Raw genomic sequence first — 144179 nt, 5'->3', positions numbered from 1 at the left:
TGAGAGAATGGGATGGAGTCCTTACAGGAAGTGGGGTTTGAGGAGCTGTAGTCGAGGTAGCTGTGGGAGTTGGTAGGCTTGTAATGGATATTGGTGGACAGTCAATCACCAGAAATTGAGACAGAGAGGTCAAGGAAGGGAAGGGAAGTGTCAGAGATGGACCATGTGAAAATGATGGAGGGGTGGAGATTGGAAGCAAAATTAATAAATTTTTCCAGGTCCCGACGAGAGCATGAAGCAGCACCGAAGTAATCATCGATGTACCGGAGAAAGAGTTGTGGGATGGGGCCGGAGTAGGACTGGAACAAGGAATGTTCCACATACCCCATAAAGAGACAGGCATAGCTGGGGCCCATGCGGGTACCCATAGCCACACCTTTTATTTGGAGGAAGTGAGAGGAGTTAAAGGAGAAATTGTTCAGTGTGAGAACAAGTTCAGCCAGACGGAGGAGAGTAGTGGTGGATGGGGATTGTTCGGGCCTCTGTTCAAGGAAGAAGCTAAGGGCCCTCAGACCATCCTGGTGGGGGATGGAGGTGTAGAGGGATTGGACGTCCATGGTGAAGAGGAAGCGGTTGGGGCCAGGGAACTGGAAATTGTTGATGTGACATAAGGTGTCAGAGGAATCACGGATGTAGGTGGGAAGGGACTGGACAAGGGGAGAGAGAAGGGAGTCAAGATAACGAGAAATGAGTTCCGTGGGGCAGGAACAGGCTGACACGATCGGTCTGCCGGGACAGTACTTTACTTAGTTCTGCTGAAGGGTCATGAGGACTCGAAACGTCAACTCTTTTCTTCTCCGCCAATGCTGCCAGACCTGCTGAGTTTTTCCAGGTAATTCTGTTTTTGTTTTGGATTTCCAGCATCCGCAGTAGTTTTTTGTTTTTATCTAAGTATTTTAAAAGTCTAGTTGCTGTTGTAATGTAGGAAACGTAGCAGCCAATTTGTGCACAGCAAGATCCCACAGATGCTGAATTAAATGACCAAATTACTTGTTCTTAGGTGTTGGTTGAGGGGTCAATTGTTGGCCAGGGCACCAGGTGAACTCCGCTGTTCCTCTTCCAAAAGTGCGACAGGATCTTCTACACCTGAAAGGGCAGGCGAGGCTTTGCTTAAATGTTTCACCTGAAGGGCGGCACCTCCAGCAGGGTTCTGATCAGGTAAGTTAGGAAGGTCTGTTTTGACTGGTTGGTGAGTCAGTGGCTGGGAGGGGAGGGAAGGGGAGGGGCGAGGGCAGATTTTATGAGCCCACAAAGGCGGCAAAGTGCTGAATGACTGAATTAGGCGGGATGCAAAACTTTAATTTCCCGAGGGAAGGTTTGGGATGCAGAGATTAAGTCAGCAGCGTGTGTTGGGCCTCATGCCTGCCATGAATACTTAATAGCATAAAACATATTTAAATAAAGTTCTACCTTCAAGGCAAAGTCAACAGCATATAAGAATCTCATCACATCTGTTTAAGTGTGGTGCGCACCAGTTGGCTTTGTGCAGTTGTGTCTGAGGTCAGCGGTTTTCTTTGTTGAACTATGCAAACATGGCAGAGTGGGAAGAGAGTGTATTTAAAATGTGTCCCAGACTCCCTGTGTGTTACTACATATATTTGAATGACATATGGGGTATTTGAACTCACACAGAAGCAGAATTAGAATAATTCATCACTATCCTCAACAATCATCACCCCTCCATTAAACTTAAAGCCACAGCACACAAGGAAATTGATAAGTTCCTAGGCACCACTGTTATGGCACAGCCGATGGTAAGTGCTGAGTTGTTCAAATCGCAAAGGGAAACTTGAAACAACTGCCACAATTTGTTTTGCAATTTGTATATATTTTGAGATGCGTGCCTTGAATTCAGTAGTAATAAGACCACCAAATCTTATAGGTTTTTACAAAACTAGATTAAACATTTATTAATAAGAGAAATGATTTTAAACGCATACATAGATCTACAAATTACTACTATGATAACGTCTAAACCCCATACTTAATCTGACTCTCAGTTACACTTTCGTTAAGGTAACAGTTAGGCACATAGACTTTAAAAGACCCAGGCAAGGTGACACACAATACCCTGAACCAGTCCAGTTCAAAGTGAGTTTTATAAACTTCAGCTCTTTGAAGACAGCAGCTTGAGGCATAGATGCTGAAGGGTTTTTGCACTTGTTAGATCTTAAAAGTGCCTACCCTTACACACAGCCTTTACTCCTTTATGTATATTTTCCCCTTTGAATGCAACTTCCCATTGTTTCACTTTGTCTTTGGACTTCATCTTTCTGATAATAAAAATCCCCCATTGCACTCAGTTTTACCAGTAATCTTTGGGGAAAAATAAACACATTGGCCAGGATTTTCCGGCCCCGTAGCGGATGAGACCCACTGCGGGCGAGACAGCGCCCCAGCCTGAAGTCCATTGACTTGCGGCGGGCCCGGAAGATCACAGCGGCGGGCGGGTGTGGAAAATCCCACCCACTGTTTCTAAACTTTACCTGGTTAGGTGACACATTTCACCCCTCCTTTGAAAACAATCTTAAAATTTAAAAATGTCCTTTTACACCTTGCATTCTAAACTTACCTGATGTTTACCATGTTTACATCAAAGCCTTCAGATCAGCTGCTTTTAATCCAACTAAATCTCACACACATATACACAGGCACAGATGCCATTATTTTACAGTAAATAGCAATAACATTATGAGGATTATTATATGTTCCTGACACCACAGTATTTAAGTTGGCACAAAGAAGCAACAGGCATAAGCTAGCAACAAAAGTTTTTCTAAAATAACTGACACATGCACACGCTCAATCCTTGGAAATCATGGGGCTTTAAACTAATATAAACTGGACACCATCTCAAAACAAAAGTAAAGAGACAGTGGATTACAAAATTAGCAATCTGTTTCCAAATGGTTTCAATCAAGTATAAGGCAGCACAGTTATTACCGAGACTTAAAACTGAAAAGACCCACAAAAATCTCCTGCCTGACAGGATTCTTAATTCCTAGGGTTATGTTAACAGAAGAAGCCATTTCTTACCTCCCTGAATTAGAAGAATCAACACTAATACTGCTGCTACCACTGTTCTGATCATTTGAGTTTCTTGTTTGTGCAGGAACCTGCCAGCACTATGCCACTGTGATGACTGAAGTGACCGATTATATGAGCAATGCTGCTCTCCTTTTTGGATTAAGGGACCACAGTGCCTGCGAAGTTCCATAAACCTCACTTAATGATTTGTCCTCCAGCACTGTTAAGCCCACCAGAGAGATCTTCACTCCCTGACTAACCTCAAACCTCTCCCATTAAGATGGCCTCCTCTCAATGTCAGCAGCAGAACCAACCAGAATAACTGCCCCAGCTCCTCCAATTGCAGGTTTCCTCTCTCCCGCACTTGCTGCACCTCCAGTCATAGATTCTGTCAATAGAGGAGCAGCAAGAGCAAGAGAGAGGAGGCCTGTGATTGGAGGAGCTGGGGCAGTGAGCATCTGTGATTGGAGAAGCAGCTCCTCATAGATTCTGTCTCTTCCACAAATGGGGCAATTTTTCCCTCATTGGCCGTCCCTGTCATTGATTTTTCCTGGGCTTTTTGGAAACTTTTGAGGGTGACTTCATCTGCTCCTCCCTGCCCCCACCATGTATTTTAAACCCCGGCCGACATCCCTGCTTTTCAATCTCCCAGGTTAAACCATAATATTGTGGAGGACCAAAAATGCAATGAAGCCCAACAACAGCTGTTGACGTCCATGGTGCAGGAAGCAGCAGTTTTGCACTTTGTTCGACGCAGGATATCATTTGGCATACCGGAGCAATGTTTAGCCAAGAGACAAGTATGATTTATACTGCTGTTGTAGCTATCTGGTCATGGGACAAGGTCATTGCCACCCTTGCCCACACTAACTAACACCACACTGAAAGTGGTTAGCTGAAGTCCCAAATATAGTCTGTAAAGGCTGTGGTCAGGCCTTTTCTCTCTTTAGGAAGAAGTACATATGTAAGGAGTGCAAGAAGAATATGTGTTCTAGACAATATCCAGGCTTGGGCTGATAAGCTGCAAGTAACATTCACATCACACAAGTGCCAGGCAATGACCACCTCCAACAAGAGAGAATCTAACCATCACTCCTTGACATTCAATGGCATTACTATTGCTGAAAACCCCACTATCAACATCCTCAGGGTTACCATTGACCAGAAACTGAGTTGGACTTGCCAAATAAATACTGTGACTATAAGAGCAGGTCAAAAGGTTGGGAATTCTGTGACGAGTAACTCATCTACTGACCCCTGAAAGCTCGTCCAACAACCACAAGACACAGGTCAAGATTGCGATGGAATACTTTCAACGTGACTGGATTAGTACAGCTCCAACAGCACGCATGAAATTCAACATCATCCAGGACAAAGCAGCCAGCTTGACTGGCACCCCACCCACCACCCTCAACATTCACCCCCTCTACCACCGATGAACCGTGGCAGCGGTATGTACCATCTACAAGTTGCATTGCAGAAACTCACGAAGGCTTCTTCAAAAGCATCTTCCAAATCCAGGACCTCTACCAGCTAGAAGGACAAGGGCAGCAGATGCATTGGAACACCACCACCACCTGCAAGTTCCCCCTCAAATCACACAAGATCTTGATTTGGAACTTTCTCCCCACTTCCTCATTGTTACTGGGTCAAAATCCTGCAACCCTCTCTCTAACAGCACTGTGGGTAAACCTACACCACATGGACTGCAGCGGTTCAAGAATGCGGCTCAACACTGCCTTCTCAAGGGCAATTAGGGATGGACAATAAATGCTGACCCGGCCAGTGACGCCCACATCCCATGATAACATTTTTTAAAAATGCACATTCCTCTCAAAGTCATACCTCCCAAGTTTGTTGGCACCAATCAAACAGTGGCGGCTTTGTTGGAAATGGGATGGAAGACGGTCGCATACCCAAGGACTTTGTGTATGGTGAGGTAAGTGGAGCCAGGCAACCAGCAGGATGCACAAAGTTCTGCTTCAAGGATGCTTGCAAGAGTAACATGAAGGCCCTAGACATTGATTATTGCACCTGGGAGTCATTACCTGACAACAGAGGAAAATGGCGACACCTCCTATGGGCTGGCGTGCACCACCACGATGACCAGTGGCTACAGCAGTTTGGCAACAGATGCTAACACCGAAAACAACAACCCACAATGACACTTGGTAGCTTCATGTGCGGCACTTGTAGCAGAAGCTGCCACTCAAGGATTGGCTTCCTCAACCATCAGCAAAGGTGTGCCATGTGAATATATCCCATCTGAAATGGATTGTAGGCTCTATCTCATTTGTAGATGGAAGAATACTGGAAGTGAACTGTAGCTATCTGGGATGTTAGATTAACATTGACATATCTGTCACTAATGCAATTTGACTTGCTGTCAGGTATTGGTTAGCCTGTTACGGGTTGTTGACAATCGAAGGGCCCTCTATTTTCCCTGCACTGTGCACAGCTTGTTTCTTGCACTTGACATCCCTTTAACATTGTGTCGCCAAACAAGCACGCATCGTAAAAGGACTGCTGCATCTCTTGGCCTGTTCGATTCTTTCGCGGCACATTCGTGATAGCCTTGCACACGTGCAGCTTAGAGGGAGCATTGATTGCAACATACTCAACTTACTACATCTAGATGTAAATCTTAAAACATTGATACAATTGTTATAGCAGTAAATTAGTGCCAGGTTTACACAGTTATTGGACCTTATTCTGAAATCATGGAACTTTTAAAAATTCATTCATTGGATGTGTGCATTGCTGGCTAGGTCAACATTTATTGCCCATTCCTAATTGCCCTTAAGGAGGTGGTGGAGAGCTGCCTTCTTGAACCACTGCAGTCCATGTTGTGTAGGTACAAACACAGTGCTGTTAGGGAGGGAGTTACAGGACTTTGACCCAATGACAGTGAAGGAATAGCGATATATTTCCAAGTCAGGGTGGTGAGTGGTTTGGACAGGAGCTTCCAGGTGATGGTGTTCCCATGGGTCTGCTGCCCTTGTCCTTCTGGATGGTAGCGGTCGTGGGTTTGGAAGGTGCTGTCTAAGGCTGCTTGGTGAGTTCCCACAGTGCATCTTGTAGATGGTACACACTGCTGCCACTGTGCATCGGTGGCGGAGGAAGTGAATGTTTGTGGATGTGGTGCCAATCAAGCGGGCTGCTTTGTCCTGAATGGTGTCATTCTTCTTGAGTGTTGTTAGAGCTGCACTCATCCAGGCAAGTGGGGAGTATTCCATCACACTCCTTTTGTCTTGTAGATTGTGGACAGGCTTTGGGGAGTCAGGAGGTGAGTTACTTGTCACAGCCTCTGACCTGCCCTTGTAGCCACAGTATTTATCTGGCTAGCCCAGTTCAGTTTCTGGTCAATGATCCCAAAAGAACAAATTAATATTGAGTAAGTGGATTTGCAGGTTAAATAACCCTAACAAAAAAAAAACTAACAAGACCAACACTGCAGTGGATTACTGAGGCTGTGCCAAATTGTTGAAGGTACAATTTTTCTTGTGGGACATCAAGCAAAACTCCTGTATACCTTCTCAAGCAAATATGAAAATTCTATGGCATCTTTCAAAGAAAAGCAGGAGTGTTCTCTCAGTGTCCTGACCAATGATTATCCACAAATCAAACAGATTACAACAGACTAAACAGGTTACCTGGTTACGCATTGTATTGCTGTTTGTATGACCTTACTGCATACAGCTTGGCTGCCACATTTCCTACACCACTAATGGTAACTGTACTACACAAGTACTTTGTTGTCTGTAAAGCACTTTAGGATGTTCTGTGATCTGGAAAGCTGTTATATTATTGCAATTCCTTTCCTTTTACAACAATAATAATGTACACTTCTATAATGTTCATGTTAAAAAAAATAATGTTAAAATAAAGCCTCAGACAACTTTATAGGCGGCAGATGGAGACAGACCGATGAAGGAATATGGGGTTTGGTGTTGCAAAGTCAAGGAGATAGATTTTTGGGAGAATTTTAGGGGTAGAAATAGAAAGGCAAAGCAATATGCTTTAGAAAGGGAATTTCAAATGACAAGGACAAAATCACTGAAAGAAACTCACTAGAAGGAAAGTTATGGATACAGAGCAGGAAATTTAAGAAAACGGGACAGCAGACTCAACAGACGTGTCTAAGATTGGCCACTGCTGATGAACTGTGTTCTGGAATTGGAGATAGTGAGAATGTGAGCTGGGCTAGATGACTTGAAGTGGTTGCTCAGATAGGGTGCAGAAAGGCAGTGGCAAAATTTGAAGAGAAGTATAAAGCTCTCTAGGCCTCAGAGAGCCAGGGGAGCTTTGTGAGAGTATTGGTGAAGGATACATGAGATTTTGTGTACAGGTGTGGCTTGAAGCTTGTAGAATTTTACAAGGCGAAGTTTGCGAGGGGAGAAGCTGAAGAGGCTGGTGAGGGGAACGTTTGAGAAATCATTCCTGAAAGAGATGAAAGCATGATTTCAGCAGTGGTGAGAGAGAAATGGAGACTAACTTAGCAATGAACCCGAAATGGGGTTTAAAGCACAGCTCAGGCTCAATCAGAACACTGAAATTGTACATCACAAACTTCAGCCTGAGGTCAAACTGGGAGGTTGATGGAGTTGGAGCCAGAGGCTGTAAGAACTGAACAAATCATTGTAGTAAAGGAAATTCAGGTTTATTCACAAATTGATTTCAGACAGACAGTGCGTAGAGTGGCGACTAAGTTGAAGGACCATAGAAATAAAATCGGGTGTTATTAACATGCATATGAAAAACAACTTGATCTTGAGCATGATATCACCAAAGATTAGCAGGTAGACAATAAGTTAGAGAAGAATAGGAATCTATTGGAGACATGGGGCGGAATTTTCCATGTCCCTGGTGTCGGGCGTGCTTGGTGGCGTGAGCGGACAATGTGGTGAGAAGGCCAAAAAGCGGTTTCACGACGTTGTGAAACCAGTTTGTGATCGCCTGCTCAACCCGTCGATGGTGGGCCACGTTTCCCGCCATTGGACGTTGGGAATCACATTGTAATACATTTGCATATCATCATAAGGTCAGCCTGCCGGAATCATCCCCCCCGTGCTGGATCGTCCGCCCACATTGGCGTCCTTGCACACCGATATGTTTCACAACAACATATATGTGGCGTGCACTTGGTGGGCTTTGAGGGGAATTCGGAGGTGAGTACACAGTAATGTTGTGCAGCACTCACCCGGGTCACCTGTTGGATTTCAAGGTTGAGGGGCATTGGAGGCATGGGGCAAGGGTTGCCCTGCGGTTGAAGGTAGTGCACAAGCACGTGCAGGGTTGGATGTGGGGGAAAGCGGCCACACATTAAGGAAAGCTTGTAAAAAGTAACCATTCCACTGCAGCAGAGACTGTTCAGATGCAGCCACATTGACATGTGTGGAGTTGGGCCTCTGGCTTATCTGCCCACTCAAGCAACACAGAGGCATGCAAGTGCCACCAAGTGCTCCAGAGCTTTTCACCCCTTGAGCACAGAGTGCAAACTAATGAGCACTTTAGTGGACTGCAGAACAGTTAGACGATTGGGCATGTTGTACAACCTCCTTGCTAAAGCTGGACGTGGAGCAGTCATTGGTGGAGGCACTCACAGTCCCTTGCAATGTCATCATTCTGGTTTGGATCAGTCTCCCAAATGGTACAAGCTAACAGTGCAGCCTTGTGGTGCAGGCTAGGAGAATGCCTGTGCCTGAGCTGAGAGCACAGCATGCAGTCCAATGGGCAAGGCTGCCGCCAATCAGTCAGGTGGAGTGGGGCAGAGGTGGCTGGGGTTTCAGGCACCATGCAGCGCATTAAGGCCTGGCCATTCAAATGGGGGCCAGCACTCTCCAAGATGCGTTACGGGGCCTTCAGACTTAACCAAGAGAGGTTCTTAGTATATCCAAGCTAACACACGCATCTCTCTCTTTCATCCTGCAGGAGGAGTACATCAGGAGCATGGAGCCTGGTGAACAGCTTTATGTCTCGTTGCACACAGAGTGTGGAGAAGGGAGCAACAGAGGCGCCTAGCTATGCAGAGGGAGAAGCAGCACTCTCTGGGAGAAGGGGCAGCTGGGGCTCCCACACACGCTGCTGGAGGCCCATAGTGAGCTATCATTGGTCGGCACCTAGGTAGACCCAGGGGCTATAGACGCCGCCTTTCAACCAGTGTTGTCGAAGACTACGCATGCCTAGGGAACTGATCGGTCACATTTGCAGGACTTGGGGCCATAGGGACATGGAGGGCATCCACTGCCAGTGGCCGTGAAAGTGACAGCTGTGCTCAATTTTTACAAGATGACCTCTGTGGAATATCACAAGCCTCCACTCACAAATACATCCATGAAGTCACGGATGCCACCTTTGCAAGGGCACACAAATTTGTTCATTTCACTCGGGACCAGGAAAGCCAGGATGCAAGAGCGATTGGATTTTCCCAGATCTTGGGTTTCCCACAGGTGCAGGGTGCGACTGACTGCACTCATGTGGTGCCCAGGTCTCTGTCACAACAAGCGGTCAACTATGTCAATCGCAAGAGATTCCATTCGCTGAATGTGCAGCTGGTGTGCGCCCACCACAAGCGCATCCTGCAGGTCTGCGCACGGTTTCCAGGTACTGTCCATGACTCCTACATTCTCAGTTAGCCACAGATCCCTGACGTCTTACAAGGGCTGCAGGGGTGGCTCCTCGGGGACAAGGGCTACCCGCAGAGGCCATGACTGACGACACCTGTGCGACAGCTTCAGACTGCAGCAGAGCGAAGGTATAGTGAGGCTTATGCTGCAGCTCATAACTTGGTGGAGCAGACCATTGGGATGCTGAAGATGAGGTTCCAGTACCTGGATTGGTCTGGTGGAGCCCTGCAATATAATCAACAGAGGGTGCCATGCATCGTCAACATCTGCTGCGCCCTTTACAACCTGGTGCTGCAACGAGGAGAGGAGCTGGCTGAGGAGGAGACGCAGGAGCTGGAGGTCTCCTCTGATGTTGACCATTGGGATACTGAAGATGAGGTTCCAGTACCTGGATTGGTCTGGTGGAGCCCTGCAATATAATCAACAGAGGGTGCCATGCATCGTCATCATCTGCTGCGCCCTTTACAACCTGGTGCTGCAACGAGGAGAGGAGCTGGCTGAGGAGGAGACGCAGGAGCTGGAGGTCTCCTCTGATGTTGTCCTCGGGGGTGAAGAGGTCCTCAAAGGCAACGATGATGGCAATAAGTCCCTCACACTGGCTAGATGAGATAGGCATGCTCGGGAGGCTCTCACAGCTGCTATATTTGTGGAGGATGATGATGACATGCTGTGAGGAGACACCATAAGATCCTTGCATGGCATCTATGAATGTTTGCCTCTAGTCTGGCTTACGGCATTGCACATGCAATCTGTGATAATGCTCCTGTCATGCAGATGAGGTGGAGACCCTAATAGTCGGAGGATGACGATGTGTAGTGATGACACTCCATAGATCTTCACATAGCCTCTGACAATGTCTGACTCCTGTGCTTGCTTGCACTCTGTGATCAGGGTCATAGAGACGCAGCCATGAAATTTTAGAAGTATTTGGTCAATTTCCCGCCTTCAGCACCTCAGCCCTTCAGGAGCACAGCATCACTGGACACAGATGCTGGTGTGATGGGGGCCAGCCCCACCTTAAAGGTGCTGAGAGCACACAGAGAGAATGAGAGAACTCTGTGATGCCTGCCCACAACATTCAGGCAGCAATGACAAGCACCACCGAGGTGCAGGCATCAGTAATATCTCCAGGGAGTATGAGGCCGGACCATCACTTTGGTCTGAAAACTGCACAAAGCACAGGGGAGAGGCCCTGGACTGAGACACCTGCCTTTATCCTGTGCAGAAAGGTTTAACATCTGAGTGACACAAACACTGCTCATCAGGACAAGGAGCCATAGGCAGGGAGACATTCTTGGGAGTTTATTTACAATAGTGAACGTTATGTACATGTGATTAACACCTATGCCCAGGCTGTGCAACTACATCCTAACCCTGCCGCTACCTCTTAGTGCTCCCCAGACATCAACAGCGGAGGTGGAGACAGCCTGCTGATTGTGACACCCTGTCTGTGGTGACCTTGGCGGGCATCCTCTGGAGGGCCGAGATGTGGAGGGCACTGGCCTGCTTTTTGGGTCCTGCTGTGTGGCAGTGGCACCCTCCTCGACCTGTGGAGCTAGGGCTGCTGAGGTCACAGGAAGAGGGGATTCGGATGGGCTGGACATTCCCGAAGTCACCTGGGTGGATGGTCCCAGGGTGTGTACCTGCTGATCCTCCTTCCTATGGATGCCCAAGGGCCCCTGGCTGACTTCTTGAGGAGAAGGGGTAGCTGGAGTGAGATCAGGCTTCAACGCACCCCTCTCATGTACACATTGTTGGAGGCCAACTATGATGTCAGCGCTGGAGTTGAGCCCGCGCAGCAGTGTAGGAGCGACGTCCTGGACCAAGGTCTCTATGGCAGCTGCCATCCTACCAGTGTTGACCTCAGTGCATTGGCATGCTGGCACTATTACCTCAGACTGAAGGCAGACAGACCCCTCCATCGTGCTTTGCAATCTGAGGAGTGCAGCGGCCATTCCTTCCTGATGTTCCCGAACTTGCCTTTGCAGCTCCAACAACTGTGACATGACCGAGTCCAGAGGCTCGTCATCTGACTCAGGCTTAGCAAATTTCTGTCCTCCAGCAGTCCCCTGATTCCTCCAAATGCACACCTGAGAAGTCCCTGCCACCGCCTGCTGTGCGATGTGCTCACCAGACTGTGATCCTGAGGCTACTCTAAAGCTAGGTCCTACCGAGTTGTGTGTCTCTGTGCTGGTGGAGGGTGCGGGTGAGCGCTGTGACGGGTCTTCAGGGAGGGTTTCATTGGATTCCTCTTCTGAGCTTCCCTCAGGGCTTTATTGCGGGCCCTGGGTCATGGACTCTCTTGGCAGTTTACAAGTATGCCTGCGAAAGCAAGGAGAGATAGTTAGTGCATGGCATTGGCCTGTGAAACAGGACACCTCACTCACAGCATGGCTGTCTGGTGGATGTTGCATTGCTGGATCCTCACTTGGTAGAGCAGTGCCAACCTCACTGTCAGCAGGGAATGGTCCAGATCCTCACTGGCAAGCTGGACGGCTCTGTTTTCGAAGTCCATGAGACATTCCTCCACCAGTCTGCAACCTCTCCCTTTTGCTGTGTGCCAGCTTGTCCTGCATGAATAGAGATGGAAAGACTGTAAGCTAGATGCTTGCCAGGCCAGATGATAAGTATGCCTGTCATGTGCAGGCAGTGAGTTGTCCCATGGACGGGATGAGGACAATGAAGGTGTGTGAGAGAGTGAATGGTGATGTCCCTTGAACTGGCAGTGAGTGAGGGCCCTGTGCATGTGTGATGGGTTTGTGAGTTTGTGAGTTCAGAGTGAGGAGTAGTGTGAGTTGAGAGTGAGATTTACTAGGTGGCTGTCCTCTTTTGCAGGGCATTGGCACTGACCACCATTGCCACCACCTCCCAAGCCGGATTAGTGATGTTGCTGCCCATCGTGCAGCCAGAGCGGGGATAGAGGACATCACAGCCGGCCTCCACTGCATCCAAAAGACACTCAAGGGCCATGTCATTGAGCCTGGGGGCTGCAGTCCTTTTGCCTTTTGGGGCCATGTCTTCCATGCAGCAGTTGTGGGCTGGAAGCACTAAGAAGTATGTGCGCAGCTGGCGTCTGGCGTGATGAAGTGACGTGGTGGTGACATGGTGGGCGAATGAGAGCCCGCCCACCATGGAAACGGCATGTTTCCTGGGAATGCATCATTAATGCGGCAGGTTTAGGATGATACGGCATGAGAAGCCACCATTGCGGCCGGCAGGTAAAATGTCGTTTTACCCGCCCGCTACCGCACAGTGCAAATCTGGGACGATTCTGCCCTCCATGTATCCAAACAAAAAATAAAAGCTCGGATCTATCAAGCCAGGTTCTGCCTCTGAGTCCCAACCAACCACTCTCACCGTCCCTTCTACTGCTACCATCGAACCCTCACCCTCCCACCCTACCGTCTCACTCTGCCCTCGGTCATTCTCACCATTCCCTCATACCATACCCAGCCTCAGTTCGCTCCCTATAGACCCATCAGTCCTCTCCCTTACAGGTTCACCTGGACATCCTCCCCTCTGGACCCCTTGCCCCCAGAACCCCATCCCCTCTCCAGACCCCTTCCACCCAGAATCCCTTCCCCTTTCTGGACTTCTTCCCCCTGAAACCCCTTCACCCCTCTAGAACCCTTCCCCCCTCTGGACATCTTCCCCTCCGGAGTCTATTCCCCCTCCTGGACTCTATCTCCCCTCCGGACGCCTTCCCCCCCAGAACTCCTCTACCACTCCGAACCCATTCCCCCAGAATCCCTTCAACCTTCTGGACACCTTCCCCCCTCCTTCACCCCATCACCCTTCTGGACACCTTCCCCCAGGAACTCCTTCCCCCCTCCAGACCCCTTCCCCCTGGAACCCTTTGCCCCCAATTTAGTCCTCCCACCCCTCCTGCTTGGACTCCCCCCCACCTGCTTAGTCTCTCCCCCTTCATGGCTTCCTCAGATGCCCTTACTTCTTCCGCCACCCTTACTCCTGCCCCCCTCCCGACTCTTCCCTCCAGCCTTACCTCTTCCTCAACCTCACTTTTTCCTCCAGCCTTAGAACTCCTCCTTCCTGACTCCCTCAGACACCCTTGCTTCTTCCTCCAGCTTTACTCCGTCCACTCTCCACACTCGGTCCTTCCCCCAGACTCCCCTCTTGGCACTCCTTCTTCCCTCAGACTCCCTCCCCTCTCGGCACTTCTTTCTCCCTCTAGACTCCTTCCCTTCTCCGCACTCCTTCCCCCTCCACACCCCTTCCCTTACACCTTCCACTCCCCTTACATTTACCTCCCCAGTTGCCATCTTCTCCCGTTAGCCCCTTCTCCCCCAGGTACCCCCTCCTCCTCCCAACCTCACCCCCCCAAAACCTTCCTTCCTGCCTCCCAACCTCACCCTCCCGATACTTTCATTCCCCCCTCCCAACCTCACCCCACAAGACATCTTAATTTCCCCCCCACCCAACCTCACCTACCGACATCTTCATTCCCCCCTCTCAGCCTCATCCTGACACCTTCACTCCTCCCTCCCAACCTCACCCACCGACATCTTCATTCCCCCCTTCCCAACCTCACCCCCGACACCTTCATTCGCCCCACCCAACCTCACCCACCGACACTTTCATTCCCCTTCCCAACCTCACCCACCGACACTTTCATCTCCCCCTCCCAACCTCAATCCCCCCGGCATTATTTCCCCCTCCCAACCTCAACCCCCGACACCTTCATCCCCCCTCAACCTCAACCCCACCGACACCTTCATTCCCCCCTTCCAACCTCACCCCCGACACCTCTATTCCCTCCTCCCAACCTCAACTTCCCGATACTTTCAATCCCCCCTCCCAATCTCACCCACCGACATCTTCATTCCCCCCTCCCAGCCTCATCCCGACACCTTCACTCCCCCCTCCCAACCTCACCCACCAACACTTTAATTCCCCTTCCCAACCTCACCCACTGACGCCTTCATTCCCCCCTCCCAACCTCACCCCTCGACCCCTTAATTCCCCCCTCCCAACCTCATCCCCCCAACACCTTCAATCCCCCTCCCAACCTCATCCATTGACACTTTCATCTCTCCCTCCCAACCTCAACCCCCGATACCATTTCCCCCTCCAACCTCAACCCCCAACACCTCTATTCCCTCCTCCCAACCTCAACCCCCGACACCTTCATCCCCCCTCAACCCCCCCGACACCTTCATTCCCCCCTCCAAACCTCACCCCCGACACCTATATTCCCTACTCCCAACCTCACTTTCCCGATACTTTCATTCCCCCTTCCCAACCTCACCCCCAAGACATCTTCATTTCCCCCCCCACCCAACCTCACCCACCGACATCTTCATTCTCTCCTCCCAGCCTCATCCCGACACCTTCACTCCCCCCTCCCAACCTCACCCACCGACACTTTCATTCCCCTTCCCAACCTCACCCCCCGACACCTTCATTCCCCCCTCTCAACCTCACCCCCGACACCTTAATTCCCCCCTCCCAACCTCACCCCCCCCGACACCTTCATTCCCCTTCCCAATCTTACCCACCGACACTTTCATCTCCCCCTCCCAACCTCAACCCCCGATACCATTTCCCCCTCCAACCTCAACCCCCAACACCTCTATTCCCTCCTCCCAACCTCAACCCCCGACACCTTCATCCCCCCTCAACCCCCCCGACACCTTCATTCCCCCCTCCAAACCTCACCCCCGACACCTATATTCCCTACTCCCAACCTCACTTTCCCGATACTTTCATTCCCCCTTCCCAACCTCACCCCCAAGACATCTTCATTTCCCCCCCCACCCAACCTCACCCACCGACATCTTCATTCTCTCCTCCCAGCCTCATCCCGACACCTTCACTCCCCCCTCCCAACCTCACCCACCGACACTTTCATTCCCCTTCCCAACCTCACCCCCCGACACCTTCATTCCCCCCTCTCAACCTCACCCCCGACACCTTAATTCCCCCCTCCCAACCTCACCCCCCCCGACACCTTCATTCCCCTTCCCAATCTTACCCACCGACACTTTCATCTCCCCCTCCCAACCTCAACCCCCGATACCATTTCCCCCTCCAACCTCAACCCCCAACACCTCTATTCCCTCCTCCCAACCTCAACCCCCGACACCTTCATCCCCCCTCAACCCCCCCGACACTTTCATTCCCCCCTCCAAACCTCACCCCCGACACCTATATTACCTACTCCCAACCTCACTTTCCCGATACTTTCATTCCCCCTTCCCAACCTCACCCCCAAGACATCTTCATTTCCCCCCCCACCCAACCTCACCCACCGACATCTTCATTCCCCCCTCCCAGCCTCATCCCGACACCTTCACTCCCCCCTCCCAACCTCACCCACCGACACTTTCATTCCCCTTCCCAACCTCACCCCCCGACACCTTCATTCCCCCCTCTCAACCTCACCCCCGACACCTTAATTCCCCCCTCCCAACCTCACCCCACACCCGACACCTTCATTCCCCTTCCCAATCTTACCCACCGACACTTTCATCTCCCCCTCCCAACCTCAACCCCCAGGACACCATTTCCCCCACCCAACCTCAACCCCCAACACTTTCATTTCCCCCTCCCAACCTCATCCCGCCGACACCTTCATTTTCCTCCCAGCCTCACCTCCTCGGCACCTTCATTTCCCCCCTGCTAACCTCACCCCATCCTGACACCTTCGTTGCCACCCTCCAAACTTCACCCCCCACGCCTCTTCCTCTCCCAGTTGATCCTAGGCCTTCCTCTCCCACCCCCTCGACTATCACCCATTGTGAGCATCAACGGTGACTTTCCGCCTTCCGTGAGCTGCTTCGCGGTGGAGCCATGTCCATGAGAATCCACCCAGCATGCCATGGACGTTTCTCCTGTGTGCCGTTGCTGTCCGGCTCCAGCGTCTTCTGCTCCTCGGATGTCCGCGATGTGAGCGAGGCCCTGGTGGTAAGTCCCGACTTCTGCACGTCACACTTGTCAAGATGTGTTCTGCACCGGCGTTGTTTTCCCGCCGACTTGGATGGGTAATCCAGGGGGAAGGGTGGGGATGAGTCCGGCTGGCTGATAGTGGGGATCGTGACCTGCCATCGACGGGCTGAGCGGACGATCGCAAACTGGTTTCACGATGTTGTGAAACTGATTTTTGGCCTTCTTGCCATATTGTCCACTCGCGCCACCGAACATGCCCGACGTAAGGAAAATCCCAGCCGGAGAGTGGCGACTGAACAGAGTCACAGGAGTCAGCTGATGAACTTTTACCAAAAGAATAAAACATTTATTAAACAAGAAAAGATGATCTATATTACAATACTCCTTCACCCACAGCTATATCTTTACAGATATATACAGTATTGTAAGGAATACACAAGTTGCAAAAACTATCTTATGCTCTAATGTTCACAGTAAGTGCACAGTCTATGTAAACCTCTAGGCGACCTGTGGTCAGACACACCACGCTCTGAAACCAACCACAGATGCCACCCCAAACTGATGCTATGGATCCCTCATCAACTCCCCCCAGGTGTTTGTCACACCGGGAGCAAACTGGTCTCACTTAACTTCATCTTTCACACGGGGAGCCCAATCTCCACTCTCGAAGACCTCGCTCCGCAATCTTCTCCCAAACTGACGCTTTCTCTCAGACGCCTTCCACAAGGGTCCACCTCCAGGGTTTCAAACTTTCCTTCCAATGTTCCTCTCTCCCGGATCACCGCATGCATTCAAGCTTCCTTCCATGCACTCTGTCTCACTGACTCAGCCATGCCAATACCACACTGCTTCATGTGCACATAGTAAAGAGTTACAGACCTTCAGCTGTTTCCTTGGACCTTCCCGCTTCTTACATGCCTATATTGCTTTAAATCTGCATCCTGCAGCTTTCGTCTCTTTAAGCTTGAAGCTTGGAGCCTTTCACTCTGCTCCTTACTTTCACTTCCACAAACAGAACCTCTCCTGGGTTCCTGTCCTTTGACCAGACTGTCCTCTTGGGACCATTCCTGTTCCAATCCCCTGGATTTGGGGACTTTATTCTTTAGTTTCTGGAACCTGATTCTGCTGGCAACTGCTTCCAACTGAACTCGAACTGCTTTTTCTTTAGTTTTGTGTGTGTGTGTGTGTGTGGGTGAGGCCTTCCTCTCTGGAGCCCTGTTGCTAGGCAACAGCACAGTTTCTTTACCTTGTGTTTATTGTAAAAATCTTACTAGAATACAAGCACCTTTTGAAGTGAAACTAAAACTCAACTTCTTAACACGCAAATACAGAAATACAAATCAAACTTAAACATTAAAGATATATCGTATTCTTAACACACCCAAATACACATATAACTTACTTAAACTATCTCTATTTCCTAAGAGTGTATGGGTGCTTGTCTGTGTCTGTGGGCAGAGTTTTCCCGTTGGTATATGGGGGTGGGCCTCGTACATCCGCGCGTAAAATGTCGCGCGGTGACATCGGGCAAGCATCCCAACGTCACCGTGCACCATCGCGGTATTTCGCTGGGCGGGCACGCGATGATGCCCGACACGCGCCCGCCATTAATTAACGGGCCACTTAAGGCCCTTGACTCACAAATTGATGCCGATTTTTCAGTGCCTGTGCAATCTTCGGTTCAGCGCACGGGCGCAACAGGCAGGCGGGTAGGACACATTTGCATTAACCTCATCCACGGGCGGGATAAGAGGGGTCACTGGGGTCGCAATTGCACACAGTCAAGTATTTATTTTTGAAACTTGCCTGGGTGATTTGCAGTACTTCAAAATGCATACCAGTTACTTCTTCTGGACTCTTAACCTTCAGGTCAGCACTCTGTAGTGGGGAATCTTTTCTGGGCCTACAGGTTTCTGGAAGTCTTCCCTTAGCCTGGGAATGAGAGCTGAACTGTCCACTGGAGGCAGCTCCTCTGAGGAGGAAGGGAGGGCTAGAATGGGGAGGAGGCCAGGAGCGCACATTCAGCCTCCAGGGGAGCCACCTTTGGGAGGACAGGCGCAGGCACAAGGGGCACAGGGCCAAGAGGTAGTCCAAGGTGGAAGGGGCCGCAGAAGATGCCACTATGCTGCTGCCAGGGTATACAGATGGCGAAGCAGGTACCTCAATATGTCTGAGGTGCAGTGCCGAAGGAGGCTCTGTCTCTCAAGGGAGACAGTCAACTATATCTGTCAGATGATTGGGCCTGAGATCTCCGCTAACTGTGTGGGTGGACACCCCATGCCAGTGGCTCTGAAGGTCACAGCTGCCATCAACTTCTATACCTCTGGCTCCTTCCAGGGGTCAGTAGGTGATCTTTGCGGTGTCTCCCAATCAGCTATTCACAATTGTGTCAAGCAGGTTACAGACGGTCTGTTCGGGGCATTGACCTTCAACCACTACCGTTGGGACTAGGCAAGCCAGACACAGTGAGCCAGAGGTTTTGCGGCGATTGCTGGCTTCCTCCGCATCCAGGGTGCAATAGGCTGCACACATGTGGCCAACAAGGTGCCAGCAGCTGAGCCCGGTGCCTTCATCAACAGGAAGGGCTTCCACTCCATGAACGTGCAGATAGTGTGTGATCACAGGATGCTGATTCTACAAGTCTGTGCAAGGTACCCAGGCAGCTCCCACGACGCCTACATCCTCAGACACTCCCAGGTGCCGGGGCTCTTCAATGCTCCAGCCCGGCTGGATGGTTGGCTGCTGAGTGACAAGGGCTATCCCCTCAGAAGGTGGCTCATGACGCCTCTCTGCCATCCAAGAACAGAAGCTGAGCAGTGGTACAATAGGAGCCACGCCTCCACAAGGGCTGTGGTGGACAGAATCATTGGTCTTCTCAAGATGCGCTTCCAATGCCTGGATCGCTCAGGGAGTGCTCTCCAATACCCCCCAGATCATGTGTCAGTGATAGTGGTTGCATGCTGCGCTCTCCGTAATCTTAGGCTGAAAAGGGGGGATGCAGTGGACGATGAAGATGCAGCTGCACACGATAAGTCCAGCAGTGAGTCCGAGGATGAGCATGCACAGGGAAATGCTCAGGGAGTAGACGCTGACCTGGGCATACTGCAGGGAGGCAGGGACACCCGGGAGGCTTTAATCCAATGAACTTACAGCTAGTACACCACATATCGACCTCCAGGACAAGCCTGGGCTGTAGGCTCAATACTCGGCACCTAAGTGCAAAATCTGCCAGGTTAGGAACAGTCATTAAGGGCCTTGTTAATAAAGCTGAATGTCCAACAAAGCACTCATCACAGTTTTGGAAACCATCCACATGCAGAAGAAAAGAGGCAGCCTCAGCCATGGTGACATACCTGAATTTAATATGTCAAGCAAACCAATTTATTCCAAAAAAAAGACAATAGTGTCACAAATCAAAACAAATCATAAGGACCTCATCTTGGGCCAACACAAAAGCACCGGTGATAAACCTGTGGTGTGCCTAAGGTGCCTTGTGTTTCCGTTTCTGGTTGCTACTTCTTGGTGCTGACCTATCGTTGGGAGTGGCATCTGAGACACCCTGCTGACTCTGCTGTCCTGTTGGCCTCGATGACCTTGGTGGTCATCCTCTGGCCCTTGGAGCCTGTGCTGGTCCTGCCGGGGAGGGATCTGCCAGTTCCATGGCTGGCATCTCCCCAGTCATCGCAGCCTCACCGGGTGCTATGGTCACTGGGGGAGGGGCGGAGGAGCTGCCGCCCTCATCCGGAGCGCCCTGAGAGGAGCCCGCAGAGACGACAGGCAGCTGCAGCGCCGACGTGAGGTCGCTTCGGACCTCCCTGCTCACTGTGGATGGATGGGCACCGAGCTGGGAAACTTGATGCCCAAACCATCTCCCACACTGGCCCTGACCAGCTGAGGTGAATGCCGATGTGAGGGCTTGCTGGTCAGAGCGCAGCTCTAGGATTTGTCTCCTGGAGTAGCCTCTCCACGAGAGTCACCACTCTCTCCATGGAGGACGCTTGGTGCTCGGACATGTGGCTCATTGCTTCTGCGATCGTCCACGTAGACTCCTCCACCACGGAGACCAAGCCAAGCATAGCCTCATGTATCTCCCCCAGATGGTCCCGCACACCCGGCCGCATTTCCTGCCCCTGCTGCGTAGCGGACGACTCCAGAGGCACATCATCAGGCACCGACTGAGCATGTGCCTGGCCCCCTGCAGTCCTCTGATTGCTGGTGCCATCGGCACTCTCTGTCACTGCCAGCTTCTCCAGCAACTGTGAAGTGCCCTCACCGCTGTGCCCCGGGACACTAGCTGATGTTCGAATTCCCACCGAGATGCTAGTATCTGCGCTGGTGCCTGCCTGGCAGAAATGGTGTGACGCTGGTGAGACTTCAAGCCCCTCAGGTGTGAGAGGGGGCCTCTGCTGCTCCTCCTCCCAGCCCTGCTCCAATGATGCTGAGAGGAAGAACAAGAATATTGGATCAGTTAACGTGGAGACAATGTCAATGTGCATCCCTGTCCCCTGGATCATTATGCGCTCATCCTTCCATAACCAATGGTCAAGCCATGTTGCAAAATTAAAGCCATTAACATTCAGCACTGCCATGGCTGTTGGGAGAACAATGCTGACCTCATTGTTGGGCATAAATAAATGGCCGTGGCACCCCAGCCTCCCCGACATCAGTAGACCTGGGTGCATGGCGCCTCTCCAGATCCAGAGCCTTCTGCTCAAAGTGGCTAAAAATGGTGATCTGTGCCTGGCTGCCACTAGTCCTCGCACCCTCTGCTGCGTTATGAGCATTCTTCTCCTGAAAACGAGACGCGAGCATTGATTAGTGAAAATTGTACCTGGACTCTCTTCGTGGACGGCCCACCCCAACCAGAGTGGCACATTGCAGGGCTTTAGTGCCTCCTCACCCGCTGCTGCCGAACACTCACACAAAGATGCTGGGCCTGTTTCCCAACACGCACCCCCCCCACCCCCAGCAGATGGTTTGTTGCCACGCCACTTTGAAGCTCCCCTCCCAGCATGTCATCACCCTGACTAGGACATGTCCTGGAGTTCTAACACAGTGCCTAGGTGCAGCTCCTCCAGGTTGCCCCCAAACCAGTCATATGGGACTTAGTGCAACACATGCTGTGGGGGCAAAACACATCTCTTCATCACCCTCTCAGGCTGACCTCAGCGTGGGCAATATCTGTTGGCCCACCCAGCAAAGGACAAATGCCATCAATGATTCAATGCAGTCACTACACTCAGATTTGTGGTGGGGGCAGCAGTGGGGTATGTCAACCTGCTGGGTTAAATGACCAATGCCAACATAATAATTACCCTTCCAGAGTGCAACAAGTCATCTCAGTGGGCCGCAAGATTGAATCAGGCATGTGCACTAACCATGGCCCCATGAATAGGAATTTGCTGGGTGTGCCGATTGAACCATAGCAGCGCTTTGATTGGACACAGAGCGAGAGCATGGCTCTCACAGTCAATGTTGTGTGCAATCAGCACTCACCTCGCTTCACATGCCCTTGCTTTACATACGTGTCCCTTTAGTAATACCGGTAGGAAAAAAACTATGTGGATGGAAACCTGCAGAATCTGGCAACTCTGCATGTGGGCAAGGATCAACAAAATGCCCCGTGTGCTGCACTCAGAAACCTGATGGGCTGCAGCAGGTTTCTGAGTGCAGCAGGATGCCCATCATTGATCGTAACTGATTGGACCTAGTTGGTTAAAATCCAATGCAACAAGTGCAAATACAAGAAGACCTGGACAATATCCAGGCTTGGGCTGTCAAATGGCAAGTAACATTCGCACCACAGAATTGACAGACAATGACCATCTACCATCTACAAGGCACAATTCAGGAGTGTGATGGAATTCTCTCCACTTGCCTGGATGAGTGCAACTCCAGCAACACTCAAGAAGCTTGACACCATTCAGGGCAAAGCATCCCACTTGATTGATACCCAATCCACGAACATCCACTCCCTCCACCACCGACACACAGTGGCATCAGTGTGTACCATCTACAAGATGCACTGCAGGAACTCACCAAGCCTCCTAAGACAGCACCTTCCAAACCCATGACCGGTACCAGCTAGAAGGACGAGGGCAGCAGCTACATAGGAACACTACCACCTGCAAGTTCCCCTCCAAGCCACTCACCATCCAGACTTGCGAATATATTGCCGTTCCTTCACTGTCGCTGAGTCAAAATCCTGGCACTTCCTCCCTAACAGCACTGTGGGTGTACCTACACCACATGGACTGCAGCATTTCAAGAAGGTAGCTCACTACTACATTCTCAAGGGCAATTAGGAACAGGCAATAAATGCTAGCCCAGCCAGTGACACCCACATCCCATGAATGAAAAAAAAATCATTTCCTACTTTGCAAGATGCTGTATTTGACTCAAAGAAATCAAAAGCAACGATCACAAGTGTCCATTAATGTTACAAGCCAAAATAAAAATGTTCTAAGTCGCAGTGTCATAGAGTTATACAGCATAGAAACAGGCCCTTCGGCCCTTCATGTCCATGCCGGCCATCAAGCATCTATCTATTCTAATCCCATTTTCCAGCACTTGGCCCATAGCCCTGTATGCTATGGCATTTCAAATGCTCATCAAAATACTTCTTAAGTGTTGCGTGGGTTCCTGCCTCTACCACCCCCTCAGGCAGTGTGTTCCAGATTCCAACCACCCCCTGGGTGAAAACGTTTCTCCTCAAATCCCCTCTAAATCTCCTGCCGCTTACCTTAAGTCTCTGCCCCCTGGTTATTGATACCTCCGCTAAGGAGAAAAGTTTCTTCCTATCTACCCTATCTATGCCCCTCATAATTTTGTATATCAGATCCCCCCGTCAGCCTTCTCTACTCTAAGGAAAACAACCCTAGCCTATCCAGTCTCTCTTCATAGCTGAAACGCTCCAGCCCAGGCAACATCCTGGTGAATCCCCTCTGCACCCTCTCCACTGCAATCACATTCTGCCCATAGTGTGGTGACCAGAATTGCACACAGTACTCCAGCTGTGGCCTAACCAGCGTTTTATACAGTTCCAGCATAACCTCCCTGATCTTATATTCTATGCCTCGGGTAATAAAGCCAAGTATCCCATATGCCTTCTTAACCACCTTATCTACCTACGCTGCTGCCTTCAGGGATCTATGGACATGTGCACCAAGGTCCCTCTGATCCTCTGTACTTCCTAGGGTCCTACCATTCATTGTGTATTCCCTTGCTGTGTTAGTCCTCCCAAAATGCATCACCTCACATTTCTCAGGATTAAATTCCATTTGCCACTGCTCTGCCCATTTTACCAGCCCATCTATATTGTCCCATAATCTAAGGCTTTCCCCCTCACTATTTGTACATTTCATCCAGAGCACTTCACATAAAAATACAGGAGATGGCACTCTCTGAACATTTTTGAGCAGTCAAAATGTACCGACTTGATACAGCTGATCTCAGCAGCCTACAGAATATCAAATGAGAATTTGACCTAAATAGTAACCGGTGCATAAGGCTTCTAGAAGTTAAAAGCTTCTCATTGGAATACAAAGCACTGATTTCATATTTAAATTCTATTTGCATCAATTTTGTTAAATGATGGTTTTTCAATTATTGAATTGTGTTCCAATGACAGGCAGACAAAAAGAAGGATGCTATTATACTAGGTAACCAAACTACAACTACTTTTTTGTCCCAAAAGAACAAGTTGCTTACGAACTAATGACGTTTTAAAAATTTATTTTTTAATTAGTCACAGATGTGCATATCCCAGGCAAGGCAAGCATTTATTGCCCATCCCTAAATACCCTTGAGAAGGTGGCGGTGAGCTGCGTTCTTGAACTGCCACTGTCCATGTAGAGTAGATACACACATGGTGAGGGAGGGATTTCCAGGATTTTGACCCAGTGACAAAGAAGGAACGGCGATATGCAATTTGGGGAGTGTTCCCACGTGTCCACTACCTTCATCCATCGAGGTGATAGAGGTTGAGTATTTGGGAAGTGCCATTGGAGAAATCTTGGTGAGCTGCTGCAGTGCACTTTCTACATTGTATACACTGCAGCAATGTTGCACTGATGGTGGAGGGAGTAAATGTTTAAGATGGCGGTACACTGGTTTACACCCTATCCAATATTACTCAGCATATCCCTTAATGGAGAGGAAAATTGGACAGTGTTTGAAACAGGAGGAGCACTTGATCACATCAGTTTCCTGGCAGGCAGGTTTATTTATTTTTTTTGGATTCACAAAAAGAGGCAATGCAAATCATGTGCCAGTAATGATCTCACTACAGTTCCAGTAACCCATGTAGATTAATGGGCAGCATTCTTGTTTATAATATCTGTTCTGATGCCCTTGCTGCAGAGTAACACTTTTGCAGACCAATAAGATTTCAACTTTCATCATTGGTTAACTATTACAAGATCAAAATTTAATTATAGTTGAGGAAAATCATTTGGCCCAGCCTATTTCATCCAACCCGAGAGACCTCCACCTCCCCCCACCATTGTAAAACTCTTTACTCTAGTTAGAAGTTTATTCCATATCTTGTCCATTCTTTCTGTGAAGAATATTGTCCTGACATTGGTCCTCTAATTATCCTTTACTGGATTGAGCATTTGTTTCCTAATTCTACTCTCATAAATTAATTTAAAATAATATTCTGGATTAACTTTTCCTGCACCCTTAACGATTTATACATCTGTATATCACCTCAGACACCTTTCCAGGTGGAAAAAGTCCAAATCTATCTAGTTTTTCCTCATAATTCAGTGTCTTGCGGCCATTCCCTGCACTGCTTCCAGAGCTTGTTTCTTGGTATTCAGAATTGGACACCATCTCAATCTATAGTCTAACCAGGGCACTTATTTTGAGATGCTGGTCACTTTGAATAAATTAATAGTTATTAACAAGAGCACACAATTCAATGTAAGAAGATATATAATCTACTCTGGTCTACATGCTCAACACTATGTGCAGTCCCTTGTCTATTCCAACCATTAAATTGTAAAAAAAAACCTTTCTTTGACAATACGACGTGTGAAAGAAAAATAAACTTGATGTTGCCCTTCATTCACAATGAAGTCTGTTTATTTTCAGTGCACACACTGAGATATAATGGCTTGTTCACACCCATCAATTAATGCTATCAGCAGAATGCCCTTTCGGTGGCTGGGGTTTTCCGCCCAAAGACAATGGATATTTGGCTGCCTCTCCAGATTTTCCATCCCAATTATCAGTGTGTGTTCTTCTTTAATACTAAAAACATTGTCAAAGTTGGTTGCTTCACCCTGACTTTACTGATCATCTTCCACACATGGAACAGGAAATAGGAAATAAATACAATAACTGTCACCAGAGAAAAAGTACGAGCGAAGCTAATGGGGCTAAAGGCCGATAAGTCCACTGGACCTGATGGGTTGCAGCCTAGGATATTAAAGGAAGTAGCTATACAAATAGTGGACACATCAGTAGTAATCTTCCAAGAATCCTTAGATTCTGGAAAAGTCCCAGAAGATTGGAACACTGCCAATGTAACGCCCTTATTCAAAAAGGGAGGGAGACAAAAAAACAGGTTGGCCAGTTAGCTTAACATCTGTCACTGGGAAAATGTTAGAGTCTATTATAAAGGATGTAATAACAGAGCATTTAGAAATGCATAACATAATCAGCAGAGTCAGCATGGCTTCATGAAGGGGGAATCATGCCTGACACATTTATTAGAATTCTTTGAGGGAGTAACAAGCAGGATAGATAAGGGGGAACCAGCAGATGTAATATATTTGGATTTCCAAAATGGCATTCGAAAAGGTGCTGCACATAAGGCTACTTAATAAGATAAGAGCCCATGGTGTTGGGGGTAGTATCTTAGCATGGATAGAGAGTTGGCTAACTAATAGAAGAGAGAGAGTTGGAATAAGGGGCGCATTTTCAGGATGGCAAACCTGTAACTATAGGAATGCCATAGGGATCAGTGCTGGGGCCACAATTATTTACAATATATATTAATGACGTAGATGAGGGAAGTGAATGTACTATCACCAAGTTTGAGGATGACATAAAAATAGGTGGGAAGGCAAGTGGTGAGGATGACACAAAAGTCTACAGAGGTATATAGACAGGTTAAGTGAGTGGGCAAAAACTTGGCAGATGGAATATAATGTGGGGAAATGAGAGACTATGCGTTTTGGCAGGTAGAATAGAGGACCTGAATATTACTTAATGGAGATAGACTATAGAAAGCTACAGTACAGAGGGATTTGGGAGTCCTTGTGCATGAATCCCAAAAAGCTAACACACAAGTTCAGCAGGTAATAGGGAAGGCAGATGGAATGTTGGCCTTTATTTCAAAGGGAATGGAGTATAAAAATTGGGAAGCCTTGCTAAACCTATACAAGGTACTAGTTAGACCACACCTAGAATACTCTGAACAGTTTTGGTCCCCTTATCTAAGGAAAGATATACTGGCATGGAGGCAGTCCAGAGAATATTCATTAGGTTGATCCCGAGTATGGAGGGATTTTCTTATGAGAAGGGGTTGAGTAGGTTGGGCCGGCACTCACTGGAGTTTAGAAGAATGAGAGACGACCTTATTGAAACATATAAGATTCTTAGGGGACTTGACAGGGTAGGTGCTGAGAGGTTATTTCCCCTCGTGGGAAAGTCTAGGACCAGAGGGCATAATCTCAGAGTAAGGGGTCACCCATTTAAGACAGAAATGAGGAGGAATTTCTTTTGTCAGGGGGTAGTGAATCTGTGGACTTCTTTGCCACAGAGGGCTGTGGAGGCTGGGTATTTAAGTATATTCAAGGCTGAGATAGACAGATTTTTAAGGGTTATGGGGAAAAGGCAGGAAAGTGGAGTTGAGGATTATCAGCCAGGATCTCATTGAATGGCGGAGCAGACTTAATGGGCCAAATGGCCTACTTCTGCTCCTACATCTTATGGCCTTGTGTCAAAATTTCTTTAATTTCATTGTCAATTTTTACGCAATGAAGACTCTCCCTTAACCAAACGTTTCTGAGATGGGATTTTCAAAATATTCTCCCAGCATTTTTGTCATTAGGTTAGCTTTTTGTATGGTGTTACTGTGTTGGAAGTAATAGGATTAGACGTTACAATGTAATAGATGCCCTGCTTTGATTCTTTGTTCGCCTATGTCAGCAGGAGAGAAAGATTAGTCTCCTGAGTAAAACCAAAAGGCACAAGGAAAGGGAAGGAGAGATCAAAGAAGGAAAAGGTACTATATAAATGACAAGGTACCATCATTATGCTTTCTTGAAGGCTACATTGGAAACAAGTATTCTTTTAGTTTATTTTTAAGATGATCAATTTTTTACTGTAGGTATCAGAATGAGTTATATAAGTGTAGAAAAGCTGACTGTCTTTCTTTGTGTCTATCTTCTGGTTCCATAATATAAACCACAAGCATCTGATAATGATCCAGTGTTTAAAAAAAATGAAATGTTTAAAAATTAATTATGTTTGAAACATAATACTTTCACGGGAAAACTACTTAGCAACTACATGAGACACAACAAAGGAATTACATAGTACTGTTGCTTTACGAATTCTATCTCTATGCATAGAAGAATCAACTCTCAAGTGACCTGCAATGCAGAACTGAAGGACCTCAAAGCCTTCTACCACTTGTATTTAGGGTGTATAATCATTTGCAGGGAACTCATTTTAACCAAAACCTTAAGCTGATGATGGTCACTATTTACTAACCAGTAGTGTGACTTTCAAATAATGTCCAAACCTTTCATCTTTATCAACTGGGTGCGTTTCATATTCATCAAAAGCATTTTCAAAGTAAGATAGAGCCCCCATGGGTTCAGCTTTAATATATTTCTAAACCTCTTGAAATGGTTTGTTAATACTCACCTGATGTATTTTTATGAAGCATTATAATATTCAGCATCTTGCCATCAAATTAAGCATCTCAAAAGGTCATGTCGGTACATGTGACAGGCCATCATTTTGGACTATGATAGCTAGTGATTGTTCTGTGTTCCATTCATTGGCTGACAGTGACTCAGAGGATACACTAAAATGTGACAGAATGAAACTGTGCCCTTTGGGGGAAGTGTTTCGTTTGATTGCAGAATTTGATATCTTTGTCTTCCCCACCTTATAAGTACAATATATCATTGTATTTATTTAAAAGAACGTCAGTTAAAACTTATTCTTTGTGCATGCTGAACTCTCATACAGATCCTTTAGCTGGTTTCCAGGCCTCTCAAACCTGGGTACAAGTATAAAGTAAAAATGAGAAAATGGAAGCCATTATCATGTAAAGGAGAAGCTGGGAGTTATCCTTCTGCAATGGCTTTAAGCTCTTATGGAACACATACACATGACTTAAGTTCTCTCCCCTTTTTAAATTGCCCGACTTGCAAAACACCTCAGATTCTGGAACCTAATTACTTCAGGGAGTGAAATATTGTTAACTTTGTTGTAGGTTGCATTATGATCTACAGGAAAGACTTCTATCTACCCACCTACTTGCCAGCCTAAATAGATGCTCTAGTTAATTTTAACAAACGGCACAATGGACTCTCAAAAGACAAAAATAGTTTTACTTTCACACAAAACACTCAATAAAAATTATAAAGTTCATTGCCTCATAGTTCACATTCCCTTGACCTCTCAGGTTTATAATTAAATACCTCTGAAAATATTTGTATCAGTTCACTTACATGCTCACCCTATCGGTTTTGCAAACATTTCATCTGCCTCCTCTATCCCAGTTTCTCCAAGATTGTTGCTGATACGGCCACTTAACTGGCTGTTAGGTGATGCATGAAAGCCACTGAGGTCACCTCCCAATGTGTATCATAATAAAATCTTATTTCAGGAAAGCACTTAGAACAACACTGAGAGTCAGGAAGACTCTCGCGTAATTTTTGTAAATACACAAATACACTCCAGATAAGAGAACAGGAATAAAGTTAGTAGCTGCAGTCATCTTGATTTGTTGAATATTTGCTGGTTGGAAGACAGTAAGATAGCACGGTGGTTATGTTATCAAGTTAGTAGTCCAGGGGCATAGAATAGTGATCTGGCTACATAAGTTCAAACCTCCCACAGTTGCTGGGAAATTTAAATTCAGTTTGTTTAAAGAAAAATCTGGCTTAAAAAGCTGGTATCAGAAGCATTGATTATGAAACTACCAGATTGTTGTTAAAAAACCCCATCTGTTTCGCCAATGCTCTTCAGGAAAGGAACTTGCTTTCCTTCACACTTCCTGGTCTATATGTGACTCCAGAGGCACAGCGATGTGATTAACTCTTAACTGCCCTCTGTAACAGTGCAGCCAGAATTGACCTAAGCACTGGACTTGGACATAACAAAGGAACGCCTAGCCCAGTTGATCGGGCAAAATCCTCCTCACTAACATCTGCCAAAATTGGGAGAACTGTCCCACAGAGTAGTTGAACCACAGCCTGACATAGTCACAATCACACCCTTCCACAATGACTCCTCTATCACCATCCCTGTGTATGTCCTGTCCCATGGCGGCATGGTGGTATGCAGTCAGCAAGGAGTGGTCCTCAATATTGACTCTGGACCTCACAAGTCTCATGACATTGTGGCAAACATGGGTAAAGAATCCTCCTGCTGATGACCATCTATCACCCTCCCTCAGCTGATGATCAGTGCTCCTCCGTGATGAACATCACTTCAAAGAGATACTTGAAGGTAACAAAGGCTCAGAATTAACTCTGAGCGGGGGATTTCAATGTCCATCACTAAGATTAACTTGGTAGCACCATGACTAATGGAGTTGGAGGAGTCCTGAAGACATAACAATCTGACTGGGCCTCTGACAGGTGGCGAGGGAACCAACAAGAGGGAACAACATAATTGATCTTGTCCTCACCAACCCACCTGTTGCAGATGCATCTGCCCGTGATAGTATTGGTAGGAGTGACCTCCTCCTTCTGGAGACTAAGTCCCATCTTTACACTGAATATACCCTCCATCATGTTGGTGTGACATTATCGCTGTTTTAAATATAGATTCTTAACTGATCCAGCAGCTCAAAACTGGGCCTCTGTGATGTGTTGTTGGCCATTTTCAACAGCAGAATTGTATTCAAATACAATCTGTAACCTCATGGCCCAGCACTTCCCTCACTCTACCATCACCATCAAGTCAGGCCATCAACCTTGATTCAATGAGATGTGTATAACAGCGTGTCGGGAGCAGCACCTGGTGCATCTAAAAATGAGGTGCCAACCTGGAGAACACAGGATTATAAACGTAGATTCATAGAATGGTTATAGCATAGAAAGAGGCATTTTGTTTATGATCCATGCCAGTTCTCTGTAAGAGTGCCTCAGCTAGCCCCACTTCTCAGCCTTTTCTCCCCAGCCCTACAATTATTTCTCTTCAGATAATTATCTAATTTCCTTTTAAAAGCCATGATTGAGTCCGCCCCCACCACGTACTAAAGCAGTGCATTCCAAATCCTAACCATATGCTGTATAAAAATGTTTTCCTCATGTTGCCATTGCTTATTTTTCCAATCATCTTACATCGGTGTCCTCTGGTTTGCTACCTTTCTGCCAATGGGAACAGTTTGTCTCCATCTATTCTGTCTAGGCCCCTCATGCTTTTGAACACCTTTATCAAATCTCTTCTCAACCTTCTCTAAAGAGAACAGCACAAGCTTCTCCAATCTGTCCACGTAATTGAAGTCTCTCATTCCCGGAACCATCCTCATAAATATTTTTTGGACTCTCTCCAATGCTTTCACATCCTGCCTGAAGTGTGGTGCCCAGAATTGGCCACAATATTCCAATTGAAGCTGAACTAGTGTTTTATAAATGTTCATCATAACTGCCTGACTTTTGTACTCTGTGCTTCTATTTATAAAGCCCAGGATCCCAGATGCCTTTTTATCCACTTTCTCAGCCTGCCCCTCCACGTTCAATGATTTGTGCACATATACTCCTAGGGGCCCTTTCCTCCTGCACTCCCTTTAGAATTGGATGCTTTATTTTATATTGCTTTTCCTAGTCTTCCTACATGTTAAACAGTAGAAGCAGCATGCTATAGTCAGAGTTAAGTGATCCCACAAGAAAAAGATCATAACCAAATTCTGGACTTCTGTCACATCCAGTCATGAATGGTAGTGAGCAATTAAATATCTATTAGGAGGAGGAAGCTCCATGAACATTCCCATCCTCAATAATGCTGGAGCTCAGCACCTCAGTGTAAAGGACAAGGCTGATGCATTTGCAATCTCTCCAGCTAGAAATGCTGAATGGATAATCCATCTTGATCTCCTCCTGAGGTCCCCAGCATCACAGATGCCAGTCTTCAGCCGAATTTGATTTACTCCATGTGATATATAAAAAATGATTGCACACACTGGATGCAGCAAAGGCTAATAATAATAGTGGTGAAGATTTGTGCTCCAATACTGGGTGTGCCCCTAGCCTAGCTGCTCCAGCATGTCACAGCATTGGCATCTACCCAACAAAATGGAAGATTGCTCAGGCATGTCCTGTCTACAAAAAGCAGGACAAATCCAATCTGGCCAATTACCACCCCATTCATTTACTCTCAACCACCATTAAAATAATGTAAGGTGTGGTCAACGGTGCTATCAAGTAGCACTTACTCACAAATAACCTTCATTTGGGTTCAACCCAGACTACTCAGCTCCAGACCTGATTGCAGCTTTGGTCTCAAAATGAACAAAAGAGTTGAATGCCAAAGATGAGGCAAGAATGATGCCCTTGACATCAAGGCAGCATTTGAATGTGCATGACATCAAGGAGCTCTAGTAAAATTGAAATCAATAGGAAACAGGGGGGAAACTCTCCACTGGTTGGAGTCATAGCTCACACACAGGAAGATGGTTGTGGTTGTTGAAGCCAATCACCTCAGTCCCAGGACATCACTGCACCCCAACCACCCTCAGCTGCTTCATCAATGAACTTTCCTCCATCATAAGGCCAGAAATGGGGATGTTGGCTCATGATTGCACATTGTTCAGTTCCACTCACAGCTCCTCAAATATTGAAGTAATCCATTTCCGTATGTAGCAAGACGTCATCCAGACAATGAAAATATTTCACTGTTTCTACATCGTTAGGTCAAAATCCTGAAAATCTCTATCAACATGACTCTGAGAATATCCTCACCACAAGGACTGCAATGGTTCAAGAAAGCAGTTCACCAGTACTTTCTCAAAGTCAATTAGGGATGGGCAACAAATATTGGCCTTCCCAACACACCCTGTGAATGAATGAAGAACAATACAGTGAGCCACATAAGGAAATATTAAGTCAGGCGACCAAAAGCTTGGTCAGAATGCACACTCGGTGTTGCCCACAATTAGTCTAATTTTAGCAAGGGTAAAGATGTGCTATCATCTTTGCTTTCTATTTTATGATGTAATTCTTTTCCTGAAAAGCACCTTTAGTGAACGTTATCATTCTTAATCTGTTGCTCATGGTTGTCACAGGCATCAAACTGTAAAATGCTGGTTTCAAAGAGCAGATAAAAGTGAAAACTGTAATATTTCTATCATGTAAGTTGTCTTGGCTGGCAGTGGGAACTACCATCTATTTTACAGATGGATACATGAAAATGTCGTGATGGTTGCTGTGTTTAATACTGCTGATCTATCAATAAGAATGTTGATTATTATTGTAAGCATAAATCACGACAGTAATTAATGTCAAGCGATTGACTCTCTTTAAGGCTTAGTTGTCAATGCTATTCATTCTTTCCTACAGCTATCTGGAACTATACCAAAATATATTGTAAACCTGAGACAGCTTTGAGCTCCAAGTGTCTGGTAAACAGAAGGGTGCTATATCACAAAGCTTTACTTTTAAACTAAGCTAAATCCTAAACATTCCTTCACATTCAACATTCAGAACATTATTATAATATTATGATGTGCAAAAAGAGAGGGTCTAATGACACCAGGTTTCTATTTTGTCTGTACAACAATTCACAGCCCATTAGAGCAGTGAATTGGTGCTGCTTAGGATATGCTAATTATACATAATTAATTTATGTTAATCAAGTCAGTGAGAAACCAGAGTTCCCCTAGGTCTCGAAAGTCCTGTCTCTGGAACCATGGAGAGTATAATTGTTATGTCATTATAAATGATTCGTTAACAATTATACTAATTGAACTTGAAATAGATGTGTGCCTTAGGTTAATTGGAGGAGAAGCATTTTCTACAATTCAAAGATGAACCAATTCAAAATATTCTGAACATAATTGAACAAAGGCAAAAGCACATTAATATCCCTATATATTACATGTCTATGGTAAGCCTAATGTTTCCAAGCTCTGTGCTGTTCCCTTTTACATTTTTATCAGCCAGTTAAAATTTGAAGATGATATTGCCACAGGTAAGTAAGATCACCATTGACCTAATTATAATGGATAGTATTGTGTGATACAACAGAGGTATTCAGTGATCCTTAAACTCTACTATATCAAACTGAATTGGCAATCAGTCTATTAAATAATGTCAATTAAACCAATGTCTCAGACTCCTCACACGGAGGATATTTGGTTGCATAATATTCCCAAGCCACACTGATTTGTTTTACATGTTAAAGACTCCACAATTAAAGGCTGGCAATGAGCCAGTTTCTGTGTAAAAGGTAATCTGTCCTCATTTCTTTTCTCTTTATATTGTGTATTCTCCATCAGTCAGCACCCAGATGAAAATCTACTGTTGAGAAAATGTAATTATTGGCCTGTGCTACTGTCATCGTCATTGTCAGTCCCTTGAAATGCGGATGACATCTGCCAGGCTTCATTATTTATGTGTCCTCGGGTAACTCAGCAGGACAATTCTGGAGCCAATTCTGGGCAGAGAGGACAAGAGTTGCCCTGAGGGAAGGGGGTTCTCAAGCCTGGGTTCTGCTCTCTCTCCTTCCTCTTCTGTTGCTTCTCTGCAGCAGAGTTTACGCTGTCAGTTTCTGACTATGCCGTGGCTTATTGGAAGAGGCACTGCCACGTGGTACGACTTGTGACAAGTTTCTCCCATCCACTGATGTTAATTTGCCCCCATTTCAATGGGAGCTTCGGAGTGTCCTTAAACCATTTTCTCTGCCCTCCTTGAGATCAGGTGCCACCCTTAAGTTTTGAAAAGAGGATCTAATTGAGAAACTGATTATTTGGCATGTGAATGCAATGCCCAGACTAGTGGAGTTGATTTCACATGATCATGGTTGCAATGCTGGAGGAATTGGCTTCAGTGAGAATGCTGGAATTTCTGACTTTCCACTTGACTTTGAGCATACAGCAGAAACACCGCTGGTGGAAATTCTCCACTGGTAGGTGACCCAAGTCTCACTGCCATATTGAAGGGTGGTGACAACAATAGCATTGTGGACTAAAGCCTTTTCCCTATTATGGAGATCTCTGCTTTCGAAAACCCTGTTGTGCAATTTTTGGAACTCTGTGCTGGCACAGTTGATTCTATGATGTTCTCTTCGACAGTGACCTTTTGAGAAAAGTAGCTGTTGAGATAAGGGAAGCGTTCAATGACTTCTAAAATCTCCCCACCAATAACAATAGCTGGAGGCATAGGTGCTTGTCTGGGGGAGGGCTGGTGGTGGATTTTGGCCTTACTAATATTGAGTGAGGGAGCAACATTTTTTTATGCAGAGTTGAAGAGATTGAGGGTGGTGTCCGAATGTTGAGTGCAGTGTGAGCCACAATTGCACCATCATCAATATGCTATAAAACATGGATATGCTGGAGGGTCACCTTAGTCTTGGCCCTTTACCCTGTTAATTTTGAAACATTTCCTATTGAATCAAAACTCAGTCACTACCCAGTTGGTCATGAAAGAGTTCCATGACCAGGCTGAGGTAGAGAATGAAGAAAGTTGACACAAGCACAAAACCTTGCTTGATGCCTATTTGGATATGAAAGGGCTAGGTCTCCAATCCATTGTAAAGGATCGTTGCGATCATACAGTCATGCAGGAGCTGTAGGATGGTAAGAACTTTTGCTGGACATCCAAATCTCAGGAGGACTTGCCAGAAGGCTTTGCAGTTGATGGAATCAAAGGCTTTGACAAATCAATGAAGGCCACGTAGAGCTCCTTGCGTTGTTCCAGACACTTTTCTTGTATTTGTCAAGCAACAAGGATCATATCTATGGTTCCATGGAAATCAGATTGGATCTCTGAAAAGGTATCTTAACTGACGGTTAGGAGGTAGTTCACTAGGATTCAAGTGAGAATCTTCCTTACAGTGGACAGAAAGGATATGCCTCTATAGTTTCCAAAAATTGATTTATCACACTTCTTGAAAAGTGAAACAATGATGGCATTGTGGAAGTTGGGAGGTAGTACCTCTTCTTCCCAGATTTTTGTAAAAAGACCTTAGAGTTTGAGCGAGAGTTCATGACCACCAGCTTTATAGATCTCTGCAGAAATGTTGTCCCGACCACATGCCTTGTTGTTCTTCATCTGTGGATAGCCTTTTGTATCTCAGCAAGTGTTGGCAGCATTCCCAAATTTGATCTCTCAAGCTGTTGAGGGATTGTTTTGATGGTTTTATCCAATACTGTTGACTCCCAATTGACAATGTTCCGGTGGTGCTTGTTCCAAAGGTCTTGGGTAGCTGCATTATCTTTGAGAAGAGTATTGCTGTCTTCAGCTCAGAGAGGGGAGCACATGTTTGGTTTGAGTCTATAGATGGTCTTGGTGCCCTGGAAGAAGCTAGTCATGTCATGCCAGTCTGCATAGTGTTGTATTTCATTGGCTTTCTCTACCCACACATATCATTGTTGAGGGGTATCATTCACTGAGTTTTGGATTTGAGTAGTAGGTATTCTCATTTCTGCTTTGATGTAGGGTGTTTTTGACATGTAATGAAGGTTTGCATTTCTACTTGAGAATTTTACATATTTCTTTATTATTATCTTCAAACCAGTCTTGGTGCCTGCAAGGCTCAAACACAATGATCTGGGTGCATGCCTCTTCGATCACAGATTTGATCTTGTCCCAAAGCCCTTATCAGAGCCTGTGAGAGCAAGACAGGAAGAAAATTGTATCTGGAATTGTTCTCTTGTTTTTATATCCTAGAGAATGTGGATGTTAAATCTTTAAGATTTCATTGAGGATCTTGGTTGTTTGGGTGTCAGGTGTATGCACATGGGGGAGCGTACAAGTCTGATCTGTCCAGCAGTGGTTTTCGCCCAGATGGCTCTGGTGATGTGCACATCCTTCCTGTCCCGGGCACGGACAATGACGTAGCCCAGGAGGCACCAACACTTGGATTGGGAATGTTTCAATGTTTTCTTGTATTTATCTTCCAATGACAGAGTGTGTTTGTGATGGTGTACATGCTGAGGAGGAGGAGGAGACTGTTGGCATTTGATTTCCCTGCTCCTTTGCCAATGGTGCCATTCCATACAGTGTAGTTGCATCCAACACTGGCATTAAAGTCTCCCAGTAGAATAATTTTGTCTTGTTTTGGGACAGGTTCCAAACAAGGCACCAAGACACAGAATCCAGATCTGTATAAAAGAGCCCATTAGTTTTGTCAGTAGAATCAAACGTGGGAGCATAAGAACTGATGAATGCAGCCATTGGTTGTCACTAAGCTGAAAGTGTAAGGCTTTGGGCCGTTCAGTGATGCCAATTGGAAGTTCTGTAAGTATATCTGCAATTCTGTTTTTGATGACCAACACAATTCTGTGATTACAATGATCCTCCTCTGGTTTCCTCCTTCAGAAGAAAGTGTATCCTCTTCCTCTCCTCCTTCCTTTCTAAACTGGCCTTCTGCAGGGAGTCCCGTTTCACTGCGAGCAGCAACATCGATGTTATATATTGCAAGCTCCTGAGAAACTATGGCTGTTCTCCTTTCAGGGCATTCACTGTTGTGATTGTCCACAGGATGTGCGCATTCAAGGTACAGAAATTCATGCATTTTATTGCTGGTGTGTGTTTTCGACAGCAGGGGTGGTGAAGTTTCCCGGTCAGGACAGTTCAGGACAGCCGAGGCATCTTTTCGAGTTCCTTCCCCAAGTGAGGTGAGCAATGGGGACCCTAAAATGGACTGCTCAGTGTCCTAGGCCCAACCATCTATAGCTGCTTCATTAATGACATTACCTCCATCATAACATCAGAAATGGTGATGTTCGCTGATGATTGCACAATGTTCAGCACCGTTTACAACTCCTCAGATACTGAAGCAGTCCATGTCCAATTGTAGCAAGATCTGGACAATATCCAGACTTAGGATGACAAGTGCCAAGTAACATTCGCACCACACAAGTGCTAGGTAATGACCATCTCCAACAAGAGAGAATCTAACCATTGCACCTTGACATTCAATGGCATTACCATTGCTGAATCCCCCACTATCAACATCCTGGGGGTTACCATTGACCAGAAACTGAACAGGACTAGCCATATAAATACTGTGGCTACAAAAGCAGGGCAGAGGCTAGGAATCCTGCAGCGAGTAACTCACCACCTGACTCCCCAAAACCTGCCCACCATCTACAAGGCACAAGTCAGGAGTGTGATGGAATACTCCCCACCTGCCTAGATGAATGCAGCTCCAACAACACTCAAGATGCTCGACACCATCCAGGACAAAGCAGCCCGGTTGATTGGCACCCCTTCCACAAACATTCACTCCCTCCACCACCGATGCACAGTTGCAGCAGTGAGTACCATCCACAAGATGCACTGCGAAAACTCAACAGGGCTCCTTAGACAGCACCTTCCAAACCCATGACCACTACCATCTAGAAGGACAAGGGCAGCATATACACGGGAACACCATACCTGGAAGTTCCCCTCCAAGCCATTCACCTGACTTGGAAATGTTTCCTGACTTGGAAATATTTCACCGCTCCCTCACTGTCACTGGGTCAAATCCTGGTACTCCCTCCCTAACAGCACTGTACCTACACCACAGGGACTGCAGTGGTTTAAGAAGGCAAGCTCACTACCACTTTCTCAAGGACAATTAGAGATGGGGAATAAATGCTGGCCTAGCCAGCGCAGACCACAACCCGTAAATTAATTTTTAAAAAGTCTTTTGCTATTTTTTCCAGTAGTATGAAAAGGGTACTCATTAAAATTGACAAGAAATGTGAGAAAGGCATGATTGTATTGTAATTGCCTTGACTATGGTGGCATCATCATTTGTTATTCAAGCTTTTGCTGGAGCCAGCACATTCTCTGCTTACTACCAGACTTCAATTTGGTCATGCTTATTGGTATTTGAATATTGTATTGTAGACCTACAACTTTAAATCATTCATTGCTACATGCTTCTGAAGTTGGCCCACATAAAGCAGTTTTCAGTCTAATAAGAAGCAGAGTAGGCTCGAGGGGCTGAATGGCCTACTCCTGCTCCTATTTCTTACATTGGAAGTGGATCTTCATCCACAGCTCTCCAGCTGGTACAGAGTCCCAAAGGTGTTCTGCTGCTGAAAGGAAATAAGATTGTGTTTTATTTTACTTTTATCAACTGTAGAACTATTTACATTTTTATCTAAACTAGTATATTTTAGGTCTTAATGGAATGTCCTTCAGGATGTTACTGCTGCTTACTTACTTTATGGTCATGTCTTGCCTTGGACTAAGCTGTGAACAAGTACCACCAGCTTTAATGACCTTGCATTCAATGAAGAGTGCAGGAGGGCATGCCAGGAGCAGCACCAGGCATAACTTAAAATGAGATGTCACCTGGTGAAGCTACAACACAGGACTACTTGCATGCCAAACAGCAGAAACAGCATGCAATAGCGAGAGCTGAGCAATCCTACAACCAATGGATCAGATTTAAGCTCTACAGTCCTGCCACATCTAGTCATGAATGGTGATGGACAATTAAATGACTAATTGGAGAAGGACGATCCACAAATATCCCCATCCACAATGATGAGGGAGAACATCAGTGCAAAAACCAAGGCTGAAGCATTTGCAGCCACCTTCAGCCAAAGTGTCAAGCGAATGATCCATCTCGGCCTTCTCCTGAGGTCCCCAGCATCACAAATGCCAGTCTTCAGCCAATTTGATTTGCTCCATGTGATACCAAGAAAAGGCTGAAAACATTAGATATTGCAAAGCCTGTGGGCCCTGACAATATTCCGGCAATAGTTCTGAAAACTTGTTCTCCAGAACTAGCTGCGCCCCTCGCCAAGTTGTTCCAGTACAGCTACAACACTGGCATCTATTCGACAATGTGGAAAATTTCTCAGTTATATCCTGTCAATAAAGAACAGGACAAATCCAACCTGGCCAATTACCACCCCATCATCCTACTCTGAATAATCAGCAAAGTGATGGAAGGTATCATCAACTGTGTTATCAAGTGGCACTTGCTTAGCAATAACCTGCTCACTGATGCCCAGTTGGGTTCCACCATGGTCACTCAGCTCCTGACTATATTACAGCCTTGACTCAAACATGGAAGAATTGTTGAACTCAAGAGATGAGGTGAGAGTGACTGGGCTTGACATCAAGGCAGCATTTGACAGAGTGTGGCATCAAGGAGCCCTAGCAAAACTGGAGTCAATGGGAATCAGGAGGAAAACTCTCCACTGGCTTGAGTCATACCTAGCACAAAGGAAGATGGTTATGGCTGTTGGTTGTCAATCGTCTCAGTCCCAGGACATCACTGCAGGAGTTCCTCAGGGCAGTGCCCTCAACTCAACCATATTCAGCTGTTTCATCAATGACCTTCTATCATAAGGTCAGAAGTGGAGATGTTCACTGATCAGTACACAATGTTCTATTCGTGACTCCTCAGATGCTGAAGCAGTCACTGTCCATGTGCAGCAAGACCTGGACAATATTCAGATTTGGGCTGATAAGTGGCAAGTAACATTTGTACTACATAACTGCCAGGCAATGATAATCTTCAACAAGAGGGAATCTAACCATCTTTCCTTGACATTCAACGGCATTACCGGGGCTGAGTCCCCAACTATCAATATCCTGGGGATTACCATTGGCCACAAACTGAACTGGACTAGCCATATAAATCCACTCCTGACAGTGCTGTTAGGGAGGGAGTTCAAGATTTTAACCCTGCAACAGTGAAGGTACAGTGATATATTTCCAAGTCAGGATGGTGTGTGACTTAGAGGGGAACTTGCAGGTGGTGGTGCTCTCATGCATCTGCTGCATTTGTCCTTCTAGGGATAGTAGAGGTTGCAATCTTATTAAAGGAGCCTTGGTGAGTTGCTGCAGTGCATCTTGTAGAAGGTACACACAGCTGCCACTGTGCATCAGTGGTGGATCAAATTAATGTTGAAGGTGGCGGCTGGGGTGCCAATCATGCAGCTGTTTTGTCCTGGATGGTGTCAAGCTTCTTGAGTGTTGTGGGAGCTGCACTCATCCAGGCAAGTGGGGAGTATTCCATCACACTCCTGACTTGTGTCTTATAGATGATGGACAGGCTTTGGGAGTCAAGAGGTGAGTTACTCACCACATGATTCCTAGCTTCTGACCTGCTCTTGTAGCCACAGTATTTATATGGCTAGTCCAGTTTAGTTTCTGGTCAATGGTAACCCCCAGGATGTTGATGGTGGGGGATTCAGTGATGGTAATGGCATTGAATGTCAAGGGGTGATGGTTAGATTCTGTCTTGTTGGAAATAGTCATTGCCTGGCGCTTGTGTGGCGTGAATGTTACTTGCAACTTGTCAGCCCATTCCTGGATATTGCCCAGGTCTTGCTGCATTTGGACATGGACTACTTCAGTATCTGAGGAGTCGTAAATGGTGCTGAACATTGTGCAATCATCAGCGAACATCCCCACTTCTGACCTTAGGATGGAATGTGAATCCACTACCTTGATATCTTATGAATCTATGACTCCTAAAAGTTCAGCAAGTAAATTTAACACGTTTCCTATTGAAACAAAGCACACAGGGGATCAAATCATTTTGCATGGTATTTATAGGGAATGATCATGGTCATTTGTGACATAACTACGATTAAATACTGTTGCGGTGGATTTCAAATTGAATACTACTTTTAAAAGATGTGCAAAAATTAAATTCCCCTTGGTTTGCAGCACTGAATCTCTGTACCACATTCTGGTAAACAGAAAGCAGAACCTACCCCTTCTGCATGCCCTTACTAATTTTGCTATGGGGGTTGGTTAGCTCATCTGGCTAGATAGCTAGACTGTGATACAGAATGACGCCAATAGTGTGGGTTTAATGCCCGTAATTCATGGAGGCCCGGCCTTCCCAGCTTCTCCCACACTTGCGGGTTGGCATCGCTCAAGCTGCGATAAGCCAAAATGTCTCTCTCTAATGAAGAGAGATGCCTACGGTCCTTTGGGACTATAGCAAGATAGTTGTTTTGCTATCCGATACCAAATCAAATATTCCTTACTGATTCTCAAAATCTAATTGATGTTAATGCCTCCAAAGTATTACTCAGTTCCGTATCCACCAAGAAGTGTCCTCAGTTTTTGGGCCAATCTCCATATGCTTTATTTTCGAACATGCTAACTATCCTAGTCACTCTTTTCGACTTGTCTTATAGCTCAGCTTCATCATTGCTGTAGTGAAGGTTGCACAGTGCTCCAGGTGTTGCTTGACCAACACTCTACATGGCAGCAGGGTAATCTTCAATCTGTGTTCTGTCCAATGATCACACAACCTAACATCCTATTTGCCTTTTTGTAACATAGTTAATATCCACCAAACGTGCCAATAGATCTGTAACCATGTTATTTGAAAGCAACAATTTAAAGGATTTTACAGAATGCGCAACACCAAACCCTGAGGTAATGATTACCAGCATGATCATACATGAGAGCAAGTTTGATAAAGATCTCATTTGACTATACAGGCTAGAAACACTGCTGATTATTGAATTTCTCCCAATGCATTTAATTAACCTTCAGAGAAAAAGGTCAGCTTACATCAGCAGACCCACCTCTTGTGAACTTGAGACTTGAAACTTATTGATAAAAGCAAAATACTGCGGATGCTGGAAACCTGAAACAGAAACAGAAAATTCTGGAAAAACTCGGGGCTCTGAAGAAGGGTCAAAAGGACGCGAAACATTAACTCTGTTTCTCTCTCCACGGAGGCTGCTAGACCTGCTGAGTTTTTCCAGCATGTTCTGTTTTGGCTTGTAATGTTATACATGGTATGATCAGCTTGGCACAAGATTAATGGTTACTCCATGCAGGCTTTTTGCACACATGCCTGTCCATCATATTCATTTGTCCACTTCGAAAGGCAATAAGCGTCACAGTGTAAGACTGTACCAATAGTGATATTTATTTTCAAATTAGATAAAGATAGAAAAGTCAAATCATGCAAAATGGCCTGCTGTTACAATGCTTGTATCATACAATACTTTTATGTATGTTCAAAAGAACAAAACAATTGATTTCAAAGTTTTTTTGTAGTCTTTCCAGAATTAACTGAGTTCTTGATCAAATGTTACATCACCCATAACTCCCTTGGCGCTCATGAGCATAACCTTACATAGAAAAAGATGGTCATGTAAGGCAGTAAAACTGCGCAAATAATTTCAAGCTCTTATACGATTTTCCAAGATTCTAACCTGCTTTGGTGCTGCAGTTGCATTATGGGACTTGTACTTGTTTAAATATATTCCAAGGCCCTGGGGGGGACTCAGAACACATTGAGCAAAATCTTCTGCTCTCTCTCGTGGCGAGCTTGGAGTGGGAAGGGCATTTAATAAGGCAAGATGGTGGTATACCTGAACCTTATTGTCATCACGTCCCCGCCAGAACTAAGTGATGGGCGGGAAGGCCCATGGTCGATCTTCCCGCCCTGTCGCCAATTGAGGCCCTTAACTGGCCAATTGATGACCACTTAAGGGCCTCATCCCACCGCCACTGGTATTAACCCAGCTGCAGGTAAGCATGTCGCCATGTTTGAGGCCAACTTGTCACCTCCTGGGGGATGAGTCCCTCGATCAAAGGCACTCAGCGTCTGATGGTGGGACTCGATAACGGGAAAGAGGGAGGGGGGGCACTGAGAGCCACACCCCTTGCTGCTGACCCCCCCCCACCAACACCCATCCCCACCCCTCAAAATCCCGCTCACCCCCGTCCCCCCACATTACCCACCATGACCTGGGTCACTCTGTGATCCTGGGACTCCGGTGCCTGTCCTTCTGGCAGCAACCATAGTCTCCCTTGTGGCGCTGCTGAGCACAAGAGCTGCCGGCTTCCAATTATCCGGCAGCTCTTGATAGGCGAGGCTTCTGTGCCCGCACCCCCGCACCCCGCAGCCTTGGATTCCAGGGGAAGGTCTGCCAATGGCCTCGCCAATGCCTGATTGGGGCAAGGTTCAGCGAGCCTCCCTAAAAAGAGGCAGCTCAGACCTTTCACTAACTCTCCAGCTGGAAGGTAAGACTCCCAATACGTCAACTAGGTTCCACCCATCGGGTTTATTGTAAGCCCCTGCACCTCATAATACAGAAAGTTGGCATCCATTATGCTTCAGCACCATTACAGCCAGTCAGTTTATCGTCAACCCTATATCTGAGCCACCCTAAGCTGAAGGCAGCTATAAATTTGCATTTCCTGTGCAAAGTTGGAAAGTATATGTGATGGAAATTTTCCCATTTGACGCATGATGGGGCTCTGTTTCTTTCAGGGATATTAGCAGCTGAATGTTCATCACATTTCTGTGGTATTCTGTCTGGTTTCTTAAGAGGGTTAGTAATCCATTTATTTTAATTAGCTGACTAATGCTGCCTAAAATAATTTCTATCCTTAAATCTGATAATATGGACACATTGGGAAAGATTGATTTAATTTAGTAGGGTACTGTTTCTCAACTTTCTTTGTTAAAGCTGTGCCCAACCATGATGATAGGAACAAGGAGGTTAAAAACCATTAATGTGAACCAGAGAATTGCTAGTGTTAAAACAGTAGGAGGATTCAGACTTTATTGCTTTAATCTAATTTCTTTTGATTGCTTAATTGGTTAATTGATTGAACATAAACATAATTACAGGGCGAGAGAATCTATGCTTATTCTGGCTTCTGATACATTCGGGCAGATAACCTGTGAAGCAATATTGTGGTAGCTATTAGAAAGTGTGACCCACTTTAGACCAACACTTGGAGCAATTACACTGCACTTACAGGTTTAATATCAAGATCATCTTTGTTCGGACATAAAAGATGTATGAGTGTGTGATTAGGTACAGGAGAAGGCCATTCAGCCCCTCAAGCCTGTTACAAAGGAACTGGAGTAAGCCATTCAGCCCCTTGAGCTTGTTCTGCCATTCAGTCAGATAATGGCTGATCTCTTTGTCAACTCCCTTTAGCCATGTGATTTCCTTATTCTTTACCTAATCAGTCTCAAGTCTGGAAAAATTTAAGTGACCCATCATCTACAGCCTTTTACAGGAGCAAGTTCGAGATTTCCGTTACCATTTGTGTGAAAAAGTCATTTCTGATTCCACTCATAATTTGTCTAACCCTAATTTTAAGATTAGACCCTCTTGCTCTGGATTCCCCCACCAGGGGAAGTAGTTTCACAGTAGGTACCCTATTGAATCCCCTAACCTCAATGAAGTCACTCATCAACGTTTTTAAACTCTAGGGAATATTAGCTAAATTCATGCAACCTGTCCTCATAATTTGACTCATTAAGCCCTGATAGCAAACTGATGAATCTGCTTTGTAGCTCTTCAATGGTTAATATATCTTTCCTCAGACTTGGTGCACAAAAACTGAATGCAGTACTTCTGTGTAGAGCTTTGTCCATTAGCCTTGAGCTATCAGCTCATTTCGAATATTACTCAAGCTCAAAAGTGGCTGAATGGATCATTTGAGCAATTTAAAAATTTCAGTTTTAAAGCTGAAAAAGTTTATTTTTGCACTATCTGCAGTTATACCAATTCTTGGGGGAAACTGAAGTAGTGGGGAAATAGCAAGGCACATGCTCCAAACTAAAATAGCAACGGTGTGTTCCATCTACAAAAGGGCTCCTTTTATTTTGCTTATTTGTTCAGGGGATGTGTGTGTCACTGACAAAGCCAGCATTTGTTGCCCATCCCTATTTGCCCTTGAGAAGGTGTTGGTGAGCCGCATTCTTGAACTGCTGCAGTCCATGTGGGTAGGTACACCCACAGTGCTGTTAGGAAGAGAGTTCCAGGATTTTGACCGAATGACAGTGAAGGAACGGCGATATAGTTCCAAGTCAGGATGGTGTGTGGCTTGGAAGGTAACTTGTAGGTGGTGGTGTTCCCACACATCTGCTGCCCTTGACCTTCTATGGTAGAGATCATGGATTTGGAAAGTGCTTTAAAGGAGCTTTGGTGAGTTGCTGTGGTGCATCTTGTAGATGGAACACATGCTGCCACTGTGCATTGATGGTGGAGGGAGTGAATGTTTAAGTTGCTGAATGGGGTGCTGATCAAGTGGCTGCCTTGTCCTGGATGGTATCAAGCTTCTTGGATGTTGTTGGAACTGCACTCATCCAGGCAAGTGGAGAATACTCCTTCAAACTCCTGACTTGTGCCACAAAATTTTGAGCATCTTACCTGCTCTCATAGCCAAAGTATTTATATGGCTGGTCTGATTCAGCTTCTGGTCAATGGCAACACCCCCCACCCCTGCCCCCACCAGCATATTGATGGTGTGGGATTCAGTGATGGTAATGTTGTTGAATGCCAAGGGCAGTTGGTTAAATTTTCTCTTGCAGGAGATGGTCATTGCCTGGCAATTGTGTGGCGTGAATATAATTTGACACTTATCAGTACAAGTCTGGATGGTGTTGTCTTGCTGCATATAGACACAGACTGCTTCCGTATCTGAGGAGTTGTGAATGGAACTGAACACTGTGTGATCATCAGCAAGCATTCCCACTTCTGATCTTTATGTTGGAGGGCAGATCATTGATGAAGCAGCTGAAGATAGTTGGGCCTAGCACACTACCCTGAGGAATTTCTCTACTCATGTCCTGCGGCTGAGATGATTGGCCTCTAACAATCACAACCAAATTCCTTTGTGCGACATATGACTCCAACTAATGGAGAGTTCTCCTGCTGATTTGCATTGACTTCAATTTTGCTTAGATTCCTTTGAGGTGTCAGCTGTGGCTCAGTCCATAGTACCCTTGCCTTTGAATCAGAGGGTTGTGGGTTCATATCCCACTCCTGGAAAACCAAGAACTGTGATTGTACTCGAAAGAAGTTGCAATCTGTGGCTGTTGGTAACTCGAAAGAGTTTCCTTTGAGGTGTCAGCTGTGGCTCAGTCCGTAGCACCCTCGCCTTTGAATCAGAGGGTTGTGGGTTCATGTCCCACTCCCGGAAACCAAGAACTGTGATTGTACTTGGAAGAGTTGCAATCTGTGACTGTTGATAACTCAAAAGAGTTTCCACTTTCTCTGAGGTGTCAGCTGTGGCTCAGTTCATAGCACCCTCGCCTTTGAATCAGAGGGTTGTGGGTTCATGTCCCACTCCCGGAAACCAAGAACTGTGATTGTACTCAAAAAGAGTTGCAATCTGTGACTGTTGGTAACTCGAAAGAGTTTCCTTTGAGGTGTCAGCTGTGGCTCAGTTCATAGCACCCTCACCTTTGAATCAGAGGGTTGTGGGTTCATGTCCCACTCCAGGAAACCAAGAACTGTGATTGTACTCGAAAGAGTTGCAATCTGTGACTGTTAAGAGGTGTCAGCTGTGGCTCAGTTCATAGCACCCTCGCCTTTGAATCAGAGGGTTGTGGGTTCATGTCCCACTCCCGGAAACCAAGAACTGTGATTGTACTCGAAAGAGTTGCAATCTGTGACTGTTAAGAGGTGTCAGCTGTGGCTCAGTTCATAGCACCCTCGCCTTTGAATCAGAGGGTTGTGGGTTCATGTCCCACTCCCGGAAAACCAAGAACTGTGCTTGTGCTCGAAAGAAGTTGCAGTCTGTGACTGTTGGTAACTCGAAAGAGTTTCCTTGATGCCACACTCAGTCAAATACTGCCTTGATGTTAAGGGCAGTCACTCTCGCCTCATCTCTGGAATTCAGCGCTCTTGTCAATGTTTGAACAAAGGCTGTAATGAGGTCTGGAACTGAATGGATCTTGTGGATCCCAAACTGAGCGTCAGGGAGCAGGTTTTTGCTGTGTAATATCCTAAGATATTTTGCATATTACAAGGGGACTACCATCTGAAGCAGGCAGGTGCTTTGGGTGCCCAGCAGTAGGCTCCTTTTCAACATGCCACTGGCTATGTTATTGGGATTAAAGGACCAGTAAGGCTACCAACCCCAATTTGAGGGTGTTACTGTCCCATTAATGCCAGGCAAAACTAAACTTCAAAGATTATATCCAAAGTCAGATGGCAGGTGAGACTTGGATGCCGACTCTCTGCCACCAGAGCTATTGGACCATCAAAATACTCAAATATTGTAGAAATTCTGACTGATTACGTTGACTGAAGTATATGTATTCCATTCATTTCTTGCAATAAATTTTTCATTGTTTAGTTTACGCTTCCACTATTTTCCTGTACAGTTTAAATTCATAAAAAACATGTTTTTCTGTTAGTGACTTAATCAGTAAAGAATTTTTCGGTGTGTTAATAATTATCCTATTCCAGATGGTGAAAAATATCTCAAAATATGCAACATTCCAAGATTTCCATGGAATCTTTGCCAACAGCAAACAGCATGATATTATGACCCGGTGACGATAAGTTCTAACAATTCTTTGGATGACAGTAATGGTTTATAATCTTCTTGTTCCCATTTGCAGCATGACAAAATGATCTGGTGATGATATTTAGTGCATGTTATGTGCAACTAGAATGGTCAAATTTGACGCTTGATTTTCTGCTGTGGATGAAATTATCAAAATGCTCTGGTCTCAGAACCGTATTCTAGAGGAATTTGTCGTTTGTTAAATGTAAGCTGATTCTACAGGTGAGTGTTACCACTTCCTGACAGGGATTCGATTTTTAAAATGACAATTACCTTCATTTAAATAGTTTCTCCATGGGTTTCCATTGTCTCTGCTGTATGAAGGGTGACACTTGGCAACGTTAAAAACTGGTTACATTTTATGGCCTTCTTTGCAACCTTGCTGAGTATGAAGCCAATATTGAAAATATTTCTGGGTTTTGCCATATGGAGTGGCAGGGAAATGTGGAGTTAGAAACTTAAGAAAGTTCAGTATGCGTCTTCTTGCTGCATCATTTTCAATCTCTTTTTCTCAATTTCTCTTGCCTCATATTTTCTTTCATCAATGATATTGAAGAATTCCTATAGATTTGGTTATGTGTTGTGGAGGCCAAGCAAGGTTTCAGAAATAGAGATTTACATATTAACCCCAAATTAAGGAAAACATTTGGCAGTTATATTGCAACTTGCGAATTCCAATGTGAAAAGTTATAAAACACCTCCATGCTACTGAATAGGGCTGTTTGCCAAAACAAATGATGTCAAGAGGCGTTAATGCTTCAACACAGTTCTATATAGACAGGTTTAGTTTTTTTTAGTCAGGTTTAGCAATCAGAATCAACCTACTCCAAATCCTGCTAGCAAACCACCAATGTAAGGCAAGTTCACACAAGCAAAAGCTAAATGTGCTGGTACATCACTATGTTACTGCAATGGCATGTTTGTGCAGCAAGAATGTCTTCTGTCGTGCTACTATGTTGATGCAGGCCAAGTTCACACGGTAACATTAATTTATACACACAACCAAGCCACTGTCTTCAATACCACTAATTTGATAGCACGGCAACCTCACATTAGTAGGAGCTATATTTGGTGTCGATGTCATGGCATGTCCAAGTTGCAACAGTAGCAATATCTGTTGCCTTGCCACCATGTTGATGGCATGACAAAAGCTGCAGGCAATCCTGCTGATGCCAGGGCAAGCTCACAGGGTATCTTTATCTGTTACCCCTTCACCATGTTAAATACATGCAGAGCAAATTTATAGAAATATTGCGATAATACTGTTATCTTGATTTTTATTAAGGTAAATACTAAATATGAAGCATCAAGTATGATTGAATAACATAATTATAACCATGTGATGACATAATTATAACCATGGACCAATAAGATTATGAATAAGACGAATAGTAATACTTTGTTTTTATTGGTCAGTGACACACTAACGAGGAAATTTATGACAAGCACGAAAAAAATTAAAGGGAAAGCTTGAGAAAATGGCTGAAATATTCAGGTGCCATTTCACATCCAAAATGTTGTCTTTATTGCATGAGCATACTTCTGGTGTGGGCCCCGCCAGGTGCCATGTTGGGGAGGTCAGTAGCGGCAGCACTCGAAGTGCGTGCAGGAAGTAGACAGAGTGTGACATCTGTCAACCTGTCATGCTGATTTGACTGTGGTGGTGCCACTTTCAAGCTCCACTCCAGCTAATGCCATCTCTTAACCATGCACAACAGAACATGCATTCAGTAGCACGATGTCACCCCTGCCCTGTGCTACTTAAAAGGATCTTCAACCACTTTCAGATTAGTTGCCAATTGCTTTCTACTGCCTGCTGCTGAATTAGTAGAAGTGTTTGCTCACTTGTACTGCTACTTAAAATTGGTGCAGACTACAAGGGGTGGTGTGGCATGTGCTAAAGGTCTCGGTTTTCACTTCAAGGATTCTGCTCAGATCATTTGCTCCCTGTCATGGCAGCTGTAGTTTCTATTCCCTTTGGCCTGCAGCATGACAGGGAGAATGAGCAGAGTGGCACAGAGAAGATCAAGGTGCTAAAAGAGGGAGGAGAAGGAGGAGGAGGGGGAGAAGGCACTCAGTAGGAGGCCTTATTCATCCAGAATATTGAGGGAGCAATTTTCCTTCCTCAGCCTAAACCAGGAACAGAGTATGCAACAGCTCTGTTTCACTAAGGAGGTGATCATTGAAATCTGCTACATGTTGCAGACAGACCTCAAAGCAGGTAGAGGATGGCATTGCCAGTAGATGACTGTGGCCATGAACTTCTTTGCATTGGGCTCCTTCAAGCTGGAGCAGGGTACACGTTCAACATCTTAAAGTTCGCCACATTAAGGAGGTGCAAAATGCCGAATGCAAAGGGAATACGCTGCATTCTGTCTTTCCATAGTGAAGCAGGTGGAATGTGCACATGGCTTCACCAGGATTAATGGGTTTCCCCACAGTTCTACTGACTGCACACACATTGCTTTGCAGGCGCAGCAAGTAAATTCAGAGATGTACCATAACTGAAATGGATCGACTCTCTCTATCCTCGTAGCTGGTCTGCGACCATGCTCAGTGCATTATGTAGGTCAATGCCTTTTACCCTGGCAGTAGTCATGGTGCTTGTATTCTACGCCAGTCCACTGTACCATCAGTATTCGAACCACTGTGAGAAACCAGAGAATGGGTGACAAGGATTATCCACTGACCACCTGGTTTGTGATATAATGCCCAGGTCACACACATGGGCAGAATATGTTCGAGCAGACGATTGGGGTGCTCAAGGAGGGCATGTGCTGCCTGGACCTCTCTGAAGGAGCTCTTCAGTTCTCTCCAGAGTGCAAGTCATGATTCATTGTGTCTCCTGCAAGGGGAAGAAGAGTGGGAGGAGGAAGGGGAGGAAGAAGTCGGGGGGTGCTTGAGACAACCAGCCAATCCCCTTTCTGGCCGGGTTATCTGTGATTGGTTCATCTGACTGTAGTACCACTGAACATAACCCCAATTCTCTGTTGAACAACAGTCCCATACTTGACCACCCATCTCTTACAGAATATCACAGCATTCTTTTGAACACAATGTCAAAATAAATAACAGCAAAAAAACAAACTTCCCAATACCATCTAATATTCCATTCAAAAGTTAACTAACCAACCTTGTGTGTTCTGTGTGCCTTTGTCTATCCTAGTGTTCCTATGCAGTGCTACTCTACATAGGCTGCAGCATGGCTGGTGGAACGTCGATAACTTGCGTTGGGGGGGAAATCAGATGGCCTTGGAGGATGGCGTCAAGCAGCTCTGGGCATAGAAGGCCCAGCTAGTGGCCATACCGCCTCGGTTTGGGCAGCAGCGGTCTGGGCTGGCTGGCTGACAGGCAACGACAGGTACACTGACAGGGAGGCAGTGGTGAGAGGACGAATACTATCATCCTGTGAAGGGACAGCAGGCTCATGCTCCATGGAGTGACTGCCACTTCCCCAGGGTGACGTCTCAGCAATCTTGGTAATTTGTTGAAGCACAAATCGCTGAACTGCTGTGAGAGACTGAAATCCTCTTTGAACATTAGGATCTGCAGTAACGATGACAGCAGTCTGAGCCTGCATGGCAACAAGTTGAGTTTGCATCACTTCAGTCTGAGATTCCATTGAAGCACTCAGACATTGGGCTGGATTTTATGCGCCGCTGCCGGGTGTGTTTTCGGCGGGGTGGCCGAGAGCTGGTCCTCCTCCCGTTGAGGGGCAGATGTCCCATGCTCAACCAATTTAACCCACCCTCAGTCTGTTATGGCTGCAGGTCGGGTTTGTTCTGGTTGTGTTGGCTTCAGACCAACTATCTGCTGTGGGTGGGAGATGCTGGGTCAAGCAGGCTCATACAATGCAGCCCATTATGTGGCTTCTGCTTGTGCTGCAATGAAAGTTGAAACATTGGCCATCAGACACTGCATCATTTTCAGGCCTGCAAGTCTTCTCACAGGTTTGGCCACCAGTTCCATGGTAGAAAAAGTTGGGTTCCAAGCTCTGCACAAAGCCTTGTGCCAAGTTAGTGCTGGAATCTTCTTGACAGTGACCACAGGCTTTCTGGCAAGCCAGCCAATGTAGCAAACATATTTGTGTGAATGCTCATCAGTATGTTTCCATACACCACACTGTCAAAGTCCACATCCAAGTCCTCTGCAACAGAACTTTTGTGCAACCTCGCTCTCCGGAAACTGGCATCTATGCTTTACTTACATACAAGCTTTTTTGTATTCTTAGATGGGATGTATTATCATTGGCAAGACCAGCATTTGTTGCCCATCCTTGGGCTGAGTGGTTTGCTAGGCTATTTCAGAGGGTAGTCCACCACTTTGCTGTCTGTCTGGAGTCACATCTAGGCCAGACCAGGTAAGGATGGCAGATCTCTTTCCCTAAAGGGCACTGCTGAACCAGATGAGTTTTTATGACTAGTGATGATAGTTATCATGGTTACCATCATTGAGACTAACATTGTATTCCAGATTTATTAATGGAATTCAAATCCCACCAGTTACTGTAGTGGGTTTTGAACATGTGTCCTCGGAGCATTAACCTTGGCTCCTGGATGACTAAGCCAGTGATATTACCATTACACTGCCACCTCTTTTTTATTCGCTCACGGGATGTGGGCTTCGCTGGCTAGGCCAGCATTTATTACCTATCCCTAATTGCCCTTGAGAAGTTGGTGGTGAGCTGTCTTCTTGAACTGCTGCAGCCCATGTGGTGTAGGTATACCCACAGTGCTGTTAGGGAGGGAGTTCCAGGATTTTGACCCAGTGACAATGAAGGAACGGTGATATATTTCCAATTCAGGATGATGAGTGGCTTGGAGAACTTCCAGGTGGTGGTGTTCCCATGTTTCTGCTGCCCTTGTCCTTCTAGATGGTAGTGGTCGTGGGTTTGGAAGGTGCTGTCTAAGGAGCCTTGGTGAATTCCTGCAGTGCATCTTGTAGATGGTACACACTGCTGCTACTGTGTGTTGGTGTTGGAGGGAGTGAATGTTTGTGGATGGGGTGCCAGCCAAGCAGGCTGTTTGTCCTGGCTTCTTGACTGTTGTGGGAGCTGCACTCATCCAGGCAAGAGGAGAGCATTCCATTACACTCCTGACTTGTGCCTTGTCGATGGTGGACAGGCTTTGGGGAGTCAGGAGGTGAGTTACTGACTGCAGGATTCCTAGCCTCTGACCTGCTCTTGTAGCCACAGTATTTATATGGCTAGTCCAGTGTAGTTTCTGGTCAATGGTAACCTATCGGATGTTCATAGTGGGGGATTCAGTGATGGTAATGTCATTGAACATCAAGGGGTGATGGTTAGATTCTCTCTTGTTGGAGGTGGTCATTGCCTGATACTCATGTGCTGTGAATGTCACTTGCCCATTGTCAGCCTAAACCTGGATATTGTCCAGGTCTTGCTGCATTTGGACATGGGCTGCTTCAGTATCTGAGGAGTCACGAATGGTGCTGAACATTGTGCAATCATCAGCAAACATCCCCACTTCTGACCTTATGATGGAAGGAAGGCCATTGATGAAGCAGCTGAAGATGGCTGGGCCTAGGACACTACTCTGAGGAACTCCTGCAGTGATGTCCTGGAACTGAGATGATTGACTTCCAACAAGCACAACCATCTTCCTTTGTGCTAGGTATGACTCCAGCCAGCGGAGATTTTTTTCCCTGATTCCATTTGGCCCCATTTTTACTGGGGCTCCTTGATGCCACACTCAGACAAATGCTGCCTTGATGTCAAGGGCAGTCACTCTCACCTCACCTCTCGAGTCCAGCTCTTTTATCCATGTTTGAACCAAGGCTGTAATGAAGTTAGTAGCTGAATCGCGAAACCCTAAATAAGCATCAGTGAGCAGGTTAATGCTGAGCAAGTGCTGCTTAATAGCACTGTTGATAATCCCTTTCATCACTTTACTGATAATGGAGTGCATACTGATGGTGCCATAATTGGCCAGGTTGGATTTGTCCTGCTTTTTCTGTACAGGACGTAACTGGGCAATTTTCCACATTGCCGGGTAGATGCCAATGTTGTAGGTATACTGGAATAGCTTGGCTGGAGGCACAGCAAGTTCTGGAGCACAAGTCCTCAGTACTATAGCCAGAATATTGTCAGGACCCAGAGCCTTTGCAGTATCCAGTGCCTTCAGTTGTCTCCTGATGTCATGTAGAGTGAATCAAATTGGCTGAAGACTGGCATCTTTGATTCTGGGGACCTCTGGAGGAGGTTGAGATGGATCATCCACTCAGCATTCCTGGCTGAAGGTTCTTGCAAATGATTCAGCCTTACCATTTGCACTGAAGTGCTGCCCTCCCCCATTATTGAGGATGGGGATATTTGTGGAGTCTCCTCCTCTAGTGAGTTGTTTAATCGTCCACCACCATTCATGATTGGGTGTGGCAGGACTGCAGAACCTGGATCTGATCTATTGGTTCTGGAAGCATTTAACTCTGTCTATCACTCAGTGCTAATGCTGTTTGGCACACAAGTAGTCCTGTGTTATAGCTTCACCAGGTTGATACCTCATTTTTAGGTGTGCCTGCTGCTGTTCCTGGCACGTCCTCCTGCACTTTTCATTGAACCAGGGTTGATCCCCTGGCTTGGTGGTAATGATAGAGTCATGGATATGCCGGACCATGAGGTTACAGGTTGTGGTCGAATACAATTCTGCTGCTGCTGATGGCCCAAAGCGCCTCATGGATGCCCAGTCTTGACTTGCTAGATCTGTTCGAAATCTATCCCATTTAGCACACTGGTAGTGCCACACAACATGATGGAGGGTATCCTCAATTTGAATACATGACTTTGTGTCCACTAGAACTGTGCAATGGTCACTCCGACCAATACTGCCATGGACAGATGCATCTGCGGCAGGCAGGCTGGTGAGGATTGGGTCAAGTATGTTTTTCCCTTTTGTTGGTTCCTTCACCACCTGCCACAGACCCAATCTAGCAGCTATATCCATTAGGACTCAGCCAGCTCGGTCTGTAGTCGTGCTACTTAGCCCCTCTTGATAATGGACATTGACGTCCTCCACCCAGAGTACATTCTACATCCTTTCCACCCTCAGTGCTTCCTCTAAGTGGCATTCATGGAGGAGTACTGATTCATCAGCTGAGGGGGTGCGGTATTTAGCAATCAGCAGGAGGCTTCTTGCCCATGTTTGACCTGATGCCATGAGACTTGATGTGGTCCGGAGTCGATGTTGAGGACTCCCAGGGCAACTCCCTCCCGACTGTTTACCACTGTGCTGCCACCTCTACTGGGTCTGTCCTGCCGGTGGATCAGGACACACCCAGGGATGGTGATGGTGGTGTCTGGGACATAATCTATAAGGTATGATTCCGTGAGCATGCCTATGTCAGGCTGTTGCTTGACTAGTCTGTGAGACAGCTCTCCTAATTTTGGCACTAGCCCCCAGATGTTAGGGAGGAGGACTTTTCAGGGTCGACAGGGCTGAGTTTGCTGTTGTTGTTTCCAATGCCTAGGTCGATGCCCGGTGCTCCATCCGATTTCATTTGTTTTAGACTTTGTAGCGGTTTGATACAACTATTGGCTTGCTAGGCCATTTCAGGGGGACAGTTAAGAGTGAACCACATTGCTGTAGGTCTGGAGTCACATGTAGGCCAGACCAGGTAAGGACGACAGATTTCCTTCCCTAAAGGACATTAGTGAACCAGATGGGTTTTTACAACAATCGACAGTGGTTTCATGGTCATCATTAAACTTTTATTCCCAGATTTTTATTGAATTCAAATTTCATCATTTGCTGTGGTGGGATTTAAACCCAGGTCCCCAGAGCATTATCCTGGGTCTCAGGATTACTAATCTAGTGACAATATCTCTTCCTAGCTGCTGTCTAATGTGCATACAGTGTTGGTATCTGAGCTGGTGATTGAGAGTCTCAGAGCAAGTGATATCATTTCTCCACCATCGATCTCTTTTTCCTGTCTGACTTCCTGCTCCTGCACCACTTCCTGGCCAGGTTGTAGTCCTTGGGTACCTGAAAGGTGGAAAGCATGGGTATGGGGGAGGGTGGTGGGGGCAGAGTTGTGATGAGGAAAATGGAGGAAAGCAAGGGGTGCATCCTTAGACCATGTGCAGCTTGTAAACCAGAACACAGTTTGGGTTGAGTGGGCAACGAGATGTGAGAAGTAGGATTAGGTGTGAGCATACTGTCATCTTCAATAGTTTCAGTCCAGTGGCTGGCCACTGCCTCAGAGAAATGATGGGAAGAACCATCTCTCCCAACGGGATGACAGCATGTAACCATGCCTGTCCCGTGTCAGTTATCTTCTGCTGCCTATGTTTGTGCACCACCTTGCCCCGTAAGTGAGGGGTGTGTGTTATTGAGTGTGGCGCAATCTGTTTGGGTGATATACCTGATATGTTTGAATAATTTGCAATGTTTTGCAAGCTGTGAGATGTGAGTGGGAGGCTTGCTGTACTGCTAAATGTGTGAGGGTGAGGTGGAACTATGAATGTGAGACATGAGTCATGGTTTATAGAGATTGTTGGGAAATGAGTGAAAGGTGTGTGTTGAATTGAGCAATGAGTGAGGCTGTTGATTCACTTATAAGGAAATAGCATTTTATAATGCATTCACCGACCTTGACCACTCATGAGAGGTCATTAAACTTCTTCCTGAACTGCTTCCAGGTCTTTGGATCTACATTGCTTGCACCAACAGTGATGGCTACCTGATCCCAATACCTTCACAAAGTTTGTCTGGGGCGGTGGTGGTGGGGGGTGGGCAGCTCCTGTAGATCAAGGGCATCTCACCTGCCCAGCTCATACAGGCACTCTACCCTAGCCACTTCCAACATCTGCTCCAGCCAGAACGTACTCACCACACCCCCTCCGCAACCCCCACACTTTAAGGGTGCAGGTTGGCTTTAGGTGCTGCGGACGAACTTTAAGTAGCGTTAGCCTTGCACAAGCTGGGGCACCCTGCTGAGGCATGCAGCCACTCAACAACACGTTCAGCATTGGGCTTCAGGGAACTATTGTTCGAATTAGCAGGCAGTGCCAAGTTCATGTGATGCCTACAGCAGAAGGAAGGGGTGTTAGTCCCACATCACCATCCCCATGCCTGTTCTTTTGAGAGCTACCGAAAATTTTGCCCCAGTGTATTTACACAGACATTAGGTAGAGTTTGGCATTCCCTGCACAAACTTGTGTTGAAGCAGAGTTGAAAAGATGTTTTGGGCCTCATTCTGCAGCACAAGGCTTTGCCAGAGTTAACAAGAGTGGGACTGAAGACCAAAATGAACCATGATTAGGAGGCACCAGAGTTTTGTTTTTAAACGACTGCAGACTGTGGAGGGAGGGGAGATTGAAGAATGATGGGAGACATGTTTATCAAACGGGCTTTCTTCACTCAGCATGAAGAAGTCAACCTGTATTTACATGTTAGGGCAATCTCTACAATCTTTGCTCTGCTTAAGAATTCTGACCTGCTCCTATAGCAGCGCTCAGATTTCTGGCACGTTAAATCAGTAATTCTCCAGGTGCCAGTTTTCACATCAGCATTTCCTAATCCAGGATTTAGCCGTTTGCATTCCCAGACATTCTGCTCGTTTAGTTTCGGGATGGGCCTGGGAACATCAGTTGCAAAATATTAGCATGTAAGATGTAGTTCTTATTAATATGGGCAGAGTGATGACGGGTTGATGTGAGAGTTTGTTTAACCTGCTTTGTACGATTCTGTCACGGGAAGGTTCATCCGGCTCCCTCCTTTGCCAATGTAAATCTCAGTGGTGCTGTTGACAGGTAGATGAGGGTGTTGTGCTTTGTGTTGAAATGTGTCAGTGTGTGGTGGAGGGTGGAGCATTGCGCCCACGGGGCGGAGCGCCCCTTACAGGCCGGTATAAGACCCGTCGCCGTCTCTCCTTCGCGGCCGTGTTAATTTCTGTCCATTTCACTTCAAGAGGCTCCAATCACCACTCGCTCTGACCAGGATGTCTGCAGCCGATCGCACCGCACTCGTGCTTGGGGGAGCCGGCACTGTTGGCTCGGCGATAGTCAAAGTTCTGCTGGAAAAAGGTAGGTGGCGAATGTAGGCACCTTTCGCTACATTTGATGTGCTGAAGTCAGGTCGAGAATCCTTCTAACGGCATCTATTCACTATTGACCAGTGTTTCATGCATACTTCAGTTCCAGCTATCGTCTCCATCCTGCGATGGTTTTATTTCCCACCCAAATTTACTATTCCTTCTTCATGTTATCTGATGCATGTGTTTATTTAATGAGAGAGTTATTGATGAAAGAACTATGATCAAGAACTGACTCAATTAACTAACTTTTCCACGAAACAATGTAATGTAAAACATAACGCCCCAAAAGATAATTCATAAAGTCACATAAGCGGAGAAGAAGGCCATTCGGCCCATCGTATCTTTGCCAGCTATCTGAAAGAGTTTTCTAATTACTCCCCCAAACTTTAAAGAGGCCCCATCTGTCTGCGTTGGGTGGATGTAAAATATTCCATGCCACTGTTCTGAAGAAGAGCAGAGGAGTTATGGCCCAGTGTTCTGACCAATATTTATCCCTCAATCAACGTCACAAAAACAGATTATCTGGTCATTGCATGTTTGTGTGAGTTTGCTGTGCGCAAATTGGTTGCCCTGTTTTCCTACATTACATCAGTGACTACACTTCAAAAGTACTTCATTGGCTGCAGCCTTCAGTTGTCCAGTGGTAAGCCTCCCCATAGCCCTGTAAATGTTTATTTTTCACGTATAGAAATCCAATTCCCATTGGAAAGTCACTCTTGAATCTGCTCGCAGCACCACTTTCAGGCAGTGCATTCCAGATCACAACTGCCTGTAAAAAAAACAATTCCCTCAAGGTTCTTTCTCCAATTACCTTTCATCTCTGCTCCCTGGTTACCCCTCCTGTCAGTGGAAACCGTTGCTCCAACTTTATCAATGCACTTCATAATTTAGGGAACATATTATAAATCCCCTTAACTTTCACCATTCTAAGGAGAACACAGCCAGCTTTGTTCAGTCTCTCCTTGGTATCATTGTAGTGAATCTCCTCTGCACTCTCCCCAAGGCTTTGATATCCCTTCCTAAAATGACATGCCACACACGCCAGTGTAATGCTTCAGCTTGAATCAATGTTTAAAGACATGCAGAAGAAGTACAATTCAACATAGATGGCAAGGAATTCTTTAAAAACCTGGAGTTCAGTCAGGCTGTGATGCTTACTGTCCACTCTCTACACCGCTGTTTCAGCACTCTGTTTCCATAAGCTCCATTTCCAGGAGTTTACTTTAAGTATGACCATAAGGTCAAATCAACTTCGCCCAATTTTAGGAATGTATGAAGAACAACCTCACCTGGAAGAAAACAATGTGGAAAATTAACATGATTATGACACATATGGATCTCTTACAAATTATAAGGCTCACCTACTTAGCTGCTCCGCTCCCTAATCGCTTTGTGACAGCTTTTCACGAGCCAAGTTTATTGTTTAAAGATAAAAGATGTATTACTCTGGTCTTCAGTTCAGTTGTCTTCGCTACAAAGCTAAGCCCATGGCAGCTTCCAGAACCAATTACCCGGTTGCTCTTGAATGTGACAAGTGCGTTTCTGGTTTTGTTCAGCTTTCATCCAGCCATGAGCAATCTATTGCAGCACTGTCAGGCCATGCAATCAAAGTGCAGTACAACCCGTACAGCAGACACTCAGAAGTAGGCGTTGAGAATGACTGGGAAATGGTCAAAGTGGGAGTTCTCTCTCTGTCTCTCTCTTGTTTGTTACTTGTGCTTTTGCATTAAGTCCCAGCTTTAAAAAAAACATTAGGGGCACTGAATTAGAAATGTACAGGACATCAGTAATTGCAATGATAGTACAAGTCGTGGTGAATTTGGACTCCAACAGAGAAAATGCATAAAACTATGTATCAAAACTTAGAAGTGATTACATGTGGATTCCAAAGACAATCTCCTGGAGATGGATGAGCACATTAAGAGACAGCTGACCTTTGCCTATTTGAACTCCTGGCCCTTTTAAATATAGGTGTAGTTGCTTAGGCCTGTGCTGCATTCTGTCCTAATTGGTCCATTATTGTTAATTGTATCCACTATTATGATTTATTATCTTGTTCCCTTAGAAATCCAGCCTGTTTTAAAATCTAAAACCCTGAAATGAAGGTACAGCACATTGCAGTGAAAAAGCAGCCTCGCCTGGTAACTGACCTGTAATAGCTTCGGGCAATGAGTCTCAACTAAATTGTTTGATACAACACAAAATAAAGAGATGAAAAGGAGGCTTATCTCGCCAACCAGCAGAATGCATTCTACCAATGGGCCATGGAAACCATAGTATTGAGTTGGCCTACCTTAGGGGGATTGACTATGCACAAGTCAGGGAATTAAAATCAAAATGCCTTTTCATAGTGGGGTTAAGCTAAATAGATAAAACAGTTCATTTCAAGTTCCTTGAATATTTTCCTGGTTATTTTTATATTAGTTATCTAATTTGATGATATTTGCTGGTGGCTTCATTGTGTAAAATAATTGGAAGTTCTAGAGACTGACAATATGGGGAGAGATAAATTAACATCAATGAATCAATAATTCAGCTATGCATGCTGTTCTCCCCCACCCAGACAGTATTATTAACTTAACCAAGTGAATTTCCTGATGAGGCTATTGTAACTGCTTCATTTTGGTAAGTACCAAGTCAGCTTGCACACACACAGCTCTCAGTTCCTGTCACTACCACCACAGTCACTGATAACATACAACTCTCAGTGACTCTGGTGTTAGTAAGAGGAACTGAGAGTTGTGTGATCAGTGACTTAGTGAATATTATTGCATTTATCTTGTAACTAATAGGCCCCATGTTATTGAGTGTCTGCTTGTGGTTTTGTGCCAGAAGTCATCAGGTAAGAAGCTCTGGGAGCTGGAAGACCAGTGGACTGCAAACTTGGGAAGTGTATAGGCACAAACCATGAGGGTGAAGCCCTGCTTTTCTTCGGGATTGTGAGCAGCAGTGCCTGGGAGATTCAGCTTCATCTCCCATCATGGAGGCTGCCGGATAATCCACCAGGACTGGCAACCGTGTGCTTTAAATATATTGAATTCATTTTGAAAATTTGGCACTGCTGTTAGATCTGTTAAGCGCTGCCACTTATTTACAGAAGTAAACTCAGATTTTAATGAGGAAAGCCAATTCCTATTTGTTTACAAACTCCCTCCCACACACTAGCTTTCAGCTCTGCTCATGTGCAGCCTAAATTCCTATTTCATTTCAAACTTTCCTCACTTTCAGCAGTAATAAACTGTGTTTCTACATGCTGGCATTGGGGCAGTCACAGTTAATAAAAGGTGAAATGAAATGTTGGGTTTATTGAAGCTTCCAAAAGCAAGTCTGAAAGTGGCAGTGACTTTTGTAGAATGGGGAGTTCTCTACCCAGCATCCACAGTGACAGAGAAACTGCTCTATCCCTGGAATCAAATGTTGTAGATGTGTTCAGGGATAGAGCAGGTCCTCTGCTGCTATGGATGCTGGGAAATTAACTCTCCATTCCAGAAAGGCCACTTTTTTAACAAACCCCCATCGCCTTGCACTGGCATCATGAAAGTGACTACCTCAAAAGAATTTGGGAACTACAAGTCTTGGACTAAGTAAAGCGTTGATGATCTAATCTCAGTGGAAGTTCCAGATACAGCAGTGGTGGTCACCAGGTGAGCTTTGCTGACATTGCAAAGTTATTCTCCCAGCTCGCTTGGAGCAGTACCTGGGAAATCAATCCTCAATTCTGGAAGATCTCAGACAACACAGGAAGGTTGGTAACCCTCCGCTGCACAGAGGTGGGGCTGGATTTTACTAATCCATCTGGGGATGGACTGGGAGGTAGCGGGGCCCATATGATTGTAGGGATTGGAGTATGCGTCACTTTCCTGCCACCATGCCATTTTACCAGTGTTAGGGAAGGTGGAAAATGCACTCCCCCCACCCCCCCCCCCCCCCCCCCCCCCCACCCCCCTCACTCTGCCAAGAGGCCAGTTAAGGGTCTCTTCTCTCTGCTGCTGCCTTTTACCTACCATGGATGGGCCTCCACTTAATGGGAAGCCCGTCAGGTAAAACCCTGACAGCCTCTCAGTGAGGGAGGGGTCTCCCTATTTGGGCACTCTTTGGGCCACAGAGGAGCCACCCAGTGGCAGTGGCTGCCCCATGACAACGGCACCACCTACCCTTAGCAACAAGTCCCCCAACAGCCGCCACCCCCACCCCCCCCCCCCCCCACCCCCGGCCCCGCCTACCCTCTCTCACCCCTCTCACCAGGGCCTGCCTGACTGGCTCCAGCACTCCTATAGCCCACTTATTGAGTTACAAAGGTGGCATCCTTCCATGGTGTCTTTTTGCTTCAGGCGCAGTCCCAGCAGCGGCCACTACTCCTGGTGGCACCGCTGAAACTGCTGAGCTGCTGGTCCTCTGATTGGCCAGCAGTTCCTGCAGGTGGACACATGTGCTTTAAAAAGACGGCAGCTCCAAAAACAACTAATTAGCAGCTAGAGCCGAGTAAAATGCAGCTGGAGATCCATTGTCAGGGCCCCCACTGTGATGATAAAATTTCGGCTGTGATTTCCAGACCCTCGTTCTTATTTTCAAAATGTTCGCCACCTATCCAGCTATTGTTAGTGGTAAACTCCTTTTTCTTAAAATTAAGCTTCTTTTAGCTATCAGTTAACATTCTTAATTTATAGGAAATGAAAATTACTCAATCTCTATTCTTCATTTACTTTGACATTTAGTTGAAAAACAGTCACATTATGTTAATCAGTTATCATTAAATTAATGAAATTTCATTTGTTTTCTACAGTGCATTGGTAATACTATGCAAAAATCCAATGACATTATTCAGGCACCTGGAGAAAATATGTTATCATTTGGCTAGGACATGGAATTCATTGCACATCTATTTGGAACACTCTGAAATGCTTAACAAGTGGTATGTTCTCAACAGCAGCAGGTCATGTGAGAAAACTTTTAAATTCAACATTAACAGTGTATAAAAAATCTCAGAAATATCTTCAATTTTTAAAAAAAACTTGTGTCTTTGGACACATTTTTTAACCTTGTAAATGTGAAATATAGCACTTTACACATTCAGCATGCAATGTCATTCTCCCAGTCAAAATTCAGTAAACTAAATGAAGTGTAAAGCTCACTTGAGAACAACAAACATTTCTACTTCTTTCCAATAACAATTTATTTTGATATAGCATCTTTAATGTAATGATCCATCCCAAGGCACTTTACAGGGAGCATTATAAAACAAAGTATGACACTGAGCCACATAAGGTGATATTAGTATAGATGACCAAAAACTTGGTCAAAGAGGTAGGTTTTAAGAAATGTATTAAAGGAGGAAAATGATGAGGAGAGGTGTAGGGAGGGAATTCCAGAACCTAGGGCCTAGGCAAGTGGAACAAATATAATTGGGAATGCACAGGAGGCCAGAATTAAAGAAGCACAGATATCTTGGAGGGTAATGGGTTTGGAGGGGATTACAGAGATAGGGATGGGCAAAGCCATGGAGGGATTTGAAAGCAAGGATGAGAATTTTAAAATCAAGGTGTTGCTTGACTGGGAGCCAATATAGGTCAGTGAGCACAGGGGTGATAGGGAAACGAGACTTGCTGCGAGTTAGGACACAGGCAGCAGAGTTTTGGATGACCTCAGGTTTATGGAACGTAGAATGTGGGAGGCCAGCCAGGAGTGCATTGGACTAGTCGAATCCAGAGGTAGTGAAGGCATGGATAAGGGTTTCTGCAGCAGTTGAGCTGAGACAGGGGCAATGTTATAGAAATGGAGATAGCGATGGTGCGAATATGAGGTCGAAAGTTCATCTTGGGATCAATTGTGACACCCAGGTGTCAGTCTCATTTTCTGCACTAGCTACCCTTTTGACATCTCTGATTGAAATTCAAAAACTGCTAAAGTTTGTCAGTTTGTGCCAATTCTGACTGATCTCAACTAGCAGCCTCAAGGTTTTTATGTTAGTACTTGCAATTATACTGCTTTATAGCCTTATATAGAATTGTCTGAGTTCCACCCAATGGAAGTGGTACTTCTCTTGCCCAAAAAAATGCAGATAGGTTTCATACACAATTTTAGAATTGTGTGTTCTGTGTCCTGATCTTCTGTTCTCCTAATGCATTACCTTTGTGGAAAAAATATTCCCCGTCTTTTCAACATTGCTGAGTTTTGGAGGAATGTCATCAAGCTGGTATATCTCATCTTTAGCAATAAGATAATTTAGCAATCTCAGAATTGTGAGAGTACCTTTACCACAAACACTGCAGCAGTTCAAGAAGGAAGCCTTTGAAAGGCAGATAGGATTGGGCAACAGATCCCGGGCTTGTCAGTGACATGAATATCTCAGTAATGAATTGCACTAAAATTGTAGCCCATGCGTTAACAAATCCAAGTGGTCACTGCCTCTGCCAGGGTGTCTAAAATAATTCCTCGCAAAGTCACTTTGCTTTTCTGTTGCTTTTCTGTCACAGAAGTGGCAGTATAACTGCAGTCTATCATGGTAGGATGAGTGCTTTCAATCTACAGAACTCTTCCCCCACCTTTAAATAGATCAAAATATTGTTAAAAATGTTCTTACCTGTTAGGAAAAATGTAATGTTCATTCTTCTCTTCCATTTGTTGGATAGCTGCCATGTTATCAGCACCTTTTTTTTAGCCCTAGCCAAAACCAAAACCATCAACACTCCCTTTGTCCTTTTGTTCATGAAATCTTTGTCAGTCTCTCCTTTGCCCCCACCTATCGCTGGCCTTCTATCCAGCTTCACCTGCTCCAACCCCCTTAAACAGTATAAACTTCATCACATTTCTACTTCTCTTTAGCTCTGAAGAAGGGTCATACGGACTTGAAACGTTAACTCTGTTTCTCTCTCCACAGAAGCTGCTAGATCTGCTGAGTTTTTCCAGCATTTTCTGTTTTTGTTTTTGATTTCTAGCATCTGCAGTATTTTTTTTAATCTTAGTATGGATTAGTCGCCTTCCCTGTTACAGAGTGTGATTTGAGAGGTGCTGTCAATTCTGAAAGTCAATATGCACCAGGATTTTTTGCACTGTTGTTGACACCTTCTGATCAGCCTCCAGGACTGAGAATAACACTGCTCTGCTAAACCCATGAGAACTACATCACTGACATTAGCTGAGAGGTACTTTCCCAGCTTGAGACACAACAGACAGCTCCCCATCTGCTGCCAGCGAGGAGATTAGATGTACAATGCCTGTTGACAATATTCTGAATCAAAAATCAATTTGTCGCAATGTCCTTTTGGGGAGTTAAAACATTAAGTGTACTTAGAATACCCATTCACTTCCTCAAATTAAATGCTTTGGCTGTGGGAACCTGTATGGATTCTAGCTATGCCTGCCTTTTTGTGAGATAGATGGAGCATCCTTTCTTCCAGCCCTACTCAGGCCCCCTCCCTTACCTCTTTTTCCAGTACATTGATGACTGTATTGGTATCACTTCCTGCTCTAGCCCTGAACTGGAAAATTCATCAACTTTGCTTCCAATTTCCTCTTGCCTTCACATGGTCCATCTCTGACTCTTCCCTTGACTTCTCTATCTACATTTCTAGAGATAGACTGTTGACCAATAGCTACCATGCACCTACTGAATTCCACAGCTATCTTGACTACACTTTTTTCTCCCCTGCTTCCTGCAAAGACTCTATACCATAGTCCTAGATTCTCTATCTCCGTCACATTGTTTCTGATAATGCCACCTACCAGTGTTTCTGATATATCTTCCTTTCTCCTTAACCGAGGATTCCCCTCCATTGTGGTTGACCGTGTTCTTGACTGTTTCTGTCCAATTTCTCATAATCCTGCTCGCACTCTTTCCCCTCCCTCCCAGAATCATAATAGGGTTCTCTATGTTCTTACCTTCCACCCCACCAGCTTCCACATTCAATGGATCATTTTCTGCCAGGTCCGGCGTGATGCCACCACCAAACACATCTTCTCCACCTCTTTCCACATTCTGAAAGGACCATTCCCTCTGTGATACCCTGGTCCACTCTTCAGTCACCCCCAAGATATTGTCCTGTTGCACGGCACCTTTCCATGCAAGCGCAGGAGATGCAACACCTGCCCTTTTACAGCCTCCCCTCCCTTAGTGCAGGGCCCTGAACTCTGCTTGTAGATGAAACAATGGTTTACTTGTACTGCTTTTCAGTTTAGTACATTTGCTGATTAAAATGTGAATTCTTCTACATTGGGGAGAGGAAATGCAGATTAGGCCTCACTTTGTTCTGTCCACAAGTGTGACCCTGAGCTTTTAGTCACCTGTCGTTTTAATTCTCTTCCCAGTCCCACTCTGACCTCTCTGTCCTTGACCTCCTACAATAACCTAATGAAGCTCAACACAAGCTCGAGAAACAATATCTCATTTTTCAATTAGACACCTTACAGCCTTCTGAACTCAACATTGAATTTAACAGTTTTAATCATAAACACTACTCCCATTTGTACCAACGGCTGTTGGTAATGCTGCTGTTATTCCCATTTATCCCTCTTCTTGACCTACCCTTAGTTTCTTTATTTGTCCCATAACCATCTCCTATTGCTTTGCACATTCATCCCATTTGTCCTTTAATCATTCCTGCCTTTCACTCCTCTCTTTTGTTCTTTCTTCCATTTCTCCCTTGCCTGTCTCTGTACTTGTTTAAAATTTTTTCAACTCTGACTTTTCCTGGTCCTGGTGAAAGATCACCAAACTGAAATGTTAACATTGTTTTTTTATCTCTCTGCAGATGCTGCTGAGTATTTCCAGCATTTTCCGTTTTGATACCAAGGCCTGAATTTTTACGCAGATGGAGAGAATCTTCTCCTTTGCGAAAATGGCGCCAGAGGCCCAAATCTAGAAGTCCCGCCCATGAACTCGGCCCCCACCATTTTTGGAGTGGGGGTGGTGGGATGGGGCCAGGTTGAACTTTGGGCAACCGTGGTTCATGGTGACAGCTGCACATGTTAAAGTGCAGCTGTCTTCACTCTGATCTGATTTTAACAAGGAGGGGGTGAAAAATACGATATGTGCACATTAGACCTGGTAGGAGAGGGTCTAAACTTACCAGAGTTCTTTGAAGAGGTAGGATACCCTTTTGGATATGTTCCTGGGACACATTTAGGAGAGGTAAAGTGCCCTTTGGGAGAGGTCAAGTGCCCTTTGGAATTGTTGTAAGTAGACATGAATGTGCGTTAAAAAATTGAGAACCGCATTGGAACTGTCAAAGGGAGCTGTCGAGCTGTTAAGGCGTTTAAATCTCCTGCCTGAACCAGATGCTTTTCTTGGCATGTCATCCCCATGATTTCATTAGCTCAGGAACCATCATGTGTTACCTCAATCTGTACTCATCATCCCTCAAAGCCATTCCTAACCAGACATTTATCCAGCTGTTTTTACAGCTGTTAATCAATAGCTGAAGCTAAATTCCACATATTCAGAATGTGGGGATGGAGAGAATATTACTTTCTAGCCTTGCTTGATGCCTATTAATTTTATGCTCACGTCCACTAGTTCTGTCCTACAGATAATTCCACAGTTAGGAGGATACTGGCAGTTTTTTTTCAATTTATGACAATGCCATTTTAACAGAATCTTTCTTAAATCCGAGAGCGGAAATAATCCTGTCCCCTCAGCAGTTACGTCCTTGCTCAGATTATATAGAATTACATGGATTATACAGCACAAAAACATGCTATTTAGCCAAAAAATTCTACACTGGTGTTTATGTTCCACCTTGAGTCTCCTCCTATCTTTCTTCATCTATCACCATAATTGTTGATTCCTTTCTCCCTCATGTACTTATCCAGCCTCCCCTCAAATATATATTTGGCCCAGAACTTCTGTTCTCTGGGGGTTCATACCCTGGAAGTACTCCAGAAGATACACTGGGGGACCTCCCAGAAGTCCCCAAGCAAGGACTGCACAGGAATTGCCCGGGATGTTTAAACTTCTGTTGGGCAATTGCCCTGCGCCTGGAATCCTCCAACACTCTGGTTTAAATCAGAGACTTCGGATGGTTTTGACTCTCTTAGCAGAATAGTTACCCAGGAAAAGTCAAAAGGATTAAAACTACTTCTAACTCCTGGGTAACAATAGTACTGACACCCCGATCCCCCACTGAACCCCCTGACTAACTCTCACCCTCCCTGACCACCTGACTAACCCCCAAACCCTATGACTACCCTCCTGACCACCCGCACCCCCCTCCCAACCCCACCAACTACCTCCCCCATCCATCCAACCCCCGTCACACCTGCACCGCCCACTCCCCCACCCCCCCGCCCCGCCCCCCACCCCCCGCCCCGCCCCCCACCCCCCGCCCCATGACCCATCCTGGCTACTTAACTTACACATTTACCTTCTCTCCTGTCAAAGTGGCTGGGACCTTTAAACTTACTGCTTTACAGCAGCTAGTGCCGTAAAAAAAGAACGTGTCTTCACTACCCCCAACACTGCTGCCCTGTACTGGGAGAGCTCAGGAACCAGGTACGCTGCACGTTTCTCACCAGGCCCGGGTCGGAACTCTGGGCGAGAAATATGTTGGAAAGAAAGGAGCAGAGGGGCAATCCGATAGTAATTACCACTTCACGGAAGATTCGGCTCTATATTATTCACCTCAACCACTCCCTGTGATACCAAAGTTCTACATTCTCACCAATCTCTCAGTAAAGGAGTTTCTTCTCAATTCCCTATTTGATTTTTTGGTGATTATTTTATATCGATGGCCTCTAATTTTGCTCTTCCCCACAAGTGGAAACACCTCTCTGTGTCTAACATATCATAATTTAATAAATCTTATCAGGACGTTCCTCAACCTTCTCTTTTCACGAGAAAAGGGACCTGTCCTGTTCATCTTTTCCTGTATAACCTCACATTTCAGATATCATCCATGTAAATTAGTTTTGTGCCCACTCCTGTGCATCTGTATCTTTTTTATAATATGGTGACCCGAATTTTACACAGTACTCCAGTTGTGCTGCAACCAAGGATTGATAAAAGTTTATCATAACTTCTCTACTTTCCAATTATATCTCACTGGAAATAAACCTTAATTTGCCTTTTTTAATGACCTTATTAACCTGTGTTGCTACTGATTTGTGTATTTGTGCTCCCAATCTCTTTGCTTCTCTACCCCCTGGATTTTCTGTTCATGGATTGTGAATGGGACAAATTCTATCCCAACCTTATTCAGATGTGCGTTATTAAAAAAAACACCAAGCCATTGCCAGCTATTCCCAGTTATACAAGATTGGGATAATTTCAAGTTTCCAAAAAATAAAGTCACATATTCTGTATTTTCCACTTAATCCAATAAATTGCATTGCTACCCCTGAGGAAGATAACACTAACCAATCTTCAAATTATTTTCAACAATTTAATAGGGTAGGTTAACATGAGAGTTATGATAATTATATTCTCCACCTCCACCCCCAATATAATCAAATATGCTCTTACCAAATGTGTGTTGCAGCATTACTTGCCTCCGAAATGTAACCTTCTTATTTTTCACATACACGACTGTTCTATATAAAAGGGAAGACATTTTGAGTGCAATGAGCTGCAAAGCAATAAATATTTCATTTATTGACAAAGCAAAATATTTTAACAAATATTCCAGCGATATCTTCAGAAATTACGTAATCATTAGTAGATTTAGTTTGTAAAGTAGCATTCTAAATTGTGCACCATCGAGTAATAGGATGCAAATCTTTACACATGATTTCTCCACGAGGTGAGTTTCCAATTTCAGCCTTGCCATCGGGAAGATACAGTAGATAGAGAGTCCCTGACAGTGGGAGAGGAAAAATTGATAGCTAAGTAACCTCGAGTCACTCCTGCATTTGCAACAGCTTTAGTGTGAAAAAGCCTGTCCACACTCACTACAGGTGTTAAAAAAACTATAAAATGCACAGTTTGGTCAGTATTTATAAAGTGAAAATGCCCTTTCTGTTTATGACAGACTAAGATTTTTTTTTAAAAACACTTTAGTTTCAAGGTAGCACTCCTGAAAGAAAGAAGCTTAAATTATAGGACAAAAACTTTCACATACTCAGGGTATCCAAAGAGAAATTGCTTTTGTTGCAATCACTGTTCTTTTGTAGGCAGCTGCGGAAGTAACCTGAACAAAGTCCCACAAATAGCAAATGAATTTTAGGACCAGTTCATCTGTTTTTGGCATTGTTGGTTGAGGGATGAATGTTGGCAAGGATGCTGGAAAAGCTACTTGCTTTTTTTTTCCCCAAGTAGTACCACAGGATCTTCTACATCCATCTGAATAAGCAAACAGGGCTAGAAAAATTAAGAAGCTTTGATTTCACTTCTGGGTCATGGGTGTTCAACCATTGTAAATATCATGCACCTTTGTAAATACATTTGCTGCTCATTAGAATGGTCTTGTCATTTGAAAGCATCGAGCATATGCGTCTATGTGCCCTCTTATTGCGAGGGTGATCCATGCTCACACTCAGTCTTTCCCTCCCTTTGTGAGCCTCACATTCATGTGATGTGTAGCTGACTCATGATACTTATTCTTCCCTTGTGTCATGTCAAGGATGAGTGAAACTTTTTACTGAAGGGTCTGCAAAATACACTAGCAGCCATACTCTTTACAAGACATGGTGGAGTTAGGCATCCTCACTAGCCTTAGAGGGGTAGTTGTAATTGTCTCTAAAAATGAGAAGGCTGCCTTCATTGGTAGCCAAAACACAAGACCTGCAGCCATGATGCTCTCTCCAGCCATGCACACATCTCAGTGTCCGCAAAAACCTTCCCATAGAGATGGCGACCACTGCATCAAGGCTTTTGACGCAGCATCTGCGCTATTGTGGTGACTATCATTTCCCAGAGTGCAGCGATTGAGGGTTTGCCGCTAACTTTTCCGATGAACAGGGCTTAGTGAATCTTGAGGGTTGAAGGTGCAAGGCTGAACATTGAGATTGCTCTCGATGTCACTGGTTGTAAAGGCCGTTCAGTCCACAGGCATGGCAGTAAGGGATGTGTCTCATTGCCTGTACCTTACTCTTCCTGGAATCTTGTGGCTATCAGTGTGCCAGGGCCATGTCTTCCATGTTGTGCTTCTTCGAGGGCATCTTCATGTGGGAGCTGACCCTCATCTCCCTTTTCAGGTTCCTGCCCATCCTGTTCTTCATTGTCCGAGGAGCTCTCAGCCTCCTCCATGTCTCTCTCTGGCAAGGGATCCCCCCCCTTGAAGAGCCAGGTTGTGAAGGGCAGAACACACCACGATGATGCAGGACACCCTCTCTGGAGAATATTGCAGAGCCCCACCTGAGCGATCCAAACATCAGAAGCATGTCCTCAGGATGCCAGTGGTCTGCTCAATGATGGATCGTGTTGCCTTATGTGCCTCATTGTATCTCTCCTCCAAGTGACTTAGAGAATGACGCATGGGTGTCATGAGCCATCGTTTGAGCGGGTACCCCTTATCCGCAAGCAGTCAGCCCTGTATTCGCTGAGGCCCTTTGAATATGTGAGGCACTTGGGAGTGCTTCAGGATGTATGAGCCATGGAAACTCCCAAGGTACCTGGCACAAATGTACATGATGTGCTTCTGATGATCGCACACCAGTTGAACATTGATGGAGTGGAACCCTTTCCTGTTAATGAACATCGGGGCTGGTTTCATGGAGCTCTCAATGCCACTTGTGTGCAATCGATTGCATCCTTGACTCGAAGGAAGCCTTACATATCTACAAATCCCCGAAATCTAGCAGCCTGGCTAGCTTTATCGAGTGTGAAGTTCGCATGATGATGAGCTTTACTGTAGAGGGCATCTGTAACTTCTTTGATACATTTATGTATTGAGGACTGTGAGATGCTGCATAGGTTCCCTGTGGATCCCTGGAACGATCCACGTGCAAAAAAACTGAGTGTGGGGGTAACCTTCAGGGGTACTGGCAGGGGATGTCCTCCCAGTGCATGGGGCATTAGATCCTCCTGCAGAATGTGGCAGATATGATCCACCACATCTCTTGACAAGTGCGGATGGGCATGGCATTGCCTGTCACTCATCTCCAGATAGGAGAGTCTTCTGCACTAGACCCTTGGTTGTGCTAGTTGTCTCGTCAGGATGGGTCTGACCTCCTCACCCTCTGGCTGTTGCTGGGGCTCCCCCAGACCATGACCTCAGGCCAGGCCTCCTCTTGAAGCTGGGCTAAGTGGGGCCGGGCCCTTCTCCTCCTCCTCAGTCGGGTCATTGCCATCGTTAAGGCAGCATTGACCACCGGCTCCATTATTCAATCTTCCTTCCCCCTGGGGAATGATAGATGCAAGAGATTAATGAACACAGGGCAGATATAATAGACATCCCACTCACACACACAAAGAAAATATAACGCCCCAGAGCTGCGACTGCACTAATAACTTCTCTCTGATACAGCCTTGCAGCTGAGACACACACTTGCACACCCCGGTGCCTATCATGCCGACCCTGACGCTTTACATTTCAATCCCACAGAATTTGTGAGAGCTTTGGAGACATCAGGAAATGTGTGACCTTACCAAAGGAACTCCTGCAATCTATTATCATGCAGGTTAATCAAGCTTAACTTACACTTCAGCAATGACTGGATGCCCTTTGGCCTGTGATCCATGCCAATTGGATGAATCACATTATAGGCTTTCAGTGATGATCAGGCGGATATGCAGCGGCTGTGCTTCCTAGACACTTGCCCTCATTAACATTCTCATATACCGTTCTGTTGAAGCTCAAATGGAGCGATTGCATTATGAAGCTGGTGACTCCTCTCTTTAAAGCTGTAAAAATGGCAATGGCTCCAATGGAATCTTCTCAGGGAGATCTTCCACTTTTCTCTCAGCCCTGACTCCATTTCAATGTTTTGAATACAAGCAGGTTGAGGCTGCCCCCTGAAATGGGCCCCCGCGTGCAGTCTTGGGCTCCTCCCACACTGACTCTGACCCCTTCCGTCCAGATTCTTTTCCACTTTCGATTTGTTACTGCGCCATTACTTCGACTTGCCAAGATGGTGGTGCTCAGATTTTACTGTGAGACCAGCTTCGACCCTCCCTCCGTGAGTGTCACTGTCCCTCCAATGTTCCTGGAACACCGTGGTGTGCAGGCAGAGCTCCCTCCTGTTATTCTCCACCTTTCCCTAGTAATCATGGATCCCTTAGTCATTGTGGTTGATATTCCAACCCTTCCACCTGAACCCATAACTGTAGATGTCCCAGTGCCCATTGTGGATCTCACCCCTTCCGAAGCTGTGTGCAAGGTCAGGCACTGAGGAGACCCCCCTCCCACCAGGAAAGTTTCAAATACCCCCCTCTGTATTACATTTTCCCTCTTTACCGGCTTCAGATGCCCTAACCCTGACCATTCCATCTGCAGCTCAGTACCAAGACAGACAAGACAATGGCCAGTGACATTAAGACCCTGAACATGCCCTGCACACCAAGCTGTGTCTCATCCCAATTGAGCACACAGGCCTTGCCCCTCCCTGGAATGGGACTATGACGTGCATGCCCTGTAGCATGGCACACAAAGGACTGACTTCACTTTTGCATCCTGACTATGCGGTACACTAAGCCCCAGGACTGACTTCACTCTCGTACCTTGACTACTTGGCCCCAGACCAGGGACTATGACTGTCTTTCTCTTAGCTTTCCCATTCCGTCTTAACTGCTGGCAACACAATGTACCCCCCCCACCACTCCACCCGCCCCTTTCATGATTCTCTGTGCAATCCGTCTTTCATCTGCAAGCCTTTCACCTCCCCCACCTCCATGAGTCTCTGTGCAAGCATTAAGCTCTTGTGCAAAACCAACACAAACCCCCCTCGTATTCTGGAGTCTGCATGCATCCCCTCCAATTCAAGCAGTTCTGTCCCCATTCCACCCCCTACTATGTCTGTGTTCCAGTCTTTTATGTTGGGCTCCAGTTTCCCCGCTCTCAGTCTGCCCTCTGCCTACTATCATTTCCCACAACTCCCCCAAACCCACCTTTGCCCATTGTCCCCTTTGCGTCTTTCCTTCTTCCGCCCCGCACCCCCAGCCCACCCCCACACCCGGCCGCAATGCTGGTGTCTTTCTGGTTTGCTGCCCTGCCTGACCCCCCCAGATAACACCCTCCCAGACAACGGAGGAAGCCAGTGAGGAGAGCAAGCTGACGCCCCCGCTGGTATAGCATCTCACGGGCTTTGATGTGAACCTGGAATGATGCTGTTGCAATTGGGCTTTGAGTGTGGCCCTCACCTTGAAGTCAGGAGCGAGGTGAGGGCTGACAACTGCACACTACTTATATCCAAATGTGTTTCAGACCCACCTCATTTCCCACTGACATGGCGACAGATTGGGAGGGGCTACGCCATTCTAGCGAGCAGCATTTTCAAAGAGCATTCGTGGCATGGCAACGCATGGAAATGGCATTCCTGACATGGATCAGCGGGGAAACCCAGCCTGCCGTCAGCCCTCAATGAAAGTGGTGAGGGCAAAATCCCAAACTGTTTTCCTGCTGGCGGGTTTCCAATTTTTGGCCTCTGTCCGAATTTCCCGCCTGGACACCCGCCACAGTCCAGTGGGGACAATTCTGCCCAGAATTTCCAACCATGCAGCACTCCCTTGTTATTACAATGAAGTATCAGCCTAAACGACCAACGGAAGTCCTGGGGTGGAGTTTCTGATTACAGACCATACAGCTTCTGCTGACACAAGCAGAAATGCAGCTAGGTAGGATTTACAGAATAATTTGCCATTTGAAACTGAAAATTGTGCTAGCTACAGCAGAGGATACCAAATATCAATATTGTGCAAGTCCAACAGAAGGGCGTTCCCAATAGCTCAGTGAGTAACTGATATAATTGGTGTGGTGCTGAATCATTTTAATAAGTAATATATCTAATCTGAGAGAGAAGAAATTGATTAGTGTTCACCACCTGACTGCGATCCACTCGCACTTACTGTATGAAAATTGGGCTACAAGTTCCTAGTACCTGCTGATGTATGGTTGCCATGATCAGGGCGGGGCCCAATTCTGCTGGACCCCTGTCTTTTTTGGGGACCTACAGTTCTTGAACAACAACTGATAACAGAGCAATTGATAGTCAATAGGGGAGTGAAAAATGCCAAACCTCTCATAGTTTGAGAAAGCAAATCAGGATCTTCAGCTGACCTAGCCTGTAGCCCTTTTGTGAATTGGCAAGGTGCCATTCTGAAATTCCTTGCCCCTGGCAAGATGGACACCCAGGGAGTGTTGCAAATGGTGTGGAGCCACCACCTTCATGCTAATTGCCCCATCCCTGGGACAGGGTCTGCGCTAAGTCTGACTGACTGGTGGTTACATGGCCTGTCCAATCACACATCTGCCACTGCAGCAGCCCAGTAGGGATTTTAAGGCTATTGAGTCAGCGTAGGGTGCGACTTTGCTCTAATGCTTCAACATCTTGTTGTGATTTAATTTCCAAACACAGCCATTTGCGTGATGTGCTCGGGGCATGTAATCACCCGCAAGACAGACAGAAAAAGGCAGAAAATGGATAGAGAGAAAAAAAAAAACTCCACTGAACTTGTCTAATTTCAATCATTTTGCTGAAGCATTACAAAAGGGTGTGTGGGTGGGTTAATGAATCATCCAGCTTATAAATCTGGAGTTTTAAATACAAGGGTTTTGTAACATCCTACACAGGCACCCTGAGACACATTAGCAATTAATGACAGGTTGTAATAAGGTGGGGATCCCAAGTGGGGAGTCCATGCTTGTAAGTGAGTTTTTAATTAAAAAAAATAAAAATGGAAACAAAGCAACAGAAAGACCAGCGTTCATTCTGGTGAAAGAAAGGTTGATCATTTCAGCATCGTAAAATAATTCTCCTTAAACCCTGAAAAGAGTTGTCTGCCTTTTTAATGGCATTGATAAATGGAAGATATGAGCAGTCTAAGTATAATTTTCTATATGATTAGGAGATGGGCCAGTGAACAGTGCTAAACCTAGTTTACTGTGCTGACATTTCCCTTAGGTCCACGGTGATAGACAATCTGTCCCTTGATGCAGAACTTTTTACACACACAGGCCTGAATGTTTCAGGCGGAGGGTGGGTGGGCTTGGCGGGAGCGGGCAGGGACAGTCGCAAAGCCGATCGCCGCCCGCGATCAGTTCCGCACCGCCATTTTCACCAGAATGAACGCTGGTCTTTCTGTTGCTTTGTTTCCATTTTTATTTTTTTTTAAATAAAAACTTACAAGCATGGACTCCCCATTTGGGATCCCCAACTTATTACAAGCTGTCCTTAATTGCTAATGTGTCTCAGGCTATCTGTGTGGGATGTTACAAAACCCTTGTGTTTAAAACTCCAGATTCATAAGCTGGATGATTCATTAACCCACCCACACACCCTTTTATAATACTTCAGCAAAATGATTGAAACTGGACAAGTTCAGTGGAGTTTTTTTTTCTCTCTATCCATTTTCTGCCTTTTTCTGTCTGTCCTGCGGGTGATTACATGCACCGAGCACATCACGCAAATGGCTGTGTTTTGGAAATTAAATCACAACAAGATGTTGAACCATTAGAGCAAAGTCGCACCCTACGCTGACTCAATAGCCTTAAAATCCCTACTGGGCTGCTGCAGTGGCAGATGTGTGATTGGACAGGCCATGTAACCACCAGTCAGACTTAGCGCAGACCCTGTCCCAGGGATGGGGCAATTAGCATGAAGGTGGTGGCTCCACACCATTTGCAACACTCCCTGGGTGTCCATCTTGCCAGGGGCAAGGAATTTCAGTTTGGCACCCAGCGCTACCTGTGCGGGCAGAGGGGGGGGGGAGGAGGGAGAGTCGGGGCCAGCACATGCGTGCGAAAGAGCGCTTCAATCTCCCTGAGGCACGGAGCTGCCTCAGGGAGACTGAAGGGCTTCTGAAATTATTAAATAAAAGGTTTATAAATTTATTTAAACATGTCTCCTCATGTGACTGTGCCACATGAAATGGGACATGTTTTTATATTAATGAAAATAATTTTATTTATTGAATAAAAGCTTTAGGAAACCTCATCCCGCTCGTGGATGAGGTTTCCTAAAGAACGCGAAGGTTGCTTGGCCTTTTTGCCTGCCCGCCAACTGTAAGGTTGGATGGGCAACGTTAACAAGTACTTCAATTCATTTCTTAATGGCCTTAATAGGCCGTTTATGTATCAGTGGCGCGCAGCTGACTCCGGCGCACGCCTGCCGAACGAAATATTGCGGGACTGCGCTATGACATCAGGACGCACGCCCGACATCATCATGCGCCATTTTATGCATCGGTGTGTCGGGCCCGCCCCCCCATGCCGACTCAAGAATTCTGCCTGTATGAAAAGCACCTACCACTTTGGCCAAGTCACAAAACGTGCATGGAGCTGACCCTTGGGGCCATGCTGATAGTTTATAAGGCCTATGTTCTCAACACCTTGTCATTTGGCTGTGAAACATGGACGCCTTACAGCTATCAGGAAAAGAAGCTCAACAATTTCCACCCTCACTGTTTCAGCTCCTGATGGGGATATCTTGGCAGGACAAACTCACAAATGGGGCAATCCTCTCAAAGGCAGAACTCCCAAGTTTGTTAACACTCATCAAACAGAGGGCTCAGGCATGTCAGCAGGGTGGAAGATGGTCGCATACCCAAGGACTTTCTGTATGGCGAGGTAGGTGGGGCCAGGCAGCCAGCAGGACTCCCAAAGCTCCGCTTCAAGGATGCTTGCAAGCGTAACCTGAAGGCATTTTAGACATCGATTATCTCACCTGGGAATCACGAGCTGATGACAGAGAAAAATGGCGACACCTGCTGTGGGCTGGCGTGCATGACCACGATGGACCAGTGGTTACAGCAGCTTGGCAACAGTCGCCAATGTCGAAAAAACAACCCACAATGACACTTCATAGCTTCACGTGCAGCCTAGACAAAACTTGCCTCTTCAGCCATCAGCAAAGGTGCGCCATGAGACGACACCCCACCTGAAATGGATTTGTTTGCTATGTGCCCGTCATCTTTCGATGATAGAAGGATGCCAAGGATCATTCCCGCAAGATCTTAAAAGGACTCCTTTGTTAACAAGATCAGATGAGGTCATGCCACTGACTCATCATGACTGATTCCTAAATTATTTCACTTGAACTCATTATCACCATACAAGCATAGTAAAAAAATAACAGTGGGTGGAAACTTCCCAGATTTGCACTAAATGCGTTGTTTTACCCACTGGCTGCGATGGTGGGTTTTCAGGTCATGTCATACCAAACCCGCCATGTTAATTATGCATTCCCGGGATACACACCGTTTCGATGGTGGGCAGGCTCCAATTCACCTGCCACACTGTCACCTTGCCTTTTCATCAGGCCAGGCACCATATTTAAAGTACATCCACGCTCAGTGCTTCCAGCCCAGGACTGCATCAAAGAGGACATGGCCCCGAAAGGCAAGAAGACTGCAGCCCTCAAGTGCCTTTTGAACAACGTGGAGGCCCGCTGTGATGTTCTCTACCCCCGCTCTGGCTGCAGGAGGGGCAGCTACATTACCACTCCGGCTTGGTAGGCGACAGCAGTGGTGATCAGTGCCAATGCTGCACAGAAGTGGTTGGCTATCCAATGCAGATAGAGAATGAATGATCTCATCCATGCAGCCAGGGTATGGCAACCATCTCATCACTCTAAACTTACACACCCATGCCCATCACACATTCACTGGCATCTCACTCACTGCCAGCTCTAGGGACATCACCACCCATTCTCACACGCATACCCTCACATGTCCTTTTGGCCTCATCTCCTCTGGAGACTGCCTCCTCAGCCCTTGCCATCTTGAGGCCACTTGCATAGATCAATATGTGCCCCCACACACACCCTAGATAACCCTCCTTCCTCAGTATAGCTCTCATCCTGCAGCCTCTTCCTTTGCCTGAGGCCACTTCTCCCCCTTCCCCAAGCAAACCCTAACCCTGCAGCCTTTGAAAAGCCACCCACATATGGCTGATCTGGTAGGTAGAAACCTGCCTGTGAGCTCCCCTAAAAGTGATGTGGTGCTGCCTGCAAAGCCTGGCGCTGATGACTGCGAGTGCTGACCGAAGAAAAGTAGGCAAACAAACCTTAAATCCAAATGAAGTGCAGCCTGCAAAGAACATGCTTATATATACTTATATATATATGCCCGCCTTGTATATGCTGTTGTGAAACACGTCGGCGTGTTTTCCCGCTGACCTGGGTGGACGATCTAGCAGGGGTGGGATGATTCCGGTGGGCTGGTCTTATAATGATATGCTAATGTATTCCAATGAAGTTCCCGACGTCTGATGGCAGGGAAGGTGGCCTGCCATCGGCGGGCGGAGTGAATGATCGCAAACTGGTTTCACAACACCGTGAAACCGATTTTTGGCCTTCCAGCCATATTGTCCACTCACGCCACTAAACACGCCCGACGCCGATGGGCACGGAAAACCCCGGCCAGTATTATGGTACAATGTTTGACCTGTTACCTTGATATGAACTTGTGCCATGAAATAAATGATGTAGAAGGTTAGTATGTATATTTGAGATGGGCTTGTAAATATAGGGAAGTCTTTATGATGTGCAGAAATGTTTGCACCTTCATTCTGTTAACAGTGAAGTGTTTCATTGGTTTCAGTGACTCCTTTCCCAGAAGTCTCACATACATTATTATACATTCGGACCAATGTTGCTTAGTAATTGGTCATATTGACAACAGCCTAAAGCGGCTTAAGCTCTGGCTTTTATGCAGTCTTTCTGTTTAAGGCTGGGCTTAGGACTCCCCACTTCTGTGCTAACCAATGCTTGGGTGTAATTATCGACCATTTCACTGAAAACATCCAGTCTGTCTGAGGCTGTTATCAATCGGGTCAATCAAGGAATGGAATGTTTCTCAAGAGACTTTGATTACAGGTCATTGTTGCGCAGTTTTGAACTTCCATTCTTCTAAAGAACATTGATTTGTTAGAAGGTTGGAAAAAGAATGGCAAAGTTGATTTCATGACGTAAATTCTAAGGCTGTAGCATAATAGGCATGAGCCCTCTATTTGCTTGAGATTCTCTCCATTATTTTAGCAGTGGCTTTAATGCATTTAAAATAACTTGATTACACCTTTGTTAAGGAAGCAAATAAAGTAATCTAAGGCAGACGTATAAGGCATATGTATTAACCTACAGTGTTATTTCAAGCCATTGCCCTCCACCCAGGTAATTGTTTATCATGGGGGAGATGGTGTTGTAGTGGTAACATCATTGGAGTAGTAAACCAGGCACCAAGGCTAATGTACTGAGAGCTTAGCTTCAAATCCCACCACAGTAGCTGGTGGAATTTAATTCAATTAATAAAAAAAACCTGCAATGTAAAGCTAGTCTTAGTAATGGTGACCATGAAACCATTGCTGATTGTCCCATCACTAATATCCTTTAGGGAAGGAAATCTGTCATCCTCACCTGCTCTGTGACTTTACATGTAACTCCAGACCCACAACAATGTGGTTGACTCTTAACTGCCCTCTGAAATGGCCTAGCAAGCCACTCAGTTCAAGGGCAATTAAGGATGGGCAACAAATGCTGGCGATGCCTGCATCCCATGAAAGAATAATTTTTTAAAAATATGCCCAAGTACAATGAGAAAAAAGTCTGCTCCCTGACTTTTGGATCAGACGCTAAACTAAACGCCTATCTGCTCTTTCAAGCAGATAGGGGAGTTCCCCTGGCACTATTTGAAGATCAATGAGTTCTTCTGGCAGCCTAATCAATATTTCTTCCTTAACCAATTCAACTCAAAAAAAGATGGATCACATGTCATTCATCTCATCTATATACCATGGATATAGGGCACAGAAACAGACCACTTGGTCCACCAGTCCATGCTGGCAATTATGCTTCACTTGAGTATTTTTCTATTTTTCCTCATCTAAACCTATCATTGTAACCCTCTATTCCCTTCTCTCTCATATATACTTGTCTAGTTTTCCCTTAAATGCATCTATACTATTCACTTCAACCATTCCCTGTGGTTGAAAGTTCCACATTTCAGCACTCCTTGGGTAAAGAAGTCCCTTTGAGAATCTAATAAGGAGTTCAGCTGATGACCTCCAGTTATGCTCTTCTCCACAAGAGGAAGCATTCTCTCCATATGCACTCTATCAAAACCTTTCACAATTTTAAAGACCTCTATTAGGTCACCCCTCAGCCTTCTTTTGTCTCAAATGAAGAGACCCAGCCTGTTCATCCTTTCCTGAAATGTATTCCCACTCATTTCTGGTATCATTCCTTGTCAATCTTCTAGGCACCCTGTCCAGTGCCTTTTTATCTTTTTTATAATAAGGTGACCAGAACTGTGTGGTTTATCCAAGGTCGATAGAGGTTTAGCGTATCCTCCCTGCTTTTCACTTCTATCCCTTTAGAAATAGAGCCGAGTGTTTGGCTTGCTTTTTTAAAGTTCCCTTGCTAACTGTGGCACGTGGTTGGTGTATTTGTATGCTGAGATCCCTTTGTTCGTTTGCCTCACCCAGACTTGCACCTTCCAAGGAATAAGTAACCTCCCTATTCCCCTTACTAAAATGTACACCCTCACATTTATCTATGTTGAACTTTGTTTGCCCATTCTGCAAGTTTATTAATGTCCTCCTGCAATTTGTTGCACTCATCCTCAGTGTTGACTATACCCCCCTCCCCCCCACCACCCTCCCCCCACACCAATTTGGTGTCATCTGCAAATTTAGAAATTTGTGATTCTGAAGTCCAAATTGTTAAATGTGAATTGTGAACAGCAATGGTCCCATCAGTGATCCTTATGGATTACCATTTCCCACTTCAGCCATTCTGAATAACTAGCCTTTACTCCCATTCTCTTCTTTATATCTTGCAGCCAGCTAGCAATCCAATCTGCTACTTGTCCCTTGACTCCACATTCTCTGACCTTATTTGTTTGACTGTTATGTGGCTTCATAACAAAGGCCATTTGAAAATCCAGATAAATTACATCTGCTGCATTACCAATGTCTAGTCTCCCTGTTACCTCCTTAAAAAAGCGAGGTTTACCTCTTTGAAATCCATGCTGATCCATCCATCATTATATTTTTCTTTTCGGATGTTCTTCTATTCTCTTCCTTAGTAAGGATTCCATTATTCTTCCTACTGCCAATGTTAAGCTGATTTGCCAATAATTCCCTGAACGCGTTCTGTCACTCTTCTTAAATATAGGAATTATGTTAGCTATCCACTAGTCTGCTGGTATTACATCTTGTTTTAATGAGTTATTAATTACCTGTAGTAATGTCTCTGCTATCTCTTCTCAAAATTCTTTTAAAATGTGTAGAGTTAATTCATTCAGACCAGGGGCAGAATTTTATGGCAGCGGGATTTTACGTTCCCGCTGTTGTCGTTGGCATTTATAACGGCCCTGTCCCCGCCGAAACGGGGCTGTAAAATTCTGCCCCAGGGGTTTTATCCTTTTTGAGTTTGTTTAGTTTATTCAATATATCCTTTATTTAATTTTAAATGTACTTACCTTATTACTCATCTCATTATTTAATGTCATTCCACCTGTTCTAACCGCATGGTAACTAACAAATGAAATGATTATTTAATATTTCTGCCATCTCTCTGTTGTTACCTCTGGTATTATTCTGCCTCTCCCTTAATGGCCCTATTCCCATCCCAGGCTTCCTTTTTTTTTATTGATGTGCCTATAAAATATTTTATTTTGTTTTATGTTCCTTGATCATTCAATCTCATAGTTCCTCTTTGCCTTCCTAATTGTTCATTTGACTTCTCTCCTAATCTCTTTGCATTGTCTTATCGTGCACTCCTCTGTTGTCTGTGTTCTTCATGTATGCCTCTTTCCTAGCCATCAATTGTTTCTTTATGTCTTTACCCATTCATGAGGTCTCAGCAGTGTTTGATTTGTTCTTTCATTTAGCGGAACATATATTTCCTGCACTCTGTTGAATACTGTTTTAAATGTTTTCCAATGATGGTCTACATCATTGTTTGCCAGTATTATTGCCCATTTTATCTTTTCAAGGTCTATTTTCATTTGCTTTTTCTGGGGCTTTCAATTTGCAAATTGGCTGCTATTTGGCTGCATAACATCAGTGCTGTGATGCACTTTGACGATCTCGAGGATTTGGAATATCTTGAGGATGTAATAAAGTGCTTTTTGAATACAAGTTTTTCTTTTGTGTCTCCTGAAGATCACAGAATTACAGAATCACACAGTGCAGAAGAGGCCCTTCGGCCCATCGAGTCTGCACCAACACGTGAGAAACACCTGACCTACCTACCTAATCCCATTTACCAGCACTTGGCCCATAGCCTTGAATGTTATGACGTGCCAAGTGCTCATCCAGGTACTTTTTAAAGGATGTGAGACAACCCGCCTCCACCACCCTCCCAGGCAGCGCATTCCAGACCGTCACCACCCTCTGGGTAAAAACATTTTTCCTCACATCCCTCCTAAACCTCCTGCCCCTCACCTGGAACTTGTGTCCCCTTGTGACTGACCCTTCAGTCACGAGGAGATGGATTAGCATTTTTTAATATGCCATGGCCAGCTGCGTGATGTAATAAAAAAAACCTTTACATGTAAGTCTCAGAATAGCTTGGTCATGATTTCCTATCCCAAGAGTAATCAGGGTAAGTATTCATATTCACCACATGGCATATAATCTGATACAGCAGATCACTTGTCCTTTGTGGGTCCCATCTTTTTTTATATTCATTCATGGGATGTAGGCATCACTGGCTAGGCCAGCATTTATTGCCCTTGTTGGAGGGAATTTAAGAGTCAACCACATTGTTGTGGGTCTGGAGTCACATATTGACCAGACCAGGTAAGGACATCAGATTTCCTTCCTTGAAGGACATTAGTGAACCAGATGGGTTTTTACATCAATGATTCCATGGTTACCATCAGACTTTTAGTTCCAGATTTTTTATTGGTAGGATTTGAACCTGGGTCCCCAGAGCATCACACTGGGTCTTGAGAATACTAGTCCAGTTACAATACCGCTATGCTACTGCCTCCCCTTTTAAGAATGAAAACTGAATGGGCTCTGTAACACCATGGCCCAGCTGACCACCCAAGCTGTGAGATAGAAATTTATTCTGTTTATTTATATCCTGGGCTCTTAACAGTTCTGGCTATGTTTTATGTGAGTTGAAATTATACTCTATGACAATAACAGGCAATCAGTATGTTCAGATAAAACTTATTTATCTGCTGAACTAAAATGCTGAAACAGTTTTGTTAAAAAGCTAAGCACCTTCCAGGATGTGACGAATGGTGTGCCACAGGGATCAGTGCTGGGGCCTCAACTTCTTACAATTTATATAAATGACTTGAGTGAAGGGACCAAAAGATTGGTTGCTAAATTTGCTGACGACACAAAGATAGGTAGGAAAGTAAATTGTGAAGAGGACATAAGGAAGCTACAAAGTGACATAAATAGGTTAAGTGAGTGGGCAAAGATCTGGCAAATGGAGTGTAATGTGGGCAAATGTGAAGCCGTTCATTTTGGCAGGAAAAATAAAAAAGAAGCATATTACCTAAATGGTGACAGATTATAGAGCTCTGAGATTCAGAGGGATCTGGGTGTTCTAGTGCATGAATCACAAAAGTTTAGCATGTAGGTACAGCAGGTAATTAGGAAAGCTAATAGAATGTTATCATTTATTGTGAGGGGAATTGATTACAAAAGTCGGGAGGCTATGCTTCAGTTGGACAGGGCATTGGTGAGACCACATCTAGAGTATTGTGTACAGTACTGGTCTCCTTACTTAAAAAAAGATGTAAATGCATTAGAAGCAGTTCAGAGAAGGTTTACTAGACTAATACCAGGAATGGGTGGGTTATCTTATGAGGAAAGGCTGGACAGGTTAGGCTTGTATCCACTGGAATTTAGAAGAGTAAGAGGCAACTTAATTGAAACCTTTAAGATCCTGATGGGTCTTGACAGGGTGGATATGGAGAGGATGTTTTCTCTTTTGGGAGAACCTAGAACTAGGTTTAAAAATAAGGGGGCGCTCATTTAAGACAGAGATGAGGACAAGCTGTTTCCCTCCAAGGTTTGTGAGTCTTTGGAACTCTTCCTCAAAAGGCAGTGGAAGCAGAGTCTTTGAATATTTTTAAGGCAGGGCTAGATAGATTCTTGATTAACAAGGGAGTGAAAGGTTATCGGGGGTAGGCAGGAATGTGGTGTTGAGGTTACATTCAGATCAGCCATGATCTTATTGAATGGCAGAGCAGGCTCGAGGGACCGAGTGGCCTACTCCTGCCCCTAATTTCTATGTTTGTATATGACTGCTTTAACTCATTTATTACCAATGTTACACAGATCAATTTGCCTGCTTTGGTTCAATGCTCACATATTTGTTTATTATCACACTATAACACTATAATTTTCTTAATCAATTTACTCAGTCTGTCTACCTCCAGAGTGCATTTAATATTCTTTGTGCAGGAAAGAAAGATATTTATACACCTTTCACATGCTCTGCATGTCCCAAAGTGTTTTATTTATATAGATTACTTTCAAAGTGCAGTCATGTTTATAATGTAGATAAATGCAACAGCAAATTTCTTCCTGGCAAGGTCCCACAAAACAGTAAATGAGGCTAATGACAGCTAATCAGTTTTGGAATGAATGTTATCCAGGACACCACCATACTTTTATGTTTTATAAAGGTTAATTATTTAAATTAATCATACTTCTCATCTTTAATCCTTATGAAGGTAAAAGAAGCCAGAAACAAGAACAGAATATTTTTGCACTGATAAACATCCTAATACCAGAAATGGTATTTCAGAAAGGCTGTAAAGTAAAACACCTTTTACTCTGGCCCAACAATTTCTGGGTCAAGACCCAGACCTCCCTGTCGCTTGCCATTTCAACACTCTACCCTGTTCTCATGCCCACATGTCTGTCCTTGGCCTGCTGCATTGTTCCAGTGAAGCTCAACGCAAACTGAAGGAACAGCACCTCATCTTCCGACTAGGCACTTTACAGCCTTCCAGACTGCATATTGAGTTCAACAATTTTAGATCATGAACTCTCTCCTCCATCCCCACCTTCTTTCCGATCCCCCTTTTTTCTAATAATTTATATAGATTTTTCTTTTCCCACCTATTTCCATTATTTTTAAATGTATTTCCATCCTTTGTTTTATCTCTACCTTTTAGCCTATTTCGATCCCTTCCCCCCACCCCACCCCCACTAGGGCTATCTGTACCTTGCTCGTCCTTTCTACCCTTAATGTCATCTATTATCACATTTCTTAGATAATATCACCACCTTCAACACCTCTTTGTCCCTTTGTCTGTGACATCTTTTGGTTATCTCCACCTATCACTGGCCCTCTATCTGCAGTTTTTTGCTTTTATTTTAATTTCTGGGTTAACTCTGGTTCTATGACTAGAATTTCCCCTCCCACATTTTTTTATACCAGCCTTTCTCGTGCTCCATTTCGGTGAGATTGCCAGTTTAGTGTCAAATGTTCCAAATGGCAACAATTAGGAATTTGTGTTGAGACAGACCCAAACTCCTTCAAGTATGGATAAGTTTTCCATCCTAACAGTCTGAGCTAGGTTCATTACCTGTCCCTCCCCCAGCTGAAAGATAAGTCTTTCTGCAGTGAGAGGGCTATGTTTGTGTAGCTGTTGTTGAATCCTCCTTTTTTTTGTGTCTTCTAGGCTTCCGGGTGGCAGTTATATCCCGAGATGCAGCCCGGCTGGAAAAACTGAAAAACTTTGTCCCAGCTGCTACCAGATCTAGGCTTTTTACATTGGTTGGAGATGTCGGTAAGGTATCTTCTTCAAACAGTAACTCAAAAAGGAACAGAAAAATGCTTTCCCCCAACACTTGGTGGGAAAAAGTGGGAAGAGAAAGATCAGCATTGAAAATTCCAGTTCAGTTTGAATCTCAGTTGATATGTTGATGGAGTTAGATGAGAATAAGTGTGAAAGGAGGTTCATGTGGAGCATAAACACTGGCTGGACCTGTTGGGCTAAATGGCCTTTTTCTGTGCTGTAAACACGATGCAATATTGTGTGATCTCAGTGCAGAAAAATGCTGACCCACTCCTTCTACATTATTTTTCTTTATTCTTCTATGGGATGTGGGTGTCACTGGCAAGGCCAGCATTTGTTGCCCATCCCTAATTGCACTTGAACTGAGTGGCTTGTTAGGCCATTTCAGAGGGCAGTTAAGAGTCAACCACATGGCTGTCGATCTAGAGTCACATGTAGGCCAGACCAGGTAAGGATGGCAGGTTTTCTTTCCCTAAAGTACATTAGTGAACAAGATGGATTTTCACAACAATCAATGAAAGCTTCATGCTGTTCTGTGTTACTGAGACTAGCTTTATATTCCAGATTTATTAATTTACCTTAAATTTCACTGCTGCTGTGGTTGGATTTGAACCTGTGCACCCAGAGTATTAGCCTGGGCCTCTGGATTACTAGGCCAGTGACATTATCACTACATCATCATCTCCCTACGTAGGGAGCATAACATTGCTATGGTATAAACAAGCCAACACTGTCCTTTCATCCTTTTGGATTTTTAGTATAAGCGTAGAGAGGTCTGGTTTAAATTGAAACATTAGTAAAGATACTGGAGGTGTAATAAGCCCTTTGTTATTTTTCAGTAAAATCTGCAGGAAAGACATAAAGTTGAGGAATGTTAGTGCATGCTCCACTGTGCTTTGTTAGCACTTGTTTAACTGTCTGAAATGTCTCCAGGTTCTGAAGAGGGTGCAGAAACAGCTAAAAATGTACTACTTCAAGCTGTTGGAAAAGTGACAGATATTGTGTCATCCCTGGGGTTCAGCTGGTGGCAGGGCGGTCCTCCTCACACTCAAACACTCGAGGAACTGACTAGGGTAAGTGTCAGGCTTAAAACCTCAAACCCAAGGCTTTTGAACAACATTACACTTAGCAATTATGAACTATTTCTTAGCCTAGTGACAATGTCCCTACCTCTGGGCTAGAAGCTCCTAGGTTCAATTCCCATTTCAGGACTTGATGGCCACAGAAAATATGTTTGTAATATGGCCAAACAGGTTGATTACCAATGTCTACATCCTTCCAATATGCCTGATGGCAGGTGGTAAGAGTGAGAAAGTTTCCTGGTTGGCCATAGTGCAGAAGACAATGGCAAACCACTGCAGTACTTTACCAAGCATAATCACGGACCAATCCAATGGAAGTCTGTGGTCGCCGATGCTCTCTTAGGGCATGGTATGTGAAGGAGGATTTATTAATCTTGAAAATCTTTCTGCCAAGAAACCCAACCAGCACCATGATAAACATAGAAAGACAAATGTTACAGATATTTTTTACAGTATTGTGCAGAACAGTTAAAATAGTCTCTTCTATCTTCATGAACCCGTACAATTCTGGCAACAGCTTGTTGTCAGCAGTACCCTTATTTATTAATGAGACTTTTGAACTCACATGTTGACTAGATGCCAGTTACAAAACATGCATTCTTCTGACTATTGTTATGTAAGATATCAGTGCTGCTTGGTTGCACTTGGTTGTTAATCCACGTTTCTGTTAACTGGAATATCAAATTTTCCTATAAATTGGATGGAATTTGTGCCAGCGCTGCTAAAAAGAGTAGCTTCAATAGACCAAACATTCTAACTTTCTATTCTGTGGCCTGGAATTTGTGGTTGCAGTGACAGGAAAACTGTTGATGTTTAGTGTCATTATAGTGTAAAACTGACAGCAACTTCTGGCTACACAAGCTCAGTAAAATTTGGAAATCCAGGAGTCGCTCTCAGTGATTTCCTGCTCTTCCACAGTGTACGCTATTACAATCTTCACAAATTCAAATAACAAAGATTCAGTGAATTGATATGAATTTCTACATTTTGTGCATTGTTCTCACTGTGTAAGCCATTGAAAATTTAAACCTTGTTGAATGAGCTGTAACTGAGTTTTTCATAGAATGGAAGTCATAATTATTGATGCCTAATCTCTCGGGCCCTGAAAAAATAATTTTATAAGTGTGGAGTCTCATTCCTTCAGAAGAACATTTAAATATTCTACAATTTTTTAAATGATAAAAATTATGTTTGCCCCCAATTTTCATTTTGCTTTCAGTAAAATAATTAAGAGGTAAAGGATAATTCATGCTTTTTATTTCCTGCTTTGCTGTCTGTGAGAATTCTTCAATCTGTTTGGTTGATTAGCTTGCCTGCTGCCTGCACTGTTGCTCAATGTCACAGATTGTGGCAAATTCAAAGTCATGTCAGAACAGAAGAAATTGATGCTCAGAGCCCACAAAATGTTTGGGCACTTTTTTTTCAAGGTCAGTGATGAGCGCCTTCCCTTTGGTGTTGACCACAATATCTGGGCCTACATATTTTATGTGACACTCCCTGGAACATGTGTGTTAGCTATGGTCTGCGTTTAAGAATCTAGCTTTGACAGGAATGTTTACATGAAAATCTATTTCATATAGGAATCTTCTATGACTCTCAAAGCTAGTTCATCTTTCAATTAAATGCTAATTTAAGTAATATGAAATACTGAGAGCAAGTATACACTTAACTGAGTGTCAATGCACCACCAAACTAAGTTGGAGTCAAAGCTGGAATTTGACAAAACCTAGCAATTATCTTTTCAAAACTGATGTTTGCCTGAACTAAATGCTACACAATCAAAGAACATGATTTGGACACATTCCTTTTAAGTGTTGAATGATTCCTCTGCCCACAATCCCTGCCCCACTTCAGTTTTGTACGTGCTTCTTATCGTCTAACAATGGGTTCTATTGAATCTTTGGGCTTGATTTTAACTCCTGGATGGGAACTTGGCGAAGTAAACTGTCTGCCTTCCAAGAGAACCTGTCAGATCTCCTTCTTTGGATCTTTTTAAGGCACAATATAAAAATCTTTAAATCTACAACTCCAAAATTGAATCCAGGATCGGACAATATTAATTGACTTTTTACCAACTTTTTGACCAAAATGGCTGGGAAGTTGATGGGAAGTGGCTGTCCTGCCATTAAAACTGGGCATCAAGTGGCTGCTACTGGGGCACAGGGTTACAGCCCCAGGGCGAGGCAATTGCTTTGTGAGGAGAAACCTAGTGGAGGGAGGAAGCTGGGGCAAGGGAAGGTCAAGGTTTAGTTACGGGAAACAGTGGAGCACTCCTGCTGTTCCTTGCATGTTTGGCCTAGCGGGGATACCACCACCACTTCCCCACTCAGACTTTGAGGGGAGAATTGAAGGGTTAAGTTCTGGGCTGATAAAGCAGATCAGGCCATGATAACATAGAGCATGATCTGTATATTTGCAGAGAACCCCACTGACTGAGGGCACGTGTCCACGCTCCTTGGAATTTAGAATTGCAGTCCCTAATCCATTTTAACTGCCCTCAACACCCTTCACCCCCGCCCCCCCCCACCTCCCCCCCTCCCAGGTCCCTTGCTCAGTTTCCACATGATGTGAAAGTTAAAATATTCCCCCATTAATTCATTTAATAATTTGGAATAGTAATGCGATAATCATTAAATAATCCCCTCACAACCAAGGCAGATTCTTTTGTTAGATCTCCCATCAGAGCGTGATGTTCCCAAAGGGTATGTAGTGACTTGCAAGGCGACAAAGCTTAGAGAAATCAAACCATCAGATCCTAATAGGGCCACTGCTTCATGAACTGTTTCCCCATGGATGATTTGAGTGTGGGAGTCAAAGACGGGAACCTCCAGTGACTCCAATGTAACTTTCATGATAGACAGCTGCATTGTCAAACATAAGAAGGAATAGATCTTGCACGTGATAACGGAAAAGCTTCAGAACAATGAAAACTGTGCAGCAACCTGCAGGGCTAATAATTTACCATGGTGCTAAATATATGTATATTATATACTGCAGGTTCTGAACACTCTGGTGCTAAGCACATTCACATCCTGGAAGGCGTTCTTCCCTTTGGTTAAAAATGACCACAATGGATCATATACATTTATAACTGGTGAGTAGATTACTCTTGTCTCCGCAGCATGGCAACTTTTAAAGGAATCAATATTATTTTGAATTCTTCGGAATTTCTACTTAAAGTCTTAAGTTTTCATTTGATGTGCTGAACTTCTAAATTTACATCCCGGTTACAAAATAGGATAGTTTCTAACTGATAGAACAACCATGTCCTCCATAGTTTCCTCTGGACCGCAGAGCCACTGTTCCATTGTGTTTAAAATGTGTGTTTGCATGAATAGTTGGTTATCGTTTTTAGAGAATTAAAGAATGTTGTGCCCATCAAGATGAGAGGGGATAATGCTGATAAATGGAACACTTTACATTTTGGACACCTAATCAGCGTCAAGCAGCATATGATAATCTGGTGGATTCAAATTTGGAGTTGTAAGTTACTTTACACATTTCTATGTTGTACCTTAAAAATGTCCAAAGAAGGAGGTCTGATACATAGATTTTTTGGGGGAAATTTAGACTTTATGAGCTAGTTTATGTGCCTCTTAATTAAGGGGTGAAAATGCAAAATTAAGCACCTGTTTTTATGCCTATACTTTCACTTTCACCCCATTCAGGACCAGTGGCAGGGTATTAGAAGCATGCCTAAGGAAAGGGTATAAGCCTATTAGCACTGTGGTTAGTTTGATGCTTTGAGCACCAAGCCCTCTAAGTTTCCCAGTTCAAGAACAAAAGTAAGAAATCAGTCATTAGAAAGCAACCCAATTGACCAACTTATAAATTAACTATCTTACAACTATACAGGACTGTTCTCCTGAGTGACAGTGTGGCAATTTGACTTACCAAAATAACAACTCCTGGAATAAAAACAGGAAATGTAAATATTCAGCAGGTCTGGTAGCAGCTGTGGAGAGACAAGTCTACGACCTTTCATCAGAAAAATCACAGATCTGAAATGTCTCTCTCTCTCTCTCAGATGCTGCCAGATCTACATTTCTGTTTTATTTCAGATTTCTAGCAACTGTCGTACTTTGCTTTTTGTTGTAGCAGCCTCTGAACATATTCCTCACAGGTTGGAGCTAGCTGTTTCTGTAACACGACAAACATAGTACATCAATTTTCTTCTGTGCCTTAAAGAATGGGGAAAGTTACATTTTGCACCGAGGTGCAATTTTCATCCCAAGTTATACCAGTTGTTGTGACAGAATTGGGAATAGTAGGAGAGCAGATCCATTGGGCTGAATTTCCCTGGCCCCGTAAAGACAGGAAGGTGGAAGTGGCCAGGAAAAGGAGTGTGGGGGAGGGGCATGTTGGCAACACATTCTCGCCTCCGCAGGACTCTCCAGGGGCGAGCTGGGAACAGGACTGGCTGCCCCCTCCACAATAGTGGGCAGCCAGTTGGTGCAATTAATCTCTCACTTAGGGGGCCAGTTTGTGGCAGCGCTGTTATTTTACCAATGTCAGAGTGGACCCCGCCGTGTGTGTGGAGGCCACCAGCTCATTTGAATTTGCCTTCTGGCGGCAGAGCAGAGGGCACCATGCCCAAAGACGGGGCCGTGAGAAATGAAAGGCCAGAGCCCCGCCTGTCATTCGTCTTGTGGAGGGGTTTTCCCTCCACCCCAATGCCCCTATCAGCTTCGAGCCTCTTGAACGTATCACTCTTACGCAGGTAGGTGAGGGCATCTCCATTTTGAGGTTACCTTTGCTGTGCCCCACAGGGGCTGCCAGCCTGACAACACTGTGGGTCCTGTAATTGGTCCCGCAGCATTGGGAGGACTGTTAGCACGGAGGTGGGCAGTTAGGAAGCTGCCCCTGGGCAGGTTGCGGTGGTGGGCATGTTGCCAACATGGATGGGCTCAGGACTCCATATGGGCTCAACACTGGGGTCCCAGTGACCACTGGATAAATCTAGCCCATTGATTCATTGAATGAGTACTCTTAAATAAAATTCTCCAACTTAACCAACGTTCAAATGGAACTAAATTTTCTAATGTAATGCAGGTGACCTCAATAAAGATATCCTGCTATAGAAATTTCTTAACTTCTACAAACCAACAAGATATGTTCCCATAATTAATGTAAGACATATCGTTGACCCCTTTTTGGGTGTGGCACATTATCCAGTTGGCTGGCCAAACCTTCATTTTTTATAATTATACTACCTGCTGAATTTTGTAAAGCATTGAACAGCAGAACCATATAGTGACTGCATCAAAGTGAAATCATCTAGTAGTATCATGACTTGAAGCTTAGGCCAGGGAGCACTGAGTTACACGGGGTTGACAGTGCACAGTGCAATATAACCTAAAATAATACTGACTTTTTTCCCAATCTTTAAGAAGACTTTTCACACACAAGTACTTGAATATCTGCTTTACGTAAATAACTGTTGCTAAAATCGGAATACGTTGTTAGCTGCGCAATAACTGGCAAGTGTTTACATTTGCCCTTCTCATTGTATTCAAGGAGACACCAATCGCACTTTCAACAGCCATGGTTAGGTTTAATCTGGGGTTGCTAAATTTCATTGAATAAGAAATCAAATTGCCACTCATTACAGTAGAATTAATCTGTGGAGCTTAAGACAGGGCTGTTGAGATGGCAGCGTACAGTGCTTTTCCAGCACATTGTGCCACATGGTGATGGGCTGTATTGTGCTTGCAGCTCCAGGCATGGCTCCTGAAGTTCCACAGGAATTCTCATGGTCTCCCAACTTATCTCTGATGGGAGACTGGCGGAAATCCCAGGGAATGGTGCTAATGAATTTGCACCATTTCCTAGAATGTTCAACCAGTTCTCACCACCCCACAGCAGGGTTACAGCAGGAGATCATGAGAACCCCTGTGAAATCTCAAAGCTATGGCGTATTGTTGATCTCAGCCTCCCATTTTAGTGGTTAGATGAAGTATTTTCGCACAAAGAGGATTATAAACTGGATAGTCAGTCCAGGCGACCCTGGAAAAGAGAGGACCTGATGAAGTCTTTAATACTAAGAAGGGATTTGAAAAAGTGGATTTGGGTTTCTCCACTTGTTTACACATGAAGTCGAGGAAGAAAAGGGGCTTAAATATAAGATGGTGACTGAAATAAAATAGAAAATTTAGGACAAATTCTTTATGCAAAGAGTGGTGAGAATGAGAATGCGAAACTCGCTGCCACATGGAATGGTAGAAACAAATAGGTTTGATTCAATTAAGATGAGAATTAATACATACATGAGGGAGAAGAGAATAGGGGAATATAGGGGCAGGATGGGAAGAGGAAATTACATATGGGGGAGGATCTTCCGGTCGGCAAGCGGGGGTAGGGCCTGCTCCCCGACGTGTAAAATGACGCGGGATGATGTCGGGCGGAACTCCTGACGTCACCCCGCGTCATTTCCATTTTCAGGTCGGCAGAGGCGCAGCTGAGTCAGCTGTGCGCCCGCCGGTCTGTCAACGGCCTACTGAGACCATTAGTAAACCAATTTAGGTAATTGACAGGGCTGCTGGTCCAACCTTAGGGTTGGCGGGCAGGCCGGGAGCCCTGGCGGGCTTAAGAAAAAGCATGAAACCTCGTCCACGAGCAGAATGAGGTTTCATGAGGGCTTTTAAATATTTAATAAAGGTTTCAGCAAAAGTGATGGACATGTCCCAACTCATGTGACAGTTTCACATGAGAGGACATGACAGGGAAATGTTGTTATCATTTGCTTACCATTTTTAAATTTGGAGCCGATCTCCCTGAGGCAGCACTTAGCCTCAGGGAGGTCAGTGCGCTCTTTCGTGCACATGCGCGAAAGACCGCACTCCCGGCTGAGAGAACCACCCCTCCAAGCCCGCACAGGGAGCGCATAGTGCTTCCTGGCGGACGTCACGCTGCAGGGGGGCTTAACTGGTCTTCCCACATAAAATGGCAGTGTCCGATCGGAGGCGTGCCTACCCATGCCTGCTCCTGCACTTCCCCCTCAACGGGGGGAAAATTTTCCCCATGGAGCATAAACAATAGCATGGACCATTTAGGCTGAACGGTTTGTTTCTGTGCTGTAAATTCTATGAATAATTGTATTACAGTATGTCCAAAACGGGTTACCAGATGTGCTTGCATATAAGGCAACTTTTGTATAAAGTGACTGACCTATAAGGGAAAGCACATATAAGATGATGTCACCTCACCAAAGATTCCACTGAAAAGAAATTTCCCCAACGATCCAAGACTCTCAGAGGATAAAGTTCGCTAGGTTCCTAACGTTCAAAATTTTCACCTTCATGTTGGCTATCCACAAAGTGTTTCTCTTTCTAGTCTCAGTAAGTGCCTCCATTAACTTGTTGACCCATTCTTCTGGCGCTGTGCTATTTAAATGGTAACCCTCTTATCAGTCCTGATTTTAAATCTCCTTTCTCAGTATTTATACTGCTAGGCCATCTTCAATTTTAAATCAGCAGTGGGAGTTTGAACTTATTTTGGGAGTTGGAGGGAAGGATGAGGAGTGGAATGGAGAAATAAAGGACAGCAATTGGTGATAGGAAACCATTGGTATAGTGCCACTATGGACTCCACTATCTTTGGTGAAATTCATTTGCTAGCACCAGTCACTAATAAAAACCTGACAGTGAATGTCATCCATGCAAAGAATGAATGACAACCACCCCACTCCTAGCCCTCAAAGAATAACTTCAATTTCCAGTCTTTTGTATATACAGTATTTGATCTGATATTTTTTTCATATTTTTGAATTTTTTGGACGATTGTATAATGAGCTATTTTTCATTTCATTTATTGTGGTAACCAATCTTTTCATTATCTTTTCCCCCAATTTTCAGTTCATGCAACGTATAGCTTTTTTTTTTGCATTTCCTACATTGCGTGATGTCCGTGACATTAATATCCCTGGATTGTGGCCACAGATGTAATCTTGGTTGGCAGTCACACATATCTCAGGAAATCATCTAAAACATTTATGATAGAGGAAAAGATTATTCAGACACAAATGACCAAGATCTGACATTTTTGCCTACACTTTAAATATCCTTTTTTTCTAAAACCTAAATTCCAGTTATAGAATTGAGGAAAGGCAACATTTTAAATGATTTTTTAAATTTAATACATGATTCATTACTGACCTCAGTCTATGCTCTGATCATGACAAAAATCAGAAAGATATTTTGTCAAGATTTACAGTGCAATCTATGCCTTGTATAATTTGTGGTTTGTTCAACTTCTGCTGCTTGAGGCTGTATGTGACAGGTTCGCTAAGCTTATGTTTAAAATTGAAATTATGATCTTAGCCCACAGTTTAAGATCTCTATAGAATGCTTTGATTTTCACTCTTCCACTTGATATCATCAATCTCTTGGAAACAGCAAATCTTCACACTAGAAACATGAGCTTGGAAGACAAACTACATTTAAGGAAAAATAAAAATACCTGGAAAAACTCAGCAGGTCTGGCAGCATCTGCGGAGAGGAACACAGTTAACGTTTCGAGTCCATGTGGACTCGAAACGTTAACTGTGTTCCCCTCCGCAGATGCTGCCAGACCTGCTGAGTTTTTCCAGGTATTTTTATTTTTGTTTTGGATTTCCAGCATCCGCAGTTTTTTGCTTTTACATTTAAGGAAATCTCAGTTTGTTTTCTATCTCATTCTATTCCTGAGATATTTCCCAAAAGAGTCTTATATGAATCTAAGAGGATTGAGCAAAATTTCTTTGAAATTTTGCAGATCTTTTTGGAATATATCAGCCATGATTTTCATTAATAGGTTTTCAGCTGATTGTTCAGACTAGATGCACCATGTGCTGTGCAAGTGAACTCTATGATCTCCCAAGGCTCCAGGTTTGATCCCTTGCCTATACTGAATTAGCTTAATGTTGTGCAACAGTTACACCCTCTGCTGCTGGGCTACAGAATAGAGAAATCTGCTGTAGTTCATGTTCCATCCTTGTCACTGCCTAGTGGCCTCTGCTGGGCGTGCCCATGCATCCATGTTGGCTGTAGATAGCATTGGACTTGGCTAAGGTAGAGGAACTTTAATAGTGTTGCACCTAAAATAATAGCATCATATTTTGGCTGTCATTAGGTCTTGATCCTACTATTGATTGGCACTTGATCTGTCCACCCATGAGTGGAATGCATTTCTATATCCGATAGCTAGATTAATGGGTGATATACCTCAAGGTTCCAGTTTTGTAGATGAAAAGCCCTAATGAACCCACACCAAAAATTCAAGATGCAATGTCAAATGGTTCATTTTACTCCTAATACTTTTCCTCTCCTTTGTAGGTGGTGCAGGGGAGCGTCTGCTGATGCCCGGGACTGGTTTCTTGACTGTGGGAGCTGCAGGAGCTCTGGCATTCTGTCAGGTTGTCAGAGAGGAGTACCCTGATGTCCCATGCAAACTGAATGAGGTAAAGATTTTAATAAGAACTTGCCATATGCTAAGTGAGGGAAATGGAGGAAATTACTTTCTAAGTGTTACATTCCAACGAGATAAAGTGAAAGTTACATTGGATTGTAACTGCTTTCTGTACAGGCTTAAAGTTCAGTATTTTGAAAAAGTTTCTTTAGATTTTCTTTAACGTGGATTGTGAATGAGATAGGCATCTGTGTTTCTTACATTTTGTAGTTTCGAATTTGAGCTTTGTCTCTTCTCTTGAGTCCGAAATAACAGTAAAGTAGTTTTCACACTTTTCAATTACCTCTGATTGATTTTTAAGCTGTTCATTGTTAATGTTAGGGTTCTAACACCTGGAGTTGTGTTTTCACACAAACTGGCTTTCACTGGAAGAGGTGAAACTGAGTCTGCATAGAGTACTCCATCTAACTAGTTGGGTTAAAGCTAGAGAACCTTTTCCCAACTTCCATGTGAATATTTAAATGTCAGGGTTGTGGATCTGCTTTTAAAGAAAGGCATTTTTAAAAGTCCCTATAAATCAATTTGTCCTGTAAACATTTAGAAATTTTATGTCTGGATTTTGAGCTGGTAATAACTATCAGTGTTCACCATCAGTACTTCTTCAAAACTGACAGTTTCTTCTGGATTCAATACACCTGCAGTTAAATGGAGAAATCCAGAAATTGACATCAGTGAATCTGCGCTTTTCCATAGCATGCGCTGTCGAAATCCTCACAGATTGCAATCAAGTAGAAATCACTGAACTGACAAGAACTTGCCCTTTTGCACTATTGGCTTCTCTCGAAAAAAATCCTTGAAAAGGTCACGCCTTGTTGAATGAGGTGTAACTGGGTTTTTAGTGAAACAATAAGTTCAGAATTACTGATGAATAACCTCACTGTACCTGAAAAACTAACTCTATATTTGTAGGATGTCAAATTTCTCCATTAAGGTAAAAAAAAATCCTATTTTAATCTTTTTTAAAGTTTTCATATAATATTTCAGCTTCTACGTTAATCCCATCATATGTTCCAATCATTTATTCTGCTCTCCATAAGATTTTAATTGAAAGTGAAAAGAATCAGTGCATTTTATTTCCAGGTTTACTGTCTGTGAGAATACTTCAGTGTGACTGAATGCTTGCCCTGATTGAAGATATCACCATTACGGGATTGCCTGGAGATCCCCTTGACTTGACACCAGATTCAAACTGGTGTCAGGAAAGGGGAAATCCATGTCCCAAAGATTGCTATATTTCTGTGGGCAGCTTTCTTTCAGGTCAGCTGCGAATGTTGTTGCTTTGTTGCTGATCACAAAATAGGGACTGTGATGTCATTTTTTAGAAATACAGAAATTCTGGTAATATGTGATCTCAGTGTGTTAATGCCTTTGTTTACTGTTCTATCTAACAGGTGAAACTTAACATGGGTGTTGCAACCCCAGACCGGATTGCTCCTGGTTTTGTGAATCATTTGGATGTGGGTGAAGCAATAGCCACTGTTTTGGAGAAGAATTCTGTTTCACATCATGTGTTCTGTGTGAATACCCCAGCTGACCTCAAAACCCTGATTGTGGAAGGGAAAGTCTGAAAGTGAAGATACTCCAAGTTGGCATGTCAAATCACCAATCCATTTGCATGTATGGTTTATTTTAAAGTCCTATAACACTATAGTAGTGTGCACTTTACTATAGAACCAGTGATGTGTCTATCAGTGTGTGTGCCTGATCTTAGCACTGAGAGCTAAAGCAAGTTAAGGTTCATGTTTATATAGATGATTTGTTTCTTGTCACTATAAGACATTTAGAAAGCCAATAAAAACTTAACATAGAGCACAAAACCATCTGTTGAGTTTGACTAAATAGCTTGTTGGACTATAGCTCCACATTTGCCATCTGAGTATTCAGGTCCCAAACTGGTATAGGGTAGAAGGCTAAAGTTACATTTCACAATTTGTTTAGCTTTTCACTGTTATTGTTACTACCAATACCTACCAAAGTTTCAGCAATTTTATTTACACATCAAATAAGTTCACTGAAGGAGGTAAAGCTGAGTCTGAATTCTGCAATGGCTGAACAACCTCTTTTGTTTTGTATTCAAATATAGCAGGCAGTCAAGATTAACATGTATTTTTGGCCTCAAGAATCGGTAGTCGAATGAATGAATGATGAAGATTATTTTTCCCTCTTGTAAATGAGCAGATGGAGTATTCACAATTTGGATCTATGTTTCAAATCCTGCCTTTCCAAAGCGGTCCAGGCTTGAATCGTTCTGAGCCACACTTGAATGAATTAACTTTCACTGGAGTATCAGGAATACAGTGTTCCTCGTGTTGCGTCGTATGCACTTGCTGTCGGCAAACACCCAATCTACAGTAAAACTGTGTTTCATTTGTCCAGCATTTTTAATGCTAACCAGAAAGAGGTTTGGACAAGTCAGTTTTGTTCAATGTGTAAATGATAGCTGCCAATTACCAAAGTAGCAGTTTGCGACAATATGCCAATTGGCCCATGTGATAAGTTGAAAAGAGATATTGTGATGCCATTGATTCAGATGTGCATCCTCCAACCTTGGATCTTATTTAGTACTTAAATGTGTATTGCACTTACCAGAAAACATTGCCTAAAGTTAGAGGTCTATGGGCAGCTTGCATAACTAATATTGCCCTTGAATATTAATTAATAGCCTGGCCAGAATGCTTGGGGATCATCTGAACTGCTTTTGAATTAATTGCCCTTTTCACGATACTCAGGAAAATAAAAAAATTATGAACCATTGAATGATCTAAACAAAAATGGTTTCATTCCTGCCATTAAAAGATTAAAAAATGGGACTCGGCAAAAGATGTGTCCTTCGCATGACTTCAAAAAGTTTGACCAATCATGTAGATGTTGCATAAATGGAGTTTAAAATATGGTTCAAATAACTTCTTTTAGCCAAACTAAGTTTACAACAAACTAAAAGAATCTTTGTGGATAGTCCAATATCTAGCATTATTTTGTAAGCCTTAGTTCCTGAAAATTTTAAGAAACAGCAAAATCAAGGAATCTAATATTGATGTCAGTACATATAAATGTCGGCCGTTTCTAAGGCTATATCTTATCTGAAAATGTTAGATCTGATCAACACTCTTTCAAATGCAGTAACAACCCAAAACTTAAAAATAATAATGAACATGCATGTCAACAAATCAGTTAATAGTTACTTTGGGTCAGGAGTAAGAAAGAGACATCTAATTTCATTGTCGCAAAGATGTAGTTTGGATTAATTTAACAAGGTTCATCTTTGAAAGACACATCTTCCTTTTCAGCATGTTGTAGTCTTAGTAGCAAAGTAAGTTGCTCGCTACTTTAGTTAACCTATAGGACTTTGGCCATTTGCCATTCTTAATGTGAGTTGTGTTTAACCAACATTACATATTCATTGCAGCAGATGAATAATTAGTCTAACTGTTGTCTGGTAACTTTTTAAAATAATGTTTCCTCTGTAAAATGTAGCTAATGTTCATCATTATTTGATGTAAATTGCTATTTGTCAATTCTGTTGCATGTTTTAATAAATATAATTTATAAAGATAAATGTGTTTGTTTTAAAAGTTAGTAAGATTAGATTGATGCTAATTATTGGATTACAATAAATAATGAGTCCTCTCCCAGAGTAAATGTGATAACTTTGATACATATCTAATTTCCCATTACCGTGAAATTCGTCTTTTTTGCTAATGCCTTACACGTTACACCAAATAACTGTGATTCAACCTCAGGTCAAAAATACATCTCAGTCAGCAGTCTGTTTAGATGATTACATATTTCATCATCGGTATCTTGCTTACAAAAACTGTGTTGGAACCCTAACCTAAATCAAGCTGGTGTCTCTCAAGGCCTCATATTTAAAATTTGCATCCTTCTGTTTAGCTTCTTCATGCTGTTGACCAGCTGTATCTCTGTTCTCCATCCCTACAACTCTTCCCCTTCCCATACTCTCTGTTCCTCTGCCTCTAGCCTCTTGTGCAATCCACACTACTTTTACCCTACCATTGGTGGCTATGTTTTTAGCTATCTAGGTCCTTTGCTTTGGAATTTCATTCTTACTACCCCCGGCCGCACCTCACAAACACACACTCACCTCTTCTCCTTTATGACCTTTCTTAAATCCCACCCCTTTGCTCTGGTTTTTGTCACTCCCCATTTATGTTCTGCTTTTATTCAACTTTTATTCACTGCCGCCTTTGGTTCTGAGAAGTTACTGTCACTAGTTTACAATAGTGAGAACATACGTACAATACAAAATGACTTTCTGTTATCATATTATGTCCAAAAAATTATATTATTGTCTAGCACCATAACACATCATGTAGTAACTCATGAGTGCTGGCATAATATAGTGAAATAGTCCACATGTTTTGTGCACAACTTCACTGCAAAATTTGGCTTCGTAATGCCTATGTCTTCGGTGCTACATGTGCCATTTTGGAGTCCATGCAACACTTGCATGCTTTCGGGTCCATGGGCATGCTGGATGTCATTTCGGCTAGATCATTAGTGCGGGCACTGGGACTGTGCCCAGAACTACATAGAGTTGATAGATTTCCAGTGAGGAACAGTGCTTGTGATGTACCCGCTTCACTAAGGAGGTGCTCACGGAAATCTTCTATATGTTACAGGCAGAACTGCAGCCTCACAAAAGGGTGAGGACAACACTGCCAGTGACTATAAAGGTGATGGTGCCCATGAGATTTTTTGTTGGACTCCTTCCAAGCTGAAGCAGGCAATATTTCCATCGGCTCACAGTTTGTCATACTCTTGTATAAGGGAAGTCACAGAGGCTCTGTACACAAAGATAGCTGAATGCAGTTCATTTTCTCTTGCCAGAGAGAACCTGGCAAAGTGGGCAGTAGGCTTCACTGGGATAGCGGCTTTCTCGTGGTGTAGGGTGCCATTTATAGCACACACATCACTTTGCAGGCATGCAAATTCCGAGATGTATTGCAACTGAAAGAGATACCACATCCTCAATGTTCATCTAGTGTGTGACCATACTCAGCACACCATGCAGGTCAAGGCCAATATCCTTGCGGCAGTCATGATACAAGAACATCAGAAATAGGAGCAGGAGTAGACCCTATGGCTTGTCGAGCCACCTCTGTCATTCAATATGATCATGGCTGATCTTGGGCTTCAACTCCATTTCCCTGCCCATTCCCCATATCCCTTAATTCCCCGAGAGACCAAAAATCTATCTATCCCAGCCTTAAATGTGTTCAGTGATGGAGCATCCACAACCCTCTGGGATAGGCAACTCCAAAGATTCACAACCCTTTGAGTGAAGTAATTTCCCCTCTTCTCAGTTCTAAATGATCGGTCCCTTATCCTGAGACTGTGCCTCTGTGTCCTACATTCCCCAAACAGCAGAAACAATTTCTCAGCGTCTACCCTGTCAAGCCCCTGCAGAATCTTGTATGTTTCAATGAGATCACCTGTCATTCTTCTAAACTCCAGGGAAAAAAGACCCAATTTTCTCAGTCTCTAATCATAGGATAACCCCCTCATCCCAGGGACCAACCTAGTGAACCTTCACTGTACTGCCTCCAATGCAGCTATATCTTGTCTTAATTGTGGAGACCAAAACTGCACACAGTATTCCAGATGAGGTTTCACCAAAAGCCTGTAAAATTAGCAATACTTTTTTTATTCCTGTACTCCAATCCCCATGCAATAAAGACCAACATGTCATTTGTCTTCCTAATTGCTTGCTGTACCTGTATGTTAACTTTTTGTGTTCCTTGTATGAGCTCATCCAAGTCTCTTCGTACATCAACACTTACAAGTTTCTCACCTTTTAAAAAATATTCAGCTTTTCTATTCTTTTGACTAAAGTGAATAATTTAATGTTCACTACATTATAATCCATCTTGTTGCCCACTCACTTAATCTGTCTGTATCTCTTTGCAGCCCCTCTGTGTCCTTCCCACAGCTTATCTTTCCACCTAGCTTTGTATCATCAGCAAACTTACACTACTCCTTGATCATGATGCTGTCATTCTGCAGCAACCCGCTCTACCATCAGTATTTGAGCCAAACCAGACAAACCAGAGAGTGGCTACTGGGGAACAAGGGCTATCTGCTGACCACCAGGCTTGTGTCTCCAATGCACAATCCATGCACAGAACTATTCTGCCACACAATATATCATCGAGCAGACCATTAGGGTGCTTAGCCCACCCCTCAGCTTCCCTCTAAGGTACATGCAATGTCATTATCTCAGCTGGTATCTGCAAATTACAATGTTTCTTCATTATTAATCTCTTCTTCCTCAGCCACTTGCTCCTTTACCATTGCCTGCTCCTGTTACAGTGCTTGGGTATCTGAAAGGAACGAGGTAGAAGTGTACAGTTGTGGTGAGGGCAGGGGGGGAAACTAAGAGGTGACTTCTTAAACCACGTGAACCTTGCAAATCAGATGAGGTTGCGGGATGAGGGGAAGTTGAATGTGAGAGGAAGATTAGGCTTGAGTATCCCGGCATCCATGATGGTTTCTGCTGCCCCACTCGCCATGGCCTCAGTCAATCGTCTCCAATGATGGTGAGCATCATCACCTCCAGTGGGGTGAGGACATGCTGCCATGCAGTTTGGAGAGCCTACTGATGGCCTTTGAACAGAGGGCCTTCCTTGTGCCCGTTTTCTGCACCAAGGTCCCCACCGGAGAATCTTGTTGCCCACCCTCTTCCATGTTATGCCATTCTTGTGCCTTTCCCAGGTCAAAGTCAATCCACGAATGACTTTCAACACTTGCTCCGGTTAAGATGCATCTTCCCTTTAAGAGGTACAGGTTGACTTTAAATACCATAGGCAAGCATGAACATATGATACGCTGTCATGATTTTGCGATCTGTACTCAGGCATGCAGCCACTCAGCAGTGCGCTTGGTGTTCACTGTATACTACAATCATTTAAATGACTAGTGTTATGGATAGGGGAGAGAGGCAAACTGAACTCCTCTATTTTTTTTTACCATCTGTCCATAAGCAGAGCTGTTCTAATTTTTGAACTGGGCTGTGGTGTGTTTCCCCAAACCTTGTTTGTGAAGTCAATTTTAAAGCACCTTGCAGCAAACTCTCTTTAGGGCTAAATCAGAAGTATTGTTTATTCACACATTCAAACCTGAGGTGGCCATCACCATTACATACACAGCCATAAGCACACAAGAAGGAGATAGGAAAGAAAGAGCTTTACAATAGGAAAAACTGAATACAAAAAATCCCCAAAGGTATGGATATTAATTCACATGAATGTCGGAGATCAGAATGTCAGACTCCAGTAAGGGTTCCTTCACACTGAGTTATAGTTCAGGCGGATTCAGCTAGCTGAAAGCCGGAGTTGCTGAATTCCTTCAAAGTTGGTGATGATGCAGCAAGATGAGGTTGATATACAGAGTCCACTCTACAGATGATGGCAGGAATCTTCCAGAGAACCAGGCAGTGAGGAGGTTTAGACTTGCAGGTTTTGGAGCCCAGCTTAGGTGTTAACAGGCTGGATGTTAACAGTAAACTGCCCTGAGAGTCCAGAAATGTAACATTAAAACTTTCCAAAGGCCAGTGGAGCTTAGGTCATGTGGTGTTGCCCATTGATGAGCCAGTTTTAGGTTAACAGTCAGTTTCCATGTCTCTGGTCAAAATCCATTGTTCACCTTAGGAGATAGATGGTGGCTATTAACACCTCTGCAGATTTAACAAGTTTTTTGATGGCTCTCTCTTTGTTATAAGTCCAGATTGGGGAGACAGACCATCTGCTGTTCCCTTGTATCATTGATTGCAATGGGCCCACTCAGTGATAGGTGTGAGATTTCACAAGGTTGAGGGTTGAGCTTTGTCCTGTAATTACTGTTGGAAGCTTCCAGAACTGTAGCCAATTTTCAAATCATGTGACCTGTAGCAACCATATTTTTGGTCCAGCAAAGTCCATTTTTAAATAACAGAAAGTAAGGTTTGATTTACACAGTTTATGATCTCTTTCATGTCTTATGGACATGACACTAGACAGCATGAAGTTTGTATGCTGCCTGCTCTAGAAGCAACCAGCATGTATTAATCACGCATTACAATCCCCGTGCCTTTTGCGGGCTTTACCTAACTTAGCCACCAGTATTTTTTAAAATCAATGTAGAATTGCTTTGTACACATGGTTGTACAATTGCTGTCTCATTGGGGCATTTTGTTTTGCTTCTGAATCTGAGTAGATGTTCATCCAGCCACATGGGTTTTGTGGATCAGTTATCCAATACTGAAACCGGTAAATTTCATTCCCATTGATTTTAATGTAAATGGGCAATGGGGTATGTTTTACAATGGGTGATGGATACCAGGTTTATGCCCAGTAGCTGATTAAAAATCTTTCCCAATGTTTTTGCGTTATTTTGATTTGAGTTCCCTGAGCCTGTTGTACACATTGTTTTTATTTTACAAAGCGATGTGTGAACTCTAAGCAAATCCAACTCTACTTAAACTCAACACATTCTATTTTCTCTGTTCTGACTATTAGAAAATTACACAATAATCTGATTCTGATTACTTATCTTTTGAGAACAGTATAAACATGGATAAAATTTTCATGGATAAAATTAGTTTAAAAGCACAATGGATGAGGCATTGAGATCAGAAGTGCCCATTTTCTGGGAGGCCACAAGTGCCCTTAGGGTTCCAAAATGTTGTTAGTGACACACACACACACACACTCACACACACATACACACACACACCTGATGCAAAGCACGCTGGCGCCATCTTGGTAAAAGGGTTAATGCACATGCACTTAACGCTCACTTAATTCGAAACCGATGCTGCAATTTTGGAGCTCATTACACCAGTTCTTGCCCTTGCTTAACCTCATACAATTGAGCATACATTAAGCAGCAAGAAGGACCCCACAACAGCACTAATTCAAGAAATAATCAACACACTCTGTGTTACTTGCTGGTTGATTTCTTCTGGCTGTTGCTATGATTCTCCACATTTTTTGTGCTTTCTGTGGTTGTTTCAAGTTTCTAAAGTGTCCAAGGAATGGCAGGTACTGAATATTTTTATTTGGTTTCAAGGCTTCAGCCTCACACCTAATAGGTCTTCCTCTTGGAATCAAGCATGACTGGGCAAATGAGCAGAGACTATCTAGAGCAGGGCAAGCAGCTAGGAGATGGAGGAGGAAGAGGGTGAGAAAAGCTCTCATTCAAAGGCCATACCCACCCAGGGTGCTCAGGGAGCAATTCCCCTCCCTGAACTTCAGTGAAGACTAATGTTTGAATTGTCTGCCCTGCAGTAAGGAGCTCACCACTGAAATCTGCCGCCTGCTGCAGCCACAACTGCAACCTCCGAGCAGGTCAAAGACCACTTGCCAATAACTGTGAAGATGACTGTAGCTATGAATATTTATCTGGCTATCCCAGGATAGTGCTGGAGATATTAGCAATGTTTTGCAGTTTGGATTCCACTGTTGCATAAGGGAGTCACTGAGGCTCTTTTTTCAAAGAAACATAACTCCATTTAACTTCCTTTCACCAGAGAGAAGCAGGCAGAGCAATTATGAGAGTTTGCAAGGTTTGCAGTCTTGCTCATGGTGCCAGTGATTGAGGAGGAGGAGGAGGAGGAGGAGGAGGAAAGGAGGAGGTAATCTAGACACCGCTTTCTGCCTGGACTGACCATGAAGAACTCAGCTGAGTGTGATACCAGTGATGACAACCCTAAATCATTACACTTTCACACCTTACCTTCCCTCTGTCATTGACAATCAAAGCATCTGCTTGGCCACAATTGAATAATAAACTTTACAAACCAAATTTCTAAAAGAAATCCCGCCATACAGCATACAAAAGTCAACTAATCTTCCTCATACATTCCCTTAGTGCTGTTTTCCATGTGCCTTTGCCTGTCCCAGTGCTCCTAGGCAGTGCTGCCTCAGTGGCTGTTCAGCGCAGGAGATCATGCATAGCCTTGAAAGATGACCTCAAGCACCTCTGGGACCCTGTTTCAGGTTGCATCATTTTGGCATGGAGGTAGCAGCTTGGGATGGCTGGTTGACCAGCAGCAGCAAAGACATAGAGCAGTCACAAGTGCAGGAGTGGGATCACGAAGGAGACGATGTAAAAGATCCCATTGCACTTTTCAAAGACCTGCAGGTTGACTTTCCTGGGCCTCACAGAAAAATATTATCTGGGTATTTATCTCACTGTTGCCTTGCGAGGCCTAACTGCACACATTTTGGCTGCTGCATTTCCTATATCACAACAGTCGCTACACATTAAAAAATATCCCATTAACTGTAAAGTGCTTTGGAACGTCCTTCCAGTTGTGAAAGGTGCTATATCAATGCAATTCTTTCTATTAAAACAATCAACAAATTTAGAAATGATTAAACTGTAGGAACAATTGCCCTGCAGTAAGTCAGATGTTAAAATTATTGGCTTAGCAACGTAACATAAAAAATGAGATTTAGCTACAGAAGTGTCCAACTAGAATGTGTAAGGTTTTTAAGTGGTATTAAAATGGACATTTGATTCAATCCTCCATACAATTTAATGTTTTTACTTGGAATATTTAACCAGAATATTTGATCTTTTTAATATTATTAATATATCACAAGATACAGGATAACTATGGATAGCTAAGGCCTTTTCGATGATGTTAGATCAATTCATACAGAAATATACCACATACGCTCCCATTACAGTGACTCATTATTTCTTTCACCTCAACAACACTATCCTGAAGCCTCTTCAATGTGCTTCTTAGTTATACATTATACTAGTTGAATCTGTGGGCTGAATAATATGCGGCAAAAATGGGCCTGTCCTGCACCTGCGCCAATACGTTATGATGGGCAATGACGCTGAGTCACATTCAGTAGACGAGCGGGCCTAGAAATTGGCAGCCTGCTCACCTCATTTAAATTCAATTTAATTGCTTCGTTAAGCTTGTTAATCTGGCAATTGACTGGAATAATACATGCTGGGAGCAATAAAATGCTTATGGAGTGTCAATCACACCAGGTGAGAATCTTGTTTTTTTCACTGAAAGATTATAAGGGCGGGTTTAAAGACGCCAGCTTGGTCCTTAGTTTGACCTCAGCAGTTCAGGCTGCTGCAAGTGCTGCTAGCATTTGCTATTGGAAGCTGTGTTTCCAGGCACCATTTTGCCTGCAGTTTTAACTGCACCTTTGCAGTTAGACCTTCAACTGTACCTCAGCCTGTTTGGCTGTCAAAACACAGGGATAGTGGTCTCTGTTAGAGGAGAGGATTGAGCAGGACCAGAAGAAGGCCAGGATGCATTGGTGGTTCCTGAGGATGGCAGACCAGTGCCAGAACAAGTAGCTGATGGAGGCCAGGATGCTGCAATGCCAGAGGCACAGAGCTAAGACTTATGCTGCCAATCGAGCATATAGGCAAAGAATGAGTTACCTTCAAATGTCAGAGACACAGTGCGGGAGGAGACTCAGGCTCTCTGGAGCCATGTTGACCTCTCTCTGTGAGATGTTGGCAGGGGTGATAGCTTCCAACTTTGTGGGTGGTCACCCAATGTCAGTGGCCATAAAGTTGACTTTTAAAAAATTTGTTCATGGGATGTGAACATCGCTGACGAGAGCCCACCCCTAATTGCCCTTGTTCAGAGAGTATTTTAAGAGCCAACTACATTGCTGTGGGCCTGGAGTCACATGTAGATAGCAAATTTCCTTCCCTAAAGGGCATTAGTGGGCGAGCCAGATAGGTTTTTATGACAATGGTTTTATGGCCATCATCGATGGGATTCAAACTCAGGTCCTCAGAGCATTACCCTGGGTCTCTGGAATACCAGTCCAATACTACTGCGCCACCACCTCCCACTACTGTTGTAGTAAATTTCTTTGCCATTGGATCCTTTCATGCGCCTGTGGAGACCTCAGTGGCATTATACAGTCTGCTGCACACCACTGCATTAAGGTCTTTACAGGTGCAATGTTCCAAAGGGCAGGTCAGTATACTGCATCTTCAATGAACCGCCACTGTCAAATTGAATGAGTCAGAGGCTTTTCAGTGATTGCCAGTTTCCCCAGGGTTCAGGGAGCAATAGACTTCAGTCATGTTGCCATAAAGGCTCAGGCCAGCCCTGTACATTCATTAACAGGAAGGCCTATCACTCATTAAATGTCCAGTTGGTCTGCGACCAAAATCGAAGAATAATGCAAGTATGCGCAAAATACCCAGGCAGAAACCATGACTCATATATTCTCCAGAACTCCCAGGTGCCAGTCATGTTCAATACACCTGATGCCCTGGATGGTTGGCTTCTGGGTGACAAGAGATGGCCAATGACATCTGTGAGGGTCCCTAGAACTGACACAAAGGAGAGCAATAATGACAGCCATGGAACCACCAAGGCCATTATCGAGCAAACAATTGGGCTGTTGAAGATGAGGTTCTGTTGCCTGGATAGATCAGGAGTAGCATTGCTGTAAGCACCATCCAGAGTTTCACTGATGGTCATCGTGTGCTGAGCTATGCATAACCTTGCCATTCAGAGATGGGATGTCCTGGAGGAGGAGATGCAAGATAGCGGGCATTCCTCTGATGATGAGGTTGATGAGGAGGTGAGGAAACATCCTGACAGAGAAGTATGAGCATATGGATGGCCTTGATAACACAGAGGTCCCAGTAGGTCAGATATTCTTGGTCTCAGATGCATGTACTGCCCATGTCTCAACGCCCTTCCATCATGCGAGCTCGCTGAGAAAGTCCTGTCAGCATACTCACCGTCTCGATACCTTAGGCATTGTTGCATCTTGACAAGCATTCACTACTGACAATTCAGGAATCTTTATTCCATGCCTTTCATAAAGCGCTTACAGATAAACTGAATCTCTGCATGAGGGATGATACATTGAAGGTTTATTAACATATTGGCAATGGCCCATCTGATGATAACATCTACAAAACACACGCATGTGACCCACTTAGTGACTAGTGTTAAGTTTTAAAATTCTTTTCTGTGTGCTCCGACACAGTGTTCCCCCCTCACTTGCTTCTGAGCTGGAGAGAGGCTGCTAATCTGCTTGTCCCCTTGCCCTGGATGACTTTGGCAGGTGTCCACTGTGTGGCTGAGGCCTTGAGGGCCCTGTCACATTAAAAGTTTTCTGCTGAGTTGCAGGAGGAGCTTCTGTCACCATGGCAATTGAGGAGGACTGCGCCAATGGTGGAGGGGCAGAGGAGAAGCTGACCCCGTCAGAAATGCCATGGGAGGTGCTTGCAGATGGCGGCATCCTCTACCACAAGGACAGATTGATCCTCCCTGTCTTTCCGTGAAGTCCCAGGAGCTGGATCAGTGTCCAGACTCCAAGTCCCTCAGTCGCCCTGGCTCTAGGCCCCTGAACTCAGAGACAGGGTGATGGTGTGGGTGTCAGAGCTCATCCCCACATATATGTCTTCAATATGGTGGGTTTGCCCTCCACGTCTGTCGCCAGTCTATCCATGGAAGAAGCTTGTTGTTCTGAAGAGTGGGTGATTGCAGTACATATGGCCTGGATTGACACCTCCGCAGTCTGGGCCAGAGCGCGCAACCCCTCTGGTATATCCGCTAAATCTCTATGCATCTCGTGCTAGACATCCAGCATCTGCCACCTCATGGACGATTCCAGAGGCTCATCATCTGACGCAGACTCAGTCTCTGGGTTACCTCGGAAACTCCTCCAAGTGCCCGATGCCTGTTCCACCACACTCTCTGGCAGCTGCATGTGCAAAGGTGAAATGCCCTTATTAGGTTGTGCTTGCCCTCGTCCCGCCATGCTAATCCCTGCCGAGATACCAGTATCTGCGCCGGTGCTTGGTGCAGGGAGAGGATGGCAGTACCTTCCAAGGCGTCTTCTTCCTCCTTGTGCCTAGTGTCAGTCCCCCAGGGCTGGCGGGGTCAGCAGAAGAAGGTACACATGCACAGAAGAAAGTGTGTTAATTGGCCTTTCACAGTCTTCATGGGATGTGCAAGGTCACAATATTCAACATCATTAGCAACACGTGGATTAGGAGATATGACACCCAGCAAACATCAAACCACGCCTACAGCAAACTCAAGGTTTCTATCAGGAAGCTTCTCGGTCTTTGACCACATAAAACACACATGTACTTTTTATGTAAGCATGCCAGGCCTCGGTCACCCTCCCACTAGCCCTCTCCCCTCTGTATTCCGGATCTTATTAAAGCTCCTTGTAATCTCACCAGCCCAGGCCTCTCTCCAATTTTGCCTCTGCCAGTAGGAGTAGGTCCTCCTCCAGTGGCATGAGGTTTGCCAGCTCGGGCACGCCACCTCCAGTCCTGTTTGTCTCCTGGGCGTTGTGGGCTCGCTTTTCCTGAAATGAAGTGTCACATTGCAATGATGATTATTCTCAGGTACCTTACTTTCAGTACGTGTCCAAGCTCAGGGAGGAATGCATAGTCTGCACAATGGTTGGCACCCAGTATGCTGTGTACCCTCCTGAAGTCTAAGGCCATCTCACACATCGCCACAGCCTGGAACCACGACACCTCGACAGAGGCATTGGGGCCACCAACAGTGACAATGGAGCATAATGCTGCCCTGTACCTCAGAAGTACCCTCAAGGCTTGAGCATTTTCATGTCTTCCCTGTACCTTCCTTGTACACCCTTGTGGATCTCAAAAGATCATTTAGCCTCTTAAACACTTAACTCAAAGCCTCTGCAGAATTTGACACATTTTTCATAATAATAATAATACCTACCTCAAACAATGCCTTTAAATCTTGCAGAAAGCAAACATTTCTCCTAGCTTTGCCCCTTAGAAAATCGCTGGATCACCTGACACTGTCCCATGCCAGGTGCCCCTTTAAATGTGTGGCCATGACCTCCTTCTGGGTCACAACCAATGATTATGGCCACCGGACATCCCACCCTACAGCTCAGATTGGGCGGGGGAATGACAATTCAGCGATGTCACGGGCTTAAAACCCGCTGCCATTAGTTGGGTTACTGCCGTTTAATACGGCGTACTGCAATGGCGGGAGTCGGCAATCCACCCACTTCCGAGAGGAGGTCCCGCTCACCGAAACGTGCCGTATTATTCAGCCCTGTGTCTCCTTCTGCTGCTACCACCATTTAATTTAGAATAACATTCTGGATTTACATTTTGCATTAATCCTGAGCTATCATGGAGATGTCTGTTAGATCACCTTTCAAATGCCTCCTGTCCATGTTGAGAAGTCCAAGATAAAAGCGAAATACTGCGGATGCTGGAAATCTAAAACAAATACAGAAAATGCTGGAAAAGCCCAGCAGGTCTGGCAGTCATCTGTGGAGAGAAAAACAGAGTTAACATTTCGAGTCCGTATGACTCTTCTTCAGAGAAGACTTGTTGAGAAATCCAAGTTTCTCCAGTCTTTCCTCATAACACAGACCTTTACCATTCGTGAACCAGCCTAGTAACTCCTCAGGCCTGCCGGTCTGGCGAGACCTCCAGACTTACGCCCGGTCCTGACCCCAGTTCAGCACGCATTCCTGCAGGCCTTGCTGCAGTACCAGCTCCCAGTGGCACTGCCCATACTAGGGAGCTGCCAGCCTCTGATTAGTCGGTAACTCTCCAAGGCAGGACCTCCAGCTGTTGCGGAATGGAAGCCTCTCGCAAAAGAATGGCCAGTTGTCCGGTAAATGGCTGCAGGGCAAGTCTGCTAACCGGAAGCGCACTCAACCCCGGATCTGACTCCACCGCACCCAAAGTAAAACCAAGACCTATGTTCCTAAGTCAGAGGCGACAAACCTTAAATTTAACTTCAAAGTCTTGTCAAGAATTAGTACCTACAGAAATAATGGCAGTTTATTTGGAATTATTTATATGTTTTGAATATTAGGACAAATGTGAGATAAATGAAAAACTTCATTGGTTTCTATTTTAGGCCAACAGACCTTAAGAATTCTGTGAAATAATCAAATTTGATTATGACATAAAAGCAAAAAACTGCAGATGCTGGAAATCCAAAACAAAAACAAAAATACCTGGAAAAACTCAGCAGGTCTGGCAGCATCTGCGGAGAGGAACACAGTTAACGTTTCGAGTCCGAATGACCCTTCAACAAAACTAAGTAAAAATAGAAGAGAGGTGAAATATAAGCTGGTTTAAGGAGGGGTGGGACAAGAAGAGCTAGATAGAGGGCCAGTGATAGGTGGAGATAACCAAAAGATGTCACAGACAAAAGACAAAGAGGTGTTGAAGGTGGTGATATTATCTAAAGGAATGTGCTAATTAAGGGTAGAAAGCAGGACAAGCAAGGTACAGATAGCTCTATTGAGGGTGGGGTGGGGTGAAGGAATCGAAAAAGGCTAAAAGGTAGAGATAAAACAATGGATGGAAATACATTTAAAAATAATGGAAATAGGTGGGAAAAGAAAAATCTATATAAATTATTGGAAAAAACAAAAAGGAGGGGGAAAATCGGAAAGGGGGTGGGGATGGAGGAGAGAGTTCATGATCTAAAATTGTTGAACTCAATATTCAGTCCGGAAGGCTGTAAAGTGCCTAGTCGGAAGATGAGGTGCTTTTCCTCCAGTTTGCGTTGAGCTTCACTGGAACAATGCAGCAGGCCAAGGACGGACATGTGGGCATGAGAGCAGGGTGGAGTGTTGAAATGGCAAGTGACAGGGAGGTCTGGGTAATGCTTGCGGACAGACCGAAGGTGTTCTGCAAAGCGGTCACCCAGACTGCGTTTGGTCTCTCCAATGTAGAGGAAACCGCATTGGGAGCAACGAATGCAGTAGACTAAATTGAGGAAAGTGCAAGTGAAATGCTGCTTCACTTGAAAGGAGTGTTTGGGCCCTTGGACGGTGAGGAGAGGGGAAGTAATGGGGCAGGTGTTGCACCTTCTGCGGTTGCATGGGAAGGTGCCGTGGGAGGGGGTTGAGGTGTAGGGGGTGATGGAGGAGTGGACCAGGGTGTCCCGGAGGGAACAATCCCTGCGGAATGCAGCCAGGGGGGCGAAGGGAAGATGTGTTTGGTGGTGGCATCATGCTGGAGTTGGTGGAAATGGCGGAGGATGATCCTTTGAATGTGGAGGCTGGTGGGGTGATAAGTGAGGACAAGGGGGACCCTATTCTGTTTCTGGGAGGGAGAGGAAGGTGTGAGGGCGGATGCGTGGGAGATGGGCCGGACACGGTTGAGGGCCCTGTCAACTACCGTGGGTGGAAAACCTCGGTTAAGGAAGAAGGAAGACACGTCAGAGGAACTGTTTTTGAAAGTGGCATCATCAGAACAGATGCGAAAGAGGCGAAGGAACTAAAAGAATGGGATGGAATCCTTATAGGAAGCGGGGTGTGAGGAGCTGTAGTCGAGGTAGCTGTGGGAGTCGGTAGGCTTGTAATGGATATTGGTGGACAGTCTATCACCAGAAATTGAGACAGAGAGGTCAAGGAAGGAAAGGGAAGTGTCAGAGATGGACCATGTGAAAATGATGGAGGGGTGGAAATTGGAAGCAAAATTAATAAATTTTTCCAGGTCCAGACGAGAGCATGAAGCAGCACCGAAGTAATCATCGATGTACCGGAGAAAGAGTTGTGGGAGGGGGATATTTTCTTGTTCTGTGATCACTTCCTTAAATTTTTCTGTACCTCTGGGAAGCAAAGGCATCAACCACTTTCAGGATAAAAGACAGTAAGTCACGTTTAATCACTCTTATACTGCATACCTTTATCAAGTGAATACTCTTCCATCTAAATCATCCGCTATTTGTTAGGAATATCACACTATAGTTCAATCAAACATATTTACTTCAGCTACACGGCTGTTAAGAATAAATTTTAATCAATGGATTACGTGTTTGCAAATGTACTTATTCAGTTGCAAGAAATTAGGATATCAATTACATTGCATGGAAGGCTCCTATTAGTTTCAGTCTAATATCATTTTAGAAAAAATTAGTATAACTGTTCAACTAGTAAAAATGCTGGGCTATTCTCTATATAACAATATAATTTAACATCAAAGGCTGTAATGATAGCAAAACAATTCTGTACATGAATTTATTGCAGCCTGTCATATTGCAAATAAATATGGTTAACATTGTCTTCTCCCAAAAAATCTGACCTGTGATTTTAGATGAAGCAATACAAGAACATGGGAATATAGGAGCAGGAATAGGCCATTCAGCCCATTGAGCCTGCTCTGCCAATCAATACAACCATGACTGATCATCCATTTCAATGCCTTTTTCCCACATTATCCCCATATCCCTTTACATCGTTGGTATTTAGAAATCTGTCAATCTCTACTTTAAACATACTCAATGACTGAGTTTCCACGGCCCTCTGGGTTAGAGAATTGCAAAGATTCACAACCCTCTGAATAAAAAAATTTCTCTTCATCTCAGTCCCAAGTGGCTTCCCCCTTATTTTGAAATTGTGTCCCCTGGTTCTAGATTCCCCAACCAGGGGATCCATTTTACTTGCATCTATCCTGTCGATCCCTTTAAGTATTTTCTAGGTTTCAATGAGGTCATCTCTGGTCCCTATGGCAATAATATCTTTCCTAAGGTAAGGGGACCAAAACTGCACACAGTACTCCAGGTGTCGGCTAACCAAGGTTCTATACAATTGAAGCAAGACTTCACTACTGCTGTACTCAGTCCCTCTTGTGATAAAGGCTAACATCCCATTAGCCTTCCTAATTGCCCGGTGCAAGTGCATGTTAGCCTTCAGTGACTTATTGACAAGGACACCCAGGTCTTTTCGTATATCTACCCATTCTAATCTCTTGCCATTTAAGAAATACTCTGCACATCTGTTCCTATTACTTCTTATTCTGCAAATGTTATTTACATGTGTCTGTATCTTCCCACTAGAGGAAGGGTAAAAGCAGAAATGAATATTTAAAATAGAATGTGTATAGGTAATTAAATATTTTTTGAAATATTTAGATTTGTCCCAAATTGTGGCAGGTTATCTAAGTTTTTATGAGAGAGATGACCAGTGTATTTTTGGTGCAGCGTTATCTTGCTACTCTATTTGTATATCTAGCAGTTCATGAATAAGATATAGCTGTAATTAATCTATATAGATTACAATTAAATGCATATCTAGCTCCAATAAAAGATTACACACCCAAAATTTCATAACCTGTTTTTGGTCTTTACAGATACTGAATGACCTACTGTGAATATTGATTGTACTACAACAGCTTATACTTCTATAGCATCCTTCTCATTCAACGAGATGCTCCTGAGCATTTTACAGGATGGTGGACAACAAGTGCACATGAAACATGTGGGAGAAAAGGATGAAGCATTCAAAGAGAAGCTTTTGAGGACTGGAGGTTAGCAGCTGAGGGCGTTCCAGAAGGTGGGTAAATCATGGCCGAAAAGTGTTTACCATTAAAAGAAGAGAGGCAGTGGAGAATTAAGAAGTAGATCAGTTTGTCAGAGGCGTGGAGAGCAATACTGCTGTGGGAGAGTGCTAAGAAAGGCTGAGGATGAAGATGGATTTGATTCCCAGGGACAGTTTACTGTCCACATTTTGCAAAGGATTATCATTTTTGAGCTATTGACCAGCATATGTTCTTATTAATATAATTTGCATATGGAAGTTGGGCATTTATGAGGATGTGGATGTATATAGGATCAGGGAAAGAATGAAAATAATCGCTTAGATCTGAACCCAACAGTCCTAACTTTTTTTTTGCCTGTGTTTATAACAACATCAACTTGCATTTATGTAACATTAACATTGTAAAACATAAGATCATAAGCAATAAGAGCAGCAGGAGGCCTTGTGGCCCCTTGAACCTGCTTCATTTTTTGATAAGATCACGGCTGAGTTGACTGTGGCTTTTCCTCCACTTTCCTGCCTGTCTCCCATAACTCTTAGCTCTCTTGTAGCTCAAAAATCTGTCTAACTCAGTCTTGAATATATTCAATGACCCAGCCTCCACTACACTCTGTGGAAGAAAAGTCCAAAGATTAACAATCCTCAGAGAAGAAATTCCTCCTCATCCTCATCTTTGGAGACCCCTCATTTTTAAACTGCTCCCAGTTCTAGATCCTCTAGATCTTTCTTATACTATAACAACCATAACTGTGTGCACTGCTTTAAGTGTAGTCTAATCAAAGTTCCTTACAGATTTAGCATAACTTTGCGACTTTTCAATTTTATGGAGGAGCCAAGAAAGGTAGTGAAGTGGTAGTGTTTATGACTAGGGTGGAAATTACCAAAAAAAAGCCGTTCTTTAAAGATTTATTAACCTTTTATATCAAAACATTGCCTTTTATAAATCTTTGCTTTTCAATGATTTTCAGTAACCACCAGACAGAAGAAGGGGACCAGGAAGGTGGTGAGGGAATCTCCTGAGTGCATCTCGCTCACAAACCATTTTCGGCCTTGGAAAATGGTGAGAGTGATGGTTCCTCTGTGGGGGCCAACCAGAGCAAAGGCCATGGCATTATGGGTGGTCCAGCTGCTCAGGGTGGGAGGAAGAAGTGTGGAAGGGCAATAGTGGTAGAGGGTTCGTTAGTGAGGGGAGTGGACAGGCACTTCTGCGGCCATAGACGTGACTCCAGGATGGTATGTTGCCTCCCGAGTGCCAGGGTCAAGGATGTTATGGAACGGCTGCAGGATATTCTGAAGGGGTGAAGGCGAACAGCCAGAGGTCATGGTCCATTTTAGGACCAATTACATCGGAAGAAAGAGAAATGAGGTCCTGCAAGCAGACTTTAGGGAGTTAGGTAGGAAATTGAAAAGCAAAACTTCAAAGGTAGTAATCTCCGGATTATTCCCGGTGCCACACAGTAGTGATTATAGAAGGATAAAGCAGATGAATGCATGCTGGAGAGATGGTACAGGAAGGGGGGTTTTAGATTCCTGTGGCTTTGGGACCGTTCCTGGGGGAAGTGGAACCAGTACAAGTTGGACGGGTTACATCTAACAGGAACGGGACCAACATCCTCCTGGGGAGGTTTGCTAATGCTGTTGGGGTGGATTTAAACTAGTTTGACAGGAGTATGGGATCCTGAAAAGTAGTTCAGCGGGGGAGAAGCTGAGATGGAATTAAAAGTTAAAACGTTAGTAAGCGAGTCTGGAAGGCAGAGGAAACATAGGCTAGATAAGAAAGAAGTGAGTTTAGCAAGGCTAAATGGGATATATTTTAATGCAAGGAGCCTGAGGAATAAGACAGATGAGCTGGGGGCACAGATAGGCACATGGGAATATGATATCGTAGCTATGACCGAGACTTAGCTAAAAGAAGGGCAGGATTGGTGGCTCAGCATTCCTGGTTATAGGGTATTCAAACGAGATAGAGAGTGGGATAGAAGAAGAGGGGGGATTGCAATGTTGATCAAGGAATCAATTACAGCAGTGAGGAGGGATGATTTGTTGGAAGGATCATCAAATGAAGCCATATGGGTAGAAGTAAAAAACACAAAAAGGACAAACACACTGTTGGTGTGTACTAAAGGCCTCCAAACAGTCATGGAGAGATAGGGGATCAAATATGTAATCAAATTTCAGAGAAGTGTAAGAATAATAAGGCAGTGATAGTAAGGGATTTTAACTACCCAAATGTTTTAGTGTGCAAGGTAGGGAGGGAGCAAAATTCTTTAATTGCAGCGAGGAGAACTTTTTTAGCCAGTACGTAGAAAGCCCAACAAGGGAGGGGGCAATTCTGGACCTAATATTCGGAAATGAGCCTGGGCAGGTGGAAGGCGTATCAGTGGGGGAGCATTTTGGAGATAACAATCATAACTCAGTTAGATTTAGGATAGTTATGGAAAAGGATAAGGTTGGGCCGGGAATAAAAGTTCTAAACTGGGGAAAGGCTAATTTTAGTAAGATGACATGTGATTGGCCCAAGTGGACTGGGAGCAGCTACTTGCAGATAAAACTGTCAGAGCAGTGGGAGGCATTCAAAAAGGAAATAGTGAGAGTACAGGGCAAATATGTTCCCATAAAGACAAAGGGGGGGACCAAGTCCAGAGAACCCTGGATATCAAGGGACATAAAGGTTAGGATTAAGAAAAAAGGAGAAGCTTATGACAGACATCAAGGATTCAATATGGCAGAGTCCTCAGAGGAGTATAAAACGCGCAGAGGGGAACTTAAAAAGGAAATTAGGAAAGCTAAGGGAGTGCTTGAGAAAGCATTGGTGGGTAGAATAAAGGAAAACCCAAAGGGGTTTTTCAAATATATAAAGAGCAAGAGAATAACTAGAGAAAGAGTAGGGCCAGTTGGGGACCATAGAGGTAATCTGTGTGTGGACCCAGAAGATATGGGTGCAGTCCTCAATGAATACTTTACTTCGGTCTTCACAATGGAAAACGCAGATATAGGCTGGGATTTTCCGGCCCTGTCACGGGTGGGACCTGCCACGGGGGAGGCGGCGCCCCAGCCAGAAGTCCATTGACTTGCGGCGGGACTGGAAGATCGCAGCGGCGGACAGCTGCAGAAATTCCTGCCCATAGACATCATGGATGGAGGACTGTGAAATATTAGAGGAAGTTAACATAGAGAAAGAGAAGGTACTAGCGGGTTTAGTGGCCTTGTAAGTGGATAAATCCGCAGGCCCGGATGAGATGTATCCCAGGCTGTTGAGGGAGGCAAGGGAAGAGATATTAGGGGCCCTGGCAGTAATTTTCAAATCCTCTCTGGCCACAGGTGAGGTGCCAGAGGACTGAAAGACTACTAACATTGTTCCATTATTAAAAAAGGGAGGAAGGGATAGACCAGGAAGTTACAGGCCAGTCAGTCTAACCTCAGTGGTGGGGAAGTTACTAGAAAGAATTCTGAGGGACAGGATATATCTGGGGGAGAGTTTTCTCCTCGTCGGGTGGGCCGGTCGGGAGCGGGTGCGGGCGGGCGCAGAGCCGATCGCCACCCGCGACCAGCTGTGCGCTGCCATTTTACGTGGGCGGGCCAATTAAGGCCCGCCCCGTGTGACGTGCGCCCAGTAGCGGTCAGCGCTACCTGTGCAGGCCGGGGGAGGAGTGAGAGGCAGGGCCTGCGCTCCTTCTTAAGTTCAGATTTAAAGTTTAAAATAAAGAAAGTTGAAAATCATTTACACATGTCCCCTCATGTGACAGCATCACATGAGCTGGGACATATTTATGAAATGTTTAAAATTTTTTAATAATGTATTAAACCCTTCATGAAACCTCATCCCGCCCGTGGATGAGGTTTCATGAAAAATGTGAAAGCTGCCTGGGCTCCTCACCTGCCCGTCAACCTTAAGGTTGGACGAGGAGCTCTGTTAGATTGGTTAATTACTTTACAAATGACCTTAACAGGCCTTTGACAGTTCGGCAAGTGCACAGCGCCCGCTGAGTGGAAGATCGGAATGACGCGCGGTGGCATCAGGACTCATGCCCGACGTCACCGTGTGTCATTTTATGCATTGGCGAGTGGGACTCGCCCTGCACGCCGAACAGAAAATTCTGCCCCTGCACTTGGAGAGACACGGATTAATCAGGGATAGTCAGCATGGATTTGTTAAGGGAAGGCCGTGTTTGACAAATTTGACTGAATTTTTTGAGGAGGTAACCAGGAGTGTTGATGAGGGTAATGCATTTGATGTGGTCTACATGGACTTTAGCAAGGCTTTTGATAAGGCCCCTCATGGCAGACTGGTCAAGAAAGTAAGAGCCCATGGGATCCAAGGCAAAATGGCACGTTGGATCCAAAATTGGCTGAGAGGCAGGAAGCAGAGGGTGATGGTAGAGGGATGTTTCAGCGACTGGAAGTCTGCTTCCAGTGGGGTTCCGCAGGGCTTGGTGCTGGGGTCCTTGCTGTTTGTGGTGCACATAAATGATATGGACTTAAATGTAGGGGGTATGATCAAGAAGTTCGCAGATGACAGGAAAATTGGTAGGGTGGTAAATAGTAAGGAAGATAGCCGTAAACTGCAGGAAGATATCAATGGGCTGGTCAGGTGGGAAGAGCAGTGGCAAATGGAATTCAATCCAGAAAAGTGTGAGGTAATGCACATGGGGAGGGCTAACAAGGCAAGGTGTTACACTATGAATGGTAGGACCCTGGAAAGTACCGAAGATCAGAGGGATCTTGGTGTGCATATGCACAGATCCCTGAGGGTACCAGGGCAGGTAGATAGAGTGGTTAAGAAGCTATATGGGATACTTGCCTTTATTAGCCAAGGCATAGAATACAAGAGCAGGGTGGTTATGCTGTATAAAACACTGGTTAGGCCACAACTGGAGTACTGCATGCAGTTATGGTCACCACATTATAGGAAGGATGTGATTGCACTGGAGAGAGTGCAGAGGACATTTACCAGGATGTTGCCTGGGCTGGAGTGTCTGAGCTATGAGGAAAGATTGGGTAGGCTGGGGTTGTTTACCTTGGAGCAGCAAAGGTTGAGAGGGGACCTGATAGAGGTGTATAAGATTATGAGGGGCATAGATAGGGTGGATAGGAAGGCACTTTTTCCATTAGTAGAGGGGCCAATAACCAGGGGGCATAGATTTAAGGTAAGAGGTAAAAGGCTAAGAGGGGAGTTGAGAAATCTTTTCACCCAGAGGTTGGTGGGAGTCTGGAACTCACTGCCTGAAAGGGTGGATGAGTCAGAAACTCTCGTAACGTTTAAGAAGCATTTAGATATTCACTTGCATTGCCATAACCTCCCGGGCTATGGGCCAAGCACTGGAAAATGGGATTAGTGTAGTCAGACCTTTGTTGACCAGTGCAGACACAATGGGCCGAATGGCCTCCTTCTATGCTGTAGACATTTATGAGTCAGTGATTCCTCTCCAATTCAATTGATCAATCTGAGTGATATCTATTAGGAGAGTTTATCTCTTTTTGATTTCAATCAATTCAAACAACTGTGTTGTTATTCTAACTGATGATCCCAGGTTAATGGTGTATTCGTACACAAAAATACCAGGAAGTGAATTCAGTCTCTGAGCTTTTCAGCTTCTTTTTAACAAAGAGGCTTACACTCTTTCAGATGAGGGTCAAGATATTTACATCTCCTAATGAGTTACCTCTAGGCCTGTGGGCTTGGTGACTGATGCTTCCCCAGTTTCTGTAAGAATGTTTTGCCTTGTGTGAGGGCTATAACTTTGGTTAGCATTAACCCTTTTGGGAGGAGATTTTTAGGCCACCCACGGGGCACAAATGTCACCTTGAGCATGATAGGATGTGGTCCAATGCCCCCTTCCAGCTAACATTGTGGCCACTACCTTCCCAAGGACCTACCATTGGGCTACCTGAGCCAGCATTTTCTGTTTTATGTTTTCTCCAAATAGTTGGACCACCTGTCCCTCGTGGAAAAATTTATGCAGAGAAACACCTTTGACCACAAGTCCATCAGGCAGTGGTCAGCACGTAACGTCTTAGAGGCCCTGCAGGAAAAGGATAGGGTGGATTCTGTGGGATGGTTCCCCGAGCAGACTGTCAAAGTCATTTGGCAGAATGCCTCATCGCCAGAACGTTCCAACAAGCACCAAGATGTAGCTTGGCTGGTGGTGAGAAAGGCCCTCCCCGTCAGATCCTTCCTACATGCCAGGAGTCTCACCCCCTCTGCACATTGCCCTCGAGGTGGCTGTGGTGGGGATGAAACCGTTGTTCACCTCCTTGTGGATTGTGCCTTTGCAAAGAAGGTCCGGAGAGAAATGCAGTGGTTGCTGTCGAGGTTCATCCCAAGCAGTTCTGTGACACAGGACTCTGTGCTCTACGGGCTGTTGTCAGGGACACACCGAGACAAACATCAACTGCAGCTGGAGGATCATCAACTCGGTGAAAGACGCTCTTTGGTCTGCTTGAAACTTGTTGGTCTTCCAGTGCAAAGAGTTGTCCCCGACTGAATGTTGCAGACTGGCACATTCCAAGGTCCAGGACTACGTGCTGAGGGATGCACTAAAGCTTGGGGCAGCTGCCGCAAAGGCGCAATGGGGAAAGGTCGCTGCCTAAGAGCTTTCTGCCACAGTGCACCGAGGGGCTGGGAACTGTTTAGAGCATCTCGGGCTCTACGGCTCACAATGAATGTATGCATTGAATACTAATTGTATTGAAGCACCTCAGAGTGCAACATGATGTATGTTGATAACTCCAATACCATTGTCTGATTGTCTGTAATGACCATATTGAAATGATTGTAATATTCATTGATTGTATTGATGCACCTCGTGGTCCAGGTGTAAAAGTTAAATCTGATTGTACTTTTTGTGATGGCGATTTTGAAATGTTTTGTAATGTTCTTCCAGATATTTTATGAATAAAGTATAGTTTTCAAAAAAAAAAATTTCTGTTTTATTTTCAGATTTCCAGCATCCGCAATATTTTGCCTTTGTATTAGGGGTTGCGTGACTCAGGCTGTAGTTCCTTTTAATGTGAGGATTGAGGTCCTGTGACATCCATAGGATCCCGATTGCCACTTTGGGACAGTACTGGTCAGAGCGTGGGCCATGCACACTTCTCTCAATCGCAGCGAGTCATTAAACCAGGAGAAGAGCCCAGAAGGTATATTTTAATTTAGTTCTGACCACTGACTCCTCTTTGAGGACACATTTAAGGTTATTCTTTGGGCGTTTCTCCTACTCCAGGCTGTAGAGGCTAAACTCTAGCATGTACTAAGCCATCCTCATCTCACTCACTGACCTTAGTGGCTTTGTGACATACAACTGGAACATTTTTCCTCCTACAATTGGTTAAACAATGCCATAATATTCCACCCCTGGGCATATCTAGGTTTTCAGGAACATGGATTTTGTAACTGTATTAATGACAGCAAAACTTTAAAAAAGTATTTATCAGAGCTTAAGTTTAAAATGTAATATTTCTCATACACCCTTCTCATTTGCATTACATCATTTGCAGTTTGTACACATGGGTTGGGGCCTTCTGTCTTATCTAAGTTATCAAAGCAACATGTATAGTCAAAATCAAAAGTATAATCCTGTGTGCCTGAAATGCTGGTGTTTTGTTGTTTTGTAAATAGATACCTGTTTCCTAGTGTCAAGCATCTTAAATACACAACGGTGGAGAAATTCAACTTGTACCCAAAACGGCAACAAGTTGGTGGACCAGCACTCTGGTCCATGTCAGCATGAGGCCCAAGCCAAAACTGGCATGAGATCTTATTTCAATGGAAGCTGTGAGCTGCAGATGTCCAATACTCATCCTGGTCAGTGCTGGCTAAATTCTGACTGGCTGCTATGTTGAGATGGCTCACAGCTAGATCCTGGGGCAGATGGGGGTGAGGGGGATGGCAAAGCCAAAGTGTTGGGTGCAAGCCTGAAACAGCAGTGGACTGTAGTATTTTTTGGAACTGGAGAAGTATCTTCTTAGCTGCACAGGTACATAACTCTAAAAAAAAATGCTGCAGCATTTTCTTTACTAGCACCAAAGATTCCTTTAAGGACCAAGAATTAGGTTGCTCAAGACTTGGTAATTCTACCTGAATGTTGCATCAGAGTCCTACATCCAATGTAGGGCCCTGATTGACATAGTAAATTAACTTTATACTTTTGAGCTGCTTGCCCATTTACATGCCTCCCTGAATGTGACATCTGGCAGGTGTTGAGTGTTAATGGGATGGCTGAGTTGCCCACAGCCCTTCAGTTTTGAATTGCTAGCTGCCCATTTCCCATGTGCAAAATGGATGGCCGTGAGTAGATTCTTCCCTCAATGAACTGTAGAAATATCATTCCCCCATTGCAACAATTGCCATGATGCACAGGACCTGGTTGGTGTATTCTATATTAATGAGAAATCCCCACTGTTTTATCATTCTCTGGCATGAGCCTTGTTTCGACGAGTTTATTACTAAAATGTTTCAGAACAAAAATAGTGAGAATAGGGAAGCTCTTACCCAAATTTTGCTCATACTTAGGATAGTTCAAAAATTTGCTATGACATAATGGTTAAGATTTGTTCTCTGGATGGATGCCCATTCAAACTAACCTGAGGGCATTTACAACACTGGCCCTTTGGCTTGTAAACTATCATTCTTCATTGGATTAAGGAATGCTGAATTTCACTGGTTTGTGACATAGGAACAATACAGTCTTAATATAAATGGAAGCTTCAGAGATACTTTCAACAAAATTGGAGATTTCTGAATGCAGTATATTAGGTGCCTTTCTATTTAAGGAATCCAAGGGCGGGATTTTTTGGTCCCGCCCACAGCCAGGATTGTCAATGGACTTTTGGCTAGGCTGCCGAATCTCCCACAGCGGGTCCCACCACAACGGGGCCAGAAAATCCCAGCCTTTGTATCCTATTGGTTTCATGGTTGGATGACATAATGGTAGAAAACTATCAATTTTAAACAGATAACATGGCTGAGATATGACTACTTCAGAATGTAAATTGCCAGCGATCTAGTGTACAACTAAATTAACTTGAGTTACAGTCAAGGCATCAAATTAGCTATTAGAAGATTGGAGTATATGTGGAATCTGACACTGTTTTTGGATTATGTTGCTGAAGGGCAGCATGTAGCTGAGAAATAGTAGGGAATAGGCACACGTGAATAGACGCTTGGAGTCTCCAGAGACAATGGTGTGGGAGTGGGAATAAAAATTGTTACAGCTGATTCTCTGGCTATGACAGGATAGATAAGAATGGAACCAGGTGGAGGCAGGCATATCCAGCTGGACAATGGGGAACAGCCATTGGAAGAGGTTAGTGTGGTTAACCATCTTAAAGGCTGTAAAAAGGTTGAGTGCAATGAGGAGGTATAGTTTATCTCTGTCAGAGGCACATAAGATGTAATTTGTGCCTATGATATTGACCGTTCAGAAACCTGATTGGAGGTGGGTATACATGAAGCTGGGAAAGGTGGGCATGGATTTGGGAGGAGATAAAATGTTCAAGGACTTCCTGGCTCCTCATATAATTCTGTATATTGGGAGCTGTTTTGGAAAGGGTTGAGAGAAGCACAGAAGTATGACATTGATTATTATAAAGCCATAAATTTGTGCATCTCTCAATGTCTTCAAAATCCCAGTATTCAAAATTATATCAGGAGCCAGGATTTTATTTAAATGTTTTTTCTGCACAAATCTCCTTATTTTGTGCAGTTTACATTTACGGTTTTTGTTCAATGTACCGGGTGTGAATTTAGCATTGCACTGGAAAATTATTTTCCATTATTATGTGGTTAAATTAAAAAAAAATGTTTATAACTTCTTATTGATTGGGAATACTCCTTTACCAGGCTTATTTATGTGGTGAAACCTTGAAAACCCTTGTGCATAGAGCCTTCTGTTAATAATTATCATTGTGCTGGAAATAAACTAGTTACCAGTTCTCTATCTTCTAAAACAGCCTTATTTTAAAAAAAATTGCAGTGATGCTGTTAAAAGTCAGTTCATAAAAAGATATTACTTCTGTTTTTACAGGTGTTTCTTCCACCTCCTCCTAGTTGCTCCAGGAACTTGGCACAATCTTGAAGATGATGAGAATAAACATGAGACACCTGGTAAGAGGCACCAACAGCACCTGAACCAGATTGATCTGTGATCCAAACTCTACGCTGTGTTGCCACAATACAGGAAGGCTTCAAGCTTGTAGCAGTACCCTCCGCAGGACTATCTCTGGATTATGGCAGACAAGCCAGTGAGACTATGAGACAATGGAATAGGGATAAGTTAACTATGATAAACTGGTGCTGGCTTTGGAACCCGCTCACACCTCACTTGGAGCACACAGAAAGAGGTCAGTAATCAGAGACATCAGGTCTTCCTCAATGTTTTAAATATAAAATAGTGCAGCCTGGTATCACTCATATCAACAAGGGCATGATAGGGCATGATATTACTTTGTAAATTAAATATTCAAAATCCATAAACACAATACGTTCCAACTTGTTGGGGGCAGATGAAAAAGCAGGTTGCTACATCAATTAACCTTCTCAATGCACTCGCCAGAAGCTGACTGCCCACTTTCCTCCCATGATGTTGTCATGCAACGCTCACTTGAAAGGGAGATCATGGTGGATGCAACGTCTCGTTCCTGTGGAGAATGCAAAACCATATCTAGAAGATCCCTGCAGTAATATGCCCTTCTGAAGCTTGACAGCCAATTTATTAATAGAAAATAAATGCACAATTTTATAAACACACATTACACACTTCAATTATCATTCCGGTATTTAATCTTTTCCTGACTTTGCATCTTATAGAGTGCCAACTATTACTACAGTACCAAGTTTTAAAGATTGGCATTTATTTGGTTTGAATATTTAAATTTACAAGATAGTGTATTTAAGTTCAGTACACTTGATTATGTTGATCCCCTGGCATTGAGTTTGGAAAGTGCACACGATCTGCCTCACTCAGGAGTACCCGCACCCATCCCCATGATGCAACAGTGCTCCTTCCATATGCTAAAAAATCCATGGAGCATGTTCTGATTATGTGATTAACTCAACACAGAATCTACTGGGATCAGGTGCCAAGCAACCAATCAAGAAGCTAACTCTTTCACTTATTAGGTTTTGATATCTATTTATCTGTGGAATGATATTCGGTTGGATGACTATTGATTTATTTTTTTCGCTTCTCTATCTGATTTCTATTTTAGCTCATATCAGTTTTCTGCTCTTATGGGAATTGCAATTTAAAGCTCGAACAGTTTCTGGAGTACATATGGTTCCCTTTTAGCCTCTGGGCCATGCTCCGATTAATATTATGTCAGTAGAGAGTGTGGCCACCTCCAGGGATGCTGGGCCTTCATAACAATGTTCACAGGTGTTACAGGTATAGTGGAAGCTCAAACAGCTGCCATGCAGATTCTGGGTTCAAAACTTGGCGAGGTAGATGCCCATGTTGGAGAGACGGACATCCAATTTGGACAGATTGATGGAGGAAATTGGGAAAAGCTTTCAAGGAATCCCTCATTGTATGCAGAGTAGCGCAAGCACATTGGCAAAGCGAAGGATGCATATGTTGCTCTCTCAAGATTTCAGTGACTCTGCTTGCCTGCCATTCTGTCAAACTGGGGTTTCCTGCATTCAGGCTTTGTTGTTACCATGCCTAACCACCAAAGAACATTGCCAGAAAGCTAGCTGGGCCAGTACCTCAACAGCAGCTGAAGTGCTGCATTCTATACCCAGGCCCTCGGAGGCTTGAGCTTGAGAAGAACTGATCATAAGCAAGTGGAGTATTTAAGCCTAAAAAAGAGAGGCGAAATCTCTGTTGGTGGATAAGAGGAGACAACAACATGCCTGAAGACGACTGTCTCCAGAAGAAGGGGAAATCTTGGTCTACATGAACAGAGGTGAATATGAGCAGGAGTCTATGTTATATAATGAAACTAAACGGAAGCAAAGTTAACTATCAAATAATCATGTAATTGAGTAAACATTGAGATGAAGCAAACTCAGTGATTTGCTCTGTTCTTGCGTTTGAATTATTACTCATTGGTTCAACACTTCCCCATGGAATTGCTGGGCTATGGGCTCTCTTAGGTGGTTCACGGATTGAATACGATTTGAGCAAATAAATTATCTTTGGTATGTCAGTTGCTTGCCTAAAGTCAGCACGGGTTTCCTCTACATCAGTGGTACAGTAATTAACTTACAAAGGTGCATTATTTAATTTATAACAGCAGACATCCTGATCCCCATAAATGGCACTGAACTGCTGAAACATTATGCTAACTTGGGTCAGAGTATTGAAAGAAGTGTTCAAACCCTTAGTGTCTACAGGACAATATTTTCCTGGCAGTAATTAGTTGGTGAAATTATCAACAGTCAGAATTGCTCCCCAAAATTCTTTTAAAAATAAAAACAAACAGGTAACATGGTACTTGCACGAAATCTTCCAATGCAATGCTGAAGCTTTAGTAAGGTTGCCAATACATATCTTTGCTAGGCCACAAACAATGCCTTACCATAACATGTCCAATGTTTATAAATATTTAGTTTGTGCTAAATTTATTTTTGGTTTCCTGCATTCAGGCTTTGTTGTTACCATTTCTAACCATGGACTGGCATAGCCTCTGCTCATAGACTATTAGCCACAGCATTTGTGTTTCTATTTGTCATGACATTCAGGAAAAAACTGCAGCTACAATCAGCCTAAAGGCTCAGCAGATGAATTCATCACATCGTGTATCTCTGGTAGTGAGTGTAGAAAGTAGAATTCAGGCTATAGTATTGTAATCCCCACTCTCACTCAGATTTATATCTAGTGGAAATCCATACAAATGTTGGAGGGTCCCTCAGATCTATGCTTTTCGCTTTAAACAGCTAGTTCCCAGCTCAATAAATTGCATCATTAATTTCCATCAGAGCTGAAAGGTTTCTTAATAAAGAAAATCGGAATATTTCATTCAAAAGCCCTATTGCGTATGAGGTGCATTGTAGACTGATTCCATTTCTAAGCATTGTGCTGATTCTGTATCTTGCTAAATTATTTGATTTTCTGTGTAATATTTAAACTGCCAATGAACATGGCCAAACAATTTTTTACTTGTATATATTAGTCTGCTGGCGTGTTATTTTCCAGCTTTTGGAAGAGTCAGATGAATGAGATAGACAAACCCTCAGTGAGTCAAACACTGCAATTAAAGTTTTCTTTAAAGCATCTGGGCACACTTGCAGCACTTAAAAGGATGCAAGTTTCATTTCAGAGGGGATTTGATCTGCTAATGGAGATTGCTTTCCAACCATGAACACAAGCCTAGGAGTTAGAAAATATGCTGAATGGTAACTGCTTTAAAGCTAGCTGATGAGCTGTGAATGCTGCAGCTCCCTGGACACTGGTTTATTTCCCCAATGCAATGGAAATGTATCTTACACCTATGATTGTCTCTTAGCAATTCCAAGAGTTTAGGGACTTGAATGGTCATGCTGTCATTCACAGCCTTTCCCCTTAGCTCTATGAATAAATATGTAATTTTTAAAATTCATTCATGGTATGTGGGTGTGGCTGGCTAGGCCAGCATTTATTGCCCATCCTGAATTGCCCTTGAGAAGGTGGTGGTGAGCTGCCTCCTTGAGCTGCTGCAAATCGTATGCTGTAGGTACACCTCGTATGCTGTAGGTACACCTCGTATGCTGTAGGTACACCCACAGTGCTATTAGGTAGGGAATTCCAGGATTTTGACTCAGCAACAGTGAAGGGATGGCAACATACTTCCAAGTCCAAGTGCCTTGGAGGGGAACTTCCAGGCGGCGGTGTTCCCATGTGTCTGCCGCCCTTGTCCTTCTAGATGGCAGCGGTCATGGGTTTGGAAGGTACTACCTAAGGAGCATTGGTGAGTTCCTGCATATTATGGCACAGTGGATGGTAAATGCTAAGCTGCTCAAATCGCAGAGGAAAACTTGAAACAACTGACACAACTCTTTTGCAATTTGTATTTTGATTTGGTGATGCGTGCCTTGAATTCAGTAGTAATAAGTCTACCGAGTCTTAGAGGTTTTTTTTTTACAAAACTAAATTAAACATTTATTAATAAAAGAAATAATTTTAAGCACATACATAGATCTACAAATTACTACTATGATAATTCCTAGCTCCCCTAATTAATCTGACTCCCAGTTACATCCCCGTTAAGGCACCAGTAAAAACAAAATAGATTTTAACAGACCCAAGCAAAGCACACACAATACCCTTGGACAGGGATATTCACAGTGAATTGCCTTAGCTTCGGTTCCTATAGGCAGCAGCTTGGTACATAGAGGCTGGAGGCTTTTCACACTTGTTTGATCTTAGAGTGCCTTCCTCTTACACATAGCCTTCTCTCCTTTATACATATTTTCCCCTTTGAATGCAAATTTCATTGTTTCAATGAGTGGTATTTTTGGAGCCCGCTGGCGGCGGGTGCGATAGGTGGCATGCATGGAAAATATGGCGCGACCTGCTTCACAATGGCGTGAAGGCAGGTCGCGATCGTTTGCTCAGCCTACTGACGGCAGGCCGCGTTTCCCGCCATCGGTAGGCGGGGAGCTAATTGCAATACATTAGCATATAATTAAAAGGCCATCCTGCCAGGCTCCTGGTACCTCACTGTATGGTCCATCCACATTAGCGGGAAAACACGCTGCCGTGTTTCACAACAGCACACGGGTGACGTGCACTTGGAGGCCTTCATTTTGGGGGAACTGAGGTGGGTGTGCCACAGCATTCTCCACAGCTCGCCTGTTGTTTACAGGCCTCAGGGGCGCCCGGGGAGCGGTGGCAACTGATGCCTGGTCCCAGAGGCAACTGCTGAGGGGGGGTGAGGGGGCGGTGTCTGGGGGCATGTGCTGGCCAACCTTGGAGGTGACTGTTGTCTGTGGCGGGTGGGGGGGGTGGGGGTCAAGTGCTGTCCTGGCATTACATCCTGCACACAGGCAATCGAGGTGGGAGGCAGGAGGGGCGAGGGAAGTGACCACGCATGAGGAACACCTGTATAAACTGACCATGCCTCTGCAATTGAGACAGATCAGGCGCAGCCACAGTGATATGATTGGGGTCAGGCTCCTATCCTGCCCACCCATGCAAGCAACACGGAGACACCAAAGGGCCACCAAGCGTTCCATACCTTACCCCCTCCCCAACCCCCCCACCTTTGCCTACCCCCCACCACCCCCGCGCAGCAGTTGGACTGCACACATTGTACAATCTCCTCGCCAGTGCTGGCCATGTAACAGTCACTGCAGGAGGTGCTCACAGCCTCTTGCAATCACAGTATCCCGGTTTGGACCAGTGCTCCCCATGTCGCAGGCTGACAGGACAGCCATGCAGCGGACTCATCTCTGGCCATCCGAGGGGTGGCCAGCACTCTCCGGGAAGCGTTAAGGGGCAGTCACACAGGGCCAGGAAGGGTGCTAAGTACAGCCATGATAACCACGTCTCTCTCTCTCTCTCTTTTACATGCTGCAGGAGGGCCACGTCAGGATCATGGATCCCAGTGACCTAGCTGTATGCCTGGTGGCCTACAGACTGTAGAAGACAGAGGAGAGAGTGATTGAGGCTCCTGGCTGCATAAAGGCAGGAGCAGCAACCTCATGAAGAAGGGGCAGCAGGGGCTCACACACACGCTGCCCAGGAGTGACAGTGAGCTGTGGTTAATAGGCGCTGCCTTCCATTCCAGCAAATGACTGAGAACCAGTGTCACTGACAACTGCGCATGTCTAGGGACCTGGTCGCTCACATCTGCCACTTACTGCAGGACTTGGCGCCACGGGGGCAAGGAGGGCATCCACTACCAGTGGCTGTGAAAGTGACCGTGATGCTCAATTTCTATGCCAGTGACTCCTTTCAGGGCTCCACAGGTGATCTCTGTGGGATTTCACAATCCACCACCCACAAATGCATCCATGAGGTCACAGATGCCATCTTCTCCATGGCACACAACTTTGTGCATTTCACCTGGGACCGGAACAGCCAGGAGGCAAGAGCAATTGGATTCACCCAGATCTCGGGATTCCCACAGGTGCAGGGTGTGATTGACTGTATTCATGTGGCGCTCAGGTCTCCATCACTACACTGGGTGGACTTCATCAACCACAAGAGCTTCCACTCGCTGAATGTGCAGCTGGTATACGACCACCAGAAACGCATCCAGCAAGTATGCGCACGGTTTCCAGGGTGTGTGCACGACGCCTACATCCTGAGTTGCTCGCAGATCCCTGCAGTCTTCCAGTGTCCACAGAGGCTGCAGGGTTGGCTCCTTGGGGACAAGGGCTACCCGCAGATGCCGTGGTTGATGACATCCATGCGGCGGCCTCAGGCTGCAGCAGAGTGATGCTATAATGAGGCTCATGCAGCAGCTCACAACTTGGTGGAGCAGACCATCAGGATGCTGAAGAGGCAGTTCTGGTGCCTGATCCAGTCTGGTAGAGCCCTGCGATACAGTCCACAGAGTGTGTCACGCATCATTTGCTGCGCCCTTTACAACCTGGCGCTGTAACAGGGAGACGAGCTGGCTGAGGAGGAGATGGAGGAGCTGGAGGTCTCCTCCAATGAGGAGGATGCCGACGGGGATGAGGGTGAGGGGATCCTCAGTGGTGACGATGACGGGGATGAGGCTCTCGCACTGGCTACACGAGGCAGGTGCGCTCGAGAGGCCCACATAGCTGCCAGATTTGTGGAGGATGTTGACGACATGCAGTGAGGTGACCCCGTAGATCCTCACATCGCAGTTGTGAATGTTTGACTCAAGTCTGGCTTATGGCAACGTCAATAAAGTCTGTGAGAATTCTCCTGTCATGGAGATGCAGTGGAGACCCTAATAGTCACTCGATCGCAGGAGGATGATGACAACATGCAGTGAGGACACTCCATAGATCTTCACATAACCTCTGAGAATGTCTGACTCCTGTCTGGCCGAGGGCAGCTCACTTGCGCTCCATGATCAGGGCCATCTCAGAGACGCAGCCATGAAACTTTAGAAGTGTCTGATGCTGTGTCCGCCTTCAGCACCTCAGACCTTCAGGAGCTGGCGCACAGCATCACTGGTCACAGATGCTGGTGTGATGGGGGCCAGCCCCACCTTAAAGGTGCTGAGAACACACAGAGAGAATGAGAGAACTCTGTGGTGCCTGCTCACTACATTCTGGCAGCAATGACCAGCACTGCTGAGTTGCAGGCATCAGTAATGTTTCCAGGGAGTGTGAGGCTGGACCATCACTGTGGTCTGAAGGCTTCACAGAGCACAGGGAGAAGGCCTTGCCTTTTATTTTGTGCAGAAAGGTTTCACATCTGAGTGACAATAACACTGCTCATCAGAACAAGGAGCCACAGTCAGGGTGACATTCTTAGCAGTTTATTGACAATAATGAACAGTACATACAAGTGATCAACACCCATGGCCAGGCTGTGCAACTACTTTTACCTAACTTTCCTAAGCCTGCCGTTATGTCTTGGTGCTCCCCGGACATCCACAGTGGAGGTGGATGCAGCCTGCTGACTGTGACGCCCTGTCTGTGATGACTTTGGCGGGCGACCTCTGGAGAGCCGAGTTCTGGAAGGCCTTGGCCTGCTTTTGGGGTCCTGCTGTGTGGCAGTGGCACCCTCCTCGGCCGGTGAAGCTGGAACTGCAGAGGTCACATGAGGAGGGTATTCAGATGAGCCGGTCACTCCCAGAGTTACCTGGGTGGTTGGCCCTGGAAGCATGCACCTGCTGGTCCTCCTTCCTATGGGTGCCCGAGGGCCACTGGCTGACTCCGTGAGTGGAAGGGGTAGCTGGAGTGAGATAGAGCTGCCCAGCACCCCTCTCATGTACACACTATTGGAGGCCAGCTATGGCATCAGCGATGGATTTCAGCCTGCACAGCAGTGCAGGAGTGACGTCCTGGACCAAGATCTCCACGGAGGCCAGAATCCTGCCAGTGTTGACCTCAGTGCATTGCAATGCCAGCGGTATCACCTCAGCCTGAAGATGGACGGACTCCTCCATCGTGCCTTGCAATTTGAGGAATGCAGCGGATATCCCTTCCTGATGTTCCCGAGCTTGCCTTTACAGATCCAGCAACTGTGACATGACCGAATCCAGAGGCTCATCATCTGACTCAGACTCAACAACGTTCTGTCCTCCAGAAGTCCTCTGAGTGCCGGGGACCTAGGAAGTCCCTGCCTCTACCTGCTGTGGATCAGAACGTGCAATGTGCTCACCAGATTGTGATCCTGAGGCTACTCTAAAGCTAGATCCCACCGAGATGTGTGTCTCTGCACTAGTGGAGGGTATGGGTAAGCGCTGTGATGGGACTTCAGGGAGGGTCCCTCAGATTCCTCTTCAGAGGTTTCTTTGGGACTTGATTGGGTCATGGACTCTGTCGGCTGTTTGGCAAATGTGCCTGTGAAAGCAAGGAGAGATAATGAGTGCATGACAGTGGCCTGTGAAAGAGGACACATCACTCACGGCATGGTTGTCTGATGGATGTTGCACTGCTGGATCCTCACTTAGTAGATCAGTGCCGGCCTCACCTTCAGCACAGGACCGGTCCCGGTCATCGCCGGCCAGCTGGATGGCTCTGTTTTCAAATCCTGTGAGAACTTTGATCTGCGGCATCCCCCCACCTGTCTGCGACCTTTCCCTCCTGTTGTGTGCCAGTCTGTCCTGCCTGGATAGAGACGGGGAGAGTGTACCAGGATGCCTGCCGGGCCAGATGATAAGTATGCCCGGCCTGTGTGGGTGGTGAGTGGTCCCACAGACGGGATGAGGATAATGACGGTGTGTGTGAAATAGTTAATGGTGAAGTCCCTTTGCACTGGCAGTGAGTGAGGGCCCTGTGGCTGTGTGATGGGTTTGTGAGTGTATGAGTTGAGAGTGATGAAAAGAGTGACTTACCCTGGCAGAATGGAAGAGATCATTCATCCTTTTGCGGCACTGGGTGGCTGTCCTGCTCTGCAGGGCATTGGTGCTGACCACTGCTGCCACCACATCCCAAGCCGGGTTGGTGCCTTTGCTGTCCATCCTGCGGCCAGAGCAGGGGTAGAGCACATCCCAGCTGGCCTCCACGGCATCCAGCTGTTGCTCAAGGGACCCGTTGTTGAAGCGGGAGGGCTGCAGTCTTTTTTCCTTTGCTGGCCATGTCTCCCAGGCAGCGGTGGTGAGCTGGAGGTGATGAGCACGGTGTTGAATGTTTGTGGATGGGATGCTAATCCAGTGGGCTGCTTTGTCCTGGATGCTGTCAAGCTTCTTGATTGTTGTTGGAGCTGCACTCAGCCAGGTGAGTGGAGAGTATTCCATCAATATTTGTACCTTGTAGACGGTGGACAGGCTTTGGGGAGACAGGAGGTGAGTTACTTGCCACAGGATTCCTAGCCTCTGACCTGCTCTTGTAGCCACAATATTTATATGGCTTGTCCAGTTCAGTTTCTGGTCAATGGTAATACCCAGGTGGTTGATAGTGGGGAATTCAGCAATGGTAATGTCATTGAATGTCAAAGGACGATAGTTAGAATCTCTCTTGTTGGAAATGGTCATTGCCTGGCACTTGTGTGATGCAAATATTATTTGCCACTTGTCAGCCCGAGCCTGGATATTGTCCAGGTCTTGCTGCATTTGGACATGGGCTGCTTCAGTATCTGAGGAGTCACGAATGGTGCTGAACATTGTGCAATATCAGTACACTTTCTTGATACAGTAAGTATCATATAATGATCTTTATGGGGTTGGTCCTTTGGGTAATAATGTTTCCTTTTATTCCTAACATGCCGAATATGGACAAGTCGATATATTTAGAACTGCATCTGAAATAAGCAAATGACCTCAATCATGCACAATGGAATGCAGTCCCCATAAGAAAATTAAAATTAATTGAAATAATGATGAAAATGACATGAAGGAAATGCAGACTTGAAGGAAATTTACCACACAGACTGCAGCGGTTCAAGAAGACAGCTCACCATCACCTTCTCAAGGGCAATTAGGAATGGGCAATAAATGCTGGTCTAGCCGGTGACGCTCACAGCCCATGAAAGAATAAAAAAAAGCCACCAGCCTCTCTGTAGCTTACATAATCGCCAAGATATTGACTTTAGCTTTTAGCTTGAACAATGCCTTGATCTTCTAAAGCTGAGCACAATAAGTTTGTATCCTAGGACATATTTATTTTTAAAATGTTTTTCTTTTGTAATCATTCTTCATTTCCTTGCCGTGTTCTGACATTCTGTGAGCAAATTGTATTAATGGCAGGGTCCAACAATTGTTTAATTTCCATCAATGTCAGTTCTACGATCTAGATTAACTCAAAGGGTAAATCTCAAATGAACACGCCTGTCTTTTGGGAGAAAATAGACTGAGACAGGACAACAAAACAACAGCAGGAGATGAGGATTTTTGATCTTTGTAGCTTCTAAATTGATCTGGTGATTTGGGTGGGAAACAGCACTAATGGGCTTGTGGTGATGCTCTGAGCTACAGAGTGATTTCAGAAACTGTCTGACTGTATGCACTCAACCCATTGACATTTCACCCCTGGATTAGCATTTAAACACCCTGCTGTTTAACATGGCCAGGTTGCCAGCTCCACATTAGTCAGAGAATGCTGTCTAATTAAAAGACAAAAGGATACACGGCAAAGCACTCCTTATATAATTAGTGTCGTTCTAAACCCTAAAATCTTTTCTTTATCAGCATCCTTCCATCTACAAAAGATGATGGACATGCTGCAAACAAATCTAAGATCCCCTCCAAGCCACACACCATCCTAACTTGAAACCACACGAGTGTTCCCTCACTGTCACTGGGTCAAAATCCTGGAACTCTCTTCCTAATAGCACTATGCGTGGATGTACACCTGATGGACTGGAGCGGTTCAAGAAAGCAGCTCACCACCACTTTCAGATGGGCAACAAATGCTGGCCTGGCCAACGATGCTCACAGGAAAGAATAAAGAACATTGCTCCAATTCCATGAATCTTAATCTTAGGTAACAGCCTAGTGATCTTGATGGGTAAAAGGGCCTATGCTTTCTTTTATAAAAAGTGGAAGGTACAAATACAAGCTCATTTCAATGTCATAAAGAAGTGAATGTGTAGCAAACTAGCATAATTTGGCAAGTTTAGCTGAAACATGGCATTGTGCCAAAACAGGACTGCGGGTGGAATTGTCCCAGGTTTGCATTAAGTGCGGTAGCGGGCATGAATAAAGATGTTTTACCCAACAGCCAGAATGGTGGGTTTTCGTGCCCTATCGTCCCCATCCCAGCGCGTCCCACCTCATTAATAATACATTCACGGGAAACACGCTGGCTCAGATTTGCTTGCCACGCTGTTACCTCAGCGCTTCCTCACTCCAGGCGCCATATTTAAAGTGCACCAGAGTGCAGTTTACTTCATGTCTACTGGCCAGGATTGTTCCAGGCAACAGATGGCCCCGAAAACCAATTGGAGGCGGCAGCCCTCAAATTTAGTGACACCTCTCTGAGACACCTGCTGGAAGCAGTGGAAGGCTGCCACGATGTCCCCTACCTCCACCGGTGTCACCATGCCAGCCTGGGGGGCATTGGCAGCGGCGGTTAGCGCCACTGGAGCACAGAGGAGGTCAGCCATCCAGTGTAGGAAGAGGATGAATGCTCTGATTCGCTCTGCCAGGGTAAGTCAACCAGCTCATTCCCCTCAACTCACACACTCACAAACCCATCACATATTCAAAGGGAATTCACACCTCAAGAGACAACATGACTAACTTTCACACATACCCTCACATCTCCATCAGGCTCATACCCTCTGAAGCTCACGACCTCCATGGCTCGGTTCACCACACAAACATTCCACACATTGCCATGCATCCCACTCACACTCTCTCCATCTGTTTACATGCAGGAGATGCTGGTTCCCAACAGAGGGAGAGTCCCAGACTGGGGGTGGAGTGGCCCACATTAGGCCTCTCACTCGCTTTGAGGAGCATGGCATTGTGTTGACTGGTGAGGATGTGGAATGTGCCTGCGGCGATGGTGAGGTTGGCGGAGAATACCCATGTGAGGATCCTGCATGACGTCATCCCTCTCTCAACACAATAGTGGGTGCTCTCTCTCCTGTTTTTGACTTTGCTGCCAAAGACTAATTATCTCTACACTGGTTCACAGGGAGCTCTGCCAAGGGACCGACACCCTCAGCCAGCCAGATCCTCAGCTCCTTGCAGTTCCTCACCTCCAGCCAAGAGGGCACCTCCTCCATTGGAGAGCTGGAAATAAGCAACCTGGGAGACCCGTCACAGTGCTTACTCAAACCCTGCACCAGCGCAGAGACACACATCTCAGAAAGACCTAGATCTAGAGCAGGCTCAGGTTCACAATCTGGTGGTCACTGCATGGACATGTGTCCACAGCAGGAAAAGGCAGGTTCAGCTGAGCTCCCCAGCACTCAGAGGACTGCTGGGGAAGAGACATCTGTCCGAATCAGATGGCGAGCCTCTAGATTTGGCCTTCCAACTCATCATGGTGAGTCAGCAAAAGGCATGGGAAAATCTCGCAGAGCTGTTGGAAGCCCTCAACAGAGTGGCATGCGGGTTGGAGGAGTGTGTCCACCTACACTCTGATGAAGAGGTGCCCATATGTGTGCTTATCAAGGTCCCTATGGGAAGGATGATGGATGCCATGGACACCCTGGTCCAGCAGAATGCGGAAATGCATGCAGACCTGCACGGGGCACCTTGATGTCCCTCCAGGTGCTCCTTCCCCTCAAGGAGTCAGACCAGGACCCTTGGGCACCCAAAGGGAGGAGAAGCGACAGCTGGACACCCCTGGGTCATCCACCCAGGAATCTCAGAGGCTGTCCTCTTTCACTGAGTCCACTTTGTCTGTGACCCCACTCAAACTCATCCTCCATCACTGCAGAGGGAGCAACTGGCCCACAGAAGTACAGCCAAAGCAAGCTGGGGCCCTCAAGGCCTCAGTTCCCCAGAGGATGCACGCCAAAGTCATCAAAGGCAACAGGGCCAACCATTACACAGGCTGACTCCACCCCTGCTGTGGATGTCAGGGCAGCACCTAGCAGAAGTGGTAGGCCTAGAAAAATTAAGAAATTCTGATCACAAGTGGTTGCATGGATGAACACATTTTGCCACTTAATAATCTGAAAATGTATTCACTTTCACCGAATAATGTGTAATGTTGTCTTTCAGCTTCATTTACAGTCTTCACGAGTCCTCCCCCCTGCATCCCCGCACCACCACCCCCACCGCCTCAGCACCACTCCCTCAGCAGCTGGACCATGAGTGATTCCGGAGAGAGATGTGTGTGTGTGCCTTTCAGAGCCTCGTGCAGGCACTCTACCACGCACGCAGATCCTTCATTCATTACACTCACCTCACTATCCCGAGCATTTTCAATGCTGCCTGCTGGGGTTCTCTTTCAGTTGTCCATCTGAGCTGACCTGCATCTCCGCCCACCCACTCATCACACTCCCATGCAGCACCCATTCCCGTCCAACGTGAGGCTCCGCTCACTTTTGATTTGAAAACCATGGTTGTCATCAAGTTTTTGATTATCTCCCATGTCCTTTCCCATCCCCCAGTCACCCATGTCCTTTCACAGAATCACACAGTGCAGAAGAGGCTCTTTGGCCCATCGAGTCTGCACCGACACGTAAGAAACACCTGACCTACCTACCTAACCCCATTTACCAGCACTTGGCCCATAGCCTTGAATGTTATGACGTGCCACGTGCTCATCCAGGTACTTTCCCCATCACTGTGGACCCCCCGGCATCACCTTCCACCTCCCCAACGTGCAACCCGAACCCTTGTCATTCCATGATGTCCAGGTAAACATGCACATTCCCTACCACCCAGAGAACCCAACCCCCTCCTTCCCACATCTAGGGTCTGTGTCTGCCTCCATGTCCCCATCAACCACCCTTGCAGCCCCTTCTACCATTAACAACACACCCTCATCCTCCCACCCTTTTGGCTCCCTCTGCCCCTTTTCATACTCACCATTCCCTCCTACCAAGCCCACCCTCAGTTCGCTCCCCAGGAGGCAATCATTGACTCCACAGACCCACCCCTTGCACGCTTGCGTGGACATTCCCCCATTACTCCCTTCTCCACCCTTACTCCCTCCTCCCCTTGGACACCTTCCACTCTCTGAGCCCCCCACCCCCTCCGGACACCTTCCCCTCTCTGAATCCCATCCTCCCCAGGACACCTTCCTTCCCCCTCCCAACCTCAACCCCCTGACACCTTTGTTCTCTCCTCCCAATCTGACTCCGCCCCAACACTTTTGTTTCCCCCCCCCTCCAAGCCTCACCCCCCTGGTTCACCTTCCTCTCCCTCTCCCACCCCCACCTAGACCTTCCTTTGCACCTGCTTTGCCAATCATCTGCAGCAGCTCATGGCCAAGACCAAGATGTCCCAAAGCAGGCCCAATCCCACCTTCCGAGAACTGCTTTGCGGCAGAGCCATGTGCATGAGGATCCACCCAGCATGTGATGCCTGTGTTCCCCCAGGGGTCGGTAGCTGTAGGACTCCAGCACCTTCTTCTCCTCGGATGTCAGCTTTTTGAGCAAGGCCCTAAAGGTAAGTCCCGACTTCTGCATGTCATGCTTGTCCAGGTGTTTCTGGGCCGGTGTGTTTTCCTGCTGGCGTAATGGTAAATTGGGCATGGCGGGGGAACGATTCCCATTAGCAGGACGCAAATCATCTTCACGCCAGCCTCCAGTGGGATTCGCGCTCTGCCATGGCGGGCACCATCGGATGATCCCGCTGTGATTTCACGCCAGTGTAAAAACAATTTCTGCCCCTCATACCGAATTCGACACCCCCCACCCCACCCCCAACCCACCTGCTGTGATGTCTGCCGCCAATGGGACCGGATGATTCTGCACAGTGTTTTTGATCCAAATTAACCAAAGACTTTGCATTAAGTCACTGCAAAACTGTAAAATTAAGTTTTGATCTTTAACAAAGTGCAGCATTGTCAGACACGGAGAACTTTTGGCCATTGGGACCATTTTCCTTGCTGCAAATTAAGAACCCACATTAAGGACGGTTGGGTGACCTGAGGAAGCAGGAGGTTGCTTCAGCATGGTGCATAGTAACAACAGCTATCAACTTTCACCGTGTCTGCAGCGAGAGTGCTGTTGAGTGGAATGTAGCAGGAGTGGGAGGGATGTAATGGCGGCATGATTAGTCTCCTGTGAACAGCTGCCACTACATCACTCCCAGCTCTATCAGCAACATTAGTCTTCAGGGGCTCCTCATGCAATGACAAGCCTCTGTCAGGGAAAGTGCCAGCCTTGCCATCTTTTGGTGTTAAAGGCTAGAAAGCATTGAACTCTCATGTTTTTCCAACTGCTGTGCCGCCCCCCCTCCTCAGAGATGCTGCAGTGCTGACTCATGTGTGAGGCCTGTGTGACACTGGGGAAATTGCAATGGCAGTGGAAGATTGCAGTTAATTGCTTCATTATCCACCTCAGTTGTTTTCCTGTCACTGCTGGCAGTGTTGCTGACTTCTGACTTAGCCCGCCTCCGTGAAAAGCGGCCAGAAGCAAGAACACATTGGCAAATTGGCCCGAAACATTTTTCTCCAATTCTACTCCCCACCCTGCTGTTAATGGTATGTTAATTATATTGTTAAGAAACACAGGTGAGGGACATTGATTAATTAAGTACCTAAAGCATTTATAAAGAGAGTCTGCTGGGTTACGGGGGTGGGGGATAGTAGTTAGAAAGCAGATATATGTAATGTTGCATTCTGTAAATAAACCTGTTATCAAGGAAAAGGATGGGCATCTAGTTTCACTCTTCGCCATTTGGCTTGGGATCCAACTAATACCCACCTCCAAAGCTGCCTCCAAGCCCCTGGCATAATTAATCTTATTTAGGTTCACCATAAAGCTCCGGAACAAAAATGTCCAGGAGTTTAAGAGTATGCGCTCCATATGAAAAAGCTATCAGATGCATCAGTTTTTCTGGAACTCGAGTAATGTAATTCCCTAGTTTGAAGCAGCCTTCCTGAACAATTTTTTAGACTTGCTAATCCACCAATTTGTGTGGGACAATTATAATTTCTAACACCTGTTAACATGGGAAAATTACTGTCTTTTCTTTTTAGGTTAATAATGATTTAATTACATTAACGGACTATTTATTACACATACTATTGTTGATTATCTTAATTCCTTTATCAATTACTTAACCTAAGTCCCCAGGTAATGGGTTTTGGCAAAGAGACAAGCTTAATTCCCCTAGTACTAATTTCACAGTTTAAACCTGGATCTTGCACAAGGGCCAAGGGAAGCCTTTCTGTTGTACACCTAGTAATTGTGCATGATAATGGAAAAGTATTTGACCAAACATCTTACAGGCATACAATGTGTGCAGGGATTTCACATGAGAACTTGGGTTGAGCTACTGGTAAATTGCATATCCACCACTGAACTTGGACATCTAGGCGGTAGGCACATTACTAACTCTTTCCATCATACCGAAGGCAGATGTATTTGTATAGTTGATGAGAAACTTTGACATTTGAAATGACAGCGAGCGGAAGGCATTTATCTGGAAGCCAAATATGAGAATATATGCTCAAATATCAAAGGTCTGATGCCTAATATGATTAAGTTGCAAAAAGGCAAACCATGGATGTTGAAGATCTGCATATCCAATTGATAAAACCATGGTTCAGTGGAGGATGTGTGGTCATGTTATGCTTAAGAAGATGGTAACTATGCACCCACAGATAATGTACTGCTCAGCTCGCCTCTTGTGAGGAATTGCTGGCACCTTGTCTCTTCTGAGTGAGGTTTCAATGCCAAGCTTGTCAGTTATCTAGTGACTGCATGGTGACTATCCTTCTCGAGTGGTGGCATTGCCCAGGGTAGAATTGCAAAATATCTTGCCTGACAATACATAGCAGACTTGGTAATTTAAGATCAGAGTTGGGCAGGTCCATAGTACTCCAGGATGCTGTTGGTGACTCAGTTAAGGGAACTAGAAAGGTAAATCTGTCACTGTGATCTAAGATTCTTCTCACTTAACTAGAGATATCGCTATATGATAATTTCCTATTAGATGAGGAAGTCCTAGCTTAGGCATCTACAACCCACCCAGTTTTCATCTACATATCTATAAACATTATTTCAATTTTTAAAATGCTTGTTTCCAACAGCTTACCAACTAAATATATCTAGGTGGAATACTATCCCCAAATACTGATATAAATCTGCCAGTGTGTCAGCTCCTCTGCTGCTGAAGCCTTTAGTTGT

General features: G+C 45.0%; 1 protein-coding gene across 1 annotated transcript; it reads left to right on the top strand.

The window, feature by feature from the left end:
• Nucleotides 1-58089: 58089 nt before the first annotated feature.
• On the top strand, nucleotides 58090-99518 carry LOC144682166 (peroxisomal trans-2-enoyl-CoA reductase). The gene is made up of 6 exons (XM_078544543.1): nucleotides 58090-58265; nucleotides 86961-87068; nucleotides 88011-88150; nucleotides 91157-91253; nucleotides 97471-97595; nucleotides 98995-99518. The coding sequence occupies exons 1-6, from the start codon at nucleotides 58181-58183 to the stop codon at nucleotides 99169-99171; spliced, it is 732 nt and encodes a 243-aa protein (XP_078400669.1). The 5' UTR covers nucleotides 58090-58180; the 3' UTR covers nucleotides 99172-99518.
• Nucleotides 99519-144179: the final 44661 nt, after the last annotated feature.

Source organism: Cetorhinus maximus, chromosome 6 (assembly GCF_964194155.1).
Source record: "Cetorhinus maximus chromosome 6, sCetMax3.hap1.1, whole genome shotgun sequence".
NCBI classification, from domain to species: Eukaryota; Metazoa; Chordata; class Chondrichthyes; order Lamniformes; family Cetorhinidae; genus Cetorhinus; species Cetorhinus maximus.
The sequence above is the reverse complement of the archived record's forward strand: the minus strand, read 5'-3'. Positions and strand labels throughout refer to the sequence as shown.

Excerpts from the sequence above, each read along its gene's own strand:
- LOC144682166 (XM_078544543.1), top strand. The coding sequence starts at position 58,181 with ATGTCTGCAGCCGATCGCACCGCACTCGTGCTTGGGGGAGCCGGCACT. Across the intron at positions 91,254-97,470 it reads ATCATATACATTTATAACTG|GTGGTGCAGGGGAGCGTCTG; the intron begins GTGAGTAGATTA and ends TCTCCTTTGTAG. Across the intron at positions 97,596-98,994 it reads TCCCATGCAAACTGAATGAG|GTGAAACTTAACATGGGTGT; the intron begins GTAAAGATTTTA and ends TCTATCTAACAG.